Here is a 144,179-nt window from a genome sequence, read left to right on the forward strand (position 1 = left end):
TTCTTGGGTCCTGGAAAGATCTGCTGAAGGAATGAACTGTGGGTTGTGAAAGAGGGGCGTCAAACTCATGCCAAGGGCTGGGTGTGGTGGTGCGGACCTGTAATCCCAGCACTCAGGAGGCTGAGGCAGGAGAATGGCTGTGAGCTAGGGGCCAGCCTAGGCTACAAAGTGAGACCGTGTCTCACAACAAAAACAAAACCAAGATCACACCCAGTGTTCAGTTTGAGCACATGGAAGGGAAGGTCACCACGATCCTGAGATGAAGGAGGGTAAGGAGGAGCTGCTGGTGATGCCAAGGGCTGCAAGGGATAGGGAGCAGCAGAACTGACCCTGGCAATGGTCAGAGATATCAATTTAAGACATCGATCCGGAGATCAGGCAGCTGGATTTTCCAGAGGGGCTGGGATCTTATGAAACCAGGAAGACTGTTCTAGAGTTAAAAAAAGAAAGAAAGAAAGAAAGAAAGAAAGAAAGAAAGAAAGAAAGAAAGAAAGAAAAGAAAAGAAAAAGTGATAAAATAATCCTTTTGAAGCAGTTTCAAGATGTTTTCACTTATATCCCCATCACCTTCCCTCACTTAGAAAGTTCTGGGATGGCGGTAAGTTTGTGGGGACACGGTGTTGTCACAAGCGGCTGGAGCGAGAGCACTGGTTCCCAAAGTGTGAGCCTCGGGCCAAAAGCATCCACATCACCATGAGCTTAGCAGAACCCTGAGTCACCAGCCCCACCCTGGCCTGAGTCACAGCCTGGAGATAAGCCGGAGACCACGCTCGGCAAACCACCCAGGCAGAACACACAGAGGCTGGCCAGCCAGCTGATAAGCAGTCCAGTGTTTGCAGGTGTTAAACACTTACAAGAAAGGGAATTACTTTTGTGTTTAAAGGAAAAATGTCTTTATTGTTTGAAATATAAAAAAGTAAACAAAAGTTGGCAAGACATTTCTTCTCGATGAAGTTTTAAAAAATATAAATGCCACTCAGTCTTTGCAAGCTCTTGAAAATATCTAGAAGACCACATTTAATATGATATAAAATGTACTTACAACATACAGTGTGATGATAGAAAAAAAAGCAACTCAGAGGTACAATTGAAATTGCTTTGAGAAAAATTTCTAAATACTGAATCTCACATAAATAGGACTTCATTTTTTCTTGTTTTCTAAAATACAGCATTCAGTAGAGATAATGAATCTAGCTTTTCTTTGTTCTCTTTTTTTTTTTTGTACCGGGGATCGAACTCATGACCTTGCACTTGCCAGGGAGGTGTTTATGCCACTGAGCTAAATCCCTGGCCCTTTCCTTTGTTCTTGATACTGTTAAATGGAAAAGCAAGCAACGATTAATTTGCCTGCTTTTTAAACTTTAATCTCAATTGTGTTTAAGATAAAATGAAAGCCTTAATTTGTAACCAAGATCTTTTAGACTGCCTGTCTCATTTTAATTTCATTTCAAATCATAATTCATTAAAAATATACATGATGATGCAAGTATGTTTGTTTTTTTTTAAAAAAGCATTGATTTTTCAGCTGCCAAAATCACCCCACGCAGCAGTATCTCTTAGTGTGTGTATACACGTGTATGTATTTTCCAGTGTAGCTGTTGGGCTATTCTAGCTTTGCAGCATGCTGAAATCTTACTGGCAAAATCTCTGCGGGCTGTGGCCAGAGGTTCAGTATGACCCGAATCATCCGTGCACTCAGCTGTGACGGCAGAGACACGCGGGCTGCATGTGTTCCTCAACGCTCCATTTTCCTCCTGGTTGGCTGCCGGACCAACAGTGCACACATAAACTACATAAAAGTCCTGCATGTGCTATCTGCTAATTAAAATAAGTGTACTCCTGCTGTGGAAATCCCTGTGGCCTGGAAATTTTTATTAGATCATCTTTTCAAAGTATTAATAGGACACTTTTTTTTTTGGAGCTGATAGAAATACGAAGCAGATCAATAATTCATTCTCTACATTTAGGATGCTGTTTTAGAAGCAAGTGAATCATTTCACTCTAAGACTATGCCCACTAAATACATTAAGTAAGAAACTGCCTGAGCATGTACATCTGAAATGACTGAACAATGAAATACAGAGATTGGGTTACTCTCCTGGCCGGGTTTGGACTACAAAGAAAACTGACATTTAAAATAATATGGGGGGCAATGCAGAGACACGTGGATGCTCACCAGTTTATTACTGCCGTCAGAACTGGGGATTTCATCGGGTCACAGACATGACTCACGTGGTGCATCTGTCCTGAGTATGGCTTTTCTGCTTCCGATCAGACGCTCACCCAGCAGGTGCGTGCGTTCGCTGCCTTCCCAAGACACTCTGTGCTCACTCGCTGTGCCTCTGCGCACACCTCCCTCCCCTCTCAGTTCCTAGGCTGGATGGCACTGAAAAGCTTGTGCTGGTTTTCAAGGCAGTCTTTCAGCTTATCCTCTGTCAAAGTCAGTCGCTGCTCCAGGATTGAAACAGTCTGCAAAAAAAGAGCACAAAAGCATCAATGCGTGGTAACCCGGGGAGGGCAGGCGGGACGACAATCACGCTTTCGGCACAGGTGATCCTTTCAGAACTGGGTCGGCAAACTTCTGCCAAAGAGCTGGCTCAGAAATGAGCCCCCAGACCTGCTTTTATTGCTGGGCCCTATTACAGGATAAAGCACCATCAAGGCATTGAGGAAAAGGAAAAAAAAAAAAAAAGCTGATGCAGAGGAGGAAAAAGAAATACAGACCCTGCTCCCCCGCCCCCTACAGCTTTTTTTTTTTACTGAGCATTGACCTCGCTCTTGCCACGTAGGTGCTTATTGCCGCTGAGCTACTGAAACAGGCAGGGTCTCATGGCGCTGAGCTACTGAAATGCCACTGTTGGTCATTCTGTCCCAATCGAATCCCGGGACAGCATACCTGAGACACCCCAGTCGGATGAACAACTGATTGCCACTGGTTCCCTCACCCAGAAGACGACAGTAAGAGTAACCCACAAAGGTCTTGGGAAGACGAAGCATGCACACGGCTTATGCGAGTGTTGGGGATGCAGGACTCAACGGATCAGGGCTTCTAATGTGGCCAGTATATGATTACACAGACTCATTTAGAATATATACACACACATGGATGTCAAGTTTGGGAAATTAACTTTTTTTATAATACTGACTGCATTGACTTCAGTCTTTTATATCTTCTATTTAAAAAAAACTTAAAGTAAAGCATACATTATTCAGCAAGCCACACAAAATATATGCATCCTTTAGGAATTCTCATAAGGAAAACACATATTACTATCACTCAATGGCAACTTTGCGTTGCTGTGACAGAACACCTGCAAAAAATCAGCTTGGAGGAGGAGAGATTAATTGAGGCTCAGCGTCACAGAGGTATCAGCCATGGTGAGCTGACTCAACTGCGTTAGGCCTGGAGCCAGGCAGAACTATCCCCGGAAGGCGGTGGGAAGGGAAAGCTGCTCCCTTGGCGGCGGCAGGGTGAGAAGGCTGGACAGAGGAGGGGTCAGTGACCAGCTGCCTTCCCCTGGGGCATGCCCGCACGATTCACCCCTTCCCCGGCTCCATCACCTCTCAACAATGCCACCAATCTACGATCCATCCACCCACAGGTGAAGCCACTGGTGAAATTGGAACCTTCGTGATCTAGCTCTGCCAGCCCATCAGCGGCAGTCAAGGCGTCCACACAACGAGCTTTTGGGGGGACATTTTAGGTAGCAAATGTAGCACCCAATAACTACCACCTTCCTGGCTACCCCAAGCGCTGCCCACGTCCTCCTGCGATCACTCCCTGCCCTGCCTCCATAACTGCCTCTGTCTGGACTTTTATAGCCACTTTCTAGTATTTCCTTATGGTTTTCTCATGTACACACCACTAGACACTGTAATTTCTCCTTCTCATCTTCAAGCTCTGGTGTGATTTACTCTACAGACACCCAGTCTCTTCCTGCCTTCCTTCCTTTGGTTGTCTGCTTTCTCCTTTCCTTTCTTCCTTTTTTTGGTTGTGGTGCTGGACTAACACTAGAGCCTGTGCATGCTGTGCAGGTGCGGTACCACCGGGCTACGCTCCCAGGCTTCTCTTTCTCTTCTTGACTGCTTGTCTGTTAAGGACTCCAGCCATCTGCCCTGTAAAATTTCTACCAGTCTGCATACTCATGGTGGAATGCAGGCATTCTCTGTATGTTAAACATTTATTAACTGGGAGGACTGCTAAACAAGGGACCATTCCCTCACCCATGCCTTAGTTACCCAGTGGAACATTCACATAGGAAAGCTCAGACAAATGCTTCCTTATGTTAGCCAACATGTTTCAAGACAGTGAAATGATCTCCCATCCCTATTCTAAAGATCACTAGTTCATCAGGTAGCTGTGTACTATTATTTGAAAGCTTTTGCTTTTATATTGCATAGACTGTGTGATGACTTACTAAAAATAACAGTGATGCAGATAATACTTGCTACCATTTCTTAAGGGTTTACTATGTGCTGAGCAATCTGCCAGGTACATTATATATGGCACTCCAGTTCTGCATGGTAAAGCTACTGATATATGTAAATTATCAACACTATTAACTCTGGTTAACTCCACTTCCCTGTCATCTAAAATACAATTTCACTTTAATTTATTTCTACTCACAGTTCAGTACCAATAGTCACAAACACCCGGCAGTTTACGTGACGTTAAGTCAACTGTGATGCACATGAACCAGGACCGATTTCTGTGACTTGCTAGTGGCCCACAGAGTCACTGCTCCTTTTCAGCAAGTGTGCTGGGCCTGTTCTCACCTCTTTAGTACATAAAGGGAATCCAGCCCTTTGAGATTAAAAATAAAAAATCATAGAGAAATTTAAGAAAGCTTAAAACTACACATTTAACCTCAGATTAGGTAAAAGGAGAAACGGGTCCTGAGCCTGAAGGGGGAGCGGGAGGCTCACTGGAGAGAGACCCTGATGTGGGCAGACGGGGACAGGTGACAGAAGATGGGAGTCCCAGCCATGCGGGAGTAAACCGACTAAAGCTACAGAGGCCATGAAGGTGAGAGGGTAGTGGCCTCTAAATGGAAGAAATGTCATAAACACAAAGTCACCGCCAGCTCAAAATACAAAGTGAAACGGGGTGACCTTTTAAAGGTTTTTTTTTGAGCGAATCATACTACTCCAAAATCTCATATTCTTATAGTCTGTCAGGCTTCAAAACCATAAAGGTGTCTCTTGACTTCAAAAGTCCTAAAAGGATCTCTACAGGACAAAAACATTCATTTAATTAGTGGTTCCAAAAGTGGGTAAACAGAATCCCCCGGCGTGATCTGATGACTGACACAAGCTCTTACTCCAGACGGGCAGAAAGGGGCCCTGTGGGTGAGATCTGGGCACCGCACGCTTCCCAGCAGCCCTAGTGATACAGCGCATAGCGGGGTTCGGAACTGAGTTAGGTGATTTCAGCAGGAAACACTCAATCTCCACGAGTAACTGCCATCTCTCCAGTTTACACCTTAGCCTCTCTTGTGTGCGATCTGTGACAGTGTCTGCCCTGCCAAATGTTACAAAGATCAGAAGAAGACTCCAAAGACACAGAGTCAGCAGAGCTGGAGAGACATCTGTTCTGCAGCCATTTCAGCTTCCTGCTTTCCTACAGGACGTCTGCGTCTCCTGACCAAGAGCTGGGAGCTTTTGGTACATTATTTAAGATGCATTGTATTCATTCTTGGCAAAGGTAAATGGGCTTCAAAAAATTGGTTAAGATTCTAAAAGCAGAATAGAATACCAGCAGCTCTGGAAGACACTGGACCAGTGGAACAGGCTGTGGAATGAGGAATTACACACCGGCCATCAGAATCTTTCTGAAATACTGAAAAACTTAACATTGGCAATATTCCACACTCACCCGAAATGTTTACTTCTAATACATTTTTCTTATGGCTCTAAATATTTCTTCATGAGCAGCCTAATCTGAACGTACTACACATCACACATTCTAATGGCAAAACACCACCGCCTGGACCCAAATTCTAGATTTCTAGTGTTAAGCTCCACTACCGTCCTTCAAGGCCTGCGCCTCCTTTCTGCGCCCCAGCAGCTGGAGACAGGGCAGTGTGAGCTGCGCGTGTGAGCGTGAGATCGCAGGGGCACACGTGTGTGTGATCGCTGCGCCTCTCCACAGGCTCCAGCGGGCGCAGCGTGGCCCTGCACGCCTCCAACCGTGACAGCTGGCCGGAGGACACCCCCACCCCGCAGGCGCACCTGCAGCCTGCTGCCCGGGACTGCTCGGCCTCAGCCCGCACGCCAGCCGACCCACCTGCGTGAGGACGTGCAGCTGCTCCATGATGTGCTCCAAGGCCTCGGTCACGGCCAGCGGCACGCTCCGCTGGCTCTCGCAGGGCGCGGCGCTCAGGGCCTCGGTTTTCTTCCCGGCGGCCGGGGGTGAGCAGCCCGGAGGTGTCAGGGAAGGCTGCGCGAAGCAGCCACACACGTCTTCGCCCTTGTCTGGCACAGTTCTAGCGGTGCTTTCCGTCGTCTTCGACGTCACCGAAAAGATAGGAAGACTGGTTTTCCAAACTTTAAAATGGTATTTACGGACAAGTTTTCAATATTCTGACTAAAAATTCCAGATTTGCGCGTATTTAACCTTAACTATAATAAGTTATGGAAACTAAAAACATAGAAGGGAACCAAGCTAACAGTGAACTGAGAAAATCCACAATTTTCCTTTTCACTGAAACATACTTTTCGTACCTCTGTCCGAGGAAGGGATTGTGAGACACGGTTTAATTCTTAATTTAAAAACAAACCAACACACTCAATAACTATTATCTAAAAAGTAGAAAATAACCAGTTTTGGCGAAAATGTGAAATTAAAACTCTTGGGGGAAGCTAAAAGTGCCATGGAAAACATCTCAGCCATTCCTCAGGAAAAATCAAAAGGAAAGGGAAAGAAAAGAAAAAAATGAGAAAAGAAGCAAAAAATGGAAACAAAACTTTCGTAAATAGAGAAAGGGTTGAAAGCAGTGGAGGAGAATGGGAAAAAGAATCGAGATATATCAAGTACCAGTACAAATTCCCTGTGATAAACGTGAACATTATGTATACCTCAAATGTGCTAACAAACTTAACAAACACTTGTACACCAGTATTCGAATTGGCTTTAATTCACAGTAGCCCAGATAAAAACTACCCAAGTTCTATCCACAGATAAATGTATAAACAAAATGCGAATAAATTTATAGTGGATATTACTCAGGGCCAGGTGTGGTGGTGCACACTTGTAAACCCAGAATTCAGGAGGCTGAGGCAGGAGGACTGCCAGGAGTTCAAGGCCAGCCTGGACTACATATTGAGGCCCTGTCTAAAAAAAAAAAAAAAAAGATATTATTCAGTCACAAGAGTGGAATCGCTATATATACAAAAGCATGGATAAACCTTGAAAACATAATGCTAAGCAAAATAAGTCATATACAAAAGAACGAACACTGTACGATTTCGTGTACATGAGGTGCTTAGAGCAGGCAAATGCATAGAGACGGCAATTAGAGTAGAGGTTTCTAGAAGCTGTCGGAAGGGGCAGGATGATGATGTACAGTCATTGCTTAATGGGTACAAAGTTTCTGTTTGGAACGATAACAAGATTCTGGAAATAGTGCTGATGCTTACACAACACCCATCAAAGTTTTCCGTCCACTGAAATTTTGGGATCAAAGGCACTGTTTTCCGCAGTCGTCTTTGCCGTTTTTGTTGTTGCTTTGGTTTTGATAGCGGGGATCAAACTCTAGACCTCACGCTTGCCAGGCAGGCGCTCATGCCACTGAGGTAAACCTTGGCTCTGGGCCACTTTTTAGGAATATGAAAAATTAGTTTCCTTCTGCGAGCCTTAGTAACTCACCGTTTGTTTAGATGTAATGAAAACAAATTCAAAGTCTGCTATTATTCCTCTTAGGAAGTGAGAACCAGAGCCTGGCACATGCTGGTGGGCAAGCGCTCCAGCACGGAGGAGGAGGAGGAGGAGGAGGAGGAGGAGGAGGAGGAGGAGGAGGAGGAGGGGGAGGCACAGCCCCAGCCCCGAACCTTCCCAGGGCCACATGGGGACAGAGCCGGCCTAGGCTCACGCTCTGCAGCCTCCAGCTGTTCGGCTCTTCTACATTCTTTCATGATTGTGTTTACTTATCTGACTGGTCACATTCACCCTGGGAAGCCATCCTGGTCTTTGAGGAGCCGTGCAGTACGCAGGCCCTACGCCAGCACAGCAGACTGACGCTTTCTCCTGTAACCCGTCAGAATTTGCCGGTGTGCATTTACCGCCTGCGTCCTGCGTGTCTTCTCCAGTAGACTGCACTACACTGCTCTCCTCCCACACATCCTCCGGAGCTGGCCTCAGCGCTGGTCCTTGGCAGGACCTTGAAAAATCTTTGCAAATGTCAACCACTTACATTTTTTACTGTTCTCATAGCTGGAAACCAAAATTCTCTGGAACCAAGAGAACTGTTTAGGTTTATGGTGTTGTTTAGGTACATATCATCAGGAGGCTGAGGCAGGAGGATTGCTACTTTCAGGCCAGCCTGGATAACTTAGACCCTGTCTCAAAGTTTAAAAGGGAAGCTATATATGAGGATATAGCTCAGTGTTTCCTGGATTCAGTCCCCAGGACTATGCACACACACACACCCACAAACCCACACTACAGTACACTTAGGTATGTACACACATGGCCCCAGATATTAGTGTCTTACTGCAATAACTTCCAGTTGCTCATGGGACAAGGTCCTAACTTAAATAGCAAAGCAGTCATTGAACTCTGGAGGTTTACAGTCAAGGAGGTTGTCTGGGATCAGAAAACAAATACATTACGCAGGACATATGGAGACGAATTTTTAAAAAATGGAATAGAATGCAAATACTAGATTATCATCCTGCAACACATACCCGCTTTTCCGTCTCTCACAAGTGCTAGAATCTACGCGTTAGCAGATTCTTTCCCACTAACCAACCCTGCCTTTGCATCTTGTTTGTACCAGGAAGAGTGAGAGGGGCAGCTGAGAGAAGTTCCAACGTGTTTATCCTCAAGTGATGTTTAAGATTCCGGGCTAACAAAAGTCTGGCAGTGAGTCTGTGTTACCTGCTGCTAGATTCACGCTTTTAGCGAACACATCATATAAACATCTACCAACTCGAGGATTCCCTGCTGGGAAGAGGGAACCATGGCAGGGCAGGGCCTCCCTCCTCCACGGTGCCAGGGACAGGTCTGGCACTGCAGAGTGAACAGGACAGGCAGACACGTGGCTGTTGGGCTGCGGAAGAACCAGTGTTCTGGCGGTTCATAAAAGGAACACATCACACCAAGTCCCTCTTTCTTATCTCTTACATCCACTGCTGATGCTTGAACAGCAGGGAGGAGTGATAACACACTCATGGATTTGTTTAGGAAGCGAGCACTTCCTGTGGTAACATCAGACATGGCTCCTTCTTCCACCGAGCTCTAATTCTCCAGAGAGCCACTCCACCCACAAGCAGCAGGGTAATCGCTTCTCCTCTGGATGAACCTGTGATCACTGTCTCAAACACTGGAAATGCGCCCTCATCAATTGGCACAGAATAACTCTGAATGGCAGAGAAATCCTTATCTTTACAGGTTAAAAGTTCCACTTTCCGCCTAAACAAATAAAATAGCGCAAAAATAGATCCGGCTGGCAACAGTTAGCAAATAACTCTGAAAATCACGTGTTGCAGATAAATTACTCTTAACCAGTTCTTTAAATATCATGATTAATTTTAATCCATAATCCCCACTTGTCACAACAGAGAATTCAATTCTTTTAAAAATAATAAGAGGGGCTGGGGATTTAGCTCAGCAGCATAAGCGCCTTGTCTTACAAGTGTGTGGTCGTGAGTTCCATCCCCAGTACCGATAAAAAAGAAAAAGACAAAAAAAAAAAAAAAATCAGCACATAGTAATTATACACCAATTATACAGGGGACAGGGTGACATGTCGGTACATGTATACAATGTGTGACAATCCGATCACAGCAATTCACATATCTATCTTGTTAAACAAGAATGAATTTTTTTAATGCATTGGTAAAAATGTGGAATTTTGGAAACACCAAACATATTTCTGTTAGGAAATTAACTGGTCAATAATATAATCAAGATCCAATCACGTATAGACAAAGCAATCCTGAGCAACAAGAGCAAAGCAGAAGGCACTTCAGACAATGGAGTACTACTCAGCCATAAAGAAGGATAAAATTGAGGCTTTTATAGGAAAGTAGATACACCATGAGGCCATAATACTATGTGAAAAACAACAGACACAGAAACAGGAAACAGAGAGGAAGGAGGGGAAGGGAAAGGGAAGTCAAAGGATAAGATGCAACGTGTAAATGTACCTCTTTTTCACTGTGAACATATTTTGCATCTCAAGCAAAAATATATTAGAAAGAAATTACTAGAAAGAAAAGACTCACACATAGAGAGTGGTGGGCCTTGGGGTGCAAGGGCCAAAGCCCAGAAGCCAGGTGAGGAAAGCGTTTCCAGGAGGAGGGGTCAGGAGTGACCCGGTGCTGCGGAAAGCTCATTATGAGTCCCAGGGACCGTGACCCTGGAGAGGGAGACAGCAGCTTGGCTCAGGAGCAGAGGCACAGAGTAAAGAAGCAGGGAGTGGGCCCAAGCGACTCTTAGAAGGAGTCTTACGATACGACAAAAGGGAGCAGAGTGATACGGAGCTGGACAGGGACGAAGGCCAAAGGCTTTGCTTTTAAAGATGCAGAACAAAATCACCCAAGTGCGCTGATGGCAAACACCAAGCGGAAAGAAAGCATGAACAGCACAAACCCGTGAGGGCATCACGCCTGCTAAGGGGGAGCCGGGTGGGGAGCGGCTGGGACGCCGGGGCTCTGTGTAAATAAACGGGAGGTGACCGGTCAGCATGGCTGTCCAGTCACATTTAGCCACTGTTTACAAATGTCCAAGTTTTAAATGAAAGCTGTATGTAAGTTAATTTATTCCATATTCTCTCAATGCTTACATTTGCCCTTTTTCTTTCCCATTTGGTGAGATGTAGCTTTCTGTTCAGCAGCTTTGTGTGGTCTTGACGTAACGTTAGCCTGGCTCCAGCTCCTCGCCGGGCCAATGCCCGCGTGGGCACCTGTGCCTTTCTCCTCTCCCTGTGGCACCCTTGCTTTGCCGTCTGCTCACCCTCACCGTATCCTCACATGCTCGATCTCCGCGTCCTCCCCACGGGTACAGGTCCCTGCACTTCTGCCTCGTCTCTTTGGGAAGGAGAGACACCATCTTCCTGAGGCTCTGGAAGGGGCACTTTGGTCTGAAGTCACTAAAGGACTCGTCACTTTGGCCACCGCGGCTTCCAAGCTCAGCTCCTTGGGTGTAAGCGTCAAGCAGCAGAGCAACGGACTGGACAAAGGCTGCTGTTTTTCTGGGTGAGGACAACAGGATGAATGGGACAAGGTCGCGGTGGTAATGATGGAGCGCACGCTTGCAGCTGAATAAAAGGGACAGGCACGGATGCAGGGAACGGGCGGCGAGGAGCCAAGACGCATGACGGATGGGAGGCCTCTGCTGGGCTGAAGAACCATCTAAGTGGGACGAGGAAGAGGTAGCCAGGGTACGAGGCTTTAAACTGAATTTACTGTCAGCACAAAGGACTCAGATGGTCACACGGTTCACTGGAGAATCCTGGCGAAGACAGGCTAATTTGGTTTTTCATAAGTGACTGAGCATTGTTATAGATTTGGTTCTTTGTTTTCCTAGCTAAGAGTCGGCGTGGACAGGAGCGGATGGACCAACCAAGGAAAGAGAAGAAAGAGCTACTGCGTCTCCAGATGGGGCTGTCACAGGATCACAGCACAGCCCAACAGCAACCAAGGGAAATTAACACGTGAGCACGAAAGGCAAGCTCGGGGCCACACTCACGGCCACACTCCCGTTTCCGAATGTCAGTAATCTTTGTCTGCTTATCAAATGGAAAACAACTGGCTTCTCAGAGGCTGCAGGCATGCTTTTAGGAGTCCAATGGGAGGTATAAAGTAACAAAGCACCTTCCTTCCTCTGCTTAAGAAATCCAGTGTACCCTACTCGGAGCTGTGTCCTTTGCTTTCTGGCTGAAGGGTTACCACTGTGTTGACTACGGTGACCGTCACTTGGTAACATGCAGCCCTTTAATTACACACGTAGACATTCCGAAGCAACAGTCTTGTTTTTGCCTGTAGTAAGACTTTACAAAAATAGCATTGTCCTGGCACCTTCTGGCATTTTCTGTTAACGAACGTGGTTAGATTTGTCCATGGTGATGTATGTAAGTCCCTTATTCACAGGGCGCACGGCTTCCACTGACTGTGCCACGGCTCCTCCATCCCTCCTACGCTAGGTGGCAATGACTGCCACGGGCAGCGTTCTTGTGCACAAGAATGAATTTTATCTCAAGTGGGGTAACTAAGTCACTATTTTAGAGTAGGGCTGCTCAAAATGGTGGGGTCGACTGGCTTTCTACCAGCAGAAGTCTCTCTTTTACCTACAAAGTCACCAATACTTGATTGATAGACACACTAGAATTCGTCAAAATTATAAGCAGAAAATCGTACCTCATGGCTTTAATTTCACTGTTTCTTCGATTCCTGGTAACCTGGGTGTGTTCTGTATGTACACTGAAGGTTTTCTGCACATAGCCTACTTAAATCTCTTGCTACTTTTCGACTGGTCTACTTCTTGTTTTTTCTAATTTATATCCAAAAGTTCTCTATTCTGGATACTGATATTTTGTTCTTTACATGCATGACACATTTCCTGTGGTTTGTCTTCACTCTTATTCTGTGAGTTTTTCTGATTTCCAAAATTTATTTGTAATGTAACCAAGTGTACCAAAATTTCCTTTGAGTTGTGTATTTTATTTTTATCAAAGAAATCATTTAATGAAAACCTATACGGAATAAACATATTATGTAAAACCTACAAATATATTAATAAAAACCTACACTGAACACATAAATATATTCTTCTGTTTTCTTTTAGAGGCTTTAAAGTATTGGTTTCACACCAACTCTCTAACCCTTCTGGTACTGACTGTGGTCAGTGGAAGATGACCATATCTCATTCTCTCAGATAGCTACTAACTCTAGCAACAGTTGTGGGCTAGTCCACTTAGCAACTACTCAGCTTACAGATCCACAAAGCCAAGTGTTTCATACAGTGGCTACCCACACTGTGTCGGTGTGTTTTCAATATGATTTGTTTTGTTTTTCCCTGTAGTAGTATGGCTTGGACCTTACTGAGTCTTTAGTCCTGATGTAATTATCTAGTTATTTTTGGTCTTTTATCTATATTAATTTTTATAATTAATTTTTAAGTTTCATTGAAAATCTTAACTCAGTTGAAATTGAGATTGTCTCAAATTTGGAGACTTGAAGAAAAATGAAATCTTTATGATACTGAGTCTATCTACAAACAGAGTAATCCAAAAAATATTGACCACTTTATACCTTTCATGTTTATCCTAACATGAGGTCTTGCTAGTATTCTCTGAATCATTTCAATTTAATACATATGCTGTAAAGCACACACACCATGACCACCACCACTGTGGTATCCCAACAATATGCTGTATATAGAAAGTCAACCAAATGAACAGTTCAAGCTATGTCCTCATTTTTATGACACATAAAGTCAACACACAATCAGAAGCATTATCTAGAATACATTTTAAAAAACCGTTTGCCAGGCTTGCACGTTCTCTGAGTTAAATGATACTATTCCTTAGCCTTTTGTGCAGGATTTTTTTGTTCCATAAGGCTTCAATTTCCTTACTGTGTTTCAGACTGTGAAGAGGTGATTTTTAAGGCAGGAATTCATTCATTTAACAAAGATGCACTCAAAATCTTTTGAAGGACAAATATTATATTTATTCTATTCATTATTCAGCATAATGTGAATGTCCCAGTAGGATTAATAACCGTGTGTTTATAGGATAACAGTAATGTTTATTCATAGCTAGGCATTGAGAATCATTCTTCTATTTATTATTCATTAATTAATTAAAAAGCCAGATAGTGAAAGGCTCTTATGTGGACTCTGTATACAAGGCATGTATTATATTAGTTGATTTTAATTTGCATTTGCAAAACAATAATCTTTCCTCATCTTCTCTAAACAGATGCAGTTTGCCCCTCCTCCACACTCTACAATAATTCAATTTTGCTTCTCACAACAAACACTAATGTTTGCTTGTATTTCTGCTATTGTGGTATCACATAATTATCTCTGATATCACATAATATGGTGCTTACACAAATGGGACACAAAGTTACCTGGACTTGGTTTTAATCTTTTTTCCTCTGCATTAACCTTACAACTTCTCTAAGCCTTACTCCTCTGTGAAATGGAGATAATATGAGCGATATTAAATGGCTGTTTTAAGACCAGAGGTAAAGATCTGATCTGTGGTTCATATTAAATTACTTACCATCGTCGGGGTCATTCTTACACTGAATTCAAAACTGTACCCTATTAGATGGCAGAGCCAGACCTCACCTCCTTCCACACAGCTGACCTGCTAAGTACCTCCTGTGAAGGTGTTCAGCACAATTAGTAAAATTTCCTGAATTAAAGATATTTCTCTATTCACTGTCTTTCAATTTCTCTTTCCTATCCCTATGTCCAGTTTCTCAAGTTAAGTGATAAACTCTCTAAAGGCAAGCTGGAGTTCAATAAATAAATGAATGAGCCACACTAAATGAATTTTAACCAAGTCATAAATCAATAGTATATGGTGAGTTTATTTAAAGTAAAAAATTACTGTTTGATTTCCCCATTAACATATTTTAAACAATAGTTTTAAAAACAAAAAAGTTTCTAGTTTTAGACAGCTGACTGAAAAAATATATACAGTATTTATTAAAAATAAAAATATTCAGCAGGCAAAATTCTGATAACTATGTAAACTTTTTGGTCCCATCATATTGTGGATAAAAAAGGATTTACTAACAACACAGGAAACCAATCTACAATCAAGCAATTAGATCCATGAACGTCACCGCTTTTTAATGAAAACTAAAGATTATACACATCTCAAAAACGATAGCATAAATGGCTCTAGAAAGAATAGCTCTTTTTTTTTTCTCTGATTCTCCTGGCTTAGCCTCTGGATACTGGGACTGCAGGAATGCACCCACCTGGCTGAGGACAGAATTCTTAAGTGGCTTACGAGTGAGTAGAGCAGCAGCAAAAATGCTTCATCATAAATAACTGAAAATAAGATACTATCATAATACTATGCTCTTTGATAAAGATAGCATATTTTACCTCCATATATTTTGTGTATAAAAAGGCTGCAGGTGGCTTTCTCTTATTTTGCTAGTAAGAGAAATTCAAAGGCCAAAAGACAATAAAAATAATGACTCTGCTTATAAAAAGTACTTTTCCTCAATTACCATGTGAAAAAAATAACACAGTAAAAATAACATTTGAATAGTGACATAAAACAAAGAACTCTTTCACAGATGTCTTTAGTCAAGAGAGTAACTTGAAAGTCATTGCAACATGACAGTTTCTCTTTGCTTTCACACTTGTACACACACTTGTGCAAACACACGCACAGATAAGTAAGCAGGAAGTTCATGCAGTGGAACTCACGATACCCAGAAAACATATTCCCTATGCACAGCTATTAAACAAAATGTTTTTTCTTTTCTATTTTGTATTTCAGTTCCAGAATTTACCGAACAACCAACAGTATCCAGACAAACAGCTCTTAATGATCCTCCCTGATGAATGGGATGCAGGTGATGCAGAAGGCCTGCTTATTATAATCTTTATCACTTTACCATAGAACCACCATTTAGGGATCACACTTTTAGGCCTTGTAGCCTGACAGATCAATTAAATATTCGCAGGCCTATATTTCTAGACTGAACGGCCTGTGCCTTCCTGTCTTGATAAACAGTGCCCTTATCCAGCACCAGATCTGCACTTGGGGGAGCTACTCTGCCCGCCTCCACCTATGTCCCATCAGAAAACGGCGCTTAGGACTCTCTCTCCAGCACCTCCGGGCCTTCCCTTCCTCTCTCCCTGTGTCATCACTGGATTGCTTCTGCCACTGCCTCCTAGTGATCCATCCCTCCATACCCTTCTTCCCTCAGCCCCTCCTGTTTCACTAATCGTTCTGAAACTCGAATTCTGGCTTGAAACACTTCACAGGTTTCCCCAAAGTTCTTTTCAGGTATCTTAAAATGACATTTAAGGTTTTCACAATTTATTCCCATCTCTGTCCCTCAAGTCCACCCTCTGCTGTGGCCAACAGTAAAACGTCCCCTTCTCTGAATTCATTGCCCTCTCAAGTGCCTTACCATTGCACTTGCTAACTCTGTCCTGTTTCCCGTATTACTATGTAAACTCTTCAAAGAATCAGCTTTAGTACCACTGACTTCTAGGCGCTCTCTGATTGATTTTTCTGACCTCCACCCTAATTCTCCAGGGCTCAGGCAGGCACTCCCACCCCATGCACAACCGCCACACATTCTCTTTACCTAACTACTCTGCTAATGACTCGCAGCAATTTAGGCATGGAGCACTACGATTAGCCTAAGGCTTTCTTTTGTACTTTTCTACAACAAATGTACCGAATAAAAGAACAACTCTTCTAGCTGACTGCTTTGCTCATAGCTCTCCTCTACTCCCTCATCAACCCACTTCGTCTTGGCGTCTGCTGGTATCACACCATCAAGAGAGCTCTTCAGAAGGTTACCAATAATCTCTACTGCACTCAGCAGTTCCCAACCGCTCTCTGCCGTTTCCCTCTTCCTGGGGCTGCCAGGACACCACAATCTCTGACTTCTTCGGTTCCTCCCAGCCCTCCTCAGTCTCCTTTACAGGCTTATCTTCTTTCATCAGACTACCTTGTTGAAGTTCCTCAAGGCCTGTCCTAACCTTAAAAAGCTTTTCTTAAATTAGCAGACTTATTCTTAGTTGCTAGCTGGTAGCTGTACATAGGGCTCAGTACAGCGCACATTTCAGTGTATGTACACGGCATGCAATGGTCAGGTCAGGGTAACTGCACCTGTCACCCCAGACATGTGTCCTTCTTTGTGTTGCTAACCTGTTTCCCTCTGTATTCTCAGGCAATCTTATTTAAGCCTGCTGGTTCACTTACCGATACGTGTACAACAGTCACACATACTTGTTTCCACTCTAGATCTTCCTTTTAATCTCCTTATCTGTGTACACTGTTGGAAATCTGCCAGGTACTCTGGGATGCTTAAAAGACACCTCAGATGCAAATGTCCACCTTGGAACTGGTCACCGAAAACTTGGTCCTTTTAGAAATTCCTCCCTCCGTGAATGGGCTTGTATAAGCCTGATATTCAGAAATTACCCTTGATGACACCCTTCCTCCTCAACTTATTACAAAATTTTGTCAATTATACCACTAATATGTTACCCAGATGCATCCCATTCTCTCGACCTCCTCTAAAATGACCCTGGTTCCAGTTATCTGCAGTGTTTGTCTGGGTTACTGATTTATATTCTTAGTTGGTTTCCATGTGTCTATTCAGATGACAGAAAGATTATTTTCAATCCGCAAAGGACAAAATAGGAAAAAGGGGTGGTGCATGTCTATAATCCCAGAACTCTAGAAGGCTGAGGCAGCAGAGGCACAAGTGAGATCCTTTCTCACAATTTTAAAAAGTGAAAAACGGGTTGGAAATGTAGCCCTGTGGGAAGGTCCAGAGTTCGGACTCCGGCACCGCGCGCGCACACACACACACACACACACTCCACACACCACACACACACACACACACAAGCACGCGTGTGCCTCACTCTTTCCAGCACTTCCAACCTTCTCACTTCAACTCCTCCTGAATGGTAGATCAGCACTTCTCAAACTTTAATATGCACAAATCACCTGGGGATCTTGTTAAAATGCAAGACCTAATTCGGCAGGACTGAGAACCCACATTTCTACGAAGCTCCCAGGTGACGCTCATGCAGACTCCTCTGCAGCAGAAACGGTTTGGGTTAGAGGCAGTGGTGCCTCTCAGTGAAACTTCCTCTGAAGCCCACCGCGAGTGCACCTAGTGATTCAGCCAGTGCTGCCCTCTCAACTCCCCTCTTAGCCCCTCGCAACTCTCCATGATGGCTTTGATTCCTGCAGCCTATGGCAGCCTCCCAGATCCTGCTCTGACCTACTGCCACGTTTGTTTTTGTAAAATGAACAATGTCCACTGAACTAATCCCTGACTTAGGCTGAGTCATTTCCTTTACGGTGCTGACACCACAAGCTTCCCTGCCTTAAGATTAGCTCCTACTGAAATATCGCCCGGGTCGGCTCCAGCTTGGCCTCCCTCCTCTCACCAGCTGGCGGCCCCTCGCTCCGAGCAGTCAGTCTACAGGGACTCTGGGTTCTCCTGTGCCAGACATGTAGGAAGCGGAGAAGGAGCCAACGCTAGAGACTGTGGTCAGATCTAGATCCCCTGGCCTTTGGTGCAAAGACAGGCTCAGGGAGGGATGGAGGAAGGAGCAAATTTTTTTCTCATTAAAAAAAATCATTGCTTCCATCTTTATAACATTAATTTTTCTTAAGTTTAGGGGAAAATGGACTAAACACAGTAGAATACATTATGTGAGTCAGTGGTTAGAACAGCTAGAGCCTTTGCATGAAATACGGTACAGTGGAGAATGTAATAAAAGAGCTTAATTGCACAAAACACATGACAGGCAGACGCAGCGGCACTGTTGCCAAGAGAACCGCCTGGGGAGAGTCGAAGGGAAACGCTAAAAATAAGCAGCAATGTATTTATAAAAACATTCATAGTTTGGGATAGAATACAGTCCTGTGAATGCCACTTCTCTTGACTAACAAATGCATCAAATAGCTCCATCACTTAGTGGCACAAATAAAAACATAATTAAATATTAATAATATCTTAGAGAAAAATATTACTTACTAAAAGTTTTAAATACATTTATGGTAATACTTTGTTTTGAAATTTAAATTTTCTCAACTCTGGTTAACCAGTCAGTATACTCAATTAAAATATTTTTAGACAGAATCTTATATGCTTCAACTTTCTTATGTCACTGAATTATACATCAGAGAAACTGCTTTCCCCAGGTTGAGGAGAGGAGGTTATGATCCTAGACACATTACTGATCAAAATGTAAAAGAGCTATATATTTATTACAGTTATAGTTCACAGAATACTTTATATCAATAAATTCTAGAAAACAGCATTAACATCTTGACTTTGTTTAGTAATTCTGTTATGTACTAAAATGTTTTAAAAAGTACAGAATTTTGTAAAAGCACAAATTGAAAGGCACATTTTTCAAATTTCAACTGATTTTTGAAAGCATTAATTGTTTTTGCTTTATTTTAATGATGAACCTACAGTTCTGTTTAAAATAAAATTATGTATTATCTTGAATATTTATTAGATTACTATCCCTAACATGCATATTTCTGAAGTCAGAATATCATTCAAACACTGTTCCTTTTTTAGAACCAAAAGCAGTTAAAACCAAGTGACTGGCTCAGGAGAAACACCATAGGGGACAATGCAAGTGTCATTCTCTGTCACATGACCTCGAGGGTATCTATAAAAGTGAAAATAATCGTGCAAATTGTTCGTGAAATGATCAGCATAGTAGACATCAGAGTAAGGGATGAATGAATGGTACTGCATGGTACTTTGCCTGATGTTAAATGTCATTTACAATAATTTATATACATAACACCAACCTTAGAGAATGGTCAGATGAGGGCACAAGCTTGTTTTATTGAACTTGAAGCATCAAATGGAACTGTCCTGGTGAACACTTCCTTGAAAGCCCCACCTATGTATGATTCTTAATATAGAAACTTTGATTATATCTCAGTCCAAAGGCTGAGAACTGAGTCTGAGAAGCCGTGAACCTGGAGTGCAGAGCTCTGAACTACGTCAATGATGAGCTGAGGAATAACAGCAAGCAGAGAGAAAGGTTGGAAGAGGTAGCCTGGATTTGCAAATAGTTGCCTAATGGTCAAATCACCAAAACAAAACAAAATGCAACACTTTAAGAGGCTTGGGCATGGTTTCCAGCCTTGCCCACAAGATTTCGAACCCAGTAAATTCAAGATACTTACTAAAAAAACACAGCTCTGTTTAAAAGTCAACGGAAAAAAACAATGCACTGCATAAAAATCTCGCTAACCAAATCCATTGTAAATTGATATTTTTATCTGCTCCACAGAGGAAATGGTATCAACACCCACAAGAACTAACAGCAATAACACCACCAAAGAAAACCGCATACACAATTCCTGCCACAAAGAGCATCCTCTTTTAGAAAAAATAGTCCAGGTCAGGGCTGAGGACCCAGGGTAGCAGCAGCTGGGCAGTAACATCAAAACCCACCAAAACAGATAAATCCGAGAGGTCAAACGGTGTTCAGACCAGGCAGCTATGTCCGTGTCACTAGGCCTGCCCAGCCTGACCCCAACATGCTATGTGACATACTTTCTGGATAATCAATAAGAGATAAGCGTATCTTATAAACGATTATTTTATGACAGTTCTGACACCAAGTCAAGGACTTGTACTCACTGAAGTCTGGTACTAAGGAAGTGGGAGGAGGTAAAATGCAAAACCTCAAGGCACCCTCCACAGTTAACTGAACGAAGCACCGACTCGACCAGCAGCGCTCCCACCTGCTCCCACTCGGGACAGGTCCTCCATGCTCAGCCTTTTCGTCTTTTCTTTTTCAACCAGAGATACTGACATCAGGCCTCGGTGATTACTGTACTACAGTGAAGAAATACTTACTTAGGTTAACAAGAAAGCTAAAACGAGGATTCAAAGGGACAAGGCGTGTGATCGGGTCTCTTCACTCAGGGGAGCTGGGTCGGTTGCAGGCTCAGGCTGGGACTTTAATCCAGCCCAGACCTGGCTTGCTTACCTCACTTCCTATCCGGGGAACTCTGGCCTGGTTGCCTAATTTCTTCAAGGTTAAACTGTGGGCTGAGAGAATCCATGAGCAAGCTTAAGTAAGGATGTAAAATGCTAATTAGTACATTAAAAATAGTGGTCATTTTTAGGGGGACCACAGAAATGTAATTATAGTGCTCCTAAACCTGATTCAAGGAAAATCTAAAATTATCTGTAGTGCTGCATTCCTAGATGACCAACTCAAGGGGATAAAGTTGGCAATTCTCCTCAGATTATTTTATAAATCTCATGGAAAGTCAATCCACATTTCAGGAGGAGTTTTGGGAGACCAAGTGGAATCAATGTGAAGTGTGTATAGATAAAGAGAATAATATCCAAAAATACATGGAGGAAAAAAATGTGCTACATTTTAAGAAATAGTCTATAATTCACAAAGTAAAGAATGAAGAACAAACCAAGGAGGGAAAACTCTCTGCAGAGAATGTGATACTGAAGGTCACTCCAATCAGTGGGGAAATGATGGATTCAGAGGACGCTGTTAGTATAACCCTGTACTCAAAATTCAGTTAACATGTTCAGAATCTAAGACTTTATTGTCAAAAATAAAACCTTAAGGAGCAGAGCTAAAGATACATTGGGGGTTTGGGAGAGGAGACTTTCTTTGCATAGCATCCAAACAAACCATAAAATAAAAACAATAGTTTTCAAGTAGTTAATGACATGAAACCTATCAATGATCAGAAACAAAATTCAAGGCAAAATGACAAACATGGAAAAAATTTTTTCTTTTCTTTTTTTTTCTCTGCCTTGCTTTTTTTTTTGGTACCTGAAATCAAACTCAGGACCTTGTGCTCAATATGCAGGCATTTATGCCACTGAGCTATATCCTTGACCCAGAAAACATTTTTGTAACATGCGGCAAAAGGACTTCTGAATTAAAATGACTTAAAGGTCAATTTTATCTATTCATCTGGTATAGGGAATGGAACTCAAGACTTTGCCCTTGCCAGGTAGGCACTATGCTGCTGAGCTATATCCCTGGCCCCATTAAAGGTCAATTTTAAAACAAAATAATAGGAGCCTGGCGTGGAGGCTCACAGCTGTAATCCCAGCGCTTGGGAGGCTGAGGCAAGCAGATTGTTGAGAGTCTGCGATCAGCCTGGGCTACAAAGTGGCTCAAGGCCAGCCTGAACTGCATAGGAGGACCCCGTCTCAAAAAGACCAAAAAAAAGGAAAATGAGAAAAATAAACAAGTTGGCAATTCTCAGAAACACAAGTGAACAGGAATTTATGAACAAAAGTCAAAGTGTCTAAATCACTAAAAAAAGAAAAAAGAAAGAAATTCACAACCAGGTATGGTGGTACATACATATCTATAATCTCTAAAAAGGGTCGAGAATATAATTAGTGTAAAGAATTTGGGTTCAGTATTTAGTAAGCGAGGGGGAGGCAAGCTTGATAATATTTCTTGCTTATAAGTCTTCTGACTTTTAAAATATTAAGCGACTAAAAATAAATATAATACCTAGTATATTTTAACAGTATAGGAAACAGGAAATCTATATACTAGTGGGAATCAATATTTCTGTGCATATTCTAGAATAAAATTTGTCTTATGAAGCTTTTTTAAAAAAGAGTTCCTATCCTTGAATCCAACAATTCCTTGTATGGTATAGAATGCATCCCTTGGTTCCAAATCCATTCTTCAGAACTCTGTGGTCTAAAGATGGGGGACCCTACAAACTACAGTTTCCTTTTGTCAGTGGGGTCCCTGTCCGGCTCTGCCCAGGAAGGCAGAGGAGACCAGAGGGCCCCAGATGGAAGCCTTGCTCCGCTCTGTCAGCTGTTCCCACCAGGCTCTTCCTGGCATTTCAGCACAGTGGGCCTGCAACCCTGGGATCAAGCTCCACGGGGACTGTCCTCTGAGCCCCTGGGGACTGGAAGACAAGGCCTTTTCTCAGGGCTTCTAGGTTCCAAAGAGCCAGGTGAGTGTGTGACACAGACAAGGCACTTGGAGGGAATTCTGTTAAAGGTATACACACACTTTCTCCATTCACTAAACCAGAATCATCCTGTTCGTAATGTACTTTTCTACAGATGACATGTAAATTATTCCCACGATACAGGGAAGTATAGTTTTTTGTTCTCAAAACCTTTTTGTTCTGAAATCATCCCAAACTTAGAGAAATAAGACTAAGAAAAAAGAGAAATAAGAAATAAGAGAGAAATAAGAATAAGAAAAAGGTTTCATATAGTCTTCACCTGGATTGATCAGTTTTGCATTTATCTATCCATCCAGGAGGGTTTTTTGTCCCTGAATCTTTTGAGAGAAGCTGAGACATCACGCCCTTTCTACTTGAATTACAGCAGGGATGTGTTCTGAGGACAAGATCGATTTCCTGTATGTTAGAAAACCAGGAAATTTAACAGGCATCTAAAATTTAGTGTACATTCAATACTTCCCAGTTGTTTTAATAATGTCCTCTTAAAGCAATTTTCCCACTGGTCTGGGATCAAAGGCAAAATCACACTGCATTTACTTGTCATTAAACATAACTGACTATATACTATTCTACCTGTTCATATACTGCACTTTCTTTTAACCAATACCTTATTAACACACATTTGGCTTGCGTTTCTTTTCATCGTTGTTTTTAAAACTGCAGGAAGATACATACTTGAGTAGAAATCTTTGTGTGTATATTTTATTTCTTTAGGGTGGTTTACTATGGAACTCTCAGGGTGCAGCAGGAAAGCAGAAATGAATTATTTTAAGAGAGAATTTACCACAGGGAATCGCTTGAAGCGTTTTACAAGTCTGAAAGGGCAAAAGGGAACTCTCAGGTGGGGAGTGATACTGGAGCCTTGGAACAACTCGGAACCTCACCGGGTTTGGCAAACAAAAGAAAAGGGCTGGACCATTAGAAACCAGAGGCTTGGAGGACATCTCAGCAACAGCTGAAATGGTTTGTTCATAAGGAGAAAAGAGGAATGCTCATTACAGGGACATTCTGAAAAAGAGGAGGAAATGCTTGGCATTCCTTTTCCATCTCCTCTTCAATTTAAAACAAACAAGTAACTCTTCTGTGCTTCAGCAAAATACTCCAAATAAATACATGAGAAGTAAAAGAATTCTGCCACCATAAACCCTGAAGTTCACCAAAATACTAGTGATTTGGAAAAACAGTTTAGTGAGTACATGTGCTATACAATCTGAGCTTTGGAGTGATCATCACTGCCTCAAGCAAAAAAGAAACACAATCCTTTAGCGATTAGGAAAAACCAGAGAATCCAGCTGTCTTCAAACACTGGTTAATTACCAAAGTCAGCCTGAAATTGACATGATGAGGTTGACCGACTGACTTCAAGCAACGCGGTACCTAAGTTTTCTCTGTGCTTGCGGACATACGGCTGTGTGCCCACAGGACATCTCCCACCAGTCATACCTGACTGTCCCAGAAAGGAAAGAGCAAGGCAACTGAAAAGGTCAGAACCAGGCCCGGGCTGGCACTGGGCCTTCATAGCTGGTTACCCAAGATTAGGAGGTTTGGAGTCCTAAGATACTTGACATAGCTGGGCTCCACAGAGCACAAAGCACTCACTGAGGAGTTTACTTTCGCAGACTGGCTGGCTACCTCCATCCCCCAAATAATTCACTGTCGGGGCCAGGGAAAGGAGCAGAGCCGCTGGGCTTCACGGTGGGAGCAGCGGGTAGAGATGCTGCGGCCAGCTGGCCTCGGGCTCGGCCCCACCCCCACCCCTCCGGCTCCTGGTGGGCAGGAAGGGGACAGGCGCTGCTCAGCGTCCCACCCGGCCGGCCGCTTCCTGTGTGAAGAGCTCGCTGCCGCTCTTGCATTCCTCGGGGTGCAAAGGTTTTTTCGCAGCTCGGAGGATGGCGCTCTTCCGCAGGAAGAGGAAGGAGCCAGTTGTTACCGGAGGGCTGCTGGGCATTTTCGGCGTGCCTGAGCCTCGCCGCGGCCTCAGCTGTGGGCACCCGGGCTGCAGCGCGGCTCCCCAGGCCCGGGCTGCCGGGCTTGCAGCGGCTCAGGAAACTGGACGTGCACAGAGATAATACCTGGAATTCAGGACGCCGGTTCCCAGAAACCTGCTGCTTTTCCAAAGGAAACCCGACAAGCCTAGCCACTGGGGAGGGCTCCCAGAGAGCACATTGCATGAAATCCTCTACCACAGCTTCCTTTGTCGTCTCCCTGAAGACATTTTGTGCAGAAAAGCTGAAGTAAAAACCATGTCAGTCAGCAGGAATAAGGACCAGTATCACTGCACAAATTATTTAATGAGGACAATTCCTAAATATTTAGTTTGCATAAAAACTCAAGTCAGTCAGATTTTTAGTATGTCTTGATCAAATATGTGGGGCTTAGTTATTTTTGTGTCTTTTAGGAAGGAGCATACTTAATTTGGAGTAATTTTAAAAAGATCTCTGACCTACTCTATTACAATCTCTTTTTCCAAGGGCACTGTCTTTAAACAAAGATGTTATGCTTAACAGATGAAAACTTTTAGTTGTGTGTGTTTTTGTTTTAACATTAATTGAAGTTTTTTTTTTTTTTAAAGCCTCAAATCACAACTGTTAATAGATTTTTAAACTTATGGATCATGGTACATTTCTAAAGCAAAAACAACTTGGAAATTATCTCTTTCCTATCTGTAATAATTTCACTTTATTTTAAAGATTGTAGCTGAAAAATTATATATGTATATCTAATACATGTTACGTATCTCTATTGGTGGGGGAGCTGTAAAAATGTCACACAGTGCCATTTACTTGTTAATTATATTTCTTATTTTTAAAATGTCTTTGAGAATTCAATTACTTCACGTTTCAATTTCGAAGAGGAAGATTTAGATTACTTCTCAAATCTCAAGAAGAGTCCATCCTCTCCCCCTATTAAGCACCTTAGAATTTACTGCCATTTGAAGTTAAGACCAAATCATGAGTCTGCACACTGAGGGAAGCACCAGCTGGCAGGGCAGCGGCCTGGATCCGACCAAAGCTTAAGTGCGGTTCCTTTCAGAGCTGCAGGGTGTGTGTGGGGTGCGTTGGGGGAGGCGGGGAGGAGAAGCTACTGAGCCAGTGCTTGGAGACACCACAAAAATGACTGCTTCCTAAAGTTTGGGAAATGGCACATGCACCCTCCTTTCAGAAGTCATGGGCTACACTTAAAAGGTAGATGCAGCCTTCCTGACTGCTGTGACGCTTAAAAGATTTTGAAGCACCTCTGTTACCCTAAGTTAGAAGGTATATGTAAGTCACTCCAGGAAAGTTAGCGTACAACCACAGCCGTGAGTTCGATCCTCGATACCATCAAAAAAAAAAAAAAAATTAGCGTACAAAAAGGAGAGGAAGCAAGAGGTTTGTGCAACTTGAGTTTTATCAACTTTTCTAGAAAGGGAAGGGGGGATGTGGGGACGATCAATTGCATATGTCGCTTTAAACTTTCAGAGTTAAAAATCTTAGTTCTGAGACATTTAAGTTTGCAGACACTGTGTTCTTTCAAATAAGTCTTTCCAAATCTTTGCTTATATAAGCAGTTAGGAACTGAAATAACTCTGAACTAGTTATGCAATGTTGTCTGGTAACCAGGATGCACTGTCACCACAACAGCCGCAGAGGCATGCTTTCTGTTTCTCCCAGTCTCCTGTGTCCATACAGTTTGTCAATATGTTAATAGTTTTGAGGAAGCATATAGCTCGTGAGTCTCCACGAAAGCCAATTGATCTTTTTCTTCTGAAAAACAGATGAACGCAAAATTCTTTCCAAAAGAAAACCCATACACTTTTGTTGAAAAATGCAAAACGAAATGGCATTTAGGAAGGAGTACACGGAAACGGGAGTATCTCTTGTACTGATTCAGCTGATCGCTTTCCCTGACCCTACAACTGAAGACAGGAAAACCATGATTCTTTTTCTCTCAGCAGTTCCTCTGCCAAACCCAGGCAGAGCCAGGAGATAAGTCTCAGCTACACCTTACTGTCCCTGGGGAAAGGAGACAGGGAATCCCACAGCTGACATCCAACCTGTCAGGAAATCCTCTTGGCCCTGTCTTCAAAATACATGCAGGGCGGGATCACTTACCACCCGCTTGGCCTCTGCCTGGGCCCCTAAGGCTGATCACTTCATTAGCTTCCTAGTTACCCCTTCCCCAGCCTGCTTTCACACTGCAGTGGACTGAACTTGCTAAGGCCTAAGCCACCCCACGTCTGGCCTCCACAGAAACCCCCTGTGGCTCCTCTGGCCTTCTATCATCCTCCAATGATTCTTGTCCAGGCCACGTTACCTAAAACTGTAGCCTCTTCCTATCTGCTTTTAAACCTTTGTGGTTTTGGGTTCACTATACTACAAAGTTTGTTTATTCACGTTTTTAATCTGTGAGTTGCCATTTCCCTGACCTGAATATGGAATGTAGGCCTCTCTGGGGCAGATATTCTTGTTTTGTTAATTTTTTTTCAAGCTAAGAATGGCGACTGGCAGAATAGCTACTTAACCAACACTTACTAGGAGATGATATGTAGTATCCGAGTGTGTACCCCCCAGACCCTGCCCCTCTGCCCTGGGTTGAGTTATGCAGTGTGAAGACCCCACACTAGACTGCGGCACCTGTATTACCGTGGTGCAGGTTTGCAGTTCCGTCAGAGGCCCCCACTTACACCGTGCTTTCCCCTCTGGAATGATCCTACCGAAATCATGCCCAGGTCTGTTTGGCCAAGTAGCGATCAGATTTTCTGTTAGAGAAGTTCTTTAATCTCTTCTAGCCCATTAAGGACCCCTTCTGAATATTCTCATAAACAACTTTGCAGTGGTAGTCCTCTGCACTTGGCAAAAGGCTCTTGCGGTTGATATCTGTTTCTTAAGCGGGTATTTCTACCAGCCTACAGGTCAGGCCGCCACCTGGACCTCCCCCTCAGCACCTTGAATAATACCTTCATTTTGATGTCTGGAGTAACAAAGACTCCTTATTCTTAGTTTTGTTTTTTCCCATAATGTGATTAGGAGTTCTTAGTTTATTGTAAAAAATTAATTTGACCTGAAATTCTGTCCCTAATATAAAGAAAAGGACGCATTTCATACTCTGCACAGTTGCCAGGATAAAGATGAGGACCCCATGTTGCCTGTAGCTGAGGATTCTGTGTCTTCGATCATCACACAAACAGCAGGATTACTACCTGCACTTTATTCAGTTGCAGGAAAACAAGTCCAGCACCTCAGTACACTTAATGTCATTTATCTAAAGATAAGAAGTCTAATGGTCCTAGAACATTTTAGAAGAACTTTTAGTTACAGTAAGTTGAAACAAAACAAAACTGCACGCACACATCCATCCATCCCATTGGGGGCGGGAACGGGTAAGGGGTTAGGAGCGTCCCCTGTAGCCATGTCACATATCAGTGGTACTTTGAGGTGTTTTGTTTGCTTTTGGGGGGTGCCAGAGACTGAACCCGGAGATTCATTGGACCACTGAGCTGTATCTCTAGCCTGCTCCAGTACGATTCTGGTGACAGAATCCTGGATTGATTCCAACTAAATTAATGAAAACACTGAAAGGTTCAAATGAAATCCTGAAGCAGATAATCTTTAGAAAATTACTGCAGTATGTAATAAATGACTTAATCTAAATAAGAATTCAGCTCCTTGAGAAGATCAATATCTTTATAAACGATGTCTCTATGAGAGCCAATACGTCTTTTACTGACAGTTTTTGTACCATGCTTTAAAGATGAAGGGCAGTGAGACATCAGAGTGTAGATAAGCTATCAGAACACTTCGCTCTCGAAAATCCTCCTGAATGTAATTCAGATGAGAGCAAAAATAGAAGCCAACTATTTCCCGCACCATATAAAGCCTGCTTTTATTCCTCTAAAATATTTGACAAAAGTTTAACAAAGGTAATCTTTTCTACTCCACCTTGATGAAATGAGATTCTAAGGTACCTTTTTCTAGTCTGTAAAAGCCAAAGAAACCCCAAAAGAAACAGTAACCCTAATTAACAAAAACAAAAACTACCTTTAAAAACTGCTTTTTGTTGTTATTTTCAAAATTTCTCTGAGTTTTTAAAATTAAAATCACATACAAAGCTTATAGCAAAAATATTTAGGGCAACATTCTTCATGCCAAAGCAGACACAAATCTTTTTTATGGTCATGTTTTATTCATCTGTTGGGCAGAAGCAGAAGAAAAATAGTCAATGGAGAGAGAATTACCTCCTTATTGAGGGGAAAGTAAACAGTGCAACAGTTCATCTCATAAATCTTCTAATCTGTGTTCTATCTGGGATCCAAAGGAAAGACACCACACAACAAAAACCTTGCAAAGACCTTTAGAGCTGCTCTAAAGCCTGGAGTCTGGGCTGGTGAAGACCAGGCTGGAGGCAGCAGTGAGCTCCCAGATGCTAAAAGGATCCACTGGGTGGGACTGCATTAGCCTAATTCCAGGCCTTCTGAGAGTAAACAAAACTTCCTTTTCCTGTGTATCATGCTTGCTTGCTTTATTTTTATACAGTAGCAAGTACACAACTCAAAACTGAGTAGGATCTGTCTTTTAATGTGATCTAGTGTAACCCATAAAGTCACTGGTATCAGATTTGTATTAGAAAATGACAATTTCATATAATTCAACCTAATGTCCCTTCAAGGGATAACTATTTCTCAATCTTATTCTGTTTTCCAACACAATTGTTAAACACATTGCAAGTTTACTACCCGGAATTGTTGCCTTAAAGCCCCACGTAACCACATTCCCTGAGTTAAAGTCCTGAAGTGCAGACCAGCTGATTTTGGCACATCTGGGACACTTTTGTCCTTTCCAGGTGGCAGTCATGCCCAGCTCTGTAGCACTACCTGTCATGAGTATGTAAATTCCTCAGAGCATGAAGACTGGCAAAGGGTACTAAAGGCCAGATATTTAATTAATTAATTTTGAGGTCTTATGGCTTTCAGACTGAGCTACACCTCTGGCCTGTGTAGGCATCTGTCTGTCTGTCTATCTATCTATCTATAATTTTTGAGGGTTTCATTGCTAAATTGCCATGGCAGGACTCTGATGTGAAAATCCTCCAGCCTTGGGCTCCCAGCGTGCTAAGGTTCCACGCGTGTGCCATCGCGCTCAGCTTCAGTTTTTAATTGTATACCTCATTAATGTGGAAATGCTGGCAGGAAGACCCAGAGCAGCTCGAGGTCCTGTTACCACGGAGTCTCAGACTTCCTCTGGCAAGAAGCCTCTTGGCTACCTGTTTTTTGTTTTTTTCTTTTTTTAATTTTCAGGCGATCTCACTAAATTGTCCAGGCTGGGCTTGCACTTGTGATTTTCCTGCTTCAGCCTCCCCACTGCGGGGAGGGGAATGCATTCGCGCACCCCCATGCCTGGCCCGCAGTTGATATTCTGCTCCGCATTTGCCCCTGAGGCCTTTGAGAGGAAGGGGCCTTCCTTGCGGTGGGATTGAAAGGCCCTTGACAATCAGAGGACTCACGCTGGGTGAGTCCTCCACCGAATTCCACGGTAGATGGTGTCCTTGAGGTCAACTTGAGTTCGTAAGGTTATTAAAACTTCTCTCAAAATATTTAACTAAAACGACACCACGCAGGAGAGCAGTGTCAACCAAGGCCCCGCCTTTCTTCCTTGCGTTCAGCAGCCTGCTCTGCACGCACCGGCGTCACCCACCAGCTCTGGCGAGGACCCGAGGACGTGGTCCGCCGCTGACTCCAGGCTGCAGCTTCCCACCTCTGAACCTTTGCGCGCCAAGTTTTCTAAACAAAATTATGAGCATTAAAACTTCATTTCTGGACAACTCATCAAGTGACTAACCATGGGAGATGATTGCTCCCCCTGCAGCTTCTAGTTGGACAGCTGGAATTGAAAGATGAAAGTGCGAAACGCGCCCTAGGACAGCGCGCAGCAGCCAGCGTCACGCGTGCGCGCGCAGGGACTAGGCTGAGTGCAAGCTTCAGAGCCAAAGCTGCTCCGGAACTCGGCGCTGCGCCACCTTGTGTCTGTTTCTGTGCATTACAACGATGACTACACAAGGTCTTTCTAGTTAAAGCGCTAGTTTAGCCCACATTTCCACTTTCTCTCATGGTTTTTAACAAAATAGATTGTGCCAAACAATTAAATATCGCCTAAATTAAAAAAAATTTAACTTACTGTGGCAGAATCAAAAGAAAGGATGTCCACAACTGGAGGACAGGCAATCTGCAAATCAATTACCTCAAGCTTTGGATTAATCTGTGTGAATACATAAAACAAAGTTAAAATGACATTTTTATAGCATAAGAAACCGGGTGATTATTCATGAAAATCTAATCCTAATATATCTAAAAGTTAACATATTGCAACAGTTATTAACATGGATACAAACAAAGTATTTTCAAAATATTAACCTACCAAATCTGTCAATGTGTAGGTAAAGATCACTATGACAAGTTGAATTTTTGCAACAAAGATTTCCACATTAGAAAAATCAATGTAATTTACCTATAAAGGAATATTTAAAATAAAATAAAATAAAATAAAATAACCCACCTCAAAAGATGCAGGAAAAATACCCTAGCCAGTTTATTAAGACAAAAAGGAAATAAATGTTAAGATGAAAGAACTAGAAAAGATCAAATAAGTTGCCATTTATATATAAAATATTTACTCCTGAAGTAATTCCAAAAATATATATTGCTAGATCACTAGAACTTACACAACAAAATTTGGTCGACCTCAAATCACCACTCAAAATCAACTGCATCCCACCACAGTTAGAAAATTTAAATGTTAAAAGGCCTTTTAAGTTATTATTTATAATACTATACAAGTTTAAAAATACAACACATCAAACATACAAAGATATGTGAGACCTTGTAGGGAGGGAAGTATAAAACTTATGCTGATATTAAAAAACCTCCAATAAAGAGCAGATGCAGAGCCCTGAACAAATGGAAAACACATGCACAGAAGAAAAAAACAGGAACAGAAATTTATAAAGGCAGGTTGATTTATAGTTGAGCTAACTACATGGATCCCTGTCTAACACTACATAAAAAGGTGAGCAGTGGGTAGATTATAAAACTAAATGTCACACTAAAACTATATAGTAAATGTATAGGAGCATCTTTATAACCAGAGGCTGAAAAAGACAAAACTGCAAAAACAAAATTTAAAAAAAATTTTTTTAAAAAGCAAGATGAATTAAATTCAGGATTTCTCCTTAATAAGACACCACAAAATGAATAATCAGATACAGAACAGAAAAAGATGTTAAGATCTATAAAATAGAAAAAGAGCAAATATATAAGAAAAATCTATAAATAAATATGAAAATAAAAGTAATCCTAAAGAAAAAAAATTACATAAGTGAAAATCTATCAGTTGAATCAATATATGAAGAGATGCTCAGAAATATTAATGAAAAAAGTAAAAATTAAAGAAAAACACCATTTAAAACCCATCAGATTACAAGAACTATAAAGTTCAATGATGTCAACCTTGTTTATAAATTGTTCATAATGATCAACTCCCCTAAAAGTGGAAGTAATCAAGTATCTCTTAGTAGTAAAATAGATTATGGGAACCACTACCATGATAAATTCATTGGAATAGGATATAGCAGTGAAAATGAGTGAAATGCAATTCTACAACACATGAGTGTAAAGAATCAGAATTTGCATACATGCATCTCATGAGTCCAACGTTAAATTAATAAGGAAGTTAGAGAAAAATAAATTTGATGTGACCATCAAAGCCACCGACTGATTCAAAGATATATAGAAGAGCAAGGAATGGCTGCCCTAGAACGACTACCTCTGAGAGAGGCGATTTCAAAATCCAGAGGCTCAAAAACGTAAAAAGTAATATGCAAACGTCATAAATATAAGAAGTAAACAAAAGGCAACAGCAGAGCAGGAATCTGCATCGAAGGAAGGATACTGAGCCTCAAAGCGCAGCCTGCTGACTGCTGAGGCCTGAGAAACAGGGAGCCATGCAAGCTGCGGGGAAGCAGGCGCTGCGCAGCGCCGCGCAGAGGCTCGAGGTGGACACCACACTTTTGCACGGGGGCAAATCAGAGGCGCTGGAGAAACTGGCGAGGGTCAGACGGTGAGAGCACCGGACGCAGGGGTCGGAGGCGCTGCGGTTCGGAAACTGCAGGACGGGGAAGCGCCGTGGGACAGTCGGGCAGGGCACCCAGGTGCAGGGCGACACCGAGGGCCGCCAGCCAACAGCTCTGCAGCTTCCCGCTGTCCCACAAGCTCTGAGTCTGCTAAAACCGAAACCGAAACAACTTCAGAAAACCTGAGGGCAACTCCCTGCCTTCCGAGCCTGGGCTAGCTGTCCAGGCCCTGCGCGCAGGCACTTTCTCTGGCGTCTGCTGCCACCTAGTGTACACAGGAAATGCTAATCCATGAAAATCGGTTTCGGGTTCATCGCCAGAAATAGGAATAGCTCAGGGGGAAAGAAGTCTAAATGACATGGAAAGAATAAACACGTATCTCTCATTTTAAAAAACCCTTGGTACGCTCTACCTATGAAAACTAATGTAAGAGACAGTACTGTCATGCACGGCGGCACGAGATGCCGCACATGAGCAGGACACCTCCCGACAGAGCAAGTTCGCACCAGCTCAATGAGAGTTAGTCAATGGGACTCTGGGGTGCCGGAAAGGGGGACATGGACGACCTCAGGGGTCCCAGGCCCAGTCCGCGTCCCACATCAGAGCCATTGGGCCACGGGACAGCGGCAGCTGCGCTACCCACCCAGGGCCGTCACCAGACTACAGGGGCCGAGGTGTGTGGCCGGCTTGTCCCCTGCAGAGCTGGGTGACGCGGGAGGATGCCAAGCGCATAGGTGCTTCAGTACAGTCTCTGCTGACTGGATGGCACTCAATCAGTGTTACAGAAGTGCAGTGTTCACCAAAGTGGTTAAAAACACAGCGTGGAAGCAGAGTCTGGGTTAAAATTCTAGTGCTGACACCTGCTAGCTTTAACTTACATGTGCCTCAATTTCTTTCTTTCTTTCTTTCTTTCTTTCTTTCTTTCTTTCTTTCTTTCTTTCGGTACCGGGGATCGAACTCATGACCTTGCTCTTGCTAGGCAGGCACTTATGTCGCTGAGCTAAATTCCCAGCCCGCCTCAATTTCTCAGGTGGATAAAAATAGTACTTTTATAGAGATTTTAAAATATATTAAAATACAAAGTACTATTTTTTAAAAATCCAAAACAGCAATGTTTAACATCTCATTAGAAGACTGAGATAAAAACCATATCTCAGAGTTGAAGACTTAAATTGATCAGGTATAGTTTTTCACACTGAATCATCACCAGACTTTTATCATAAAACATTAATATACACATATTTGGTCAAGTTAAAGGATATACTCCTTTCTGCTGAGTGTCATACAAAAGTTCATGTGCAAATTTATAGGTTAGGAACATCTCAAATGGCCATCAAAAAGCTGAAAACCATCAAAACATTTTATTAACAAATACTATTTAGAATACTGTTTAGTATCCTTTCTTGCAATATCCTACAATTCCCCAGGAGTAACTATTTTTATGCTGTAATGTCACCAAGACCTATCACTGTCCCTTGGAAGGCTTTAATGTCTTCTCAAATATGCAAAAAGGAAGGGACCACGCCGGAGAAAAGAGTCATGGACGTGTATTAAATTGTTCTTCTGAAAGGAAACTTTGGTCACAGGGAGCTTGTGACAGTGTGGAGAAGATAAGGCCAGCATCCATAGTGACATGCTGAGGCCAGTGTCGCCGGCTAGGCTAAGGTCTCCTGTGTGAACACTGAGGTCTCCCAAAGAAGGAGAAGGAAGAGGATGGGGGCGGGGGAGGAAGAGAAGGAGGAGGGGAAAAAGGGAAGGAGGGGAGGACGAGGAGCAGGCATTTTGGTTTTCAGTGTTTTTAATTAAGACAGAGTGCTCAGGCCAGGAACCAAGACCGTGGATGAAGAGATGGACCAGTGCAGGGCGGGCAGGGGTCTGTTTCACAAAGCAGGGGTTCAGTGCCCCGTACCTTGCTCCACAAGGCCCTCTCTTTGGGTGTTCTACAGAGCAATCTGGCTCATCTCCGCTCTGCCCGTGCAGGAATCCCTGATGTATATAGTTAGTCAGCTGGTGCTCAGATCTGGGACTTGGCCGGATTCTCTACCACCAGACGAGCAAAGCACTCAAGGCTGGCAAGGGCGTAGCTTTTGTAAAGCATCAAGGTTTGGTCCAGAAGAGTGAGACTGAAAACTCAAATGAGCCTTACGGAGAGCATGAGATGGAAATCGCAGGAAGGCTGTCTTGCTGCAAGCTCAAGCATCGAACACCCATGATTACCACAGAAAGAGAAAGTGAAAGAAAGAATCACTGGGGTGCTGCTTATTCTACACATCTTCATATTTGTTTTCTTTAAATCATGACTACTTAAAAGTGTTTGCAGTTTTTAAATATTTCCAAAACAGCATCTGAGAGTTCACCTCCCTTGAAAGCCAATGAAAGTGCTGCGGTCTGTTTGTACCACAAGTGGCTCAAACTGCCAGATGGGACGGGCACACTGTACCACCAGGGCTTCAAGCCGCGAGAACACGGTACATTTTTATACCTCTGCTTTTGGTGGAATTTTAAAAAATGAATAATTGATTGTTCACAGGTAGAATGCTCTCTGGGGCTTCATATCACAGGATCTGACAGTGTTTTTTAAAATTATACACCTAATTTAGGTGAGCCACAAAAAACAAGTCAGCATCAGCTGAACTCTATGGAAAGTCCGTTTTTAATTGGATTTTTCAGTGTAAATGTGAAAAATACAACTGAGAGTGGCTTTGAACAGCCCGGCTCCTCCTGACCTAGCATTACAAAGCAACCTGGCAGGTCTCCCGGCTTCCTGGATGCAGAGTCAGACTGGAGCTACCCAGACAACTTGTCTGGCTCCCTTAAATGAGCGGAGGCTGGTGATAAGTCACAGGGAAAATGTGCTGGGAGAGGGAGGATGAGGCCGAGCGGTGGTGGCTCTACAGCCCTGTACCCTGTGACAGTGACTGAGCGGGTGACAGGCAGCAGGGTGCCTTCACCTGATGAAGCTCGGCACGAGACCGGAGTTCAGAACAAATACCGAGAGTGCCAGAAACCACTCCAGCTTTGGTTACACAAGAAAAGAATACTTGAGTTAAAGTCTATTTCATGTTTATTTTTCATGAACATATGTGATCACATCAGATCAACACATACACCTATAATTGTACAAACTGAAGAAAAATGTGAAGAAGCACATGTTATATTCCTTCTTTCAGAGGGTAAAAGAAACAGGGATGCTCTAAGAAGCAGCATGCACAAGTAGTGAAACACTGTGGTTCATATCTTAGAAGGACCAGAAGACTGTCAAAGTGAGAAATGAAAAAACTTATAGCAAAGAACTGAAAATCAACACTACCAAGGGAAAACCGAAACAAATCCCAAGATACGGCTGGTTTAAACAAAAAATGTAAAAATAGCCCAAACAGTGTAAAACAAAGGAGGAAAAAGAGATACGTATATACACACGGAGAGCCAGAGACCAGCAGAAGTGCCCGAAATCACAGCAAAGACCAAGACAAAGGAAACCAGATTTAAGAAGTGACTGGCAGGGGCGACTCGGGCACCACAGGAAGCCCGTTTGGGGCCCACTTCTGAACAGTGAATGAGGCTACCGTGCGTCTTCCCTCAGGAGCAAGTCTCTGGGCTCGAATACCCGCTCTGAAAGCAAAGCAAAGCTCTGCGATGATTTAAAGACAATCAGAGAAACAGGCGAACAGGGAATAATGATTTCTTACATCCGCTCTCAGGAAAAGATTTAAGAAAAATCAAACAAAATGGTAATCGATGGAATAACACCGCTTTTCTAGAGGGGAAACTCAGCAAAGATGAACTTGCGTTTGCAGAGGGGACACTTACATCTGCCGGACCTAAGGGAATTCACCACCGAAAACCTACATTTACGCTGGGTGTGGAGCGCGGCCTGAAATCCAGCCCTGCGGGAAGCAGAAGCACAAGGGACTGCAAACCCAGTGTGGGCAACTGAGGAGACTTAGCAAGACCTCGGCTCAACAGAAAAGGCTGGGGGAGAGTTGGGATATAGCTCAGTACCAAGGGCCTGGGTTCAAGTCTCAGTGCCACAAAAAAAAAAAAACCAAAGCCAAAATAAACCATAAAACTAGAGTTACCCTGGGCATGGTGGTGTAGGCCTGTAATCCCAGCACTCTTTGGGCGCCCAGCCTGGGGTACAAAGTGAGTTCAACGCCAGCCTGAACCTGCACACCAGACCTGTCTCAAAAAGGCCAAACAACAACAACAAAAACCCAAAACAAACAAAAAAACCCTTATAGTTAGATAATATATCTAAAAATATATGTAGGCTAGAAATCAAATCATCTCAGTTATTAGATTTACTGTCTAAATCTTTTTACTGTTCACAATCGCTTTCACTATAAAAGGATTTCAAGATGCCCACTGCAATAACCATGATAAAAACCCTTGCCCTTTAGTACTGTTCTCATGATATTCATCAAGGGACCGTCCTAAAAACAGCCAGATGATAAAGCCAGTTCAGACTTCAGAGTTAGCAGAGGGCTCTGATTTAATTTCTTATTTCCTATTACCATCAACACGATTTCGTTCTTTCTTTTTTCTTTTCTTTTTTCTGGTACCAGGGATCGAACTCACGACTGCCTGCTTGCAAGGCAGGTGCTTATGCCGCTGAGCTAAATCCCCAGCCCCCAATCAACACGATTTCTTAGTTTTACTTCGAGGCCTTCAAGAAGTGAATATAAGAGGCTTTTAAAGTTATCACATAGTACCATATGCACCGAGTTTCATTTTATTAGTGGAAACAATTGACTTTGTCAGTGTGCTTCAGGGCAGGACTAGTTCTTACACACTTTCACAGCCCACTCTGATACAGAAATGAAGGACAAATGTGCACAAGATACTCACTTCAATAGTCTCAGCTTTCTCCTCATGAGGATGTGGAGTTCTTGGGTAGATATCAAGCAGATGTGGTGACGAATCAAAATGCAGTCTTTTGAGATTTCTTTTACTAAGATCTTTACAATGCAATGTATCAAAGTTAGTCCTCCATAGTAAGATCTAAGAAAAGTCAGTGATATTGGCATTTATTGTCTTGCATGCACAAACGACAGAATTGAGTTTTAAAAAAATGAATATAAAGATTCACCCCTCCAAGCAGTAAGAAGGTCAGCCACGAACACAGACATATTTCAGTATTGTTTCATGCTTCCACTGAGCTACATCCTCTGTTCCTTTTTGTTTTTAAGATAGGCAAGTCTTGCTATATTGCCCAGGCTGGCATTAAACCTATGATCCTCTTGCCTCAGCCTCCAGAGTAGCTGGGATTACAATTATGCACTACCATACAGCCTGATCATCCACTTTATTCATTAACTGTAGGCAATGTGAGCATTCTGGGAGGCAGAGAGAAGGAATGCAAGTCTCAGCCCAAAGACCCTGTCTCAAAATATAACAATAACAAAAATTCTACTACTGCTGCTACTGATAATATAGCCTGGGAATACAGCATAATGCCAAGGTCCTGGGTGTTTTTGTGTGTTTGTTTGTTTTTGTGTTTTTTGAGACAGGGTCTCCCTATGCAGTTCAGGCTGGCTTTGAGCTCACTTTGTAGCCCAGGCTGGTCTTCAACTCAAACAATCCTCCCACCTCAGCGTCCCGAGTGCTGGGATTACAGGCATGAGCCACCATGCCTGGCTCAAGGTCCTGGTTGAAACCCCAGCACTGCAAAAACAAACAAAAAATGAGTAAATACCTAAATCAGGCTCATTTCAAGTAAATGCAGATCTGCCTCAAATAGTTTAAATGGACCATCTTTAAGAAGAAACAACATTTGAAGAAACAAGATATACAGACAAAAAGAAATAATTCAAGTAAAACAGCTCCCCCCTCCTTGAGTAAATATGAGTTTCATGTATAATTCAGTGTAAAAATGAGCAAAAGAAAATAACTGCTGAATTAAAAAACTATTTGAACTGGAACTGTTTCAGCCATCAGACAGCAGACTTCCTGTCACTAAATTAAAGTATAAACCCAGCGATAATCATCTTAACATACACAAACTAGCTAGCTATACAAATCTTAGCTGAGGTCAAAGATTCCTTTATCACAGTCAGATTTCAAATCAAAGAGAGAATTGAAAGGTGTACAAACCTGTGTATCTGCACCTGCTGATGAAAACAGCTCTCCACCTTTTGAAAATGAAACACTAAAGACAGGTCCCTAAGAAAAAATAGGAGACAAAACACAAGTACTTGGTGGTGCTTTCTTTTTTCTTGTTTTTTTCTTTTTCAAATGCATTTTATTGTAAATGAAAAGAAAAAAAAATCAAAACACATCAATTGGGGGCAACAATGGTACATACAGTGTGCACTGTCATCCCCAAATCATTCCTTTGACCATCTTATGGTCAAAAGGACAATGAGTATCAACTTTTTATCCTAATTTTTGCAGACTATTTATGCATTAAGACTGATAGAACACACCTAGGTCCTAGCAACTAATGCTGGCAGAGTAAAGATAATCAAAGAACCAACTCGACTGTATTAGAATACAAAGGTGTTTAACAAAAAAGGAATACCTATACTAAAAATCCACAAGAAAACCATCTTTTCTCCTTTAAAGAAAAGCCCGCACACATAGAAAGTCATAATAGTTTCTGGCTTTCTGTGCTCAACCAATCAGCTACTAGCAGGAGGGGGATGATCCGGACGCAGGTGATGGGACCAAGGATACACAAACAACGCTCACTCCCTGGGCACAGCAGGCTCCACCGAGCTCTCCCATCTGAAGTGGGTAACAGCGAGCCGCTGAATGATTAAGAGCCAGACACAGGAGGAAAGCTGTGATGGTGAAAATCGGGACCACCATTAAGAGAACGATGACCAGGAGTAAGCACAAATAAGGCTGGAGGCCAGGCAGGAAGTTGCTATAATTATCTCGGTGGAAGAAAACAGAACTTAAAATTCAATTGAGAAATTAGCTGTGGGGTTGTACTTGGCACAGCCACAGGATGAACAGCCTATAGGTCAGATTTTTCAATCAAGAGAAGAGGGATTATTTCTCATCCTAAAAATACTAACATATTGTTTATTTTTAAAATGTGTCCTTAACTACACAAGAACAGTTTTGGGAAAAACATTTTGAATTTTTTAGGTAGATCACTCCACAGACTTAAGCTTCATAGCTTCATAACAGCTTCATGTCTAGACTGTGGACAGTTTCCTCTTCCTGTATAGTTTTGTTTTTTTCTCCTAAGATACTGGGCTCGTTTTTTCAATTGCTTTGTACTTCCTTCATGGATATTTCAATCCTTGGCCACTCTTACCGGCTGTGTTTATTCACACTCACCCCATGTGTGTACATCTAACTGAGCTAAGTCCATTTCTGCTTCACTCTCCATTGCTGCAGAACAAAAGATAAAGCAAAGCCGGTGACCAGCAGGGAACGCACAGGTAGAAGGGCTCCTGCCCTGCTAGGCCGCCAAGTCCTTCCATTTCCAGGTGGAAACAGCTCATGCTTGGTTAAGAGCAAGTTCCTGTACATTAAAATACGTGTTCTAAAAAATTCAAAGCAGGCTGACTCCCCACCGGGGAGGAATGCTTCACATAACTATATACATAAAAAATGTCTCCCTTTGCCTGCCCCACTTGGCTCTAAACCAGTGGAGAAACACGACAAAGAAATAAGGCTTATAAGCCAAGCTATCAGCTTTCTTTCCAATAAAAGGGTGTAGAAAAAGAACATGGCTTTCCTCTCCAAAGCAAATGGGTTCTCTGGAGCCCACGGCCAGAGTGAGTCAGGTCTGACTGCAGTCAAGGCATGCTGAGGAAGGGGAGCCTCTGCGTAAGAGGCGGGCGGCAGCAGCAGAGGGTGTGCACGGACGGCTCCCTGCCAAGCGCAGGGCCTGCGAGAGGCCGGGGCTACCTGTCAAACTCCCCTTCTCAAATAAGCAAAAGGCGTGCGGGAGGGGCGTGGGCGGCTGTGTCAGAGCCACCGGGACGGCCTCTGCACGCAGGAAATCACAAGTAATGAATGAACTTCTGGCCCTTTCACAGGCAACCTGTGCCACACACAGATGAAGGCGGCATTACTCAATTAATGGCCACTGGAAGACATGGATTTTGAAAAAACAGCATAAAAACAGTCTTGAAAGTAAAAACTGTTAGTGCTAGCAGCAATTTGTGGTACACCTGGGAAGATGAAGGCATATCATAAAACGGATTGAACTTCAAACAGGCATTATTTAAAACGTAAGAATCTCAGTGTTAATACCATATGTCCTTGAAGTGTGTATATGAGTCTTCCTTCTAGGAGATCCAGAATCTTAAGCGAAGCATCTGAAGAGGCAGTGATGAGGTAATTACCCGAAGGGTGGAACGAGACACAATTAACTCCACCGGAGTGAACTAATTTGCAGAAAATAAGGACAAAAATTCAAACAACAATTATTTACTATCACATGATTTTTAACATGGATAATTGCTTTTCTTTATAGTCTTAAAAAGTGCTTTTCTTCCCTGCAGAGAACACTTCTTAATTCCAAAGATGCTCCTTTGTCTCATTAGCAATATTAGTTTGAAAAATGATAATCGATTAGAGGCAGTGGCTCACTAAAATGAATAAATAATTTGGCATTACATTGCTTATGGTGAATGAGACAGGAAACTTTGTAAACGAGACCGTCAGGTAGACATAATCTGGCTGACTACGTAAGTATAACGTCTTTGGCTACATTACCAATACAATCAAGAGTCGGTTAGCATCAGCTGCTAGAAGGTGTATAACCTGTCCTCAAACGTCACAAGCAATTAGAGACTTGGGGTTAAGAGATGACACATGTGTGCAGAGCCGGCGTTTGAGAATTCATTTCTGGACGGCATCATCCTTCCAGCAGGAGGCAGCGCAATGCAGTCAGCAAGACTGTCTCTCCAGCAGAAAGACCAGAATCAGCTCCATCAATTACTTGAGCAAGTTACTCTCCTGACGCCTCAATGCCTTTATTTTTACAATCAGGGCAATGATGGCAGCTCTTAGAAATCTTCTGAGGGGTTAGCACAGCAGTGGCCACATGGTAAACAGCCAGTGGTAGCTATTACTTTAGCTATGTGAAGTAAATATAAACCAAGAAAGCCAATTCGCTTCTCTGTTAGTTTCAATACAAAGGCCCAGGTATATTAACAAGCTGTTTTCTCTGGGTTTTAATATTTACTGAGGCTCATATAACTCTGTAATTCAGAATTCAGAGCGGCTTTCTCTCCTTGAATTCTCTACAATGCATGCAACTATCTGAAAACCCTGCAGTAACGTCTACAGCCCTCGGTTCATGTGTAAAGCTGTTTTCCTTCCTCTCCCCTCTTGCTTCTGCTGTTACTTTCTCCAGTCAGCCCAAATGCAGCTCCCGAGTCCCCCAGAAACCAAGCCACAGTACTAAGCAGAATCAGACTTTCCCAGAGCAGCCGTTCAATAATTGAAAAAAAATTTTTTTTTTGGTGGAGGATTTGTTACCTTGATAGTGCTGGAGTAATTTGTTCACTCTTATATCCCAGATTTTCACAGTATGATCAGATCCTGCTGAAGCTATGCATGTACCACTAGGGTTAAAGTCCACATAATTTGCAAACCTAGGAAGAGAGAATAAGATGGTCTAATGTAGCAATTTCATTACCCTAATTTATTTAAATTGTTATAATGAAACATCTTCTCAGCAAACGGACACAGGGATGTAGAAACACACTGAACTTACCCTACAGAGTCTGAGAAGTTATTAACACACTGCTTATTTGTGGTATCCCAAATTTTAACTGTTTTATCCTCACTGCATGACACAATTAGTCTGCCATCAGGTGAAAATCTGGAAAAGAGAATAAAGAAGGTTCTGCTTGTGCCAGGCTCCTGACCACCATCACCCCACAGCTCCACACCACACAAGGGTCAGGCTGTGCACACACGTCAGAGGCCACCGTCACCGAACCATGCAGCCAGCACATCCTGCAGCCAGCACCTTTCTCACAGGAAGTTACACAGACTACTACGAGATCAACACACGCCACGCAGAGTAACGGTTCTTTTTATCCTTTTATTCAAACAATTTAGTTTCACGGCTTCTGCTCTAGGTTTTTCATTCACTCCCACACTCCTTCCCAGCCACGTATCTTGTGTTTTTTTTCTGTCTCTTTCCGGCATTACCCATATGATCGAAGAAAGTCTTTGTTGCTCATCTTACCGACTCTGTAGAGGAGCTTTTGTGAGAAAAGGGACTGGTGGGCTGAGAATGAAAGTTTAAGTGACACCACCAGCAAAAGAATCCATCTGCCCCAGCCTGTAACTTCCCAAGCTTGGGGAGCACGGAGAGCTCCCATGTACTGAAAACAGGTTGCTCATTTGGACCAAGCGGAAGCGCCTCCACGGGTAACTTATCACCCACACGCCCCACTGACACAAACGAGAAAAATCTCAGACACCTTGGCCATGCTTTCATGCTGTCTCTTCCTTTAACATCCTTTCCAAGTTTCTTTCTGTTTTCTTTTTTTGAGTGCCGTTTAAAAATAGAACAGAGGGCCAAACAAAACGGAACAAATTTTAGACTATTAGGAAACCATGAGCACTTATGTTTTTTTTTTTAATTTTATTTAAGGAGAAAAAGAAAAAAAGCAGAGAAAGGGTACAAGTTATACAGATTTACAGAAAAAAATAAACAGTAGGAAATCACTAGTTAATGGATTACATATTGTCATTTAGAAATACTTGTTCAAGTTACAAAATTAAAGCTTATAAAGTGGACATTCCAACAGTGAGACTGTAAACAGTTCTGTTCAATGATCCAACAAAACTCAGTAATATCATTATTTATCTTATACACTTAAATATACATGCAGTTATATCATTTAGAGCACTTTCTTTTCTTTTTTTTTTTTTTTTTTTTTTTTTTTGTGGTTTTCGTTTTTATCGGTACCAGGAATCGAACTCACGACTGCCTGCTTGCAAGGCAGGCGCTTATGCCGCTGAGCTAAATCCCCAGCCCCTGAGCACTTTCTTTTCTTCTCTTTTGTACAATGACAATTACTCATTTTGGGTTTTGTTGCTCCCACAGTTCTTATTACTTTTTTTGAAGAGAGTAGAACCAAATATGACATAACAGAACAGAGTCAGTCAAATCAAAAGGGTGAACATAATAGATAATGCAAAAGCATAATACAAGGTGATCAACAATGGTTACCAGAATGCCTCCCGCTCGCTATCTCTAATAGAATTGCCTATATCATCAGTTATAATAAAATTGAACAAAACACTAAAGAACAAAACCGGCAAAACCAAAACATTGGAGACATTATAGGTCTTCAAAAGTAGATAATAGTCAACCAGAATGGGCGTCATTATGAATCCCACTATCTTCACAGCTGTTGCCTAAACTTTCGAACCTGGTACTATCAAGCAAAACAGAATAGAGGAACATCAGTCAAAACAAGATGGTGAGAGCAATACAGGGCTTTAAATCAAGATAATGGAGAGTCAAAGTGGGTTACTATAATATATCCTGCTATTTTTTTATTTATTTTTCCCTTAATTAAAAGGATAAAAATAAAAAAGTAAATAATAAAATGGAGATTGAGATAAAAGAGGGCATAACAGCAAAACAGCGCAGATCAAAACATAACCATTTAAGCAAAATAGTGTTTCACCACAAGATAATCCCAACATAAAAGTAGTTACCATATTGTCTCTTTCCTTGAAATCTTTGAGTATAACTTTGTATACTGTAGCATCAAATATATCAAAACAATGTAAAACCATTTAAGAGAATGACAGTATTACAGGGTATTTAGAATCAACTAACAGAAAATGAACAATGGTTTCTGTATAATCCCCTTGTCTATAAAAGTTTTTGCTTTTACTATCATACATAATAAAATCCAGTAAGATACAACCTGTTTAGACCAATGGAGACAGAAGAACAAAAGCTTGATGAGACTTCAAAACAAGATGATACTAAATCAGTATTACCTATTAAGATGTCATTTTTTCCAAAATAGCTGTTCCTATCATCCAATCTTCTCTGCCTCATTTCTGTTGAGCTCTTTTTCTGTCATTAATTGTCAGTTTGTCTTCTTCATTTTGTTTTCTGGTCCATTCATTGTGGCCTCTCTGCCACTATTTCTGGATTCTTCGTATTTTTCTTTTTTAGAATATCCTGCAGTATTCTCTGTAGAGTTGAATTGGTGGTTGCATATTTCCCTAGTTCCTCTTTATCCAGGAAGCACCTTGTTTTTCCATCAATTTCCAGGGATAGTTGTGCAGGATACATCAATCTTGGCTGGAGATTATTATCTTTCAAAGCTTGAATTATTTCCCCCCACACTCTTCGTGATTTGATGGTTTGTGCTGAGAAGTCTGCTGTAATTCTGATGGGTGTTCCCTTGTAAGTGATCTGTTTCTTGTCTCTGACGGCTTTTAATATTCTGTTCTTGTATTGGATTTCTGGAATTTTAATTATATGCCTGGGTGTTGCTCTGTTTGGGTTGTAGGTGGCTGAGGTCCTGTATGCTTCATACAACTGAGTATCTTTACCTTTTGCTAAATTAGGAAAATTCTCCTGGATTATTTCTGTGAGTAGCTTTTGTAGTTCATTTGTTTGTGTCCCTACTTCTTCTTTTATGTTCTTAATTCTTAAGTTATAGATCCTCTTATCATCTTCTAGTCTTTGTATTATTGCTGTTTGTTTCTTTGTTATTTTTAAGAAGTTTTTCATTTCATTCTCCCATATTACAAATCTGCCCTCCAGTTCAGATAATCTGTCCGTAGTTTCTTTCAAGCTGTTATGCCAGTTTTCGATAGAGTTTTTAGTTTCCTGGTAATCTCTTTGAACCTGCTTCACATATTCTATGCTTTCTCTATTTTCTCCATCAAACAATTCTCCCCTCTTTTTCTGTTCTTCCATTCCACCATCTGTTTTTTCTTGGGTGGTGCTTAGCATTCCTCTAACTATTCTGCTTATTTATAGCTTCAGGTCATTAATAACTTCATTCCTGAACTTGTCTATGAGGCTCTGGAGATAGCGCTTTATGTCTATTGGTGCGGTGTCCACTATTGCCTGTTTCTCAGGATTGGGGGCTGAGGGGCCTTTCTTGTTGCTCCCTCTTCCCATATTCTTTGTTCCTTATATATGCAAGCATATATAGGAGGCCCACTTCCTTCCCTGTTGGCCACAGTCTGATTGAATTGCGCTGGCTAAGTGTTCCCGCCCACCGCAGCACACCAGAGAGTTATGGACCAGGCAGCCTATGTGGGGCCCGCCCCTCCAGGTCACCTTCAGGTGCTGGGACCTGGGCTGTGCTAGCCTACTGGGTCTCGGCCAGCAGCGTCCGTAGGCTAGGCACTGTTTACCAGTCCCACTTGAAAGGGGGATATGTGACTGAAGTCACTACAGTGCCTTGTTCCGGCAAGTCTGCCCGGTCCCAGAATGTCCTCTGTTGGAGCCTCCTAGATTGTGGAAGAGTCCCAGTTTCTCTGACTCACCACAGGTCGATGCATGGCTCCCCGCCCGTCCTGCTCTCAACTCCGTTCACCAATTTCCTTCTCAGAGCTTTCACGAATCTGTCTCCCTGCCAAGCCGATTCAGACGCATCCGCGGCGGCAGGAAACCCAAATCGCGGTTTCCAATCCCGCGGGCTCCAGCTTCGACGCTGAGGCTTTATCTGTTCCTGTTATTGCACCAGGATTGCATTCCCAGTTGGTTTCTCTCAGCCCAGTTCATTCTTGGGTCAGCAGGGCATATCTCCTCTCTTGCTTAGGATTCCTCACACCACACCATTCCTGGATTCTAAGCTGGGTCTTTCAGAGAGCCTCCGTAGCTGCTGCTATCTGTCCGCCATGTTCTCCCATGAGCACTTATGTTATGATTAACATTTTAGCAATAACAAAAACCAAGCAAGACCGAGTCAGGGTCATAGGCAATTTTATTTCAATTTCACTTGTAGTTTTCCTCTATGCCCAGAGTTCATCATTTATTAGAAGTCACCAGTTAGGGCTGTGGAACATAACTGAATGCTTTCTTTTTGTTCTCCCCGTTTTAAGGCTGACTTAAAAATAATTCTCCTCAAAGAAACTCTAAATCTGGTATTTATGGGTTCATCAAGTGAGAAAAAAAAATTAAAAAGACACACAGAAGCATAATCAAGTTCTCTGTAAAATAATCTTTAGAAATTCATGAAAATTATCTCATAAATTAAAGTCTTCCGTGCTGAGTAACTTATTCTGATTTTATAAGTATAATTTTATTGCTTTTCTGTCCTCCATAATATTTGTGAGAAGGATTCAAATATAGAGGACAGTATTATAGAAATGCTCCAAAGAGAGGAAACTAATTTTATATAGCTGCTGGGGAAAGAAACTCATAGTCTCATGAAAATAAGTTTCTTACTATCTATGACCAACTAATGCAAGGAATCAAACTATGTTCCTTAATTTATCTTTTTAAAAAATCAATGTGAATATTTCAAATTTTCAAAGATACTTGTAAGAGACAACATGATTCTTCTTTTTTTTGCTTGTACTGAGGATCGAACTCATGACCTTGTGCTTGCCAGTGCACTGAAGCCACTGATCTAAATCCCCAGCCCTGATGACATGATGATTCTTACATCTTAAGAAAGCAAAGATGAAGAAAAAACGTTTAATCAAGTGGAATGACTGGATGATAATAAGAAACACACTCTGACCTTACTGGCTAAACCCTACCACTCACTACACTGTTAGCCCATCCACATGACTGAACACGTATGTCCTAGAGGGACTTATAACACTTTACCTACACTGCTGATTTACTCTTCGGAATAACCCTGTAAACAGGTGCCAGGGCTTGACTCAGTCTACAGATGAATCAGCCAAAGCACACAAGGAATAGGAATGGTGCCTGCCGGGGCCACACCCCAGCTAGTAAGGACAGGCTCCAGACTCCACCCAGGCCATTTCCGCAGTGAACCTTCTGAACCACTGTGCTTTCATGTCTGGTAAAAATGAAAGTTTCTTCTACTGGCCAAACTGTTTAGAGAGCACTAAAATGTCTGGGTGGCTGCTACGTAAACCACACACAGCCGTGACGGGCTCAGGACAGCGGTTACACAGCACTCTTTAAAATGGGCTGAGTGCACCGGTGGCTGTCCCTGAGGAGGGGATGGTGGGAGATATTTATTTAGAGTCAAAGGTTTGCTAGCCACTGCCAGACTGGCCCTTCGAACTGCTCGGACAACAGGAATGTAACTGGGATGGAGACTGATAGGATAGATAAACGTGAAGGGTTTGGAGAGTAGCTCGGGAAGGCTCGGGATGGCCCTGCCATCACAGGGCCTTCTCTAGGGAAGGAGGCGAGGGGGCACACAAATAATGCACTCTTGGGTAGTGATACCAAAAAAAATCAAACTGTCATCAGAAGCTCAGTAGAGGAAACAAGATTTTTAAGCTCTTGTGACTAAAGAGAAAAGTAGGTTATCCTCCCTAGCTAACGCACCCTGAGCAGAAGGGTCAGAGTCTGGGAGTCATCTCCCAGCATGACAGAAAAGGGGGAGAGCAGGCCGTGGCCAGGAGGAAGCTGGTGCTGGAGGAAGGGCGGGTTTGCACCGACAGTAGAGATCTGGGCAAGGAGCAGCTGAAAGTGAGGCTGTGGTTGGTATTTCCTCCTCCCCTTTCTTTATAGGGATTTTTTTTTTTTTTTTTTTTTTTTTTTTTTTTTTTTCAGGTTTGGAGCTGAGGACCGAACCCAGGGCTTCCAGCTTGCTAGGCAAGCGTTCTACCACTGAGCCAAATCCCCAACCCCTCCTCCTCCCCTTTCTGTATAATTAGGGACATCAAAAAATAAGCTTCAAAAGAAGAGGCTTTCTTTGCCTTCACTTTGATGAGGCAAAGTTAGTCCTTTATTGTCAGGGCTCAAGTAACATCTAACAGGGCTGTTAATGCTAAGAATGCTCAGAGAATATAAAATTTCCACCAAGAATGAATAGCTTTCTAACCGTAATTTAACATCACCCAACAACCTTATAAAACCTCCAGAGAGTGCGTCACCCAGGTGGCGCTGGTTGGCGGGGACTGATGAGTCAGCAGACATGAACTGTCTACAAGGTATTTGGAAGTCCCGAGCTACTCTCCAAACCCTTCACGTTTATTGGAACTAGTTCCAGAGAACAAGGACATTCTTGGACTTCTTTCTAGAAAAATTAGTTCTTATGTGCTCGAGTAGCCCAAATTATCACATGACAGTCCTTTAATGTGGAGTCCATGGAGTTTCTAAATTTGTATGTAAGACTTTACGCTTATATTCAGAGTCACATTTTCTTTTGCTACTGAACTAAAAGGGTCCAGAAGGCATGAAAAGTTTTAAGGTATTTTCATAAGAAATCTGAGTCTCCCTAGTTTGTTCCTCTTCCTCCTCCTCCTCCTCCTTTTTTTGTGCTGGGGATCAAATCCAGAGCCTCTTGCATGCTAGGTAAGTGCTCCTCCACTAAGTTATACACTTAGCTCCCTTTGCCTGTTTTTTATTAAAATATACTTGCTATAAAAATACATCTCCAGCCTCAGCGCTCTGAGACCAAACACGGCAGGTACCATAAGAAATAAATCATTCGTGTGAAGAACTCTGAGGCAAGCAGTTCTTCAGTAGGGGTAAAAACCAATGAAATCTGACTACTGAGCAAGTTCAGAGCTCTGAATTCTAGGGCCAGCTCTGCAGCTGCCCATCTGTGTGACGGTATGAAACTCACTACCACACTGGCCATCCTTATCGATCTGTGTAATGTGGGAGCTTGGATTGCGTTCAGATCTAAAGTTTGCATATGCACATTAAAAAGCTGGCAGTCTTAAGAGTCTGCTTTGATAGGTTTTGGTGTTTATACACTGAAGGTGAAGCTCAAAGCAACATTTTTTTTTTTTTTTTCAAAGAATTGGTCAGCATTAGGAGAGAAGCCAACTGTCGACCATGGTAAAGGGTTCATCAATACAACTGGCAAGAGACAAAAACCGAATGAAAACAATACAGCAGTGAAGTGTGTCAGGAAACGCGCTAACTGCTGGGATCTCTGGCTGCGCCCCCCTGCACACTGGGCGTCCCTCCCTATGATCCCGCAGGACCTGCAGCCCTGAGCGTGTCCACGTCGGCTCTCCTCATCTTGCTGTCCTAATACTCCTTCGCCACAGCTTTTTCTCAGTGGACGGTTTCCAGGCGCCACGCGCGATTCCCCTCTCCTCTCCGTCTCCACAGTGTGCGCCACTATCAGAGCCTGTCTCCCACCATAAATGGCCTTCGACTCCTCCATTCTCCGCGAGCAACAAAAGCCATTCTTCAGTCTAAAATCATATTGGGTCATTTTTCTGCTTAAAAACCTGCGATGGCTTAGGATTTTTCTTGGGCAAAATTCTGACATCTCTGCCCTGGACCTGCCTCTCCCATTTTGCATCACTCTGCTCCTCCTGGCACAAAGCCCTTCTCCCTTGGGCCCTCGCTCTTGTCTCAGGCAGTTCATCACTGTTCTTCCTAACACGGCGCCTGGAACTGAATAGGTCTCCGGTCAATACTTACAAGGAAAAAAATCTTTTTAAGGAAATTGACTAATTCTATATTTAGCCAGTGAAAGTTATTATTTAAAATACTTTCCATATACTAAAAAAATCTTCCCAAAGCAATGGACACAATACGAATATACTTGAAGCCAGGACTGCATGACAGTGCCAGAGCCACATGCAGGCAGTGGAAACATCTTTCAGATTTCGATCTCTGCCTAGAGGAAAGTTAGGAGGTTACAAACCGTATCAAACTGCAGCAGCCCGCAGCAGTTGCGACTCCGCAGCCGGACCAGCAGGGGAAACAGCACAGCGTGATGTGCTACCACACTAGGGTGGTCAGTAGGTTAGACACATTAAAAGTACTTTTCATTTAACAGTATTTCCAAATTACGGTGGGCTTAATGGGGTACAGTCACAGTTGAAAAAATATCTCTATCTTATCACCATTAAAATCAAACACTGCATTTCAGAAAGTCAAAAGATCATTTCCAATACTGTAAATAACTGATTGTTACTTCTAAAATTAATGCTGGGAACCAAGAATGTTGGGAAAGTTCTCTCATTCTTACTTTCTTTTCCACCATAAATAAATACATTACCACATAATGTACATCATTTTTAAAAACCTTCTTGGTTTTTTAAAGCATTCTTGGTTTCCCAGCCTGGGGTTGAGCCAGGCATGGTGGCACAGTCCTGGACTCCCAGCACTCAGGAGGCTGAGGCAGGCGGATTAAGGGTGCAAGATGCAAGTTTGAGACCAGCCTGGGCTACAAAGTGAGCCCAAGGCCAGCCTGAACTGCACAGTGAGACCCTGTCTCAAAAAGACAAAAATAAATAAATAGATAAAAACAGAGAGTTGCAACAATTTAATTTTTTTTTTTTTTTTTTTTTTTTTTTTGTCTTTTTCCTTTTTATCGGTACCGGGGATCGAACTGACAACTGCCTGCTTGCAAGGCAGGCGCTTATGCCTAAATCCCCAGCCCCAACAATTTAAATTTTGAGAAAATCTTTTGTTACTAAAAAGTGATAATATTCCTTACATACCTTGAACATATACTTCAAGAAATAAGTGTGCTCTTCACTAATACTTTCAAGAAAAATTATTTTTTTAAACTGAGCAACATAGTTGGGGATTTAGCACAGACGCTCAAGTGTTTGCCTGGTAAGCAGGAGGTCATGAGTTTGATCCCTGGCACCAAAAATACATACATACATACATACATAAATTTCAGCAATATAAAAAAATGTTAAAGTTGCAAAATCTCATCAACCAAGCAGAAGTCACATTTAATATTTTGTATGTGCTAGCTACTTCATCTTCTGTTTATACATAGGTCATGTATTTAATCATGAGTCTGAATGTTTTCCTCACATCTTATAACATGGCCACATGACAATTTAGTTTAATTTGGGAAAATTCTTATCATCATAAATTATGCAGAAAGCAAAACAAAAGAACAGGATAAATTACTTGTTGAGGAATAACTGCAATAAAAATTGATATTTGACAAATTGATTTCTAAAAAGATTAACTTATATTTCAAAAGCATAAATATATTTACCAATAGATGGACTAAAATACTTCGGTAAGTTAAGATGCATGGTTATAAACATTGTTAGCCCAGGGAATTAAACTGTATTCATTTCCTCACACTAGTGTGCACCATCCCAGTGCCACAGAGTCTTGTATCTAGGAGTAACTCCTAGAAAGTACAGGGCAGAGACACAAAGAACTTTAATTACTTAAGTCCATGCATTTTTAAAAAAAGCAAATACTAAGTGGAGAAGCAGCTGCTTTGTTAATTCTCTATGTTCACTTAAATACACTGGGAGGAAGAGTAGCATCATCTGGACAATTTCTAATGCTTAGTTTTTGAATTCCAGTACAATATACAGTGTGAAATAAAGATTCAATTTTATATTTTAAAAATAGAAACCTCGTCTGCCTTCCTAATCACATACTAAATAGACCATATATTTCCCTACTGGTTAGAAATGCTGTCTTTATCACAATTTTCCATATGTAATGGGTCCGCTTCTGGAATATTCCCTGGTTTCCCCTTCCTATACTGTTATCACCATAGCTTAATTACTATAATTTTATGGTATGTTTCAAGGTGGATTGGACAAGTTTCCTCCAGTTTTTTTTTCCTGTCTAATAATCTGAGCTGTTCTTACATACTTACTTATTATATTCATGTTGAATTTGAAATTAGTTTGTCAGGTTTCGTTAATGCCTTTGACAGAACTTCTAGTACCGGCCATGGGAAGGGGAAAGTAATGACTACCACACTTATCCCCTGTTCTAGTCTAGGGCTTACAAGGGAAAGGATTTAACACAGAGCACAAAATTCATAGACTTATTTTATAAAATAACATTCACCCAAAGTGTCAAATGCAGAGGAGTGCAGGAAATCTGCCCACACAGTACACACCCAAAGAATCCAGCTGAGGGCCTGGATGCCATGGCAGTGTCCTCCACGAGTCCAGCTGGAGGCCTAGAGCCAAGGACAATGTCTCATGCAAGTCTGTATTCAGGACCTGCCCTGGGAAGGCCCAAAGGTGAGAGGTGGAAGCTAGAAAGTCTGTGCCAGTGAGATGAAGGATCTGTATCAGCAAGTGGAAAGATCCGTACTGGAGCCAGGAAGCTTCACTCAGAGTAAGGACCAGGGTCCCCCAAAACAGCCACAGACATTCTCAGCAACAACGCGGTCCCTAGCTCCAGACGATGACAACAGTCAAACTCGTATCAGGAAAGCCAGCACGACAAGCTTCTCCAGGGGAATCAACAGCACCCCATCTTCTTCTCCAGTTCTTTCTGCTGTTGGCAACACTCCTCAGGTGGGCCTTCCACACCCAGCACCACGCTGATTCAGTTCAGCAGGGTGATACAAGCTGCCCACCAGCTGTCAGTCCACCACATTCCCCACTGTGAACAACCACACAACTGGCAATATGTGTGAAGCAGTTGTTTTTAGGCACTAGGCAAGGTACAACACGGAACTGTGAATCTTGAGAGATGAGAAATTTGTAAGATGAATAAAAAGCCCACCCTACATTTCTCTTGGGAGCACTTTCCAAGCTATGCTACAGGGAGAAGACAGCAGTCACACTGGGCAAAGGAACAAATCCATTCAGGGGTGCTGGAATTGAAAGGAATGGAATTTGGAGGCTAAGATGTGAAAGAGGAACTATAGAGAATAGAACCCTGAAACTGCTCTCCAGGAGGCCTCCGAAGTCCAACAAAGCTGCTTGGGTGCAGGGCAATCAGACTTGGCAGAGAACAACTCCTGGGAGGCTATGAGCTAAACAAAGGTGACAGAGCTTACACAGGACGGAGCGATGGTTCATTCCGTCCCGACTTTGCTGAACTTCCCAGGTGTATATAGCTGAGATCCTAGTAACAGCCAAATGACCCTATAAGCCATGAGTAAAGACTATTCTAAATCCATCTGACAAAGGCAAAATAATCCAAGTGTCAACAAATTCTGGCTGTGCCAGAGGAAAGTTTTCTTATCAGACTAAAACTCTTTAGAAAACAATAGCACAATCTGTATTCTCAAATATTTTGCAAGAGTTGAGCATACAATACAAAAAGACTAACACAGGACGTATAAAGAAGAAAAAATTCACCTAGACACTGCAGAGATGTTGGAATTAGCAGGCAGAGATTGTGAAATAATGATTATAAATATGTTCAAGGAATTTATTCATTTATTTATTTATTTATTTATTTATTTATTTATTGTGACAAAGTCTTGGCTGGCCTCACACTCCTGGGCTCAATTTATCATCTTCCTGCATCAGCCTCCCAAAGAGCAGGGACTCCAGATGTGCCCCACTCATGTTTAAGGATTTAAAGGTGCACATCATGAATGGACTTACAGGGAATCTTACCAGAGGAATGTACGTTAGGTTTAACAGCAGATTGGACAACACACACACACACACACACACACACACACACACACACACAGAGCTTAGGGAAAGGCCAGTAGCAACTGTGCAAACTAATTACACAGAGGAAAAAACAGCTTAAAAAAAGTGAACAAAGGCAATATACTGTAACAATATCAAGTGGTCAAATGTGAATTTACAGTCTCAAAAGGAGATGACAAATTAAGAAAAATAAATATCAAGTCATAGATCCAAACACTTCAGTGACCTAAAATAAAAATATATAATACCATTCCTAGGTTCAAGTTGCTAAAAAAAAGAAAAGAAAAGAAAAGCAGCAGAGTATGATTATTACATACAGGAAAATAACAGTGAAAATGACTTCTACCTTCACATACGCAAAAAGCCAGTGAATCTGAAGAGACTGGAAAAATGCATCAGCCCATTTGGACTAAGTTGCTCAGTAACTGAAGACTACAGCCTGGGTGGCTTGTATACAACAGAAATTACTTCTCACAGCTCTGGAGACTGGGAAGCCCAAGCGTGCAGTGGGGTTGCCTGGTGACGGCTGGCACCTTCTCAGTGTCCGCGGATGGTGGAAAAGGCAGGAGTCGCTCTGGGGCCTCCTTCACAGGGACACGGATCCCATTCATGAGGGCTCTGGCCTCAGGATCTGACCACTTGCAAAGGCCCCGCTTCCTAGTAGCATTACCTCTGGGATCAAGACTTCAACACATGGATTTTGGGGGACGAAAGTATTCAGACAGAGATGGTTAATTTTAGGTGTTAACTGGACTGGATTAAGGAATATTTTGAAACCTGGAAAAGTATTACTTCGGGATGTCTGTGAAAGCATTTCCAGAAAGTATGTAGGTCTGAGTAGGCTGCATGGGAAATTGCCCTCAGTGTGTATCATGGAATTTGCCAGGAACCCTAAGAGGACAAAAGGAGAAGGCAAAGTGGTCCTTCCTCTGGAGCACAGGAACAACAGTCATTCCCTGTCTTGAACATCAGAAGCCTGGGCTCTCCAGATTCTGATCCCCAGGACCAATGCTAGTGGTCAAGGTCCTGGGCTCACAGGTGTTCAGTGTTGACTGAGTTACACCTTCAGTGTTCGTGGTTCTAAGGCCCTTGGACTTCAGTTGAGTAACCCTTCTCCGCTGTTGCAATCATGTGAGTCAATTCCTAATATATGTATGTATATAAATATTATTGGCTCTGTCTCTCTGGAATCTAATATATGGACCATAGCAAATGACAAGTTCAAAGTGCTAAAACTTATGCAAGAACCTAAAATTATGTATCTCAGCAAATCCTAGTTAAAGGCAAACAAAAAGCTGAGAAAAGTCATCAACAGAAGACTGGCAATATAAAAAGTGCTAAGTGAAGTTTTTCAAGCTAAACAAATGATACCAGATGGATACCTGGACCCAGATAAATGCAAAGAAGAGTGTTAGAACTGGTAAATATGGAGATAAACATAAAAGACGTTTCTTTGTTACTTTCCTAGAGAGACAACTGGCTGCTTAACGTGTTGTGGGGTTACATCATATGTAGAAGTCATCAAAAGTGAGTAAATGGAGATACATTTTTGCAAGTTCTAATGTTACATATAAAATATCATAAAATTAACTCCAGTAGACTGTGCTAAATGAGGATGCATTCTGTAACTGCCAGAGGTTACCCCTGAACACAGAAATAAGACACGGAGTAAAGCTAAAATGTCAGTAGAGGAGATCAGATGGGATACTGAGACCAAAAGAAAAGGAGGGTAGAGAAACAAGACACAAATAGGACAAACAGAAAATAGCAGACCAGGGGACTTCAATCTAAGTACGGGACTAGCATCGTAAACTAATATGGACTATCAACTCCATTTAAAAAGCAGAGTGCAGTCTCAACCACTTAGAAATAAAGTTATTCTCTGATAGTCAAATTCATAGAATACATTCAATGCATGAGAGTAGTTATCTGTAGTAGCGATTCCCAAACCTATGTGTGAATGTGCAAGATAACATTTCAACAGCATCTCAAGGTGACTTCAACTGGCATGTGAAGGTGGTTAACAGCTGGTATTAATTGGCACTTCACATTCTTTAACTTTACCCTCATAATGATGGCATGAGGAAAGGACTTCCATTGTTCCCACTTTACAAGTGCAGACTGAGGCCCAGGGAGGTAAGATATGTGGCCAGAAGCATACCCTAGGGAGTACACGCTCCTAACTAGAAGTGCTGCTTCCCTGCTGAAGCCAGTCAACTGTACTGCCTCACTGACAGGTACACAAGAGAGAGGCACCCAGTAAAGCAGGAGGCCACGCAAGCATGACTCCATCCTGTCGAGAGAGGTCTCACTGTCAGACCTGACCATGCAGCTCTCTTTTAGGAATGCACATGTGGAGGAGATGGGCTTGTGTAACTACCCAAACACCAGGCAATGACTACGGGAAAGTTTTTAACAAACTACCCTTGCTGTAGTTCAGAGGCTCACGGAGCAGCTCTCTGATTATATCTGATCCTGTCCTAACCAAGACCCGAAAAACTCTACATCCTTGGGCAGTCGGCATTGTCACTGTAAGGAAGTAAACTGGCACCTGGTTTATGTTCCAGACCGCTAAGTTTATAAAGTAATGACTCAGTTCCTGGTGAGGCTTTCTCACCTCTGGATAGAGAGGGATGACAGGATTTTGAATCATGCAGACTTCTGGAAGGGAGTCCTGGATTAGCATCACCTCATCAGAGCTAACTTCTTGGGAAGATGCACAAAGATTCTGGGAGAATGAGACTGAGGGGCCAATGAAGCCACCAGACACCTGTCTCACCTCTCCTTCTGAGCGCAGTAACATGAGCCGAGAAGATTATGGTAAAGTAGGAGAAAGAATCTGTAACTGTGCTGTAGAGACATGTGTGGGAAGCTGCTGAAACAGAGGAGAACCACATTAGGTTAAACCAAATGCTTTATCAAAGAGCACTCCTCCCGAGAGGCCTCTGCAGAGTTTCACATGAATCACTCATTCCAAGTTGTAAGGACACAACTGATTTTAAAAAAAAGATAAAGCAAGATAAATTCTGTAAATACCAGGTGCACCGAGAAAGCAGCTTTTCAGTCTGAACAAGGGTCAACCAAAACAGGCAAGGAAAGCAACAAAGCCACATAAACGTCTCTGCGGGCACACACACGTATGGTCCTCCTCATTCTGCTGAACAGATCCACAAAAATGACTCTGCTCTGAAGAAGCCTGAGAAAACCACCACCAAAGATACCTGACAGCAGAGGTCCCTTTCCTTCAGAGCCCCGAATTCCTCTGTGGCCCCCAACCCTGTACCTAACAGGGATCCTCACACCGCCTCTCCCGCTCCCTCACCTCAGTCAGGGCTTGGCTCCAAGGTCACTCTGGCACCACTGTATGGAAAGAGCCCTGCCCAACCCCAGCGTTCTCTGTGTCTCTCCTGAGCACGTATTAATACACCAGCGTGGGGCCCTCTTTAGTAATGAAGGCTCCGTGAGAGCAGGAATTCTGTCTGCCTGTACTTTGTCCCATATCCATAGGTTCAGACCGGTGCCCAGCAAGAGAACAGAATAGGAATAAAATACTTGGAATTCAAAGTCTATCTGGGAAGAGAGGGGACCAAGAGACGCTGACCCAGGGACCTCCTAAGCAGCACGACACGGAACCTCCCTAAGCCCAGCTTGGAGGGTGCGGAGCCCTCCTTAGTGGACGAGATATAAAGCAGGAAGGGCAGAAGCCGGGGCCCCAGGAACGGAAGCAGTGTGGGAGGGCTGCGTGCTTGACGGCCCCTGCACAGACGGCCCGGTCAGGTGGACAGTGAAGGGACAAGAGGAGGACAGGTAGCAGTAAAGGCAGGGCACACCTGCCAGAGAAAGGGGTCCCTGAGGGGTCTGAAACCAAGAAACAGCATGGCCAGATTTGCTTTTTACAGAAGCAGCAACAGGAAATGGGGCGGGGATGCAGGGGAATCTGTAGCGGGGAGAACGCTGTAAAGATTTCTGCACAAAGGCCTGTGACACTGAAACCAAAGCAGAGGGGTGGATGATGGCGCTGACGGGGCTCGCCTGGAGACAAGATGTACTTTCCTGAAATGCACCAGGCTCTCTCCCAAGCAACGTTTTTTGGGAGAAAACAAAGTAAAAGGGAATATTTTCATGCCTCTACTACACTAGCAATTTCAACCTGTCCACACTACAGTGCCTGCCATGCATCACAACGGTCTGCTCCGGGGTTTATCTTACAGACGCAGCTGTGCGCGCCCCTCCGTGTACTACGACCTACACTTACTCGGCTCCTACAGCTTTCACCACGCGCGCTGTAAACTTCACCAATCGCCCACGTCTGGTTCTCTGATCTCCCGCCTTAAAAACTAAACACACTCCCAGCTGGGGATGGACTTTCAGAGGCTACTCTGCTGAGCCTGCTGGCGTTATACAAGGCTTCCTTTTCTCCTTGGAGTTCTTCATTCCAGCTGCTCTCTCAGTTTTCTTGCAACATTTTCTCTCTCATGCTCTCGGGTCAGTTCTCTGCCAAGCATCCCTCACAAGCCTAAAGAGCAAAGGCCAGCAGCCTTTCCAACAGGACTCACTCGTGCAGGAGAGAGATGCTTGTTCCTATTGGCAACACGGTTACGTGCTCACTGCTAGAAAAGACAGGGTCTTGTGAGCCACAGCACAGAGCGGAACATGCGGAAGGCTGGATCCTCATGGGAAGTGTGGGCATGGCTACCAAGAACACAGGAGAACAGCCAGTGCAGGAACCTGTATTTTCCATTGAACAGTAAGCTCCTGGAAGCCAACATTCAGTCTTTTACGCATTTAATACAGATACATGAGACACAGAGGGCTACGCGCGTTTTAAAAAAGACTTTGTAAGACTGAAATTTTATATTATGGAGACTTTCATAAGTTGTTTTGTCCTACATTAGCCTTATAGTTTTAAAAAATTGTATTATATATAAATGTAGATTATTAAGTAGAAGGGCAGTGAATAAAATACCTCCTAGAGTTTATTTCTAAGAAAAATTTTTTTATATGAAAAACTTGACAATATTTCTTCTTAGCAGAAAATAAAAACCATGTGGGCCACCGTCATTTCATTAATACTTCAGAGGTAGGAAACACAGGTGTTATGGCTTATGTCCGGGGGTTCCCCCTAAACCTCTTGTGCTCGTAGATGGGACTTCTGGGAGTGACTGCATCGTGGATGCACAATACTGGATCCTGGGTGTCATACTGGGATCGTGGGTGCCGTATACTGGATTAGCCCACTGGTTGGTTTAGCACAACTGGGGTGGATGATGGACTTACTAAAGAGCAAAGACTCACTCGGTTGTGGGGGCACCAACCAATAGGCTAATAGCCTGGATGAAATAAAAAGGGGAAGAAGGAAGGCAGGCAGGCTCGCAGCCTCCTACCTGTCACGTCATGCACCGTTTCCCTTCTGCTGTGCTTCTCAGCCGTGCACCCTTCACGGGGTCCAGCTGACTGTGGACTGAAGCATCCACAAAATGTGGGCCAAAATAAACCTTTCCTCCTTTAACTTGTGGGTGGGAGGTATTTTGCCTAGCAACGGGAAGCTAAGACCGCTGGCTAACCAGCATGCCAAACTGGCTCTAGACAAGGTCATGTGGTTCTAGATAGGACTGTCACATCATTCTCTCTACTGACTGATGTATACAGAGGCCTGAGAATTATTATGAACCACCTCCATTTTTCTGGGAAGGCTATAGAAGCACATAGGACACGATGGATATAATAGCTAGTACTAATCAGAGTGTAAGTAAAACATTCTGTTTGCCTACATCGACCGATATTCAGTATGTTTTTAATTGTTGAGCTCCCCGATGACAGATATGTATGGCTGCCTGTAATTTCAAAATCTGTCTAGAATCCAACCCTTTCCATAATGTCCACTGTCCCCACCTGGCCCCAGGGAGGCACAGTCCCACTTCTGGCCTAACTGCTGGCACACTGTGCTCATGTTAGAGCGACTGAATGTCATCAAAATGCCACCAGGGAGGAGAACCCACAGCAGGGGTGCTTGACTGAATTGTTCACTACTGATCCCAGCACGCAGCAAGCACTCAAGAACGATCTGGTGAGTGAATAAATATGTCCTCAGCCCCTGTTCTGGAGGTGACGGGCAACATGAGCTGTGGCAGGAGGGAAAGGGGGTGTGTCAGTGAAACTTCCCGTACTCACTTGGCACAGCGGACCCAGTGTGTGTGTCGGTACAGGGAGTACAAGAAGCGCTGGCGGTACATGTTCCACACTTTGATGGATTTGTCTTCAGAAGCTGTAACCAGATACTGGCCATCGGCCGAAAAGTCCACACTTCGGACTGGAGCTGTGTGAGCTTTAAATTCTGAGGATTTCCCTCTCCTGGAAATAAACAGTTTAATATTAGTATTCACTTAATTATGACCAATATTGAGTCAGTGTACACAAAGCAGGTTCTCTTGTAAGTTCGGGAAGGCTCTTACACTGTACTCTTCAACAATGCTTCCATACTGGTTTGGGTCATTAAAGTCACAACTAATACCTAACAAGAAACATCCTGGTTGTTCCCACCCAAACATTTGCTGCTACTTAGCGGGAAGCTGGGTAAACAATTTGAAAAAGTCCTCTAGTACACATTTTAAATTCCTATTGTTTGTTTCCCCGAAATGGCAATCAATAAAAAGCCAAGATTGATGATACCAGTGGCCCCCAAGGCAGTGTTTTAAAGCCAGTCCTGTGGCAGGGGTGGACTAGCAGTCTTGGGCATTCACTTTTACACAGATGTCCCTGTTGACCCTGCTTTCCTCTTCCCCCGCGCTTTCCACCCACCAGGAATAAAAACAGAGAGCCTGGCCCATCCATATGGTAGGCCCTGCTCACCTTGTAGGCCCATTCAGACCCTCGCAAACAAAACTTAGGGTACGTAGAGAAAAACAGATTGCACTTTGACATTCAGAAACTTTTTTTCTTGGTTAGCGAGGAAAAAAAAATAACTAAAACATATGGAGAAAGTAACACGAGGCATTTAGAAGCAGAAAAACTGTTAAAATAGGAGCAGGCTCAGTAGTGTTGGAGTTGCAAGGTGATGTCTGGAAAACAGTACTTTGTTAGTGTTCCTAAGTTCTGACGGCATTTTTATTTTACACTCTATCCAGCCCTTAGCAATTTCTCATTTAGAAAATTATATTTATGTAGTTGATACCTTATAGGGAAAATTGCCGTAACTGTTTAAAAAAGACCAGGTGGAAGAATTTAGGGATCCACATACACCTGTCTTCGACTCTCAGAGGCTCACTCAGGCGCCCCATACACCTGCACCCCATCCTGTATTTGCTGTATTCGTGAGTAAGAGCGACAGCCTCCTGTCTCCAAGCCAAGAGCCTGGATGTCACACTCAGCTCCTCCCTCTTCTTCTGTCTCACATCCACCAACTCAGTAAACCCCACGCTGCTGCTGCTTTCTAAATGTCTTTTAAATAAGCCTCCTCTTTCTATCCCGGCTCTGCTTTCCTCAACAGCCTTCATCCGGATTATTGCAAAGCCTCTTAACTGGTCTCACTGCTCTTATCATTTACCCTGCTCCGGTCACCTACATACCATGCGTATCACCTGCTAGAGTGTAATTCCAGGCGCACACGTGTCCCCGCTCCCTCCCTCCAACATTAAGGACAACGCCCAACCTCCGCTCAAGGATCCCCCACTGCGCTGGACTTTGTACTCAGAACAGCCACAGTGCTTTAAAAGCACCCAAGCCTTTGCACTTAGACTTCCCGGGGCTGAACTATTTCCCCCTCCCCAGAGCCACGCAGGCTTAATCACGCTCTGTCTCCTACAGTAATTTTACTTCGCTACCTTACACAGACTTTAAAAATCACAGACCTGGTTTTTCTCCTATTAAACACTAAGTATTGAAGACAGGAATGACAATGTATTCATCTAGGAAGAATCAATAACTAAAGGTTCTAAGATCCAACCTGGCTCTCCCTTCCAGTGCCCTGCAGAAGGCAAGGGTGACTTTATCACTGGTCTCCATTACATGATATATGATAATACGTCAGAAGTGGCTAAAATCAGCACTACAAGAGAATTAGGAAGGAACATTTAGGACTAGTTAAATAAGGTCTCAAGGGAGAGTTTTTATTGAATAGAAATCAGGAGTGTTGGAGACCACTATGAAGTGGCAGTGAGCAGGATTTAAATTTCACTAATTGGCTTTCTATGTTGATCTGTGAGTCTGTCCTAGGCCTCCGCCCCTTGCCTGGCAATGGGAGCCGATCATAGTAAGTGAACCTCTGAATCACTGGTCCTGGCTGAGACCTGAAGTGGCCTGCGAGGCCAGAGATACCTCAAAGGGCAAGAAAAGGCCACAGCTTCGGACATCTTGGCTCCAACACTAATTAAGTAAATAAAGATTACTGAAGGGACCTTCCTCCTGCAGTCCACCTCTACCATAAATGTCGTCACAGAGATAAGATGGTTCTCCTAAATTGGCATAATTTACTACCTGAAGAAGTCTTTGAATGACTCCCAAAGTCCTGCTCATCCCCTCTTTTCCTCAGTTTCCCTGCCCCTTGTTTTGGACCTAATAACTATGGGTGGTCCAGAGAAGTCTCCGTCCTTAGCCCTCTGAGTCTCGAACTCACCTAAAGGGTTTTGGCCCTCCTGGAGCCCTAAACACATACCACTTGTCTCATTTTATTTAAGCCTTTGCTGCACACTCGTTTGGGAGACTGGGGATCTAGGTCAGGACCCGATATAGGAGTGTAGTGTGGCCTGAATTCAAGCATAAGATCTAGAGGAAACTGAAGAGGCCTCGCATCTGCAATGAACAGGAAGCCAGGACACAGCCGATCCACATCACTAACACCCGCCCTGATCTGTGGCTCTACTTTTCACGCACACATTGGCTATTTCACTTGCCTTTTCTTGAAAGGCCCTCTGCTTTCCTAACCACTGGGTCCTTTCTCAGCAAGAAAGCATAGAAGGGCTGGGGATTTGGCTCAGCGGCTTAAGCACCTGCCTGGCAAGCATGAGATTGTGAGTTCAATTCCCCCCGCAAAAGAAAGAAAGCATAAAAGAAACCAAGGTAGGAGTGCTTGGTGTTTGCTGCTGCCTAACTGGTTTCTCCTTTTATCTGGGCTGGTGGTTCGACTTTCTCTGACCAAGGGAATGTGGCAGATGACACTGCATGTTTCAAGTCTAGTCTTTAATAGCTCTAGCAGTTTCTGCTTCTGTGCTCCTGGAATCCAGCTGCCACATGGTCAGATTCCAGTCGGGTCCTCCTGCTGGAGGGAGGGCACATGGCAAACCAAAGTGTCCCAGCCAGGAGCAGCATCCCTGCCCAGGAATAAGCGAGGCCCCGGGACTGAGTGGCCCATCTGCCAGGTCAGTGAGGCTGCATGGGCAATCTCAGTGAGCACCAAACAGGGAGAAGGACCATCTGACAACCAATAAAACTGTGAGAAATGACGGTGATTGCATGAAGCTACTAAGTTTTGGGGATTACTACGAAGTGACTGATAACTGACCATTCACACGTCAGCTTCCTTCTCATTGCTATGCTCCGCTACTGCCCTGCCCCATCATGGTGTGATTTAGAAAGGGAACCAGAGACGTCTGCACACACTAGTCACTGCAGTTAGACTGGCCAAAGCAAACTAATGATTCAGTGTGCCTTTCGCTCCTCCACCCTTATACAGTTTGTTTATGGACATTTCCTTGATTCAGTAATGGGAGACTGAGCAGTGTACTGAAGATTAAAAATAGCAAAAAAACAAAACCCAGGGCTGGGGACATAGCTTTTCGGAATAGCACCTGCCTCACATGCAAGGCCTGGGCATTATTCCTAGCTCTGCAAAAATGCACAAAAAGCAACGAGTTAGCCCTAAATTCCCAAAGTTAAGGATTTTGGTACATGCTTTCCTCTTGAACCTCAAACCAGTCTCTTCCCCTTTACGATTCTCTTCTTAATGTCAAGCACGTGAGTATTATTACAAGTTGCTTGTCTGTAATAGTTTTTACTACCATCAGGATAAAAGTAAGACTTTTCCCTTGGATGGTGGCAGAAAGGTGCCCATGGCAGAGGATCGGCCAGGGAGCAGTCTTTCATTTGGAAGTGCCCGGCCTGTTAGCCACACGCTACAAATCAAATCCTGCCACAACAGAATCAAGAAAAATGCCCAAATTCCTATCCTCTGAAGTACTTACAGAGGGAAATGATATGATGTATGAGTTTTATTTAAAAATACACCAGTAAAAACAGTGTAGGGATTGGATTAAAAAATATTGGCAGAATTCTAAGAACAACTGAAACTGGTCCATAAGTATAATGAGCAAGTCACATTCATCTTTTCATGTATAGTTGAAAATTTACATACTTAGAAATGTTTTTTTTTTTTTGTCTTTTTCCTTTTTTATCGGTAACGGGGATCAAACTCACGACTGCCTGCTTGCAAGGCAGGCGCTTATGCCGCTGAGCTAAATCCCCAGCCCCCTACATACTTAGAAATTTTTAAAAAATCAATGACTACATAAAATCATTGGGTAGGGTTTGAAAAAAATTTCATAGGGATCTGTTATAACAGGATGTTACCTTAACAAATGCAATAAAAAAGCCATGATTCATACTTTATCAGAAATTTTCTTTAACAAGAAAATGCTAGAGGCCCCCGAAATCACACCAATCAGAAACCAGTTTTGTTACAGGGGTTTTCAATAGAATCTAAAGACTCCCCAAGGACAGATGAATGGATGTTAGGAGGCTGATAAACTAAATCCTGATTTCTGCCAACATGTATCCATAAGGAGACAATATAAAGCTTACATCAGATTTACAAAGAGATTGCCAAACCACTACCACCACTCTCCCCACCAAAAACCCAAAATGTGAGACATATTATGTGTTATTTCCATGCTAGAAACAGTTTTCTAAAAGAAGACAAAGCAAAAGTGAGGAAAACCGTGTATGAAACAGTTTGACTTTAAACAAGGGCAGTACACCTTGTATGGGACTCAGGAACTAAGGTCTTCCCCCAAGGAGTGCGTGGGAGCTGTCAACTCCATCCTTCTTCCACATGTCTACACCCGAAGCATGGCAAATGTTTTTTCTCTTACTTATCAGGCATCCAGAGTCTAACGGTTCTGTCTCGGGAGGCAGAGGCCAGTAAGTTTCCATGTGGAGAAAACTGCACGCTGGTTACAACATCCTTGTGACCCACATATCTGTAAGCTCTAGTTTGTGGCTTCAAATTCCATAGCATGAGAAAGGTGTCCCAAGAGGCAGTAACTATTGAGAAACAGAAGAACAAAACCACTGTTTGTTAAAATGCAAACGGGCATATCTCACGACAGTGGACGGCACATCAAATGACAAGGTGTTCCCAAAACTGAGAGGCAGAAGCAGAAGGCTGACCAGGCGAGAGCAAAAACACTTTTTAAAAGGCATTTGAACACAGATCTGCCGGCTTGGTTGTGTTCTGTGAAATCACACAGCAGATTCACTGGCCCCAGCATTCTAGTTACTATTTACTAGAACACGGTAGCAGAATATACCAGAGCCCACGGGAACTTGAGAGGAGGTTCTGTTTTCCACCCTGTGCGACTGTGAGGTTAACCTCTGTGTCTTGAGTATTACATTGTTTTCTTTTTTTGAAAGGGATGAATGACAGAATTAAAAAGGAAACTCCATGTAGAAAAAAATTCACTTATAGAAGTAATAAAACTAGTACAAATAACACTAATATGCTCTTTACTCAAATCTACCAGTGAATGCTTTGCCCTATTAGTTGAAATTTCCTCTGTGGTTCTCTCTCTATTCACACCCACATAATTTGTTTTCCTGAACCACTTTGGAATAAATTTTGCAACTCATGTCACCTTTATTCCTAAATGGGTCAGTGTGTTTTTCCAAAGAAGAATTTTCTCTTAGAAACCCTAGCATGGAGCCAGCTTTGAAAATTAATCACAGATGCCATACTTTAATCTACTAACTATATTCTAATTTTTTCAATTAATCCAGACATGCTTTTGTAGATGGATTTTAAAAGTCTCTTTCTAGACAGGCTTGGTGGCACATGTCTGTAATCTCAGCATTCTGGGGGACTAAGACAGGAAGATCTTGAGCCTAGCCTGGGAAAGCTGGTGACTTAGCATGAAATGTCTCAAAAAAAAAACAATGCTGGGGATTCAACTCAGTGTGAACGTCTGGATTCAACTTCTAATACTGTGAAAATAAACAGTTCTTTTTCTTAGCAATTTTATGACATTTGATGATTAATCAAAGAATCATACATGTCAGATAGTAGTTTTAAAGATTTAAGAGATGACAAACAAACATGTTTTGACAAAAAATTAACATATAAGCAAATGGAAAACAGATCTAATTCTTTCCTAAAAACCAAATCTGACTTGCATGTGGCCTCAGAAAAGCCATAAGAGAAATTAAGTCAAAGAGATTCACTAACTGTAGGATATAAAATGCTGAAAAATACAATTTTATAAACCTAAAATACATGTAATATCATTGTTACAGGAAAAATAGACCTTGGTTTTTATAAGCTACTGACATCTTCCAAGTTCTCCAGCCAACATGTAAAATTCTTCCGGACTTAGTCCAGAGGTGTCTGGTGCCCTGTCAGCAACCAGGATCCACCATGGGAGGTGACTGGCAGCCAGGAGGGCAGGCAAAGCTTCATCTGTAATCACAGCTGCTCCCCGTCACTCACGTGACCACCGGAGCTCCGAGTCCTGTCACAGCACAGTGGTGCAGCCATTTCATCCCGACAGGAGCCGGAGCCTTGCTGTGAACTGTGCACCCCAGCGACCTAGGCCGAGTGCTCCTCAGGAGAAGCTACTGTCGGATGAAGTCAAGTGAGGTGGTGACGCTAGCACTGGGGAGCAGCTGCAGACACAGACGAACATAAGCAAAGAGGTTGACTGCAGAGACCATAATAAATCAATTGTTTGCAGACTCGGAACCCTATCAGTAAGGGGCAAATGACAAGCTGCATCTGGTGGCAGGTTTTAAGTGAGAACCTGACACTTTGGCCTGTGTGTGGCCCACCTCGTATTTTATTTACCGCTTCTAGTTATCCTAATTTACTTCTCTGCACACTTGTCTCAGTCACAGTTTTGGTAAGCCCACAAGCTAATCCTAAAAGGCGAGTAAAAAATGTCACCGGAGAACTTCTTTGAAAGGGGGAAAGACCTGGTGATGAGTTAGTGGGAGGCTCTGAGACCATTAACAAAAAGGAAGCTGCTTGTAAAAGAAAATACCGAGACCTACTTCCATTACAGATTCAGTCTAACACACGATTCTCATTCTCCTGCCTGCTTTGTATATTATGTGGTGACCAACTACTACCCAGTGAAGCCATGAATCCTTCAAAAGTGCTTCACCACGTGGAGACCAAGCACCTTGAATTAGAAGACACCCCTCTGGAGTTTTTGAAAAGAAACAATGTGACCACACAGAGTGCCAGTGACTACATTAAAGGAAATCACTTCGTCACATGTGTCTGTACTCAGAGCATCACTCTTAGTGGTTGACAAATCCACTGATGCTGACCACATGCAGCAACGCTTGTTTCTATGACATATTATTCCCCACGATGTGCATGATATGTCATGACCACTTTTGTTGCCAACTAACACCAGAGCTGTAGAATTATTCACGTCTTCAAATGATTACATACCAGGAAAACTGAATAGCTCATTTTGTATTGGTTTTTGAACAGATGGAGCGGCAACCATGTCTACATGGCTTTCTCATTTCACTACTCAGGACAAAGAGTTCACTTCAGAATCTGAGTCTGCACACTGTGTCACCATAAAGGCTCCCTGGCATTTTCCCCCTTGAAAAAAAACAGTATAAAGAGAAGATGGTCCACTACAGATCAAATTATAAAATATTTATATCAGGGTATGATCTATCTGGGGCTAATGTACACAAAACAATAAAAAATAATCTATGCATTATACTTCAGACTCTATGCCAACAAAATATGCAAAAGTAAATATACATAATACATAATATACATAATTCCTTCTCTTGAAGAATCACAGTATAGTAGGGGAGGCATCATTAATGCCATTTCATCATAGTAATAATACAAAGCTAAAAACCTATGGCTGTATTACAATGTTGGGTTTCTTGCTCCTGATGTTAGTTAAATGAGTGTGACCTGCCCCTGGCATGGGCCAGGAAGAGAACCAGTGCTCCTGAGATCCGGCCATGGTGGAACTTAGGCAGCTGCACAAGAAAGCAATTCACCTGCCCTCTTGGTAAGCACCCCTGGCGTGAGCCAGGAGAACCAGTCAGCGGCTCACGTGAGCCTACCAGCAGGAGGGCTGAGAATCAAACATCTCCCCCGCCCCCCCATAGCAACGGGGGACAGAGGTCTGAGCATCTCTTGGGAGGATGACCATATGCAATATAGCAAATATAGGGGATTTCCTTCTACTTTGTTTGAAGGCAAAGGTTGTTTTCACTGTTTTGTTTTGTTATGTTTGTTTTGCTCTATTCAATACTCTTTCAATTGGTTTTACAATTTTGTTTTTGGTTTGATTTCTCCATACCTAATTGACTGGACAACTATTGTGAAGATAACAAGATATACTATAGTACCTATTACTACTATCCAGTATCCTGCTGTGAAGTTCTGTACCAATTTCATTGGATTGTCTCGATTGGCTTTGTTCTGTTGTATTTTTACTACCTTCAAAACAAAAAAAAAAAAAAAAGCCGGGCGTGGTGGTTCACGCCTATAATCCCAGCACTCGAGAGGCTGAGGCAGGAGGATTGCTGCAAGTTCAAGACCAGCCTGGGCTATAAAGGGAGCTCAAGGCCAGCCTGAACCACAGAGCAAGACCCTGTCTCAGAAAGACAAAAAAAAACCATGAGTATGACCCATTGTGAAAATATAATAAATCGTAAATTGTGATTTGTACACATTTTAATATATTCAATTCCTCAATAAAACACTTAGAAAAATTCAAAAAACAGTGTAGTTGTTGCATAGAAAATATACATGGGGCAGAGAGGCAGAACTGGAGAAGGGAGTCACTTCTCAGGTACTGGAACAACCCAGTCAGGAGAAGGGAGCCTGCGCCGTCCATGTAAAGAAGGACCTGTGAGGCTTGTTAATGAAGCAGACTGGAGGGACAGAAAGAGAGACAGAAAGATGCCAAGCCTTTGGAATGGTACCCAGGTAAATCTTATGTCCTTCAATGAGATGAAAAAGACCGGAAAAGAGGGGTTTGGGGATAGGGGAGCATGGGGTACAAATCAAGTTTATTTTGGGACACAGTAAGTTTGAATTGGACACTTCCAGTAGGAAGACCCACAGAGTCACCTGGAGACCAGAGACAGGTTTTCCCTGTACAGTGTGGTGGGTGAGGTAACAAACTACAAAATCAGACGCAGGTGAGGGGAGACCTCTTTGCAGAGACCTACAGTTATGTCACACCTAAAGCAGAGATGTCCCAATATGGTGGTGGCTCAGAATACTCTCTATATTTTCTTCTAAATTTTGGAAAAACAATCAGCAGAGGAGGGAAATTACTCAGATGTAAAAACTATCAATATAATTTTACTAAAAATTAGGAAAACTAGTATCAAATTTGCCTCCAGATTTTCGTAATCTTTCTTAAAGCAACTGTTCCACCAACCACCAACACCAATACTAAGAAAGCATTTGGTTACTGATATCAGTGGTGTGCTGTGTCAACTTAGATTTGCTTTCAAAGTTTCCACAGGACACACCCTATATAAATATTACCACACAATTTAAAATGTCAAGGTCTGCAGCATTCACTGTCCAGCTGGGCTTTTTGAAGATAATATGTCAAACAGAGAGGAAGTTAAGGAAAATATTAGCTAGCAAATCTACTAACCTAGAAGATAGTTATATTTTCTTTCTGTATAATTATATATATTACATTGCTTCAAGAAATCCTTATTAGGATTCAAGAAAAAAAAAACAAAGCCTCAGTTACACTGTCTCTGAAGGTGAGAAGGCAGAAAGTGCTAATGAGACATGTTTCTCTCTACAAGGTTCTAAAGGCCAGTGGTTTTTGTGTCACTTTAAGTATCAGTAACTTTAGTCAATCCCAGCATTCTCACTTACCGATTTAACTAAAATCAGCTAAGGTTATCTAGAGGTTTGCTCTGTCAAAAGTGTTTTTTAAAAAGAAATGGTATTGCTTCCCTTTTTTTGTGAAATTTGTTCAATTATTTGTCTTGTAATAATATGAATCTGATACAGAATTCGAATACTACAAGAGTACTGTAGAAAAACCTTTTATGCGTTGGCCATCTGGTATTCCTTCCTAGCAGTAACTTGCTATCTTGGTTATTTTTCTCTGGTTGCTGAGACAAAATACCCAACGCCCAAAATTAAGGAAGGGAAGGTTTATTTAGCTCACAGTTTGAGGAGGTTTCGGTTCGTAATCAGCTGGCTGCAGGCAGGGTGGCGCGGCTCAGGGGCAACAGTTCATGGCGGTGGAAAACAGCAAAAGCAGTAAGAGCAAAAGGAAGGAGTGTGCAAAAGACTCTTCCTGTCCCTTATATTGTAGTGAGGTCACCAGTTCTAGGGGGTTGTAGCAGGCACATCCACAATCCCAGCACTGAACCATCAATCAACTACAAATTCTAGAAGCCGGCCTCCATAGCTGTGGGAGGCTTTGGAGAGACATTTAGACACAAATCTTAACACCTGCATTCCTGTTTTCTTGGGACACCCTCTATGTGCTTATATAAATGGGTGTTTTCATTCTTACGTTTTTGTTTCTTTGAGACACGGTCTCATTTAGTGGTCCAGGTTGAGCTATTAGCCCAGATTGTCCTCAAACTTGAGATCCTTTTACCTTGATCTCTCCAGAGCTGGGACTCCAGGTTTGCAGCACTGTAACCCACTTCAATCACTCCACCTGTTTTACATCAGTGGTAACATACTATACTTCCTCATCTGTACTTACCTCTCCATTTTCCCTTATTCTGCTCATTTAGAATAAAATATATTGCAGATCACATTTTGCTAAACAGTTACCTTATTCTGTTCCCCTTCTATTTTTAGTAATTTTTTATAATTTAAAGCTTACAGCAAAATAAAAAGAAACCTCCACACATTCTCTACCCTAGAGTCTGTAATTTGCATTTGGTTTGTCATTTTCTCTCACATACTTTTTTTTTTTTTTGGACCGGTACCCGGGACCGAACTCAAGACCACATACTTGCAAGGCAGGCGCTTATGCCACTGAGCTAAATCCCCAACCCCTCACATACTTTTGTATATGCATTTTTTTCCTGAACCATCTGCAGTGAAATTAGAATCAAAATGCCACTTTACTACTCGGTGGTTTGTCTTTACCAAAATTCTGTTGTGGCGTGGTCCCAAGTGAAATAGTGTTAAGAGGTGGTCGGGCCTTTAAGATGCTTTTGGGTCATAAGGGATCTGCCCTCAGAAATGGATTAATCTCCCCTACATACACAATGCTTGGCCTTCAATCAAAAGAAATGATGAAGACCCCTCTCCCCACCTAACAGACACACGCACACACACACACTCTTATGTGCCTACTCTGCTTAGCAACTTCTCAGAAGCCCCGCCACACAGATTTCAGTCTCGACAGTCAGAGCGAGGAGTCAGGCCTGTGGCTTGAGGGGCAGCGCTGGACCAGCATGGGGAAGGCCCTGGGTTCCATTCCCAGCATCACAAAAGAAAGTATAATTTTTTAAACAGGTAAAAAAAAAAAAAAACTACAAACACCCAAACAGGCTACACATGTGTATGAAAATGCCAATAAAAACCAACATTTTGTAAAATTAATATGCACTAATAAAAAGTTAACATTCAGAGCTCAGAACCCTGATGTCTGTCTCCATGCCGAGCCTGGCTGACCCTGCTTCAGCTTGCGGTGCTGCGCCGCGGGAAAGGCAGTGAGAAAGTCCAGGCAACCGTGGAGCCGAGCTGTGCATCCCTTCTTGCGAGCGCCACGTTTTATAACTCTCCATAGCTCGATGCCTGAAAATAATACTGCATACATTCTGCTTAGGCTTCCAGCTGCTTTCGGGCACCAATTATTGTCAAAGCAGGAGAAGAAATTAGCTTTAGTCTTCTCCACAGCTGTATAGTACTTCGTTGTGCAGCTATACCTTAAATTATTTAACCAGTCTACCCTATTTAGGATATCTGTAGCCTTATGTTTTTTTAAAAAAAAATTGATGCTATGATGTACACATGTCATTTCCCTCCGCAAATATACACTGTGACAAATTCCTAGAAAAATTACTGAGTGAGTTAAAGACTACATATATTAGAATCTGCTAAAAAGAAGGAAGAGGAGGAAGAGAAAGAGGAGGAAGAGGAGACTATGTCCATAACATAGTATTTTATGTAACCTTGTACATTTGAATTATATTCTTTCAGATGTTTTCATTCGACACATAATCATTCAGATTACCATCAGATAGAAATCTTTAGATTTTTCAAATTATTTCAGAAAACCCTCTGTATGCTTTTGATTTCCACTAGTCCTATTAAAATTACTTGATTAAACACAGTTTTCCAGTTTGACAATGTCATGACTTAACTTTCTATCTCATTTCCAGTTTTATACTGGCTTTTGGATCACCAAAGAAACACTGGATTGCCTTCTGAATGGAAAAATAAACAAAGAACTCGTCTAAAGAAATCAATGAAAAGGAGTTCTTATAAACACTTTAAGAAAGGAAAATTGAAATGTAATCCCTAGGCACACACATTTATAAACCCAGATGACAGGGAGGGAAAGGGCTGCACAACAAAGTTACAGAATTCCAACCTGAACTAGACAAATTTAACACTTCCATACTGTCAGAATTAGTTCACCCTCTCCAGTCACCGTGCAGTAATACAAGTAAGTGATGGCACTAATTTACAATTCCTCTGCTCCAAGTGAGGAAATAATTAAGCATTTCTCTTTCTAGCTGATATTATGTCATTAACTTTCTAGTCTAACTAGGGTCTAAAGGAGCTTTGGGTGCCAAAAATAATCTTTAGTAATGACAATCTGGAGAAACTGAATTTAATTTATTCAATTCGACAGTCTTTGAAGAAGGGCAATATTCATAGCGCAAACCTGTTCTGAGTTATTATTATAGGCCAATACTCCTAAGTGTTCCACAAGCATTCTTTAATTCTCACAAGGGAGGTAAATATCACTGTCACTATTTTATAGATAAAGAAATGAAACCTTGAGAGGGAAAGTGCCTGCCTGGGCTGTGGAGATGGAAAGTGATACAGCTTGATTTTTAATCCAATTTTATCGGACTCCAAAGCTTGGCCTTTAACCTATAAGCAAGTGTTTCTCAGAGCACTGGGAATTTATGGATTATCTCCAAAAGAACTATTGGGGACATTGTTAGAAATGCATATTTCTAGGAAAGTTAAGACATTCTTCAAGGAACAGTGTAGAGTGATTTTTTAAGCTATAACAAGAGAAACTTAAAAGAAGTACTACACAGGTTGCCATTAAGAACAATAATTGAAAATCAAATTTTGGTGATTTCTTACTTTTTTTTTTTTTGTAGTTCTGTATTACTTGTACCCTTACACCGCTTTGTTTTGTTTTGTGTTTTTCTCTTTTTCCTTTTAAATAAAATTTAAAAAAAAAGAAAATCAAATTTTGGCAGACTTTTATTATAGTTTCACTGCAGGAAAACTAACTTTAAAATTCTAAATTTTATTGTTTGTATTCAGGTTTAAAAAAAGAGAGAATGACTTGTTCTTTACCCTCATTGATTTCATTTTCTTAACACTCCACACATTATACAGAGTTGCGTCAACAATGGAGTGACCTTGAAGGAAAATAAGGATTTAGAAGTGACAGACGCATCGGTTAAAATCACATGCTTTTAAGCTGAGACTTCTAAAGCACAGTTCACCCTGCAAAGCAGGGTAGAAATACTTTTAAACTCCTAATGCTTGTTGAAACTCGAACGTGGATGTCTAGGAGAGAGTGACTACCGTAACAGAAGAGACTACAGCTTTAGAACCCGAGTTTAAAGTAGCAGCGCCCAGCCCCATCGGCCGTTTACCAGCTGTACAGTTTTGGGCAGACTGCTGGCCTTTCCACACCCATAGATAAGGATGAAAACACGGGTAAGCGGCGGTTACCTGCCATCCTCCTCCTCTGCATCACTTCCCAACCAGCCTATGAAGCCCAAGAGCCCAGATGGGGAGGGAACCCACCACGCTCCACCTTTCTCCAATCATAACCACAAGTTTATGCCTGTGTGGGCATCATTCTGTGCAAACCTCTACTCCCAGAGTACTCTGAATATGTTCGGTAGCCCTGTCCTACCCCTCTTCTCCTCTCCAGAAGCACCCTGCAAGCCAGAGGAATCCCCACTGGCTGGTCGCCAGTGTAGCCAACACTCTGCTTTCTGGAAGCCCCTGCTCCTCAACATGGTAAACCTGAACTACTGTGCTTGGGAACAGTTTCCCCGAAACCCTCTCAAGCAGGAATCATCCATTCTCTTCCACACTTCGCCTCAGTCTTCTTCCTCTGTTCCAACCGCTAGCATTCCTCACTCATCCAGCATGCATCGGACCTCTGTGACAGGTAAGGCATGGTGGGAACAGGGGGCAGTACTCAAAACTGACAGTCTCTAAATTAGGAGTAGAAATTCAAGTGGGAAGCTGGCAACTAGATCCCTTGTACAAAACACAAAAATAATTTTATTGTTTCAACATATCTTTCAAGTGGATACATAGTAACTGTAAGTATCCAAGGGCACTAAGAAACATGTATACAATGTGTAATAATCAGTTCAGGGTAACTGGTATAACTGTCCCCGCAGACACAGCATTTCTTTGTGTTGGGATGTTTAAAAATCTTCTGAATTACCTATTTTGAAATACCCAGTTTGTAACTGCAAATTGTGCTAAGAAACATGAAAGATAAAGTAGGAAGTCGTGGTGAAAACCTTGACTTCACCTTGGACACAGTGGTCAGCTGCCTTCTAAGGCGAACCCTGCAGGACAAGCACTCAGCCAGGCTGCAACAGGCGGTGAACATTTCAGACTGAGGGGAAACGAGCCTTTCAGAAGGCTTTGCTGCCACGCCTCGAAGTAACCCACTGCACGGTCACATCCCAGATCTTGTCACCAGCAGACCTCAACATTTACACCCCAAATCATTAATCAAGACCCATGGTGACGACTTATTTTCTTTATCCATATCCTGCTCAGTAGCTTCCACTGTTAGCCAAAAGTCCAATTCACTGACCCATGTTCTCCATCGAGGACTTCTTCTTATCTACTTTGTTTCTAACGTGCCTCTGACACATACATCCAGCCCCTAGCATTTCCCTTTTCTCATCAAATCTTCACTGCAAAATTCTGATGGCTTTACATGTCCCTCCTCCCCCACTGACGGATCCAAAGCCGTGAAGACGGATAATTAGCCGTGTGGTCTACACTGGAAAATGGTACGCAGATCTCTATTAGCTCCCTCCCGCTCTAACGACTACTCAGTACCTTCTCCTCTCTCTTCAACATTTCTGCCCCACTCTAGCTCTGGCATTTCGTGACACTCTATGCCATGGCTTTTCTTCCTCTTTCTGATTATTTCTTCTTAAGATTCTTTTACCATCTCGTCTTGCGATCTAAAGCTTGGAGCTATTCGGGTCTCAGACATGGGCCATTTGCTGTCACTTCCCAGGTTACCGAATCCTTTACCATGGCTTGAAATATCATCTAAGTGCCTGTAACTCCTTAACTTCTCTCATGCCAGACTACCACTCCAGCTTGAGGACCCTCCCGATGGGAACCACTGTCACCTCCTGCTGTCATAGCTCCTCAGTGATTTCACCAACATTTCGGTCTCCACAGAGCAGTCACAGTAACCTTCTTGAGGTATAAGCAGGATGTATTATGTGCATACATCAACTCCCTGCAGGGAATATAACCATTATGTACTGTGAACATATGCAATAAAAAAATAAAAGCTGAAAAATAAAACCTTTTAACAGTTCCACAGCTCTCAGAACTAACTCCCTCAGCTCAGTTTCGGAGGCAGGCTACTGCAACAAATTACCACGAATGAGGAAGTCTGAAACAATACAAGTTTATTTGCTAAGAAATCTGGGAGCTCCGGCTTCTGGAGCCTCCCTCCTGCCCTGCGAGCCGTCAGCCCATCTCCACCCCATCTCCATGTGTGGATGCCCAGGACCTGCCCCCGTCTTCCTTGTTTCTCTTTCAAGTGTTCTTGCAACTGGACTTCGGGCCCACCTAAACATTTCAGGGTTGTCGCATCTTAAGATCTTAGTGCTGATTACAAAGCCCTTCCCTTCACACAGTCCCATCACAGGTTCCGGGGATTAGCACACAGGCACGTCTTCTGGGTATTAATCCGCCGTAATTCCCACGCGCTGCCGACCTGCCTCTGCCTTCACCAGGCTGCACTGTCTCTCTCTGGCCTTCTTTTGCTCCCTTGATGTAGCATAAACTTTCCCATACGTAGTCTTTCCCACCCTACTCTCCCTTTAGTTTTCACCCAAGTCCTTCTTTAGGGCCTTCAGTTAATCTTAACTTCTGCAGAGAATTATTCCTTGAGGCTACACATATAGGTATGTCTCCTTCCTTCAAGGTATTGGACTGTTTTCCTCTGTTCCATGAAATGGCACTTACACATGGGTTTGCAGGCTTACTTGTCAATACCGTCTCTCCCACTGGACCATAAACTCCTCACACCATCTTAGGAAGCTCACCTGCTGTGTGCACCTTTGTATGCCCGCCCAGAGCTCTGAATGACATCTGGCACATGGCAGCTTTAACTAATCAATGGATACTAAATAAATAGACTCTTTATCCTTCCTTTCTTGCACGAGATTAGATAAGTGCAAACAAATGGGTTAGAATGCTGACCAGACAACTAACTGACCATACTGCCAGCCTGAAGGAAGAAGCATCTTTCCCTGCCCTGCCTGGGAGGGTGGTAAAGCTTGACACCAAAGACAAACAAGCACCAATTCCTATTGTGAAGCTGGAAGGCCTTCTTTCCTGCAATCTTCTTTTCCTGCCATGAATAGCCACACAGTACAGGCACTCATTTTATCTTTTACAGTAATTTCTATTTTCTGTCCAAAAGGATTGACTCCGGAATCTCAAAAATCCTAGAAAAAAACTCCAGTACCTACACTAATTTCCTGCTGTACCTAATGCTAAGCTGGACAGTTCCTTCACTCATACACCTTTCTTAATTCTGCAAATCACAGAGTAACCATAATATTGTATTATTATTAAATCCCACTGACTGTCCTAAAATCTGGCAGGCAGAGGGTCAGAAACAGAAAAAATTTCTTCTAAAAAACCTGAAGTTTCCCCATTCCCTTTTTTTATTCCTGAAGTATGCTTGACAATTAAGATATAATTCACGTAACATAAAAATACACTCTTTTAAAGTAAATAATTCAGTGTTTTGCCCCAAGTTGTGCAACCGTTGTCACTAATCCCAGAACATGCCCATTACTCCCCCACCCCCGGAAAACCCACCCCTGTTCCTTAGCAATCCTTCTCTGTTCCCCTTACCTCAACCCTGGCAACTACTAAGATACTCTTTTCCAGTCTTGTTTTACATTCATGAAACAAAAACACAGAGATGAAGTCGTTTGTACAGAGTTGCAAGAGTCACTGAGAAAATGGTAAGATGTAGGTAACTTTTAGGTATAAGGATAAAGCCAAGGTGAAAGAATGTTTCCTGCAGCCCTGCACAGCCTACGCCTGCCTGAGAGACAGCTGACAGCAGAGTGCTCTGCCCAGCCCTTCTCAGGCAGCGTCTGGCCAGGGAGGGGCCCAGGAGCAGCGTGGAATCACTGACCACAAACTGACGCTGCTGCGGGGGAACAGCACTAACCAGCCTTTGGGGACTTGGGGACAATTTTTCTTCTAGCCTGGAGTTGTGTGCCCAGCTGCAGAGATCCCTGGGCATTTTCAGTCTGTTTATGAGTAGTTAATGCATGCTAACATCAGTTTAGAGTACCTACTGGCTAGGGGCACCAGAGGAGGCAAGCAATTCAGGAAACTTGATTCTTTTTTTTTTTTACTATTTTGTCTGCATTTTCAAATAAGTAAAAGTATTAAAAGCTTAATTTAACTCTGTTTTGATCACAAATGTGTGTGTACACAGGAACCATAATCCCATAGATTAAAGTCAGCAGAATCCATTTGCAAAAATAAGTAGGCACACATTTTATTTTGTATGTCTTAACCAGCATTACAAAACCATTAATGCAAGAGGAGAAACTGTTCATCACACAGAAAAAAAAATCACCTTTTAAAGAGATCAGTCTGAACTTTAACATTCTTTGTGCTCATTTAAAATATTATTAAAACAATTTAAAAAGACAAATCAAAACTAAGTATTTTATTAACTAAAACTGAGATCCTAAAATAACTACAAATATACTTAAATCTTGTCTTCTACCTAGCAAATTCTTGATTTGCTAGCATATAACACAGACAGAAGAGCCTACTCCTGGACGAGTAAACAAATTTTCTTTTACAAAAAAGTTATTTTGAGTTATAGAGATCTTTATGAATTATAAATAAAAATAACTGCTAAAAATGTTTACATAGACAATCAATCCATTCACAGAATTGATCACTAAATGACAGTGGACTTTAAAGTGGAAATTAATTGCTCATCAACTATTTCAAAAAACTATTACCGAGCAAGTAAAATTAGCTTAAAAGGTCAACTCTTAATTGTCTATAGCAAAAGAGAGCTTTGGTACCAATAAATTAGAATTAAAGAATCAAAATATATTTTGTATGCAGCATTACAGTGTAGTTTTGATATTAAATTGGAACTTGCCTGGGTACAAAAACATGAAAATCTCCTTCCTGTTACACATACTACAATAAGGAATGAATAGCCTAACCACTCTGATCGCTGACAAAAATAAGGCACCAGCCTAAAATATTTTTCCAAAAATATTACTAAGTCACACCCACCAAATTAGGACAAGAAGCAAATAACAAATTAAGTGCTTTGCTCTTAAATGCCTCATTTCCCTTTTGATAGGAGTGTCAAAGTACTAAAATAAACTTCCAATAATAGTCCCAGAATATGTTCATTTTAATCCTCCCACATGATAGGGGGCTAAAAAGAACAACAAAAATTTTTTAAAAAGCGATGTTTACAAATCAGTAAAATACAAAAATTATTTTAAAAAGGAGGCAGGGCAACAGAGAGAATGGGTTAGGAGAAGCTCATGAAAAGTCTCAATATTTATAAGTTAAATCTGGGACACATATATCACATATGGGATCCAGGCAGGTGTTTGATAAATGTTACGGCTGCTGGATAACGTACAGTAATTATCAACATACTTTCATTTTAAGAGGCAAAAGCAAAACAACTGCACAGCAATTTTAATTTTCCAAATGGTCACCTTAAGCAATTTGCTCAAATTTAGATTTTGCGAACTTCCTACTCTCCAATTCATCATGTAAATATTTAAAATAATTTACTTACGAGTACAGTGGACTGATGCTTTAATCCAGCCCAAAGTGAAATATAACTGAGTTTAGTTTAGTAACAGATGCAGCCTGTGGTCTCTGGATATTTAACATTGGTATGAAACTAGTAAAAGATACTTTAATAAAAATATATATATTTATCTCTCAAGTAATTCAGTTTGGAAAAAGTTTATATTCTTAGTCAAAAATTACTTTTAGAGTTTGAATTTTTAAAAACAAAATTGGCTCAACAATTGTCAAAATTATATAGCTGATTACAAGAAGTAACTACAGTTTTATACCCACAGAAATATACCAGTTCAGGTGAGCTCAGCTCACTTTAAAAAAATTTTTTTTTTCTTTTCCAGTGTTGGGGATCAAACTCAGGGCCTCATGCCTTCAAGCACAGTGTTCTTCTATCACTGAGCTACCCGCTCAGCCCTCACTTAATATTTAAAATCATTTCCTTTTTCCAGCTTTACAAATGAACTGAATGTTGCTCAACTGTTCAACATTACCTATGTTAAAGTGAAGGGATTAAAAATGTTGTAGCACTTATAAAGTAACTGAATCTAATAAAGGGAGAATATACAATCAACATTGCAAAGCTGGAAGGGATCGTTAAGATCTGACCCAGCGCCCACAGACCAGGAAACCCAGGCCCACGTATGTTCAATGACTTGATCAAAGTCACATTGCCTGGGTGAGCCAGTCCTACATCCATCAGTCAGCCATCTATCTACTGAAAGCGCATAAGTGCCAGGTTAGGTACTGAAAACGGGCTACAAAGCAGTACTCACAATGGCCAAGGCAGTCTTGTTTCCATGTGATCTTGCAAAGCCCCTCGATGTCCAAACCTGTGCAAGTTCACAGGAGAGTGCCATAGCCTTGGTAGAACTGGGCTCACTTTGTTTCACACATTTTAGTAAACACAGTTGGGTTTCACTTCAGAGAGGCCTCAACTGTGTTTACTTTACATGATTAAGCATTCACAAAAGGAGGCACAGTATTGTGAAGGATTTCTTTCTCATACATTCATAACTTAAGGAAGTGCAATCAGAAAATGCCCTATAATAAACAAGTTCATGGAACAGCTTTTAAAAATCAGGGCTGTTCGAGGTATCGATACATACAGATCAGTTAAGTCTGATGACTTAAGGGTACAAGTGTGGAATGTAAATCTCTCTCCATCTCATTCAGTCACAGGTAGTTTTTTTGAGATTTCTACATTAAAAAGACTTTCAGCCTCACATTCAAAGTAATACTCTCTTCCAATCCCACCACATATCTATTTATGGATAGATCCAAACCCGCCCTTTCCCTCCTTAAGATCAACCTCCTTTGACTTCTATTTGATTAGGGAAAAATCAGTTTAACAAATAAACAAACCCTAGGATTTAGGTCCCACCTTAAAAGAAATCCAAATGCTAAGTAACCATAATAGCCATAGCTACAAACGCACGTTCATTTACTTGGACTTTCACATTCTTTAATAGCAAGTCTGACACTTGAGTGTTTTGTGCATCTGAATTCACAGTCAGCTATTTTCTAAGAAGAGACACACTGGCAAAGCTCTCAAACGAAAGGAGCCATAGGAAAGGCACTTTGAATTACTGAACAGCAGCACTCCGTGCACCCCCGTTTTAGGGTAACATTCCAAAATGAACCTCAGCTCTCTGGTGCTCTTGCAGTTGGGTGACTGCTGACAAACCACTGTCTTTACTGAGGCTCTGACTTTCCTGATGCTCTCCTTAGCTCCAGATAAAAGTGGCCTTGGGCCCCTGCTATTTCTCAAACCTCCAGATCTGATTTTTATCTAGGGCATCACAAGTTCTCATCTGCACGTCAGGTCGGCCCTCAGGTGTCCGATAAGCACTAAGGCAAAGTCCTGAATGTGGATGGAAGATGGTCCCATCATCTTTAAAATGCCAAATGATGTTTACTGGGGCAGGAGACCCATCTTTAGGACAGTTCTGCATCCCTACGTAATTTTTTTGCTCAGGAACCTCCGCACACAGCTCAGTCACGGAATTAAACCGTATTTCTTTGTTTGAAGTGTATTCAAAGAACTGATTGCCTCCTTGACCGTGGCATCCAAACAGTGAAAGGTTAGCCCCTGTGGGGTTGCTGTCAGGTGAATTATAATCTAAACATTCAGAAGAGATCCCCAAACTGCGAATAGCCCCGTGCCAGCCTGGTCTATCCTCTGGGACGTGTAAATTAGAAAACACATTTTTCAAATACCAGTCGAAGCTTTTGCATTTTAGCCGTTCTCGTAATAATTTTCTTTCAGAAATATCACCGTAAGCTTCTTTCCGTGCTGGAGGGTTTCGATTGTAGAAATGCTCTTTGTATTCATCCATCCACACCTCTGCTGCCCGAGCAGTATTCTGTAGGAAATTGGGGCGAGCATAGGGCGCCCGCTTAGGGAACACATGGCCCACGTGAGAACACGGGTGGATCTCCAATTTGCCACCGCACTGCCACACCCTAAAAGACAGCTCGAGGTTTTCACCTCCCCACACTTCCATGCCCGTGTCGTAGGTCCCCAGGTACTCAAAGTATTTCTTGCTGACGGCGAACAGCCCTCCGGCCATAGTGGGCGACCTGATGGGGTCAATCCTTGAGGTCCGCCTCTCCCTTTCATGTTTGGGAACAGAATGCCACTGGAACGTTAACCGCCAGTCAAACCCCCCAATCATAGGCTCCCCTGTCTGCATGTAGAACTCAAAAGTATTCCAATCAATGGTGTCTATCACAGGACAAACGACTGTTGTCTCATCCCCGCCAATCCTTTCCAGGAGTGGTTCCAGCCAGCCGGAGTTACACTCACAGTGACAATCCAGGAAGGTGAGGACATCGCCAGTGGCAAAAGTGGCTCCGATTAGGCGGGCCCGGACCAGGCCCTCTCGCTTATTGGTTCTGATCAAGCGGACTCGATCCAGATTGCTGATGTAAGTTTCCAGTTGTGTCTTCAGATACACTCTGTCGCTCAAATCATCCACCAAGATGATCTCCTTCAACAGGACGGCGGGGGAAGTCTCCAGAACGCTGTGAATGGTGCGCAGCAAGGTGGACCAGGCTTCGTTGTAGAAGGCGATGATGACGGAGGTGGTGGGAAGCCTCCTGTAGTCGTACTTCTTGAATTTACACTCATACATTCTTTTGTCCTCTATGTGGCGGTGCAGGGAAATCCTGTCACTGAGGTAGATGTTGATGGCATACCTCTCGATGAGTTCCTCTTGCTGCTTCAGCTCCCCCTCGCCGAGCTGGAGTTTGCTCGCTCGCCCCCACTCGCCCAGCGCGTGGGTATCGGCTGGGGGCTTCTCGTAGAGCGGTCGGGACAAATCCTCTGAAATTTTCTGAAGGTTGGCGAGGCTCCTGGAGCCCCGCTCCTGAGCGCGGCCGTCCTCCGGGGCGCCCTGGAAGGCGGATACCGAGATCTCCACCAGCACGTACGCCGCGGAGAGCAGCGCCAGCAGCGCGCAGCTCCGGCCCGCCCAGGTCCACCTCGCGGCCGTGCGGACCCTCATGGCGCCCCGGGCCGCGCAGCTCCGCTCTGCCCACTTCCTCTCCCGCTCCGGCAACTTTTCCCCAACTCCGCGCCCCGCCCCGTCCGCCCTGCGCTCCCGAGGCGTCGGCCGCCCGACCGCTAGGGGGCGCCGCCACGACCGAGGACGCGGTGCGCGGCCGGGCGAGCGCGTCACGCCGCGGGGAGAAGGCGCGGGACTCACCTAGGTGCCGGCCGTGCGGGCTGAAGTCCACGGCGGTGACGGCGGCCTTGTGGCCTCTGAAGCAGCGCTCCAGGGCGGGGTCCTCCTGCGGGGAGAGCGGTCAGGGTCGCGGGCGGCCCCGGCCTGGCCCGGCCCAGTCCCCAGCCCGTCCGGGCCCGCCCAGCGCGGCGCCCTGGAAACCGCCCCGTCCCGGGCGACTCCGACGCGGGCGCCCCACCGAACCGCGGGAGATCCGGGACCCGGCCCGGTCCTGTGCAGCCCAGGAGCCGAGCGCCGAGGCTAAGTGAGGCGGCGCCAGGTCTCTCCCAGCGCCCGCACGCCCCGACCCGGCCCCGCGGGAGCCGCAAGGCAGGGCTCCGCCAGCGCGTCCTCACCCGGGCGGAGGCCATGCAGGAGCGGGGCCGTCGGGGAAGGGAACGGGAAGGGGAAGGGCAGGGAAGGGGGGGACCGTGCGGCGCCCGGAACCGTCCGCCCGGAGCCGTGGCACCTGCCGGTCTCTACAACAACGGCGGGCCAGTCAAACCCCGCGCTCCAAGGCGTGGCCAGCCGAGTTCCGAGAAGCCGTCTGCGCGCGCCGAGCTGGGGGGATGCAGAGGGGTACCTGGCCTGTGCCCGCAGACTGGCGGGAACCTCCGAGCCAGGGGTCGGAACACACCATAGCAATGTTTCCTGACGCTAAGGTTCCCTTCTTCGTCACTCCAGAAAGGGCAGTAAGCAGGTCAGTCGGGTGTTGTGAGCCTGCGATGGATGCCATCGGAGTTCTGCTACACGTTAAAGAGACCGCGCCCACATGTGTCAGGCGAACTGGCGGCGAACCTGCGGCACGGGTGCCGCAGCAGGCTGTTTGAAAGTTCTAAGAGGTTCGCCAGCGCTGGAACCTTTGTTGAGATTGAGGAAGGAGCTTTAGTCTAAAAGAGAAAGCTTATAATCAAAGGAACTAATCTCTGTAAGACAGATTTGAATGTTTGGAGCCCTAGTTTCCCATAGTCTGCCCTCGAGGGATGTAGTTACAGACGCTGGATGCGCGGGATGAATGAATATGATACCCATTGTGCGTGTATTTCAGGTTTTTCTTCTGTGGGTTCCTACTCAGAAGTATGTTTTTAAGTTTCTGGGCCACATAGTAACTATTTTTGCTGTGGGCTTCCTTACACATAGTATCATTTGCGCTTTAGCAACAGTGACATTGGTAGAGTTACAAAATGTTATCCGTGTTCACAAATTATAAACTTCGTTCTTAGATATAATCTTAGCCGCTAGACTGATGTAACTCTTCCAAGTCTGTATCCTTTTTTTTTTTTTTTAACGCTGCCTCAAAGTATGAAGGAAGCATGTGTCCTTCATTCTTTGAGGCAGAGTTGAAAAATTATATGAAGATTCCTTGTAGTGGGGCATGGTGACGTGCTGGCAGGGAGATTGTCGTGAGTTTAAGGCCAATTTGAGCTCTGTAGTGAGTTCAAAGCTAGCCTGAACTACATAGCAAAACCCTGTCTCAGAAGAAAAAACAGTTGCTGATAGCAATATGGCATGGTAGATCGCTGTCACGGTTTGTGTCTAGATGTCTCCCCAAGCTCCAGGAAGTCATGGGAGTGGGCTTCTAGAATTTGTGATTGATTCTTGGGTGTGAGTGCTACACCAGGCCTGGGATGGGTAACGGGCACACAATATAAGGGAGGAAAAGAGCTGGTACTTCCTTCTTTGCTCTTATTGTGTTTGCTTTTTCCAACCCGGTGAACTGTTACCCTGTGCCTTGTTCCACTCCACCTTAGAGCTAGCCGAGTATGGACTGAAACTTCCAAAAACTGTGAGCTACATAAACTTTTCCCTGTTTAATTTTGGGTCCTGAGTATTTTGTCTCAGCAACCAGAAAAAAGTAACTAGCACAACTGCATCTAGTAGGACACATGTTCTAGGCAAATAAAAGATATATATATGCTGTAATTACAGGTTCCCTGCCTAATTTACAGCCACTGAGTTCAGTTTTAATGACTGCTATACAGAACAATTAAAAGGTAAAAAGTGGCTTTAGATTGCAATGCAGTATTTAATTAAAGCACATTTGTTAAATATTTTCTGCATGTCTGGCCCCGAGGGATACAAAGATAACTGAAGTATTTCTCTGCCCTCTAGAAGTCAGCGATCTGGTTTGATGAGTCTGAGTCTCACGTCAGTACATGCAGTGCTGATACAGGGGCCTAATTCTCAGAGCTGATTCAACACACAGGGATTTAGGCTCCTGCAGCCATGAGAAGGTCCTTAAATGATTGCTATGGGAGTCGTGGCTCTGTGTGTTAAGAAGTATTGCTCTAATCTGTGATTAGAGGTGATGTGTTAAGAGCATTCTCAGGACAAGGGAATGTAGCTCAGTGATAGGGCACCCACTTAGCATGCCCAGGCCCTGGGCTGCATCCCCTCTACCAAAAATAAAGCGAATACCTGCAACTTGTCACCAAACTGTACCAGGATGCTGAGCTACTTATTCCTGGTCTGGGTATCTTTTTTTCCTAAGGTCTGGCTTGCTTAAAAAATAATGCTGAAATCTAGTGGGAATATAAATGGGGTAGCACTGTGGAAAACCATTTGACAGTTCCTCTAAATTTTAAGTACAGAATTACTTGTGATCTAGCCATTCCACCTCCAGGTGCAGCCACACATATTGAAAGCAGGAACTCAATTGGATCTTTGGACACTAACATCTATAGCCCTGTTATATAGTGAAGAGAGTCAAACAATCAACTATCCAACAGACGAATGGGCAAACTAACCATTACATACATAAAAGGAATTATTCTGTCCTAAAAGAGTGAAATTCTGATATGTGCTAGCACATAGGTGAAGCTTGAAGAGGTGTTCAGCTTACGCCACACATAAAGGGACACAGTTTGCATGATTCTGTTTGTTTAAGGTTCCTAGAATAGGTGGCTTCATAGAGACAAAACAGAGTAGACATTACTAGGGATGGGGAGAATGGAGAATTTCTGTTTACTGAGTTTCTATTTGAGATGATGGATCTTTAGAAATGGATACATTTTGAATGTATTTAATGCCAGTAAATTGTACAGTTAAAATCATTAAGTGGCAAATTTTATTTCATGTATGTTCTGTCACAATAAAAAGTACAGTAACGTCGGACACTGAGGAAGAATCATTAAGAACTCAGATCTCTCATGCCATGAGGTGTGTAAGAGTGGAAACTTAACTGCAAGTTAAGAGGAAAAGGAAGAAAAAGATGTAGAAACTACGTCAAAGGAAAATTTAAGTTTAGATTTTTTGAGTTTTAAAAAGTTTTACTCCCCTCACCCCAGGATTGAAAAACACATCTTTAAAGATAGTCAAGCCAGGAAGACAAGAGGCAGAGCAGCTTATAAAGGAACAGGGCTGTGTGTGAGACTCCTGTCACCTGTAGATACGAAACAACTATTCATCAAGTCCTTGCTGTGTTGCATATCAGCTTCCACAGTAATGCTGTGTAACAAGCAGCCCTAAGATCTCACTGGTATAGTACAATAAACAGTTCAGAGAGGAAGGGGAAGGGAGAGAGGAAATAAAAGAAGAAGAGATGGAAACCAACCCCCACCTTGCATTTTTAGTTCAGCAGATGAGGGGAAATTACCAATTGTATCACCACCTAAGATGTCATATACCCACGATGTGTTCACAGCATGCTGGGTCCCTTACACAGTTTGACATCTAATACTCATAGTAATCTTATTAGAAAGGTGCTGCGATTACTGTTTCCATGTACAGCTGAGAAAGTTGATGTGTAGGCATTCGGTTACTTGTCCAGGGGACACAGATACAAGTGGCAGAGTTGAAATCCTATCAGCTCTCCACCCCAGAATCTGCCCTTCATTGCGGAGTCACCAAAGCGTTCTTTAGTTTTCAAAACTAAAAATATCTCCATTCCTTTCATTCCACAGCCCTCATTAGTTACTCAGAAGTACGCCTCTTCCAGTTCTTTGCACTGATTTTGTTCTTCACCTGCACAGACAGCAACAGCTCTGCAGCGAATGCTTAGAAACCTGGCCACAAGTGCGGAAACAACTTCCCAACATCAAACCCACTTGAGTTCCTGCAATCCCATTTACTTCTGTGGTTATTTTTGTTTCCTCAGAGCGCAAACTTATTAATGTGGACATAGCCACAGCTGGGATCAATGTTTGGAAACTTGCAGGCATCTTGGGAAGCCACCTATGAGGGGGAATACAGGGACCTTCCACCAGTCCTTTCCAAGGCTCCCTCAAACTGGAAATTAAATTTCTCCACCTGAGCCCCTCTGTAGTTTTTAGTTCTGAGGGTGACAATTTATCTTCAAATCTGGAAATTCAGACTTAGCCCAGAAGTGCCACCTGCTGTCCATGTCGCTGCATGGCATGTGGATGGTACGCTGCAGCCTGCTCACAGGCAGTGGGGGGGGGGGGGGGGCTCCACTTAATATCCAGCAGCTGCCCCAAATACAGGCGAGCACTCAGAAAGGAAGAGCACAAAACTGACAGATCACTGACACATTAAAATGTCTGAAGACTAAGAGTGATTTAATTCAACACTCATTCAACTCCTATCAACTACATCCTCATCCTCCTGGTACATTTTATTTTTAATCTATTTTTCTCCCCACGTGCTTTCTGCCGCTCTTCAGGCGTCCCTTCTGTCTCCCAGAGTATTTTTGTCATCCTTAATTGCTTTCTGACTTTGAGACTCTCCCTGCCTGACTACCCTGCTTAGTGTCAGCCAAAGACATAAAAATCATCAGGAGAGCCTGCTAAAAGAGCAGATCCTTGGGCGTCTTCCCACAGGTCTTTATTTAGAAAGTCTAGTGCAGATACTAGAAATCTGTCTGTTTTAAATAAGCTTTCTAGATGATTACCAGATGCATCAATATCTGTGAACCACTGGGCATCTTATGCCACAGATCTTGAAAATGCTTTTAAAGTACACTTTTTAAAAAATGTCTCAGACTGAGCCCTATTTTATGGTCAAACCACACATCTCCCCTGGACCAGTCCTCAAGACATCTCAGTTAGTTATCCACATCCAACACTGTCTCCTCTTCTCACTTCTGGGACAAAATACCCAACACCTACAACCTGAAGGAGGAGAGGTTATTTTTGGCTCATGGTTTGTAAAGATTTCAATTGATCATTGGCCGGCTTCAAGGCAGGAAGGGCCCAGCAGAGGAAGGCAGCCCACATCATGGTAGCCAGGAAACAGAGAAGGGAGGCACCAGGGAGGGAGACCAGGTGCTGCTGTCACAGCACACGTGGCTGGGGAGCCACCAGCAGGTGCATCAGCTGCCAGGTGACCGGCTTATGATCCAGGCAGCTTCCAAAGCCTCATCTCTGAGCATGTGACTTGTCAGAGACACCTAAGCACACATTTTGGAGCTTTTTTGTGATTGCCTCTTCTTGCCACGACTTTTATCCAGAGAATCCTACCTCAGGACCCAGAAGGACACGTTTATGTGAAAATACCTGTGAACTCACAGACCCTTACAATAACATAACTAATTTCTTTGGGCTCCCATAATGTGTTGCTTGGGCTTCTACTTGGCTATATTTTAGAACACTTCATTACATCTGTTATGTTTATGTGTCTACCAGCCCTTGTTGTAAGGAGAGGTTGATAAAGACAAGAACTAAGTTGAATTCAGTTTAGTATCATTCTGCAGCACCACAATCCCTGACTAATACATGCTCTGTGTTTCTTGAGGACCTACAGTGTGACCAGCCAACTTTGTATTCAGTGAAAAGATCCACAAGAGAAATAGAAAACATGAGCATTCTCAAATAGTTTAAAATGTAATTGAGTCTTGAGATGAATCACATGAAATAGTGAAAGAGTCACTGTAAAACATAAAGTATGTAAAGCAGAAAGTCCCTAGTAACCGCAGAAATGATCCAGATATCTGCATAGTAACCATACTGTCGTGTTTCTGTAGTGTCAGATATAACTAAGCTACTCTACTGGGCTTTGGAGGTGTTCACAGAAGGATTTCATAGAAGGTATTTGATTATGATTTTTTTTACTGGTCCCAGGGATCAAACTCACTACTGCCTGCTTGCAAGGCAGGCGCTTATGCTGCTGAGCTAAATCCCCAGCCCCTATGATTATGATTTTTTGAAGTGCTGGATCTTATGCATGCTAGGCATGAGCTACAACCCCAACCCTAGATTGTGTGTGTGTGTGTGTGTGTGTGTGTGTGTAATAAAAAAAAAGGTAGCATTAGTGGTTACCGGGGACTAGAGAAAAAAGAAAGGAAGGAAGGAAAGAAGGAAGGAGTGATTACTAATGAAAAAGGGCTCATTCGGGGGGTGGTGAAATGTTTCAGAATTAGAGTTAGTGTTAGTGATAATGTTACAGTCTGGTGAATGCACTAGATACAACCGAGGTAGTGGGTTTCAGATTCTCTTGAAGGACGCGTCAGAGTGCATCCCAGAGTTTCTGCTTCAGAAGGTCTGGAATGGTTCCAATGATTTGTCCCTAGTAGTGACGGGCATTCTCCTGGTGACCCAAGAGCACAGAATGGCGTTTGCCAGGGGCCTGAGGGAGAGGGAAAGAATTAGCATTCAATGCATACTGAGCTTCAGCTTGTCAAGAGGAAACGGTTCTGTGTCTGGGTGGGAGTGATGGTGGGAACAGTGCAGATGTATTTTGTGTTTCTGTCCTCACAAAAATGGGTACATGGTAAATATTGTGTAATGTATACTTTACTGTCATTAAAAAGTAGGGAGAGGTATGGAAAGGGAAAAATAATCCATGACTAAAGGTGTTACTCATGGCGTACACTTCTGAATCACAGAGGCTCCTATGGAAACGAAGGACTCTGGGTTTTTAGAGCTGTGATAGTAGGGATATAATGAGAGAGAGATATTTGTGCAGATGTGAAAAAACTAAAATAAAGGCCCAGAAAGACTGATGCTGTTGTTGGCACAGAACCAACAGTACCTGCTGGCAGATGACTGTCCTACCTACGCTGAGAAGCAGGAAACTCATTTCTAAGGTCTATGCTGTAGTTTAGTCTTTAATCATTTTTTAAAAAAAGCTGAAAGAGAAACTGAGAAAATAAGGGGAAAACTCTCCCCTCAAAATACATATATGCTAGTCAAGATAGTGATGCCACTGATTTCTCTTAATTCATTGAAAATAAAGGTTTGTGCTAATATTGTTTGGACAATTAGGTGCCAACTCTGAGTAACTAATTTAAAGAGGACAATACACAATGTTTTTTTAAAATTTTATTTAAAAGGAAAGAAAAAACAAAACAAAGCAAAACAGTATAAGGGTGCAAGTAATACAGAATTACAAAAAAAAACAGTAAGAAATCCCCATTTAATAGATTATACATTATCATCTTAGAGATAGTTGTTCAAGTCACAGGATTAAAGCATACAAAGTGGACATTCAAACAGTGAGACTGCAAACAGTTGAATACACAATGTTTTAATCATTATTACTCTCCTATTTTGTTTTGAAATTTTGGATTTTTTTTTCTCTTTAAAGACTTCAAGCCAGGAATGGTGGCTCGTGTCTGTAATCCCAGCACTCAGGAGGCTGAGGCAAGAGAATTGCTGTGAGTTCGAGGCCACCCTGCACTACAAGTGAGTTTAAAGCCAGCCTGAACTGTGTAGCGAGACCCTGTCCCCAAAAAAGATGTTTAAAAAAATAAAATAAAATAAACATCAAAAAAAGCGGTCATTTTTTCTGTCTCAGCAAAAGTAAGATTCTGATAACGATTCAGTGTACCTGGCCAGTTCCGTGGACTTGGACGATCAAGTAAGTTTCTTTTTTTTTTTTTTTTTTTAAACCATACAACCTTTTTATTGTTAAGTCATAAAGAGGTATCAAAATTAAACAGCAAAAATTACAGGATAAGACTTAACAAAACTACTAGGAGCATCAAAAGAAGTGAAAATGGTACTAGGCGCAGGGCAATCATGAACATGGGAAGGATAAAGATTGGAAGAACAGTGAGTGTGTGCTGAAGATACTAGGGGAGAAGATCTGGTGAAATTCTGATCTTAGACAAGCGCCTAGGTAAAGAAATAATGGGACAAGATTTCTAAACCCCACTATGTGCTTAAGAGTCATCCTCGCCATTGGCGATGTCTCTGTCATCCTCTCCTTCCTCAGCCTCTTTTTCATCATCCTTGATCAACTCCAGCTGGTCATCTGCCCGATCTTCATTTTCATCATCATCCAGTAGATCCCCCTCCTCAGCAGAGTCATCAGCAGCACCTTCAGACTCCATCTTCACATTAGTCTCATCTTTCTTCAGGGAGGTGCTGGTCTGCTCCTCTTCGGACTTATCATTCTTCATCTCAACTGCTTGTTTGCTCTGTTCCTTTTCTATTTTCTCCAGGCTTTCCAGTAAAGAATCCACTTTTTGTTTTATCTGGGTCAGCTCCTTCTTAATGGCCTGAAGATCATCTCCTTTCAACTTTCCAGACTTGGAAGAAGATCCCCGCTGGCCACTCTTAGAATTGAAGCCACTTTTGCCCCTTCGTGAGGTGTTTCCTGATACACGCTGGCGTTTTGAGGGCACTACAGCCCGAGCAATAGGAGGCGGTGGTGGAACACGTGCTGGGTAACTGTACATCCTGTCATAATAATCACGTTGAAAGTCACAGTCCAAATCAAAAGAGGAGCTGAGTAGAGGGGACGGAGAAGGGTGTTCTGGTACTGACCCGTACATCTCCGCTGCAGATCGTTTCACACCTGCTTTTCCTCTGTCCACTTTTGGCTCTGCAGCCGGATTAATATCTAAAACCTGGCCAGCAATCATTCTGCCATCCTTTCCAGCTACAGCAGCCCGGGCATTTCTCTCATTAACATACTGGACGAAGGCAAAGCCCTTATGAACAGAGCAACCCACAATTTTGCCATACTTCGAGAAGATCGCCTCCACATCAGACTTCTTTACCACAAGAGTGTTGAGATTCCCAATGAACACACGGGAGTTCATGGAGCGAGGATCTGTCTTGTTTGTAACATTGCTAGCCATTGTATTTGAAGATAAGGTTGCTAACAGTGACAGAAACCAGGAGAGGGGCAAGAGAAGAGATTCGATTCCGAATCTCCTACTCCCAGGTTCTACGTGCAGAAGTCGGCTGCTGCTCGAGGTCGGAAACGCGGACGCAACCACTCGGTCTCCGTCTCTTCACAAAATCGTAAGTTTCCACTTACAGCATTTTCTGCCTTTCTCGCTTAGTGATCCTGCCTCCCTCCCTTTCCACGTGAGTCATGTCTTTATCTACGGCAGGTCCCTGATGTGAAGGAACACTGGGACTTTCCACGTGACTGCACGAAAGACACGGGTGAAGCTGGCAGGTCTTGGCTGCAGGTTCCCGCTCCTCAGAGAGACCCCAGGCCGGCCGGTGTCCTGTGGCTCCCCCTCTCCACCAGCCCCCTGCCTCTGGCTTGCCTGTTCTTCACAGTTTTTCCCTGACACTTCCTTCCCATCTCTTCGAGTTCTTTATCCTCTTATTTTCTTGCATATTACCCTGCCTTTTATTTTGTCCTTTCCCAACTAAAAAGTGAGTCAATTGTTCGAATCAATATTTCACCCAGGATGCACCTATGAATGGCCAATGGGGAAATTCAAATCAAAACCATCACAAGAGGCTGCTTCACACCCACTCCCGTAGCTGTCCACAGAAGGAAGGATGATCAATAACAAGTGTTGGGGTGGCACAGAGAAGCTGAAGTCCTCTAAGTTGTTGATGAGATGTAGAATGGTACAGCTACTTTAGAGCTTAGGCGTGCAGATGTGGGGATTTTATGGTAATTACATGCTTAGCATTTTGGAGAACAGTTTGAAAGTTCACATACACGTTTTCTTCAGCCATTACAATGTTCAAACATTTTAAAAGAAATAGCGTCACCATATAAAGCAACTCCACTCCTAGGTATAAGATGTTCCACTTGGCCCAGTTACTCTTGGTAATTGAATACATGTGTCCACAGCAAAACACAGGCACAGATGTTCATAGTATCAACACAGTAGCCAAAAAAAAGAAAAAAGGAAACAACCTAATGTTGATGAGGTGATTAATGCGTAAACAAATATGATGCATCTGTACAGTGGAAAATTATCTAAAAATACAAAAGTGGAAAATCCTGATTCGTGCTGTGATATAGATGAAACTTGGAAACAGTAAGTGAAGGAGCTGGACATTATGTGTGATTTCAACCCAGTGAGCAGCCCAGAATAGGAAATTCATAGAGGCAAAGTGGAATAGGGTTCTCCAAGCTGGGGGGAAGAAAGGGGGGGAGTAACTACCAATGAGAAGGGGACTTCTAGTTAGGTGATTGAAATATTCTGAGACTCAATCATGGTGATAATTTTAGAGCTTGAGGCACTAAAAAACCATTCATTGTAATAAAGTAAGATTTTGTTTATTGTCTTTCTGAGAGAGGGTCTCGCCATGCAATTCAGGCTGGCCTCGAACTCACTTTGTATCCCCGCCTGGCCTCAAATTTGCAGCAATCTTCCTACCTCAGCCTCCTGAGTGCTGGGATTACAGGCATGTGTCTGTAATGCATACTCACAGCAAGATTTTTTTCTTTGAACACACACAGCCACTTATCTCTCCCCAGAACATAAACTCCTGCCTCTAGTGTGGATCCGAAGATGTCCCCTGAAGGCCCGTGTGCTAAGGGCAAGGCCCACAGATCCACAGCACTAGTGGAAGTGAAGGAAGCTTTAAGAGGGTGGGCCTAGTGGGACATCTTCAGGCACTGGGGCAGGGGTGCCTCGGAGGGACTGTGGGGCTCTCCCCTCCTCTCTCTTGTTCTAGGCCCCGAGATGAGCTGATTGCTCCATCACACATCCCTGCGATAATATGCTGCCTTGTCAGAGGCCCAGAAGCAGCAGGAACCATTAGTCACAGACCAGGACCCTTACAACTGTCAGCCACACTAAACCTGTCTTCTTTATAAGTGGATTATTTCAACTACTTGTTATAGTATCAGAGAGATGACTGTCTCAGTCACCTTCCTCATTCACTGGGACAAAACACCTGACTCCCGCAATCTAAGGGACAGAGAAAGGTCTATTTTGCCTCTGTTTGGCCCACAGTCTGCAGACTCCAATACAGAAATGGCACCATGTAAGGGTGGAGGATGCTGCTCCCATCATGGCGGCCAGAAAGTAGCCGCCATGAAGAGAGAAGCTTGGGAAAGGAGACAAACCCTTCCTGGCCATCCCTCAGTGAGTGACCTGCCTCTTCTGACCAGCCCATACCCCTCCTCTTTAACAGCAGGTCAGTATCATGACCCCATGGTTCAGCCAGGAGAGGACCCTCAAGAAGAAGGGGAGGACCAGGACTCAAGACAACAGCAGCCATCCCCAGGGAAGGTGGAGGCAGAAGCTCCACAGACCACAGCCGAAGCTTCTCTGGAGAAAGACAGCCCGAAAGAAAACCCACAGCAAGCAGGCCCTTCCAGGGGAAATCAGCAGGAACTCCTCCCCTCCTGTTCTCCCTTACTACACTTCTACATCAATCTTTCCTAAATGGGTCTTCCACACCCAAACCAGATGATTTAACTTAGCTGGGTGTTGCCACAGAAGCTGACAATTAGTCGGTTAACCACCACAGCACCCCAACTTCTCGAATTCAGATGAGAAACCTGTAAACCTTCATTCTTTATGAATTACTCAGTGTGTGGTGACTGCTAACAACACCAAAAGCAGACTAAGACATCCACTAGATGCTAGAACAATGTCTGGTGTATAGTAGGTACCCAAAACAGATTTATAACTTAATGAAACAAAGAGGAAGAAATCCTATTGTTTAAAAAGATTTGGAAGAATGTTTGGTTGGTTGGTTGGTTGGTTAGTTGGTTTGGTTTCTTAATTCAGTTTGAGCAACATAGTATAATAGAGTTGTGATTTTAGTAAAAGAAAACTAGATTCCTTTAAAGGTTATTTCTTCTAGATAAGAAGAAAAGTCCTCAGAGCCTTCCTGGAACCAGCCAACCCACTTCCTCCCTTTCTCACGATGTTATGTTGCAGTGTCTGGACGGCGACTCTCCGAGAAGCCGTCCTCTGTGGCTCTGCACTCTGCCATCCTTCTGGGAGTTCCAAGTCTAAATTCTTTCTAACGTAATTTAGCAATATATTTTAAATTTGGACATTCCAGGTTTCCTCCTAATTATAAAAATTGCTGTAGTTAATGCCATATAGCAGGACAATTTTTATTGTATGCATATCTTTGGGGAAAAAAAGACCTCCCAAAACTTTTATTTTATTCTATAACCATAGGCACTTAGCGGTAGCCCACAGACATGATTTTTTTTTTTTTTTTTTTGGCCACTTAAGTGTTCAAACCTTAAAAGGTATTTAAACGAAGATGACACAAGTTTTCAGTTTAATCCATGTCCCTCTGGTGTTATTATACATAGCCTGTTTCACAAATTTCAATCATTTTTCAGGCTCTTCATGTTAGTCATGAAGGTCTAAGTATGCTGCTGTAACAATCAAGCCCCCGATTTCAGTGGCTTACAGCAAGAAAGTGTGTTTCTCGTGCACACTGCACCTCTATCAGGAGTCAGCAGGGATTCAGCTTCTGTGTCTGTCTCTTCCACTCTCCAGGAAATAGGAGATCAGGGAAGACAGTAGCAGGAGCAGGATCATTTTGGAGCCTGGAGTAGATGGTGCCCCTGGAGGCTTAGTAAGCTTTTGTTGATGGATGAAAGTCTCACGTCTGGTAGAGAAGTGTAACTCTCCTAAGGGAAAATAGTGAAAAGTTATCTAGTCTAGCTCAGGTTTGGAGAAATTTATTAAATGTAAAAAGTGCATTTTATTAAGTTGACAATATCAATACTTTTCTCATAAGAAAATTTAGAAATGGGAATGTCAGTTTCTCATCATTTTTGAACCCAAATTTCCTGAAGATTAATAACACTCAAACTTTGATTCTCAGTTGAGAACACTCACTCTTAGATGAAGTCATGGTCTTTGTTTTATCTTGGAGGATGGGAATTGAAGGTGGCAAATAGAGGCTTCAATCTTTGGGGTTGCTTCTTTGTTTGCTTGGTTGCTTATTTATTTGTAAATAAAGGTCCCACAGGTGATTCTGGCATTCCACTGCAATGGAATGTTATGAGTGTTACGTGTTATGTGTTATGTCCTGTTCCTGTAGCTGTACAGTTTACTCTCTGAGAGTTTCACTCTTTCCCAGAATAGAGTCAGAGGAACAACCAAAGATCAAAATGAAAACACTGGGACCAAACCAAGAACCCAGCTATGTTCACTAACACACTAGGAGCATTTTCCAGATGAAGAGCAAAGGCCAGCACTGGTACCACGGCCTCTCCAGTCCAAAGAATTCAGAGTTCAATAAAGAAAAGGACCTCAGGAAAGAACAGAAGAAGCTGTTTGATGACTGGGTTAGTGAGGCATCTGCCTTGGTATCATGGAGTCAAAGTGGAAAAACCAGTTTTTACAAGGTATCTCTTAACTGAGTCAGCACAGCCCATTGCATGGTATGATACACTGGAGAATGCAGACTTTACCTTCTGGGTTGCTGTGAACTATGAAATTTAATTGGGTAACTGAAATCAGAGGAGTTTTTTGTTTGTTTTGTTTTGGTTTTGGTACCAGGGATTGAACTCATGACCTTGTACTTACTGACAAGTGCTTACACTGCTGAGCTAAATTCCCAGTCCCAAATTGATGGCTCGTAAGCAGTGACAATTCTGTATTCCCACACCAAGGGGACATTCGGCAGTGTATCACAACGGAAGCATGGGTGCTCTTAGCACCTGGCTGATAGATCAGAGATGCTGCCAGCGACACTGCAAATGGGATTGCGGCAGAGGATGAGAAACCGCCTCAAAGGAACACCCTTAGCACGAGGTCTGGCATTTGTTAAGTGCTCAATAAATGTTGGTTCACCATGAGTTGATCTCCTAATGTCCATAAAATGTTAATTAATTGGCAGTTCCCTAACCTACCGTATGTTACCAAGTTTTTCCATTATAAGACGTATTTATTACTAGCTTTTAAAAAGTTAAGAGAAAGTATAAAGCTAGAAAAAGAAACATAATTAAGCCAGATGACAAAAAGCTTTTTTTTTTTTAGGTGTAGGAGACTGAACTCAAGGCTTCATGTATGCTAGATAAATGACCTGCTACATTCAACCTCAGGACATTTTTGAATTGATATTATTCTTTTCCACTGATTACTCTTTTTCTGATATCTAAACAAATAGAAATCCAAATTATTCATCATAATTGTGTTTGGTAAAACAGATCAAAATGAAAGATTTCTCTCAAACCAACTGAAAAATAACTCTTTTAGTTTCTTGAATTGTCATGAAATGTGATTAAGTATTTTTTTCATAAGAAGCTATTATCAAATCAACCTATCAGTTGATGGACTTTTTTGCTTTTAGATTGGGTTTCATAATGATGTGATCCATGCTGGTCTTGGATTCCTGAACATAAGTCATCCTCCCGCCTCAGCTTCCCAAGTGATGGAATTACAGGCATGTGCTGCTGACATTTTAAATTCCTCAAAAAGCAGCATTCTGTGTAACTCTCCTGAGCTCCTACACTCCCATTTTCCTCGTTAGATCAGGAATTCTTTAAAGTACTGCCTGGGGATATGAAAATGTAGCCTACTCATACCTTACCTGATTTAGTATCACCAGTTACATAACCATTAATTTACTTCTCTTCTCCTGCTACTGACTAATACTGCTGTCAGATTTGCTAATCTTTGCCAGTGATGAATATTCAGAACATGAAAATCAAGGGCATTAGCTCTGCTAGAAGCCTTAGGGAGCCACCATTTCAATTCCTTCTTTTGAGAGACGGGGAACCAGAAGAGCAGGGAGGTTCACTGACTTGCCCAACTCTGTTCAGCCAGTCAGAGACAGATCTAAGCCTTCAAGTCAAGGATGCAGAATTTCAGTTCGGGGTGGTCCTCAAATAACCACAAATGGCACTGCTTTTAAATGGTGCCAGTAAAAGAGGTTGCTGCTTTTATTCATCTTGCGAACCTAGTGATATTCTCCATGAAATATAAGTTTAGCCTTTTGGATCTGTCAAGACATTCATTCCACAAATGGGCCAGGCAGTATATTAAGCATTGCACATATAAGAAATAAGGATAAGAAGTGCAGAGAACTCTTTTGTTATGCTCCAGTGCATAATGAAAACGAGTAGGAAAGTGTTCCCAGTCATAGCAGTGGCCTCCAACAATTTTGGCCATCAGGAACGTGTTTCATAGAAGACCACTTGTTACATAGACTCAGAGGGAAGAGAAGGATGATTTGGGAATGATTTGAGCACATTATGTTTATTTTATTTCTATCATTATTAAATTGTGAAATATCATGAATAATTAAGCTCAAATAAAGGTTGATTTATGACTTAAAGCCCCCCACCAGATGCAGCTATACATTGAAATACATCAACTCACTTTCCACTATAAAGTCTGACACCAGATGCAGCTTAGTGGTTGCTTTCTACTCATCGATAGTTTTGATCTGCATCTGAAACCATCTGGTTTATTATCGTCTAGATGCAGTCAAACCTTTCTGCTAATGTCAATCTGTATTTGCAGTTACTCCTCAGTGCTAGCATCACTACCCTAGCTCCACCTCACAGCATCACCCACTAGGCTCTCATAAGGAGCGTGTAGCCTTGATCCCTCTTGTGTGCAGTTCACAATAGCATCCATACTCCTATGAGAATCTAACGCCACCTCTGCCCTGACAGGAGGCAGAGCTCAGGCAGGAATGTGAGTGGTGGGAACAGCTGTAAATGCAGGTGGAACTTTGCTTTTTAGCCTGCCAACCATTTCCTGCTGTGTGGCTTGGTTCCTAACAGAGGTGTTCCAGAGGTTGGAGACTTCTTCAATATAGGATGCTGGAGCTCAACTGCATGAATTGTACTGAACATATTATACTGCTGCTACTAATAGTAATAAAATCATGGTCTTGAATTAATATTTGCTAAATTCAGCAACTCTGGCTGGGTTCAAGTTGGAAAGTATATTCTTTAAAGAGGGTGGTGGCTCTTCAATTGCAGGAACTATTATTATGAAAATACAGCCCCGGTGTTAGCTAATTATTGAAATTATTATGAGAAGCTGTAAATATGGAACTTGGTTAAGAATTCACTTAATTTTTAAAAGTTGTAAACTAATCTGGAAAAATTTTTCAACAATATGCACCTTGAGGGGAGGGATCATATCTGTGGATTGTAATCGTGCTTATGTGAGCTTCAAAATAAGACACCCATTTCTCACCCAAATGAATAAACATTTGAACCACCCAGATTGTAGTCAGGTTAGGATCAACACAGCAGCCTTGACATCAACATTGTAACAACAAAGGATCTCACTGAAGAGTACAGCCAGATTGCACTGCTGACTGGCCTGTACTGAATCTGAACTCTGCCTGCCCCCAATCCAGCCCTTCACCCTAGCAAAACAGAGGCCACCCTCCAGCCAGCAGAGCTAAGTAGATATTCCTCGTTTGGAAAGAGAGCGAGATGGTGTGTGTGTGTGGTGGGGGAATCTAAGCTCCTAGGCTTCTGTTCTCTTTATTAGATCAGGAATTTTTATATACTGCTTCAAGATATGAGAATGTAACCTATTCCTATATTACCTGATTTATTATCACCAGTTACATGATCATTAATTGACTTTTCCTCTCCTGCTACTAACTCTTCAGACAACTCTCTACTACAGAGCACAAAGGGTGTGAAGGAGCGGCCGGGATTGTGACTTGGGAAGTCTCTCCATGCGGAAGCTGAGCCAGATAATGTGCGCCCCTCCCGCCTCCAACTAGTTGGATTTGGTCCCTGAATCTATCTCCAGTTGTGCTCACTTGTCTCAGCCCCGGACTGTCAGTGTTTGTAACTTGGTAGAGGGATTGACGTGAGGCATTAGGTACACTGATGTGCACTAGCCCTTTGACGAGTAACTCAGTGAAGCACCCAGGTGTACAGCAGAGAATTCTAGCAGGACTAAAGTTGAGGTGTGAGGGAGGATTTCCCTGCCCTGCTGTCTCAATTTATGCTGAGGGCTCAAGGCAATAAGTGGTCGCCACCCCCAAAATGGGCATCTGAGATGAACAGACATTTCTCAGATGAAGAAATGCAAACAGCAAATAAATATATGGAAAAATGTTCAGCGTCACCAGTCTTTTGAGAAATGCAAATTAAAAGAACCTTGAGATTCCCTGTCACTCCAGAAAGAATGGCTATCATCAATAAGTCAATCAATAACAAAGGGTATGGAGAAAAAGAACCCTTTTGGATTGGTGGTGGGAGTCTAAATTGGTACAACAACTATAAAAAATCAGTATGGAAATTTCCTTAAAAACTAGACATTCTATTTAACTCAGCTATGCCCTTTCTAGGTATCATCCCCATAGAGTTAAGAGCATCACACTACAGTGATATTTGCATACTCATGGTTATAACAGCGCAATTTATAATGGCTAAATCTTGGAAACAGCCCGTATGTTCATCAACAGATGAGTGAACAACCACAAAATGTATTTATATATACAATGGAGTACTACTCTGCCATAAAAAGATAGATGAATCATTTTTAGGTAATGGATCCACCTTGAGACCATAATCCTAAATGAAATAAATCAGACACGCAAGTTTAAATATCACATTGTTCCTCTTGTGTGAGAAACCCAAGGGGTAAGCAAGGACCAAAACGGAAGCTAGATATTAGCAAGCAGGAAAAACGTGTTCACATGGGAAGGGGAAAAAGGGGGACGGGAGGCGGAAGGGAGGAAGAGGAAAAAGATTTCAAAGGGAGAATGGAAGGAAGACCAATGGAAACAGCTTCCAGAGCTGGGAGGGGAAGAAGGATCGAAGGCCTGGGAGAAAACAGGAAGAAAACATGAAGCTCTGTCATGCACGGGCACAAATTCCCTCTGAGGAATGTGATCACTATGTATGGCAAACATGCACTCACAGAAAGAAGTGATTAAAAGTAAACAAATAAATAGGCAATCGCTTCTCCAGTTCTAAAGGAAGACATTTTATTGCCAGCGGAAGCACAGAGAGGCCCTGTGCCTCTCCCCCACCATTTATAGCACAGAGATTTCATCCAGGAAGGGGGTAAAAGTAGCCCTTTGGGAGGGTTTGCATGGGCGGAAGAAGAAAATAATTAAAATACTTTTAAAATTGCACCCTATGAATGCTGCTTTCTTATTAACCGAAAATGTGACAGATGTTTCTAGTTGGCGCAGCTGAAATAAACCATCTCGTGTGCCTTCGCATTAGTTTCCGGCCCAATTTGACCAAGACCGCAAGTGTGTCTCTCAGTGGTCTCCTTAGTGCTGCCTTCCGTCCTGGCCTCTGTCTTCCTCTGACTGGAAGCTTTCTTGGCCACAAGGTCCTGCCGGGAGATGCAGCCCTGATCTCCCTCTGCACAGGACAGTTTCAGCCCCCACAACACCAAATAAAGACCCTTAGCTGCCTGCATGGAACTGGTGAAGAAATCCCTCTGCCCAGGCAGATGCAGTGCATGGGTTGAATTAGACCCGTACTAACCAGCCAGTCAGTGGAGGCTAATTAAACCCCTCAAGACCCTCCCTAGACACTACAGAAAAGGAGACTCCGACCCACACGCATAGCTGCTACATAATAGGATAGAAATGGGGGAAGGACGAAACGAAGTAGCAAGATCTATCCTGCACAGACTTTCTACAATGACTGTTTCACTAATGTGTATCTAAAATGTATCGATAAAATAAAGACTAGACAAAACCCAGATACATTGCATAGGTGTGGACGAGGAGGAAAAGCACCAACCGGGAATTCCGGAGGACAGGGGTGAGCGGAGGCCTTTCAGGAGGCCGAGGGGCTGGCGTGGACGAGGGCCAGGGTGCAGAGTGTGCACCTGAGCACCCTGCAGGTGGAAACTCTCCCGGGAGAATCCTGTGACACAAGCATCAGGGCATGTGGTGGAAACGAAATAGTTGGTCTATTAAAGCGAAGGGCGCTAGGAGAAGACAGAAGAGCCTCAAATGAAGAAATCTGGATGTGGTGTCAGTAGACCCTGGCGCCAACCAGATGGCATAACACACGCAGGCCGGGTGATGAAGGAGAGGTTAACCAAGCAACTATCTTACAAAGCCGTGGGCAGGATGGAAGGCAGCACAGCCCAGTGTGGTGCAGCGTGGGGCTAGCACCTGGGAAACCACTCCTTTGCCCAGGTCCAGAGGACAACAGGGAAGCAGCACCAAGGTACACAGAGCTTCACTGGAGGGTCAGCATGGTAGGAGCTGTGACCTTTCGTGCAGGAATGTCGCCTCCTGGCGGCAGCCTGGCTAGGAGGGATCCGGGGAAACAATGTCTCCACTTCGCTCTCCTGTGTCAGGACTGGTGACTTCCAGCTGCTGAACTAGGAAAGGGAGGAGAGTCCCCAACCCAGGACAATTGCCCCAGATCAGTATCCTGCATCCAAGAATAGAGTAAGAAAGAAATAGAAATTAGACCCAGAGGAACAATCAGAAAATGCTCGCAGAGAAGGAGGAACGGTGTGGCCGGTTGGTTGGGGCGCCGCGGGAGGAGGTTTGAAGGTCAGGAGCGCTTCTGTCCTCCAGAGGGCGCGCGAGGACCGCGAGCCTCCCATCTGCTTCCCAAGCGGGCAGAAAGGGAGGCTGAGTGAGAGAGAGACAGACAGACTCAAGAGCAAGCCCTTGGCCAGGGGACGGGGCCAGAAGTACAGTGCAGGGATTGCCTCTGGAATGGGGGCTCCAACCCCTGCCCTTAGCTTCATGACACTTGGATTGATTTCTAATAATAAAGGAAGCAAAGCTAATGCTCAGTGTTTACCGTGTGCTAAGTTCCTGGCACAGAGTAGCTCTCTGAGTTAAGTACCATCATAATTAAGTTTTAAAGAGACTGACAGAGGCTGGACTTAAATCCGCTTGCGCAGAGCTGCTCTCTGCTCCATTTTGCTCCCATTCTGCTGGTTTAGTTAGCAGGGTCCAGGGGGCTAAGACAACAGGGCAGAGCTCATAGAGAAGGAGCCCGGAGTAGCACTTGTTTCGTTTACCAATCTTCAATACACACTCAGCGACTGGGCACTCACTGCCTGCCAGGCTCTGATCTGGGTCCAAGGACACCCAGGGGAACAAGGCTCAGGGTAGCACAGTGCAGGAAGAGCCTGGCTGAGCAGATCTGAGTCCTGGGCCTGCTATATCCCATCTGCAGGACACAGGAAATGTCCCTTACATCCTTTAACTCTCTGCTTCCTTGGCCTTAAGATATAGATAATTAAAAAGTGCAAAGCTCGGGGGCCGGGGATTTAGCTCAGCGGCATAAGCGCCTGCCTTGCAAGCAGGCAGTCGTGAGTTCGATCCCTGGTACTGATAAAAAGGAAAAAGACCAAAAAAAAAAAAAAAAAAAAAAAATGTCAAAAAGTGCAAAGCTCTTAGACCGGTGCCTGGAAGATGGCTCATGTCACAGAGCTGTGTGCTGTGCGTCTTACCCACTATCAGCCTTTGAAACCCTTCAGGGGAGAGAGAGACCCAGAGGAACAAGATCCACTCTTGGCTAAGTGCGTGGGCACCCAACAAGCCACCCATTTTTCGGCTTCAGCAAGGCCCACGGCTGTAAGAGCAGAAGGATTTCTCCAGGCTCCACGTGGTCCAGCCCAGTTTTTGAGTTTGGGCTCAAAGCTCTGATGTAGGGGTGATGGACAGTTTTTTTTTTTGCCTGGCGTTCCAATTCTGAGCAGTTGACACTGGCTGCCTTGAACCATTGTGTTAAGAGAGATTCTCAGACAGGGAACAGAATGAGCAACAAAGAGCATCTTAGATAAGTGATGTCTGGCATATTAAGGATGGAAAAGAGGAAGAACATGGTTCTAGACCAGTGTTCCTTCACCTGGAATGTCCCTTCTGCAGCGGTGGCTGGGCAGGACTTAGAGGTCCCAAGTACAAGTTCAGGTGACCGCCTCTCCAAGTTTCCCCAGCACTATTGGGGAAACCCTCACATTTAGTACCTCTCAGGCTCATGGATTTTTTTCTATCTGAAAACAGTTTAAAAACATGAAACAAAGTAACTGTGAGCCCTCACCAGTTCCAATCAATCATTCTTTTTTGCTCAGCCAATTTCAGCCTATAAAAATGCATCTCACTCAGGCCTATTGCAATGTGCCAGCCTCTATAGCTCAGAATTCCCCCCACTTCCCCATAGCTGACCTCTGTCTGTCTCCTTTCTCAGCCATGTTCCCCGATGTGTCCACTGAAGTCTTAGCAGGAAACAGATGGCATCCTAAAAAGGGTTTAGCTGAAATGAATTTCACATGGGGATTATTTACAGAGGTGTAGGTAGGGTTAATGGAGCCCGCAAGAACCGAGAATATGGTGGGGGATTAGGCCTTAGCACTGGAGGTCTGCAGGGGCAGGGGAGGACCAACTGTTCCCAGCCTAGGAACAGCAGGAGCCGGGTAACAGAGGCCACCGTGCCGTAACCTCTGCCTGAACTGTGGCAACGTGGAGAAGAACGGAAGAAACCACCAAATCCCTGCCCTTGTTCTCCTCTGGTAGAGGCAGGAAAAAGCAAATGCAATGGCCATTTAGGAGGGTCACCTCCTAGGCCACAGAGCGTGACAGGAAAGGACAGAGAACAGATCTAAGAATAACCATCAGGCCACTTCATTGTCACTTGGCTTCCATTCTGGTCCTGCCGTTAGCTGAAGAAGCTCAGGTTCCTGACCCAGGGAAAACACAGCTACCATATAATCCGGGGGAACAGAGTTCAGTCACATGCTTTCCTGGAACCTAAACTGTACCATTAGTTACCACCGGGATGCAAGACAGCAGAGAAAGAAACGGTTAGAAGAAAATAAAGTGCCAGAGTTGAGTAGATCTCTTCTGAGGCTGACATCCCTCCTCCACCAACCGTCCCACGATTCCTGGCTCTGACCTGGCTCCTCGGACACGAACGTAGGTATTCTTACTGAGCTGGGCCAAACCTTCTCTCGTGTAGGCTCCAGGTCCTGAGTGGCCCTGCCTTTGCTGAGCAGTTGCTGTTTCCCATGAGCATCACTATTGGACATGTGAGTCCAATGAATCTGATGGGCTCCAGGTGTAGGGCTGGTCTCATTTTGTAGCAATAATTTCAATGTCTCCTTGCAAATTAAAATCAATCACACAGGTCCATACAGACACCCACTTCTCTGCCCTTTGATCAATGGTACAGTCACATATGGTAGTGTTGGCAGAAGCATAGACAGGAAAGGGAATTTTTGCTCCAGAATATGCAATTATTGCCATGAAGACAAATGACAGCCCATTCCATAATGAAGCAGTCTAATACAATCAGCCTGCATGGCTAATGCCCCTAGGAAATGGTGACAAACAAGAGCTCGGTGTTGGCTGTGTTCTGAAAATTTGGACGCTCATCGGTGGTAGTGGAGAGAGGAAGTCCATGTTCTTGCTGTAACACTGGCTCAATTCTGCTTCCTACGTGAACCTTTGTCCAAGCAGAGACCTAGCTAGTGTTCAATCTATTCATGCTGCTGTAACAAAGTACTATAAGCTGGGTGGCTTAGAAGCAACAAACATTTATGCCTCACAGCTTTGGAGGCTGGAAAGATCAAGATGCCCTCAGATTTTGCATTCACTGTGGGCCCAGTTGCTGGTTATAGATGGTAATTTCTGTGTCCCCACGGAGGAGAAGAGACAAACTCTCTAGTGCCTGCTTTCTAAGGCACTAATCCTATTCATGAAGGGTCATGCTGCTTCCCATTCCCAACAGCTCAACCTCCTACTAACATCCCACTAATGATTGATTAGGTTTCAACAGATGAATTTTGAGGGGAATAGAAATATCCAGACCAGGCAGATAGGAGAGGAGCCTCACTGACAGCCAAGGGATAGGTAACCTGGGCCACCTCCTTACACAGCTGTCTTGGTTACTTTTCTGTCATTGCTGAGACAAAACATGCAACACCCAAAATTAAGGAAGGAAAGGTTTATTTAGCTCACAGTTTGTGGAGGTTTCAGTCCGTAATCAGTTGACTCCAAAGCAGCATGGCATGGCACAGGGGCAACAGTTCAAGGTGGCAGAAGACAGCAAAAGCAAAAAGGGAGAAACAAACCTCTTTTCCTGCCTTATATTGTAAGCAGGCTCCCCACTCTGCACCCCCAGTGCGGGTGTAGTGCTCACACCATCTCCCTGCCCTCCTGTTGCATAGGATACAGATGTTTACAAAGTGAGGACCCTGCCTCCCTGCTGAATGGCTTAGTTAAACTTGTAAACCTCTCAAGTTGACACAGTGTGTTAACCATAACAACAGCTCTGTAGATTCCCTGGGGAAAGTTTAATGTGGGACTATTCAGATATCCTCAGAGAGTGTAGGCTTCTTAGCGGTCCATCATACAACTTCCATTCTTGGCACCAGTCTTTTAAGTGTGGGATAGGGTGACCAACCCATCTCCCACTACCTGGGATTTCATGAAGCCTCAGGTAATCTCCAATTTCCAGCTAAGTGGCCACCAGATGCACTGCCTGAAGCTCTGTCTACTGGGGGATTGCCCTCAGACTTGCAGGGCTACCCTATATGGATACATCCTGAAATGGGCCAAAGCCCCTTGCTTTCTCATGAAATGGTCACAGGAAATTCCCCATGACATCAGAAGCGCATTGTGAGGGAAAGGCAGGGAGCCGTACTGAAGTTCTGAGTCATCAGCTTATGCCGAAAATAGCCCTGGAGGTAGGGGAGAGAATGACGGCTCATGCACATATTTGAGCTCTTTACCCTTCTGTCAAAATAAAATGACTCTTTAGCGAGCTTCTGCTTACTTTGCATAAGAAAAATCCTGATAAATAGAAAAAACATTAACATTACAAGCCAATAAAGCAATAAAGGCTTATCATAGCATCTGACATATATTTCTGACAAATAGTGTATTTCACAGTTCCTCCTAAATATACTTGAAGTAAAAGTAGATTTATCTAACATCTATATGCAATTGATTTTTTGCCAGGAAGTCTATCTTGAAGTGTCAGTTTTTAATAAACTCCTTCTGTTTTTTTTTAAAAACAAGTTCCATTTTTGTACTTTTGTAGCGAAGCATGAAAAACCAAGCTAATTATATAAGATCGATTCATACAAGCATTCGTGAAACTATGGGAATCCCATTATAAATTTTAAATAAAATGTGATTAAACTAATCAATGAAAGGAGATGTCAAGAAGGGAAGCAAAAGGAGCATCTGGGCCTGAGAATGTTGTGCTTTCTTCTCTGAGTATTGGCTACACGGGTGATTTTGTTTTGAGAAATTACCACAAGCTGTGCATTTGTGATGGATGTAATTTTCTGTGCATATGTTGTACTCCCATAAGAAGAAAAAATGAAATGTACTTCATTGATGTTGACTTTCCTACAAAAGTTTCCATAAACTAGAAACCAGATGCAAAGATTTCATGAAATATTGCACAATTAATGCACTGTTCCAGCTACAGAGTCAGTCATTGGAGACATTTATTGAAGGTTCAGAAGACAAGAAACTGATTTAGACATAGCTTATCGTTTCTTGGGGAGAATGACATACCACAGTCACAATTCATTCGCAAAACAAATGTTTACTGGGCCCCTGCTAAGTGTCAGAAAATAATCTAGACACTTGAGAGTCCATGACGGAGCAGGGCAAGCAGAACTCTTTGTCCTTGTGCGACTCATGCCTGGAGAGGACAGAAAGTTAATTCACAGCAAACAAGAGATTAATTATGCGATATGTTGGGAGATGACAGGTCTCCTCAAGAAAATAGAGCAGGTAATAGAGATAAGGTGTATTGTGGAGAAGATGGTGATTTTAAATACGATGATCAGGTAGGTGCTACTAAGAAGGTAGTAGTTAAGTAAATGTGAAGGAAAGGCTATCAGCCGTGTGCATAGCTGGGGAAGAGTATCTAGGCAGAGGGAAAGGGAAGGCCCGAAAGAACCTGATAAGTTCAAGACAAAGAGATCAGTGTTTGTAGAAAGAAATGAGTAAAGGAAAAAGGAACCGATGTGGAGGCAAAGATATGAAAGCTGTTGTAGAGTTTGGATTTTATTCCTAATTAGCTGTGGTGGCATTTTAGGACTATAAGCAAGAGAAGGGCGTAAGATGACTCACTAGGGCTGTTTGAAGACGGATTGTAGAGGAGAAATAGTTACAGCAGGCAGAGCCGGAGGAAGGTTATTACATAATCCAGGTGAGCAGGATGGAGGCTGGGGTCAGGCTTACAGTGGCAGGGGGCAGTGCTCTCTCAGGAGGCTCTCACTTAATTGACTGGCTGCTAAGTGTATGGGTTTTGAGGTCAGGATAAACATGTGGGTATAAATATTCATTTCATATTAATAATCATGGGGATTCTGCTTTTCAGACTGGATGAAGATTACGAAGAAGATAGCATAGAGCAGGACCAAGGTCTAAGGCCTGAAATGCTCTAAGTAAAGCACCCAGAACACAGAAAGAAGGAACACTCAGTTCTGTCCTAGAATATTTCAAGCCTGGGAAGGACTCGTTGCCTTAACTCTGCTTACTAATGTAATAACGACCTCCCAGGAAAATAAGTTCAAAGACATTTTTCCACTTTCCATGCCAAGCCTGATCACTGAGTAATTGTGCTGTGCGTCTCACTTCTAAATTATTGCAAATTGTTGAGTGAGTTGTGTCAGGGTTTGGGGACAGGCTAAAAAAAACTCCTGTTGCTTGAGGCCTGATATTTGGAGTAGATCCAAGCTCCCTCCTCTTTGGAGCCCCAGGAATACTGGGGTCTGATGCGTCAAGGTCGCCGAGCCGGAAACCAGCGGACTGCTCCAGGCAGCGCACCAGGTCCTTCTCGGTGATCTGCTTTATCCTGATCAGTTCTTGTTAGTTCCTCAGTATCTACCGTTCCAGGCCTCTAACTTGCTGATTTCTTAGTCTGGATCAGCTCCCCCTTTAATATCTCACTGCCTGTGTTTGCTGAACCTCTTTGTGAAGTCACCTCTTCAGAGAGTCCTCTTGTCACCCTGTCAGCCCGTAGTACACTGACCTTCCATTTATGTGACTCTACCTTCTGCTAATATATTTATTTCATTGTTTGTCTCTCCCACTGAAGTGTAGTTTCCTTGAGGCATGGATTTCTTATGCTCTTTCTCATTCCCCAGGGTACAGATCTAGAACAAAGAATCAACCATAGCAAGTCCCGCAATAGACAGTAGTGTCTGGTCAAGATATCATTTAGGTGAATGACACTATGATTTCCCACCATGTGGAAGGTCTAGTACTCAAAATAAGTAAAAATGAAGAATGGATGATCCCAGCACACAAAGCCCTGCAGTGTGGTCACTCTGATTAGGACTGTATTAGGCTGATAGCAATTCAGTTCCCAACACTCAAAATCCTAAACCTGCCAAGCTCCTGAAAGGAAGACATGCATGGGAAATAACAACCCTCTTTTTAGCAGAGATTTCAGGGTGTTTCCCTGGGAGTCATTTCCGGGCAAACACAGCATGTTTCAGAATAAATGTAGCTGCTCCTTTGGTTTGAATAATCTGTATTTTTGTCTTATAAAATGTGCCCAGAAGTCCTCTCACCTCTAGCCCTTGACAAGTGGAAGCAGGGATGTTTCTGACCTTGCCATGAACAGGACAGAGTCCATAATAAAGGCATGTAGATGACAGTGTGTTTTCACTGGTCTTGTTTTCCTACAGGAAGTGGATTATCAGAAGATTCCCAGATCAGGACTTTATATTTTTGATTGCATTCTGACTTTGGAAATTTTCCAAAGTACACACACACACACACACACACACACACACACACAGGTGTACAGCCCAGAATTAATGGATTCAGATTGAGACCAGCTAACACTGTGGCATATTGTGTAGAGATCGAGCTAACTATGAACACAAAAGGAACAGAAATACAAGAACCCAAACTATATATATTTATGTGGCCAGAAGGTAAGGACAGCAAGCACACATAAGCCTATAAACGCAAAAGAAAGGAGATAAGCAATAAGAAAGGGTCTTACATCTCAATCCTCTACGCGGGAGTAAGAGGGTTTTATTTCTGTCTCATGTACAGGCTCGGACAAACCCAAGTCTTGCTCTCTGTGGGGGGCTTGGGAGGAGGGTAAGTGGAAAGGGGGAAATTCCTGGCAAGCTCAGGCTCGGAGATGGTACAAAACCACCTCAGTAAGTAGAGTGGGTTTCCTTCTTTCCTGAATCCATACTAACTTGCCCAGTAAAACTTTCTTTAGTCTTTTACTGATTCCAAAACTATTTTAATTTTTGCCTTTCACTTCTTATTTCCTTTCCCACAGATGGTACAGAGTAAAATAAAAGCCTGTAAAACTAAGGCTTAAAAGACTTTCTTTCCTTTTTTTGGCTTTAAAATATTTCACATGACTACATGATACTCCCACTTCATCTACCCACACTTACATTTTTCCTGTTCCTAGCATTAATAGTCTAAACTTTCACTTAAGCAGAAAATTTGGAATAAGATACTTCATCTATCTTCTTCTGTTTTTTGCCCCTTAAAGGAGTTTTTAAAAAATTGAAGAGGTTCTGATTCCCACTACAATGGAGTACACAGACTCATTCCTGATCCCCCCACAGAGCGAAGCTCTAAAACTGGGCAGAATTACGTAGAACATCTTAGGGCTCTAACACGGAATAGCAGGGGACTGGAGAAGACAAAAATGGTGCGTTTGTCACTCCTCCCCCTACTGGTCCTCGGAATGATCTCGAGTCTGCCTGAAACTCAAAGTGAGCACTGAGGCATAGAGAGAGGAAACTCAGGAGACTTCCCCTAATTCACAGAATGGGGAAGGGAATTCCTAACACCCAGAAAGAAACCATTTTTTTAAAATTTTATTTTGAAGTTAGTAAAAATACAATAGAATAAGACAGAACAAAGCCAATCGAGACAATGCAGTGAAATTGGTACAGAACTTCACAGCAGGATATTGGGACAGTAGTAATAGGCACCATAGTGTATCTTGTTATCTTCACAATAGTTGTCCAGTCAATTAGGTATAGCGAAATCACACCAAAAACAGAACATTGTATAACTAATTGAAAGAGAGTATTGAATAGAACAAAACAAACATAACAAATCAAAACAGTAAAAACAACCTTTGCCTTCAAACAGAAAATAGAAGGAAATCCCCCACATTTGCTATATTGTATACAGTCATCCTCCCAAGTGATGCTGAGACATCTATCCCCAGTTGCTACCGGGAGTGGGGTTAGATTCTCAGCCCGTGCACTGTAGGCTCACAAGAGTGCTGGTTCTCCTCCTGGCCTGCACCAGGGGCGCTCACGAAGAGGGCAGGTGAATAAGCTCCCTAAGTTCCACCATGGCCCGAAAATTTTTTTTTTTAAAGACTTTAAGACTTTTTTCCTTTTCTCTAGCTTTTCATATCCCTTAGTCACCAAGAAGTTTGAAAGTGGTGGCAACAGCAGTCACACACAGGATCCGGAACTCTGACAGAGGGGTCATTCCACTCCTGTAGGATAGACTGTGAGCCCAAAAGGATGCGCAGAGGCCTGTGGCTTTCCCTCTCTGTGTTTTCTCACTGTGGTGAGAGATGCGAGCAGTTGTAGGAAATGCACAAGAGAGTACAGTGGTGCCTTGTTTCACAAACCTAATTTGTTCCACGATTCTGGTCATGAACCAAATTAAATTTCCCTGTAAGGTGCAATATAAATACGATTAATCGATTATGAACCACATGTGTATTTTTTTAACCACAAAAATAGGAAACAAACTACAGTACAGTATGCAGAGATGGAAGACTAACCTTGTTTCAGGTGGCTTCTAGTGTACAGGGCAGGGAAGGTGGGTGGGGAGGGGGTCACTGTTTGGAGAGACACGGGGGAGCTCTCTTTCAGAGGTTTCTTTTCTTTGTCTCTTAGCTGCAGGGACACTTGTGGTGAAAAATATGTCTAATGTCACTTGTGTTTTCCTGCACTGCATAACCCTCTGGAAATGAGAGACCATGGTATTGCTTATCAGGTTTAGTGCTCTGTTGATTGTAGTTATGTAGGGGTTGTTGGTATTTCTCAATCCATTTTTCCATAATGGATTATCACCATAATGGATTTATAACCACCCTCCTCCCTGTCTTCCTCTTCCTCAGTGGGCTGCTCCTCAACAAGGGCATCTGCTGCTCTCTCCAGAGTTAGGTGAGTTCTGCTGACAGCTCTTCTTTATGGTCCTTGGCAAGCTCCAAGCTCCTGACCATGGAAACAGTCTCCTCCACTACCTATGCATCAGATCCTTCAAAGTCATACTCAGTGATACATCCTGGCCACAGTTTCCTGCAGGCTGAGCTTAAGGTCCGGTATGTGACATTTCCCAGCTTTGTCAATGAGGTTGATGCAGTGGAGGACAGAAACGTTTCTCCCAGAACTCTTTCAGAGCGAAGGATATCTCTATAGCGACATTCAAACACAGAATGAGGAGCGCCTTTGCATACAGTTTCTTGAAGCCGCAGAGCACTTACTGGTCCATGGGTTGCAGAAGAGATGTCTTATTAAGGGCAGAAACTTGACCTTTATGAAGTCATCCTTGGGGTGCATATCATCCACCAAGGCTGCCAGGGCATTGTCTGTCAGAAGAGGACACCTTTCGGGCAGTTGCTTCTTAGCAGCGGATGTGAGCACCACACGCAGCCATTCCCTGAACCACAGCCTTGTAACCCAAGCTTTTCCATTGGCCCCCCCACATGACAGATAGCCCGGCCTAGTTCACATTCTGCCCCTTGAATGCACGAGGGGCCTGGGAATGGTGCACCGAGAGTGGCTTAATCTTGAGACCAGCATTTGCATTCACACACAGTGAAAGGGTCGATCTGTCCTTCCTGCGCTTGTGCCTGGTGGTGCCTTTTCCTCCTGCGGGAGGAAACAGATTCTGCTCAGCATCCTCTTCCAGGAGAGCCCTGTTTCATCACAGTTCAACCCTTGTTGAGTACCATCCTTCCTGCCTTCGCAAATCCCTCAAATTCTTTCTCGTAGGCTTCTGCAGCAGCTTCATCAGAACTGGAAGCCTCACCATGTCTTATCACACTGTTGATGCCACTTCTCTGCGGAATTTATTAAACCATCCTCCTGCTCTAAATTCCTCACCTGTAGCACTGACAGAGGGATTTTTTTTTGCAGTAAATCACTGTGCAATGCCCTGGCTTTTTCACAGGTCATAGCTGTCGCCTGTCAGCTATTTCTCCTTCAATCTCACTTACAAAAGTTTTCCACCTTTTCCAGGACTTGTGGCTTCGACTTCATGAACATCTTTTCTCCTTTTGCCAAATCGACTCATTCAACGGCGTCTTTATTCTTCAAAATAGTTGAGATTGTCAACTTTCCATCAGTCACACAAATATCATGCTCGTGTTTTTCTACAATGTCCTCCTTCAACTCAGTAGTTATCTACTTCAAAACCTTCCTATCATTCTTGCTTCTCAGTTTCTTGCTATGTTTGTTCTTACTTTGCCATTTCTTCCCACCTTCACTGCTGCTCTGCACTTTCTTTTATCACTTGCTTGTGCGACACTTCCTTTGCTGGATTGAATTATAGTGTACAGTACTGTCTGTGCTAAAAAGCTCACAAGCTTCCAAGCAAGTGTGCACGGGTTTGTCTGTGACCACGATCTCAGGTAGAGGAACCCACAACCACACGTTAGGGTGAGGAAGATGGCTGAGGCCGTGTTCATCACTCCATGTGGAGTTTGTTAACTGAAGCAAAATTTTGCTAGATGACTCTGTTTGTGAACAGAAGTGTTCATGAACCGAGGTATTACTGTAAATCTACCCAAGCCTCTGTATCCTGAGCACAAAAGCAAAGACAGGAGCCCTTGGAAACTAGGAAAACTCTTGGGCTCGCCTTGACTTCTACGTGTCCGGATGTGAGTTTAAGCCACATGGACAGAGAGCTGAACAGTAGAATCGTTTGCTGACCAGAACCTTCACTGAGCATAGAGTTGTACATATGTGTGGTGGCTGTAAAGGTCTGTGTAGGCCTAAACATGGGGCTGACATTGAAATTGTAACCTGCATACAAAACTGGTTGAAACTCGCAGACTGATCCTCAGTTTCCTACTGAGACAAAGATATTAATATGCTTTACAGGATTTTAACAAGACTTTGAATCTCATAACACAATAGTCAAGATGTCTAGAATACAAAATAAAAGTATGCAACATACAGAGAACCATATCATGTTTAACTTGGTGATCCATCCCGCGGATCAGTCCGTAGGCCTCACCTGGAGAAGGGATGGGGATGGAGGGCTGGGCAAGAGAAAAGAGAGATGGAGACAGGTTGAGATTCCAATTGAGTCTTGTTTATTCAGGAAGTGAACATGGCTTATATAGAGTCAAAGGGGACATGGCCTTACACGATGGGCCAGCTTGGATCTTCTCATATGCAGTGGGCCTATCAGACTAGCAGGAAGTCATACGTAGGCACATAGGTAAGCGGAAGTGATGTCAACAAGAGGAGATTATGGGAGATGTAGGCAGAAGCTGGAAGTTGCTCACATCATGGGCACTGTAGGCAAGGAGAGGATCATGGGAAATGTAGGCTGACACACAAAATGCCCTCAGGTGGGAGGGGCAGGGCAGCAGCAGCCATTCTGAGCCGCTCCCTACACTTGGGAAGAGACAATCAAGAGACATCAGGAGCTGGGGATTTAGCTCAGCAGCATCATTGCCTCCCTTGCAAGTGTGCAGTCATGTGTTCAATTCTGGTACCAAAAAAAAAAAAAAAAATGCAAGAGACATCAACACCACAGTGACAGATACTGGGATAACCTAACAGAGACTCAGTAGTGGAGCTATGGTAAAAATGTTGAATCAAGTAAGGAAATAAACTCATATAAAGACAAGCATAAATTAGTTCCCTGAGCAAACAGAAGATGTAAAGAACATTTTGAAATATTAGAACTGAAAAATAGGACACAAAACTCACTGGGTAGGCTCAATTGCAGAAGGAAGTTAAAGAAAAAAGGGAACTTGAAGCTAAATCAATAGAAACTGTTGAGTTTGAATAACAGGGAGAAAAAGATTAGGACAAGAAAAGAGGAATTCAGGGACCTGTAGAACATAACCAGGAAGTCAAACATTTGTGGTATCAAGATCTCAAAGGGAGATGCAGAAGGAGAAGGAGACGAAGAAACATTGCCCAGTTCATTTCAAGGGGCAGCGTTACCTTGATATGAAAACGGAAAAGGTACGAGAAAGCTACGGGCTAATATTCCTCAAGAAAATGTGCAAATCAACGGAACCAAATCTAGCAATATGCAAGAAGGGTAATATAACATGCCAAGTAGAATCTATCCTACAAGTGCAAGATTGAATCAATGCCTAAATCCCACTATTCCATCCATCATATTATCAGTCTAAAGAATGAAACAAAACCCACATTGTTGGGAGCCGCAGCCCCGAGCCCGGTCGCCTCACTTGGCGGACGTGAGGCCTGTAGGAAAGAGCAAAGCCTGAGGTAGATTACCCCTCCCATCGAGCACGTTAGTTTCCTGCTTACCGCGTAAACAACCCGCTCAACAATATAGTCTGCCTGGCAACTGATGATGTTAGCCAATCAGCTTGCCTTGCTTACTTTAACATGATTGGACACTGTATCCGTATATATACCGGTGCCACCCCTGGGGGGAAGTAGAAGCCCGGAAGTAGAAGCCCAGAAGGAGCCGCGGAGAGCGGACCGGTAGAGGCTTCGGAGCGAAGCCCGGAAGGAGCCGCGGGGAGCGGACCAGAGGAGGCTTCGGCTGGGAGCGATCCCAGGGCAGGCTGTACGGAGAAGAAAAATAAAAGAAAAGGTTGTCCACTGCCAGACTTTGTCGTGTGTCCTTCCTGCCGGCCGGGAGCGGACATCGACACCACATGAATCATAAAGTGTGCACCTGTAAAATTTCTAGAAGGATACAAGATATTCTCTTCATGACTGGAGACTAGAGACAAGGCTGTGTTATGACACTACATACACAATCTACAAAAATAAGAAATCAATAAATTGGGCTCATCAAAATTAAAAGCTTTTTCTAAGCAAAAGACATTAGAGCATGACATGAAAAACTACAGAGTGGTAGAAAATATTTATTTGCAAATCACATTGCCACTAAAGAACATTTTCACAAAATATGCAAAGAATCTTCGAATTTCAGTAAACAAATAATGCAACTTTAGACGGACAAAAGATTTTGAATATTTTAACAAACAGGATATATGGATGGAAAACGAGCTCATAAAGAGGTATGTGACATAATTAGCCATTAGGGAAAGGCAAGCTAAATTCATAATTCCTATCTATTAGAATGGCTAAAATAAAAAGAAAATATTGAAATGCCAAATGACAGCAAACCTATAAAACAACTGGAATACTAATATTTTGCTCCTGGAAATGCACAAGGAAACAGGCACTTTTGGGGCAAAAATCTTGGTAGTTTTTAAATAAAGGTAAACACATATCTATCACTATACCCAGTAATCCGGTTCTAGGTATTTGCCATAGGAAAATAAATAAGTTTACAAAGGAAACCCTGTGCATAAATGTTTATATAATAGTTCTATTCATAGTCACCCCAAATTGAAAACAACTTGAATGTTCTTCAGCTAATGAATGAATAAACAAACCGTGGTACATCTAAATAATGGAATACTCAACACTATAAAGAAACTAGCTATTTAATCATGCAGCAGCTTGGATGAATCTCAAAGACATTAAGCCGAGAGCCAGTCTTAAGAGGTTAGATTCCCTTTATATGTAATTCTCTAGAGGCAACACCAGAGTGACAGGCAATAGACTGATGATTAGTGCTTTATTGGGAATTAGGACTGGGGAAGGTATGATGGTAAAGAACAAGATGAAGGACCTTTTCTTTTTGCCGGGGATAGAAATGATATGTTCTGTCTCTTGCTTGTGGTGGTGGTTACCAGAATTTATACCCATGTCCAAATTTATAGAACGGAACGCAGGAAAGGTCAATGTCACACTGTATACATTTGGGGAATGGAAAACATACGGAAGATTACACAGATACATAAAGCAGGCAGAAAAACTCTGCTCCACTCAATTCCCCCTTCTGCTGATCCGAGGCACAGAACGGTTCAGGCAATGGCTTTTCAGATTTAGTACTTCACGTTTGCTCGTTCCTGAGTCCTGTCAAAGCAGCCCTGAAACCCGAGTCCCCCGATGCAGATCTGGAACAGATAGCTGGGGGAGAGGACAGGCTATCAGAAAGTTAATGACTTGGCCAGATGCCGCGGCTTAGGGAACAAGGAGGATATTCAAACCTTAATGGAAGTATTCAGTCCGTGAGACAAGGAGACATGCTTTAGTTTTAATCAGTTTTTCCTGCAGTATGTGCCAAGTGTTTAGGAGGTCAGCAAATGACCAACTTGAAGTTCTTAAGCTTCCAGGGAGGAGAAGCTACTACCTTACCGTGTTCCTCATAGAATTCTCTGTGCAAAGCAGAACTGTGTGACCTAAACCAAAGGGAGATTACAGGTTTGTTTCGTTGATTTTGCTTTGTTTTTTGTTTCTATGGGTGTGGTGTTAGGTGTTGCACCTACGGCCTTTGGACTGAACTTGTTCCCAAGCACCCCACCTTCTAAATACAAGTCTTATTTTAAGACAGGGTCTTACTAAAATTGGCCAGCCTGGCATCAGACTTGCAGTCCTTCTGCCTCAGTCTCCCAGAGAGGGGATATAGGGTTTACATGTGTGACTACCACATCCAGCTTTGGTGATTTTTATCGTTTGTTAGACTGAGGGTCCCTGTGGACTTCTCTGCCTTGTGCATAGATGTTTCTGGCATCCAGTACATAACACATGTTCATTTGGTCCTTATGGGATTAAATTGAATATTAGAAGGTGGCTTGAATTTGCTAGGATTATTCTGAGGATCCCTTGTTCCAAACTGGATAAGCAGTCATGGTCAAAATAAGAGGAAGATGCCTAGTAGGAAAAAAGAGGGTGCTTGTAAAATCCTTTTAATGTTAGGACATTGTGGTACAGGTCAGGAAGGAATTCTGCCATGTGAGTCCAGGAATGGGCCCTGCCTGTGCCTGAGAGCTGGCATGGGCAGAGGAGATGAGGTGAGGATCTCCTGGGAAGGGGGACAGCAGTGCACAACAGAGCCGAAGAAGAACCTTCCTGGGATTGTGCTTTTGCTTGGTGTGGTTAGTTTTCCAGTGACGGCTCAGGAAAAGCAGGCATTGAGAACACATGGCCGTTACTTCCGGAAACAGCCAAGGACCAGCTCGGGGTTAGATCGCCTGCTATGCTGGCCTGTTGGCTTCATTTTTCTCTCTCTACTCCCCAGCTGCTTCTGCTTCCGTTTGCTTCAGCTCCTGGGATGAACAGGCAGATCTCTTAGGATTTTTCTAGTTCCGGTGAATTACAAAATCTTACTGGCTACTGTGATGTGTCCAGTCCAGGCAATGCGTTAGCTGTCCTTGAGTCATAAATGCCACAGCCAGTGTCTGACAGTTCAAATGTGGCCACAAAAAAATCAGGATGTGAGGGTGGAGCAGTTCCTCTCTCATACAGAGGTGAGAGGTGGGAGTTGAATTTCAAGGGTAGACTTTTCTTCTAGGTTTGGGGACCTGGGCCAATAGCCCTTTGGTGATACCGTCCCTCTTGATCCCTTCTGTTACACAGCAGGTGGTGGCAGTGACTGCAGAGGGACCCATTCACAAAGAAGGACTGTGAGACCCAGCTTCTGCTGCTGGCTGCGCCCCCTCATCCCCTACAGAGGCAGAGTGCTGCTCTCCAGGCTTGGGAGGAGCCCTCAGCTGCAAAGCATCTTGGGCCTACAGAGATCACTGGCTACGGCCAGGACTCTAGGGTGTCTGCGGTCCAGTCCCAGCATTGTGACTTGCTCTGTGATTTTGAATAACTCTGAACTCCAATTTTCTTCATTATAGGATGGGGATGCTTGTCTCAGGTCATTTGAAACAAAATGCCCATCATTGTAGTCTATCACCTAAAGGCCTGTATGGCTTCCTAGTGCAGCAGATAAAATCCCAAGTCCCTGCAGTGGCAGGTGGTGGCCTTCACCCCCCTCATTTCCTGGCCCTTCTCCTGCCTGGCTCGGCCTCAGCTACTCGGGGTGCTCCTTGCGTGTGCCTGCTTCAAGCTTCTTGTTCTGGCTGTGACTTCTTCCCGGAGAAATCTTCATCTGGCGGCTTTAAGAGTCCCACTGTGGCCTCCTTCGCGTTGGTGCCACAACTCTCCTATCTCACAGCCTTTCTTGACTACTCAGTTGAAAAATGGAACCGCTCGCTTGTTTCCTACATCCTAGATCCCCCTTACCGTGCTCTAGTTTTCTGTCTCGAGTATCCCTTTCTGACACGATGCATAATTGATTACTGTCCTTGCTAATTTCCTCCCTCTCACCCTGGTGTGTAAGTCTCAGGGGATGGGAGTCTTGTGTTTTCCTCATGGGTTCATCACCAGTACCTAGAACAGAGTGGACAGGAGGGTTCTTTGAATGAACTTGCAAGTGAGTGTCGGCTCTGTTCTGCTTCGTCCGCTTCCCCTGCATCCTGAACTTTTAATGATTACCAACATTGCTTTCTCACCCTTATTTTTACTTCTTGGTTTGTTTATCTGACAAGCCTGTGTATGTTCTTCAGCAGCCGGAAGAGAGTGGTGAACATGACTAAGTCACAGCTGCCTTCTTGCCAGAAAGATAGACCATAAAAAAATAAGCAAATAAAAGTGTCCTGTAATCATAGGGGCCATCATTCAGTAGGGAAAGTACCAAGCAGGTGAGGTAGGGAGGGGAGCTTCAGTCAGGAGCGACAGGGAGGTGTCCCTGTGGAAGGGACGCTTGAGGAGACGGAGGGAGGTGAGGGTAGGGATGAGGCGAGGGAGAAAGGTGTCACTGGCAGGAGGGCAGCCCCGCCACAGGTCAGCAGAAGCGGAATGACGGGTGCACGGCTGCCCCCCCCTAACCACTTATGGTCCCACCCGCCACCACACTGTACTGTCAGCTGTGCCCTGTAGGCGGCGCTCACACCTCCTGGCCCACTGTGGCACCGTGGGGCCACTGTTCCAACCCACTGATGGCTTCCCAGCATTGATCCTGGTGTCCCTGGCCACCTCTCCTAGCCACCGTGGTAGGAGAGTTCTTCCAAACATTCATGCTTGGCTTCAATCAAAACTAAGAGCAATAGCAACAGCTAAAATGAATGACAGTGCAAGAAAACTACCGGAACATTTTCTATGACCAGACAATGTATTGATTTTTTCTTTTTTCTCACCCACATACAAGATGTAATAAAAATATGCTACATTCCTAAATAAAAATTATGTGTACCACTAAAGGACACATTGTCGTTAATCTTACCACGTCCTCTCTGTCTGAGTACAGTTCTCCTACTGTGCTTGCCAGTTTCTGAAACAGCTCTGGCCATCTTCTTTCCTGAATTGTGCTCTTGTGGCCATCTCAGTGTCCTGAATTGATTCAAAATATTTACTTCTCATGGTCATTTTGACTTTGAGAAAGAATCAGAAGTCACAAGGTGCCAAATTTGGAGCATAAGGTGGATGAAGACACTGCCACGTTGTTACAAGCCCACTTTTCCGTTGGCTGGCTCTGGGCGGCAGCATTCCTGCATTTCTGATCACGTCTCATAAAAACACTCACGAAAGAGAACTTCTGGAATGGCTTCAGAAAGTGGCAGGACCTTTCTGGTAAGAGAGAGGAGTGTTTTGAGGGAATGAATTCAGTGTGTCTTTCACTGTAACAAACCTTTTAAAATTTAAACATACGCCATATATTTAATCATCCCTTGCATCTCATTTAATTTGCACTTCAAACATACAGATTAGGAGCTCTTATTTTGTAGATGAGAAGACTGAAGCTTAGAGAAATTGTGCAATTTGACCACAGATGCAGCTCAAAGTCAAACTAATCCAGGAACTGCACTGACCTAACCTAAACATTTCCTGCTACATCCCTATGGGCAATGATATTCAACTCATCTCCTACTTCACCTACTGAGAAAACTGACATGGAAATTCCCCAACACAGATGCCCTCAAATTGCCAGCATGGTCACCAACCAAACTCCATCAAGTCTGAGATTATCGCTTCTAAGAAATATCATTATTCTGTGTAACACTAAGAAAAAAATGCTGCAAATAAAGTAACAAAACAAGGCTGTGACCATTCCTATATGTAGAAGATATATTTCAACGTGAAGATAAGCTGTGCTCAAAACTTAGTGGCATTTAAGTACAGTACACCCACACCCATCACACCTCTTTCCTTCCTGTGTCAATAGATGGGATTCTCTCAAGACTAAACCTCTTCCTAGGTTCTTCATTTTTTTGATAATTTTTAAACTTTGCCTTCTTCAGACTTAAAACATCTATATAAGTCTCTTTCATTCTGAAAATCATATGCTTTGCTTGTTCTATGTCGTTCTCTGTTTTTTCTTTTTTCTTTCTTTTTAATTTTAAAAAGGGTAAACATAATAAAAACATAAACTAAACATAATAAACATAAACATAATAAAACATAACAATTTAAGTAAACACAATTTAAGTAAAACAATTTAAGGAACACAGATTTCAAAGCAAGACAACAGGATATTTACAGTGGCTACCATAATGTCTCCTGTTTTTTTCTAAATAGTTGTCTATATCTTCACACATAATGAATTCATACAAAACAAAATAGTATACAACTGATCAGATCAGAGTAATGAAGGCATTATAGACCTTCGAAGTCAGACAATAGGAAAATTAACAATGGCTGCCATAATGCCTCTTGTTCTCTTCAAAATAGCTGTCCATACTTCATGTATGTTGAAATTAAACAATACAAAACAGTCTAAAAGCATTCTGAACAAAGAATGGAAGCATTACTGGATTTCACAGCATGATGATACAGAATCAGCAATGGATATCATAATGTCTCTTTTTCTTCAAAGTAGCTGTTCATCACACATAATATAATCCATTCTCACAAACTGTTTAGAAGTTCTAGGCATGTATAAGCCTCTACATGTATACCTAGCCTTTCTGCCTCAGAGGGAAAAACAAAACAAAAGAAAACAGATTACTAGAAAAATAATTTTAAAAAGACAAATAACAATAGCAAAGAGCCCAAAACAATGATACAGGCTTTCAAAACAAGCTAGAACTAAGGTTGCTGTTTCACATAGTGATCTTCAAGAGTTCCTCTGGCTGCTTTTACATTTTTATCTTTTTCTTCTTATCTCTTCTTCCGTCTTGTATTTATAGTGAGACTACTATAAAGGCTATCACAGAGACAGAGGGTATTTTAGTCCTAATCAAAGCCCAACATTTATTCACAGTATTTTTATTTTGGACTTATGTTGATTGTTTCTGCCCAGAATAACCTCCCACAGGAAACTTATCTTTCTCCTCAACATCCTGCAGAAATACTGTCCAGTACAGATGACACAGGGGAACGAGTGCCCCAGTTTCTTTCTTCAGGAGTGGGCATGTCACCCAGGCCTGGCCAGAAGTCTACATCACAGCTGGGACTGCTCTCAGCTGAAACAGGGGTGCTGAATTACCTCAGCCAGACCAACCAGAATCCCGCCTTGTATTTCTGTGGACTCCCAGGACAGGGTGCTCCTTCTGCCAAGACTGTAAGAAAAGTATTGTGACTCCACTTTCCATTGCTGAGATAAATAAATGATACACACAAGTTAAAGAAGGAAGGTTTATTTTTTTTTTTTAAGATTAAGATGAAAGAGGACATAACAATACAGGTCAGAACAGAACAATTTAAGCAACATAGTGTTTCACCACAAGACAACCCGACAGAACAGTAGCTACCGCAGTGTCTCTTTCCTAGAAATATTTAAGTATAGAAGGAAAGGTTTATTTTGGCTCATGGTTGGGAGGTGCCAGTCCATGGTCAGCCAGCTCCTTTTGCTTTTAGGCTTGTGGTGAAGCAGAAACATTATGACAAAAGGGCGGGATGGAGGAAAAATGTTCACTTCATGGCAGCCAAGAAGCACAGCAAGGGAGAGACAGAGAGAGAAGGAAAAAGCGGGTAGAGCTAGGATGTACTCTTTAAACACACACCCAAATTACCTGCTTCCTCTGGCTGGGCCCCAGCTCTTCGCAGCCCTTTCAGTCATGGGCTAACATCTGAGGTTAGTGCCCTTACGTATCTGGCCGTTGCTAAACCCTGAGTCTGTGGGGGAACATTTCATATTTAAGCCATAAGAGGTTTGGACCCCTGATGTCATTCCTTGATCTCTGATAACATTGCCTAGATTTAAAGATGCCTAAAACCAGAGGAGTCCTAGACTTTTCAAGCCCTTCAGCTGACACGTCTTTGCTTACACTGTTTGATTAGTGTTTCTATCCCGTGCAATTGAGAATGTCAAAACAGCTTTAAATTTTCATAGAGTTTTATTTTTTTTTTATATCGGGGATGTAACTCATGACTTCGCGTTTGCCAAGCAGGTGCTTATGCCGCTGAGCTAAATCCCTGGCCCTAAAATTTCAGAGTTTCAAGTGCAGTACTTTGTATGACCTTGTGGTTTCTGGGGGCAGGAAATACATAGGTCTTACTCGTGACCAAATTTCTGGGATGAAGCACAGTGCTGAGCACTTGACAGTTATTCTGAAGTCCCTGTGGGATAAAGTGAGATGTATATGTGTTATCACTTTTCCTGTTTTATAAGGCAGGATGCTGAGATCAGAGAGCTAGGTAGCTGTGGATTGGGGTCAGACTGGCCTAGGTTATGAGAAATCTGGGTTAAGTGGACCGTGGTGAAATCCTCACTTGGGTGGGGTGGGGTAAGAGGGTGGATTTGGATTCACAGTGTGGGTGACCCAGCATCAAATCCACATTGGCTTTTTCCTGGAATTCTGGAAGCATCAGTGCTTGGCTTCCTTTGCCACCACCCGTTGCTTTCCTGCAGTTTGCTCCCCCTCAGCAGCCCAGGAGATCTGGTTAAGGTGTCCAGGCAGGTCCTGTTACCCTCCTGCTGTACACCTGACGGTGCTCTCCCTTTATTTTTATGGGAAAAGCCCAACTCCTCAATGGACCCGTGAAATCCCCATGATCTTCTGTCCCGTGGCTTCATCCTCCTGCCTCTCGCTGGTTCTCCATGCTTCTTTTCATTCAGGAAAGTACAGTTACCAGCCCGTCTCAGGGTCTTCCCTGGAGCACCTTCCTCCTCCATTCTCCATTAGCGAATTTTCCCTCAGTGTTAGATTCTCAGCTCCAACCGCCTTTCCTCTGGAGAGCCCCCTTGAGTCCTCTTTCCCCACTCTCAGGGTTTAGAAGTTTAGACTCGAGTGTTTTCACTGGGTGTTCTCTGCTTAATCATGTAGGAATAATGAGCAGAGTAGGAAGGAGGCTTGAAGCAAATCTTGGTAAGTAAACAGTTGTTTGATGAGTGAACTACGTGATCTATTATCCTGAGAAATTGGCTTTTGGAGCAACTAATGCTCAGATAAATTGATTTCAGTCAAGTTCCTAAGGGGAACAAAAAAGGTGTTTCTTGTGCATAACCTTGCCTCCCTGGGCAAGAATTACTACAACAAGGAGTGCGTCGTATTGGTGTAGGCGGCCTCAGTTCTGACCTCTGAGTAGCGGCACATGGATGTGGGCAGGCTCAGTGCTCAGGTTAGGGCTGTGCTCATGTCACATGTGATGAGTGTCATTTCCTGCCAGAAGATTGTAAGCTCTGTGAAAAAGGGTGTGTGTGTGTGTTCTGCTCAACCTTTAACTCCCTGTACCCATCACTGTAGTGGGTACACAAAAGGTGTTCAGCACTTGCTATATGTATGAGACCTTAGAAAATAGCAGGATGGGCAGATGGGGGAAAATCAGAGATTACTTTATCTTCAGTCCTAAATTAGAATTGTTACAAGAATACCGCGGTGAGCGTTGGAAGAATACCTTCAAACGAGAAAAATCAGAAGTTTCACTTTATGGAAACAGAGTTTAATATTCATTTGGGAACACACACCTGGAAGTCAGAAGAGATAAAATCTAGGGCAACAGATGCAAATTTTATAAATTTTGTTGTTCAGGGTGGCCTAAAAACCAGAGCAATATGGAGCCACCAGACAGCTATCACTTTGCACTACTAAGTTTAAGTTGCCATAAACTGTGCAGACTGAGCTGCTCAAACAACATAGATTTATTATTACTATTATTATTATTATTATTATTATTATTATTATTACAGTTCTTACAGCTACAAATCCAATGTAAAGTGCTGGAAAATCCAGTTTTTAGTGAGGGCCCTCTTCCTGGTTTATAGACAGCTACCTGTGACCTTTCCTCTCTCTGTGCACACACAGAGCAAAGGCTCTCTGACAGCTTTCTCTGCCCTTGTAAGTTCTGTTGCTGTAGGCCCACCCTCATGACCTCACAGAACCTCCATTACCTTAATCCTTGCAGGATCTGCTCTTAAATATAGTCACAGTGTGCATTAGAAATGTAACATGGCAAATCGAGAAAGACACAACACCTTGCTTCAAATATGACTTTCTCAGAGGAAAGACTACACTCAAACATCCCTTCAGGTAGTAGTCTAGCTGTGCTAAGACTTACCTAAGTATACTAGGTTGTAGAAATGGTACTAAGTACAAACCTAACGCCTTCTGTGTACCAACCACTTTTCTAAGTGTCTTAGCTCCATTAACTCATTAAACCCCATAACTGCTCAACGAGGTAAGTGCCACTATCTTCTCCATTTTCAGACAAGAGATAAAACAGTGAGCAAAAACTGCTTGCAACTGCATGAAACAGGGTGGGCCACATCAACAAAACATTACCATTTGGAGAAGTTCTGGCCCAAGAAGATAAAATTGGAAAATATTCATCTCAAGATCATCTTGAAACTTTGTTTAGCTGAACTATTAACTGTTCAGCTAACTGAATATTCAGGTTGCTTATCAAAGAGTTCATCAAGATTCGCTTCAAAATCCATGGCTTGCAGATTTCACCCATTATACTACATGATTTTACCATGTCAAAAGCAGATCCCCACACTGAAAATTTTACCTTGCAGCTGAGTCTTTAAGCTTCATAGATACTCCGAAGACCTTCTGAGACATAACTAAGATTCTGTCAAGGAGGTGATTCCTCTTCACTGCACCAGCAATGAGCTTGGCTTTGCTTGACCAATGAGTCATTTAGCGGCTATTTCCAGGGAGACCGCGCCTACCAGAACCAAGAGATGAACTCTTTATGTCTGTCATTTCCCAATGTGTTCACCAATTTGATAAAGAGAAGGAAATAAGGTCAAGGTCATGAGCCCAAATGGACATACTCCCTACTTGGATGAAGAGATTTAAATTTTAAGAAAAGTAAAGACAGAATTCATTGTATCTGCTACAGAGCTCAGTATGGTTCTGGGCTGAATTGGGTAGAAGACTAGGCTAAGGACTGAACAAAATGCTAAGCGAGTCTTGCCCAAAGCGCCATCCAAAATGACTGTGAGAGCGAAGATCAGAGTGGGGAAGGAGCCAAGGTTTTATTGGGTACAGAGATTAAAATTACAGGTTTTAAATTTAGAAATGGGGTTAGGTACCAGCCATACCACTTACTAATGACTTGTTTTTGGATGATTTACTACCCCCAAGCCTTAGTAGTTTACCTATAAGATGGTAATAATCCTGTTACTGACCTTATAGAGTTAATATGAAGACTAAATGGGACAGTGAATGCCAGAGTCTGTCATGTGAGAATTAACTGTCATGATGATAATTTGCTGCAAAGCTTTAGGGTTTGGGAAAAAGAAAGATATGATTAGAGGAATACTTAAAGGGGACTGGAGAATTCAAAAAGAAAAATATACAAATGGGGACTTCAAGATTGGATTTTTTGGTAGTAGTTCAGTATTTTTTTTCTGTGAAGATTGGTTACTAAGACCAGCAGAATTATTTTCTTAAGTTTCAAATAAAATTCTCCCTTTGGATATTAAAGGACTATTTACTTCTTAAGAGGGCTGCCTAGGCATGGTTTGGGACTGTAGCAAGAACTTGACCTTAAAAGGTCAAGAACAGAGCCTTGAGAGACTCCAAATCTGCCAGGGAAATACCTGAGCATTGTTGTGGGGTGTAGAGAGGAAGAAGAAAGAGGAGGAGGAGGAGGAGGAGGAGAAGGAGCAGGACCAGGAGGAGGAGGAGCTGTTGTTCCCTAGATGCTACAGCTGACAATGCAGGTGAAATGAGCTCACTGTGTCTCACATTGTTCTTTCCAAATGTGCTCACTCACCCGCCAGGCAAGTTCTGCCCAGAGCCCTGGAGACCACGGGTTCGGTGGGGAACCCAGAGTTTACTGCACTTCACACCAGCATGTCTGTTCTTCAAAGACGAATAACCTTCAGGAGGAAAGACACCCGTCTCATCATTTCTACAACTGTAGGACTGAGATCCGTTATGGGCTTCCCATGAGCCACTTCTGTGCTTTTTGTGTGCTAATTTATTTACTATGCTTTAGAAATATTTATAGGTCTAATTATCCTCTTAATTGAAGCTTTACTTGAGTTCTTTGCATTTTCTTACTAAGTACAAATTTGTGGAAGAGTAATGGTGAGGGGAAAAGAAACTTCAGTGGTTTGTAAGCAGAGAACAGGAATGCCATACGGTGGCTGACCAAATATGAGAGCAAAGGAGCGTACAGAGGATCGATGATAACAAGTCTAAAGTAATGAGTCACAGGCCGGGAAGGAGGCAGGTTTAGCAAGGGGAGGAGCTAATAACTTCTAGTTTAACAGTTGGATTATTTTGTTTCTAATACTCCCTTTAGGAAACTGGATAATTTTCTAACTTCAAAAAAATGCTTGCCATATGCTTAAAAGTCATAATATAGAATATTGTGTGTATATTCTCTTACACTCACCAGTTTTATTTTATATGACTCTAGTTTTAGGTTAATACCATCCTACCATGCAATCCACTAGTTTTAATAACTTAATTCCATCTCTTATCTCTAAAAGACATAAAAGAGTGATTCAATTCTGTACTAATAAATACTGGTGCTTTCTCAGGAACATCAAAAACACAATTGAAAGTTCTTCAAAAGCAAATGAAGGGCAGTCACTGAGCTGTGCCGGTGTGCAAGGCAGGCATCAGTCTTTCACAACTACCTTGTTGCATTTCCAAGTTTCAAATTCAAAGGATCCACCAAGCAATCTCACAAAAGCCTCGAAAGTAGATTTGCCAAACTTTTCGTTTTTCTTTCAACAACGACTGAGCAGACATTCCTGAGCATCTTCGATGGGCAGCAGCCCGTGCAAGTCCCCACAGGACACGAAGATAAACAGCCGTGAAGCTGGACAAACATTGGGACTCCAGGTAGATAAGGAGCCATGCTGCAAGGCACGGAGAGTGCCATGAAGGCGATGGAGGAGGAGATGGTCTGGTGGAAGGCCTGAAGGCATAGGTGGGTTTGAATGTGGACTCAGATGTGTGAGGAGAACAGGACGGATGGGGAGAGGGAGTAACCTAAGTGCCAGCAGAATGGCCAATGAGTAGTTGACTTTGGCTGAAGTGGGATTGAGGTTGTTGGTATCTGATGACAGGCACAATGCTATACTTCATGGGATGCTTTCTCAAGAAAGCCACTGAAATTTAGGTACAGGAGGGATTTCTTTTCCCTAATGCAGACAGATTGTTGCCAGATCGCATCCTTATGCCCTCCGGATGCAATTTCCATCTGCTTCTTTTCCTGGCAGCCTAGCCTATGGATGCTTCAGTATCAAACGTCTTCTTTCTTCTCTGGTTTGGCCAATGGGGCAAACTTAAAGGAAACAGAATTTATTTTTCAGGATTCCTACCTGTGGGGTCATCTTGGGTTGCCACAGCCTGCACAAGAATTTCACAACTTCTCTCAGTGTTTGGGTTTGGAAAACAACTCATCCTCTTCTGGTTGGGCACAGAAATAGTAGTAGCCTGGCTTGGGGACTGTGCCATTTCCCCTCCCTATCTCCTCCCACACCTTGCCCTGTTTTTAAGCCTTCCTAAATTATACTAAGGTAGATGCGCTCTGTTGCAGATGGAGACCTCTACCAGGGGTAGGAGGCACTGGGCACTTCCTCATTTCAACTACAGGACAGACACTAAGGGATTATGTTTATGCTGTGCACAAAATCAAAGTTCAATGGAAAAACATTTAGACGTCTAGCCCAAATTAAGCTAATCACACACTTTTTAAGAATTCGCATTAAGAAATTATCCATATAGACTGGAGAGCAGGTGAACTCAGAATCTGCCCACTCTGTGGGCTCCCTCAGGAGAAGCTGGTCTATGGAGAAATTCACTTACTGATGTTCTCTGAATTTGCAATGGCTTTTCAGCTCCTCCTGAGCTCTAGATAAAGTCTTGTGTTCAGGCCCCAGGAGAGAATTCTGTTTGCTTACCGTAACACCACCCTCGAACACACACCCACACCACGTCCCTACGTACACGTTTCAGTGGTTTAAGCACGTTTGTTACTTGCAGTCAGAGTCATAACAAATGAGACACCCAGTACAAAATCCCAGTCACCACTTATAAAATACTTAGCGTGGAGCACACTTCACATGACTTACCTTGTTTAATCCTCTCTCCTATCCAAAAAGTAGTTTCCTTGTAAGTCAGATCATGCTTTGGTTAAAAGGTTTCTTCCAATAAGCACTCTATGCATCTCTCAATTTTTTCCTGAGTGTCCCCCAAGGAACAGCACAGAGTTCCTCATAAACCAGTGTCAGCCTCATTCGCCACATCATCTGACCTGACCTTTATCCTCACCACTCATGTGAATGACCATATCTACCTCCAGGCTGTCACTTGGAGATGCTTCAAGGTTTTCGGGTCCTCAGGGTGATTAGGCATCTGAGTCTGGTGGAGACGTAGGAAGCGTGTTTTCCCTCATATTCTGTGCCAGCTTAGTTCACGCTCAGTTCTTCGTGTGGCCAGAGTTCGTGGTGGAGTCTTCCAGTTGCACACCATGGCACACTAGTGTACTACAAAGGTTATGGGGGTGGCAGGACATTGATTTGGTTGGCCCCTGGAGCCACCTGCTGGGTACTGGGTAAATACAGTCTTATCATCTGGCCTTCAGCTGTCACATTTCATCAATTCCAGTGTGGCCTAAAGAGACCGTGGTTTTCTAGAAATACAATGTCATGGAAGAGAGTTCAGTAATCTTCCATTCATGCAAGTGCCCCACCCTGTGCTAACTGGCTACAAATCCCACCTGGGCCAGATCAGAAACAGACATCCTACGTTTGCCTGTTTCCCATTCTCTTTTCTTTACTAAAGAACAAATTTGTATGCAAATGAATAGAGGCAGATTGTGGCATGTGTGTGTGTGTGTGTGTGTGTGTGTGTGTGTGTGTGTGTATTAGGAATAAGGATGGTGTTTACGTGTTGCTTCATTAGACATTTCATGCGAGAATTCAGCCTTGAAGAATTAAGCTGCCTCCATTATCCCACCTCATCTGTGAGGATTCAGCCTTGAGGGCTTAAGGAGTCAGTCACTTACCCGAGGCCACATTCTAAGTGACAGGTATGACTCCAGCCTAGGCTTGTTTGCCTTTAAAGCCAGGTGCATGATTCCTCACTGTGACCACACCTCTTCTTCCCCTGTTGTATTGATTAGGGTAAGACTTTCAAATACCTCTGTAGACAGTAAGTCTGGGGCGTTCACGGAAGTGTGCATCACGAAACTCCCTTCAAAAGGGAACTCCCTTCAGTAGGGGCGCAGACAGATGACAAGCCCAGCTGCAGCAACTCTGGGTCCAGTGAAGTATTCAATGCTTCGTCTCAATGTCTCTTTTCAATGTTTCATCCTTTCTTCTTACACAGCTGTCAGACCTGCACTGTGGTCTGAAGTCCCCTTCCGCCTCCTCCTCCTCCTCCTCCTCCTCCACCTCCTCCTCCTCCTCCTCCTCCTCCTCCTCCTCCTCCTCCTCCTTCTTCTCCTCCTCCTCTTCCTCCACCTCCTCCTCCTCCTTCTCCTCTCTGTCACTCACCAGCATTTCCCCTATTAATCCCTCGACTCAACTCCATCTTGGTGTCTGGTGATCCAAGGTCCCTAAGAAAAGGGCCATGTTACACAATTCTGTTTATCTCACATAGCACCTATATTTTGCATTTATATCTGAGTTTTATTTGTGTGAGCAAATAGTTTTACATGGTGGCTGAAGTGCTGTTTTAATGTCTTTCTACCTGTTTTGGGCCAGTCCATCCCAAAGCCCCAGAATGATAGGGAGTGAGGGTGACTTTCAAACATCAAATCCATTCACAGACTTTGTTTAAATGAGAATTCCTGGCCCCACTCCTAAAACCTCCAGCTCAGCCTGGGGAAGGCCAGGGCGCTGCACTTCTAGTAAGTACTCTCAGTGGATTTTAGCCAAGCAACCCTCAGGCCACATAGTTCTTGAGCATCACTGTACAACTATAAAAGCCCCTCTTGCCCCACCACTATTATATTGCTATGGTTTGAATGAGTCTCCAAAGTCTGTGTGTTGGAAACTTGATCTCAAATACAGTGGTGTTGGGGGGTGAACCCTGTAAGAGGTGATCCCTCATGAATATGTTAAGGCTGTTACTGTGGGAGTAAGTTCCTTGCAAAAAGGAGGAGTTTGGTCTCTTGTTCTCTTTCTCACTCTATCTTTCCCCATCTGTCAGGGTTAAAACAGCAAGGAGGCCTTTCCAGATGCTGGCTCCTTGATCTGGGACTATCTATCCTCCAGAACCATGAGGCAATAAATTTCTGTTCACTGTAGTCTGTCCAGCCTGGGGTGTTCTGTCACAGCAGCACAAGATGCATTAGGGCACATGTTCAATGACTATGTTACTATGAATGGGGGGAAATGTTGGCATATTCCAGGGTCAGAGTTTTCTGTCTTTGAAATGTGCTCCATTCTGTATTTTGAAATGAACAGGGCCCCAGAGGACAGTGTAAATATTGCTTTGAATCTGGAAGAGACATGAGTTTATATAAACAGCTAACATCTGGATGTGGGCCAGGACTCTGCAAGGGACCCAGTAAACCTCCTTTTACAACATGCAGTGCTGGCATGTGAGTTATGAATGCAGGAGGTCAGTTTGGTTCCATCCTGTCCCTTCATCTTCTCAGCAGAATGTCTTGTGTTCAGTTTTTATTCTTCTTTCCGGGGTAATCTCAAAGGTCACGTCCTGACTTCTCTAAGTGCATCCTACCAAGTTCCCCCTGACCCTCGAACCTCTTTTCATGGTTCCGTAAAGGGAGTTTCAATGGTCCTACCTTGCTAGCTTTATATACCTTTTGTCGTGCATCAGTTATACGGAAAATTGTACGGAAGTAAAATTCATTTCATCTCTTTATTCTGATGCTTCTCCCATAACCTAAAGTATGGTAGGAGTTCAAATGATGATGGATGGATGGATGGATGGATGGATGGATGGATGGATGGAGGGGTACGTGGGTGGCTAGAAAGATGGAAGACCAGGAGAATGCAAGTTGGGGTGAACTAAAGGAAACCAGATCCCTGCCTGGGGTTATTTTATTTCATTTCATTTCTCACCTCATATCCATTTTCAATATTGTATTACATTAAATAAAAATGATTATATCCCAGAAATAAATATTCATTCTCTTTGCGGTTTCAACTGATTTAAATCGACTTTTAAGTGACTTGAAAATGTTTATGAGTTTTCTAAAACCAGCATGAATTTTTTTCCAGTAAAACTGAAAAAGTTTCCCAGTAAAACTGAAAAAAAATTAGATGATAAGGTCTGTTCGGTGTAGATGTAGCAGGTTTTGGAATCAGCTAGTCTGATGTTAAAATCCCACTTTGCTCCTAACGTGGGGTAGCTTAAGTTTTCTAACCTGGAAAGTGCAATCAAGTTATAATATAACATTCTTATAAATCCTTGTCAAGTGCCTGGCATAGAGGAAGGGCTCAACAATTAGTATCTTCTTCCTTTGTGCCCCAAACCTAATAAATGAACGTATTCAGAGACTAGAGCTCCACATCACTTTAAAACATTCCTAAATACATCAACATAGATTAGAAGCTCAGTAAGTACATGTTAGATGAATGAGAAAATTGTTTCATTGCTTTTGGCATATTCCAAATTCTAATTTTAGTTCTCTTCATAATTAGGAAATGATTTTAAAAGCCTAGGAACATGACTCAAAAGACTAAGATTTTCGATCCAGAAATCTTGATTTAAATCTTCAGTGTTTGACTTTTGAGAAGAGTGCAAATGTTGGCATTATCTTCTTTATTAGCAATTTGTAAAGAACTGGGATCTTTCACAGCTGTATGCAGCTCAGAGATGAGCCCAGCACTGAATAAATTTCCTGCCCACGCGAACTCAAGGCAAAAAAACACTCAAGCTGTTTTATATCATTTTGAAGCCTGAGCAAAGTTTCTTACTTTTCTCATAAGGAAGCTTGACAAAATCACGAGAATTCTCCACTGTATAGAATGTTTATCTTATTGGATTGTTAAAGCTGGTGATGCCTTTGTTTCAGGAGTGACTAATGACTCAGAGTTAGAGCTTTACAGACCTCAGTCTAGGAATGCAGTAGCCAGGAATTCCTTACTGAGCAACACTGACTGTAGTCTGATCCTGTCACACCCTCCCCAAGGTGCGTTCTGACCAGAACGAGTACTGTGCATGATTGCAACACCTTCCCAGTTACTAGAATCCATTATTGAAACGGAACACAGGGGGCCCAGGCGTCCAGAATTTTTCAGCAAAGCTAAGTACAAGGCAAAGGCTAAGGAGACTCATCTACTGGCATTAATTACGTGACAAGCACTTCACAGTGTTATGTATTTATGTGGATATCAGGTCTTTGCCTAGTACTTAGCTTTACTGAGAATACTACATTTTTGTGGCCCTTTCTGTGTTCTGTACTAACAGATTCTGGTAAATGGAGTTACAAGCAGAACTCAATCTTCTTTCCCTATTACTATCCATTATTTTTTTTATACCTGACTCTTTCCAAAAATGATAGAAAGCTGATTTCAGGAAACATGAGATCAGCAAGGGCACACAACGGGAAATAAATGCAGAGCTAGAAGGTGGCATGCATCATGTACAACTCAGTAAACCCAGGTGGGAATTTTCCTGCTAGGTTATGAATGAGCCTTTCCGCGGTGTACAGCGGAAAGATAAAAGCAAACCTGTCACTCTGAGACAGACAGCGAAGCCTGGTCCTGAGATACAAGTCTTGGCATGAGTCTGTGAGGGGTGAAGAGTTTTCCTGTATTACGGGTGATGGACAACAACCGAGATATAACTGGATATGCTGATCCTGTCTCTGAGTTCCTTCTCTAGGAGTTTGTGTACATACCAGAATGAGAATCAAACTACTCCTTGATTAAAAGGTGTTGAACCACTTGGTATTTCCTCAAGTCAAGGGTGTCTGGTAGAAACAAACTTTGGTGTGAATCCAACGGTTTAAGCAGAAGTGAGTTCTTCTATCTCTTGAAAATCAAATGAAGGTGTACCTAATAAACAGGGTCAGATTTTCCAGATGTTATGAGTCCGCATGTCTACACTGTGGAATAAAACAAGTATAAATAACCTGAGAAGTAGAGGGATACTGGCTGTGTAAGAAACTTCCCCAACGTTAGAGGTATAAAACGAGTCTCTAACTATGTCTCATAGTTCTCAGGCTGGGCTGACTGAGCCAGAGGTTCACATGTAGAGGCTCTTACGCAGCTTAGAGTTGGCTATGGCAGGGGTTGGAACCATCTCAAAGGCTCTCTCATACTTGTATGTCTGGTGGTCACGCTGGTCATCACCGAGGACACAGCTGGAACCGTGGCTGGATGCCTACAAAAGTCCCCGTCCGGTACACTGGACTCAGAGCATTTGGTCTGGGGTATTACAATAAGTGTTCCAAAAGATCGAGAGGGAAACAGAGTGGGGGGAAAAGAGAAGAGAGAGGAGAAAGAAGGAGAGAAAAAGAGAATATGGAGGGAAGAGGTGAAAGACAGAGAGAGACAGAGAGAGAGACACACACACACAAAGACAGAGAGAGACACCAGACAAAGGTTATGTTGCCTTGTTGCCTTTTAAAACACATTTTATTTTGGAATAATCTTAGACTTATAAAACCACTGCAAAGCGGAAAGACTTCTGTATGTCTTTCACCCGGTTTCTCCTACTGTCCCTGGCTCTCCTTATCATGGTACAATTGTCAAAACTAAGAAACCAACACCAGTGCATGAATATTTATTCATGAGCATTTATGAAACCCCAGACTTTATCAGGATTTTCCTAGTTTTCCATGAATGTCCTTCCTTCTGTTCCGTGATCTGATCCAGTTTCCACACTGCGTTATTTTCTTAACTCTTCGGTTTCCTCCGGTCTATGACAACCTTTGCCTAGCTTCATGACGTGGATAGTTTTGAGACATACCAACCAGTTATTCTGTAGAATTCCCCTCAACCAAACCTGTCTGATATTTTCTTCAAGATTAGGCTGAGGGGGTCAGTTTTGGAAAGACCAGCGGATGAACCCCCTTGCATGCTATACCTGAGACACATGACAGCTCAGTGACATCACTGCTCGTGTTAACTTTGATCACTCGGTCAAGGTAATGTTTACCAGGTTTCTCCCTAGGAAAACTACTGTTTCTCCCTTGCTGCATTTTATATTCCTTAAGCAAGTGACTAAGTCTAACCCACACTTGAAAGGGAAGGCAAGTCTAACTTCCATCTGCCGGATTGGGTAGCATCTGCGTATGTTATTTGGAATTCTTAATATGAATTCATGTATATTTATTTTATCCTTTAGGGTGTAATCCAATTCTATGTTATTATTTTATTGTTCAAACATTTCCAGAGTTTATAACTGGAGTTTCCTTTAGTTTGGCTCCTGTGTGCCTCTGACATAAGCCATTTTTAATTTTTTTGATCACTTCTGTACATGCTAGCACTTCAGGATGCCCCAGGCTCATTTGCATTTCCCCCACTCTTGCTCTAAAATTAGTCACTTTTATGAAGAGCTTTGTTTTCTGTATGGGGAAATGGTACGTAACATCTAGCATCAAGTGGTGCAGTGTGTCCTGGTGGAGAGAGTCACACTGGTCCACTCAGGTTCAAAGAGACAAAATAGAATCCGTTTCTTAATGGGGAGCTGAAAAGCAACATTTTCAGATGAGTCACAGGATGAGAGATATTGCTATGCATATTTGGAAAACATAAGCCATCAAAGGCATTGAGGCTGGATATCTCCACAGGAAGGCAAAATTTGAGTGATGATTTGTGGGATGTGAAGAAGTCAGCTGTGTGACTTTCTTTGGGACAGTGTTCCAGGCAGCAGTAGTAGGTAATGCAGCAGCCTTGCTTGAGACTATCTCTGATTTTGTTTTGTTTTTGTCTTTTTTGAGACAGGATCTCACTATGTAGTTCAGGCTGGCCTTGAGCTCACTTTGTAGCCCAGGCTGGTCTCGAACTTAAAACACACCCCCCTGCCTCAGCCTCCTGAGTGCTGGGATTACAGGATTGCGCCACCACGTCTGGCTATCTCTGATGTTTTTAAGGAACAGCAAAGAAGCCACTGTGGCTAATAGAGAAGGAGTGATGTGGGAAGTCATAGACCACCAGGACAGAGAGGTAAAGGGAAGAGGTCAGATTATGTAGGGCCCAGGAGACAGCATGAGGATTTGGCCAGGGGTGGACAAGAAGGTGATATAATCTGCTTTAGACTCTTCAGTGCCTACAAGGGCTACTTTATTGAGAACTGATTTTGGGAGACAAGGGCAGAAGTGAAACCAGTTAGGATGTGACTGGGGTGACAGCATGGGAGGTATAGGAAGAAGTAGTCAAATTCCAAACATTTTCCGACGCTACAGCTAACAGATCTTCTTCTTGCTGGGCTGGAGTTGGAATACAAGAAAGAGGAAGATCAAGGATGACTTCAAACTCTGACCTGAAAAGTTGTAAATTTGAAGGTGCCAACAACTGAGACGGGAAGACTCAGGACAGAGGGAAGGCGACGGACTTATTCCGGAAAGTGTTGATTTGCGGACGTCTGTTAGATATCCAAGTAGAGATGTCAAGTAAGGCTCTAGTATATGCATGTAGAGCTCAGGAAATGGAGTCCAGGCTGGAAATGGATGTGACAGCGTATAGACTGAATTTAAGTTCATAATGAGGCCAAGGAAATGAGTAACAGCAGAAAAAAAGAAGCCAAGATTGATCCTTGGGATATTCCAACATTATGAAAAAGAGATCATCAGACAAAAGAGGCAAAGGGGGAGTAACCAGTGACACCGGAGTGTGGGGTGTCTACGGTGAGGCACGTGTGTCATGGAGGAAAGAGTTATCTGTCTTGTGATGTTGCTGAATTCAGTAAGATGCGGATCAAGACTCTGCCTGAGACAGTGAGTGGCTGAGGAACACAGTGTCATTTCCTGGCGGTATCGTGGAGCAACCCGAGCATCCTTGTGCTATATTTCAAGTGAAGTCAGTCAGTGAGAGGTTATTTTTTTTCTCCAATCACCTTTAAAAGCCATTGTTAAGTCTGCAGAGATACTCGAACTGAGATGTGATGAAGTGAGACATAATGGAATTGAGGATGTAAGAAAGAGGTTATAATGACTATTTTAGCTGAGTAGGGAGGACAGGGAGAATGGATAGGGGATGAAAGATGGAGAAAAGCTGTAAGACCACAGAACTGAATGGGATGGTGGGTAGAAACTGAACAGTGTTATGTATGAGGGTGAATTTTTATATTGAGTGATTCTGCCCACTAGGAAAACTCAGCTTTAAGAATATACCAATCAGGTAACAGATGTTGCTACCTTGAGTTGGAAACAGATACACTTGGAGCAAGGAGGGAGAAAAAGATACCTCTCTAATCAACACCATTCAAAAAAAATTAGACAAGCCAGCAAATGAACTTCTTTGTAAATGTTAATGATGATCCTCTTTTCAATTTTTATTTATTTACTTATTTATTTTGGCCCCAGAGTTTGAACTTATGATTGGCGCTTGCCTGGCAGGCGCTGTGTCACTGAGCTGTATCCCCAGCCCAGTAATGATCCTTAAGGAGCCTTTTGTTCTTGTAAGAGTCTTCAGTAAAGGTTTCCAGTATCTCTTTGGGGCATGATGCGGACATTTAGTTTTATACCATCTTGTAGTTGTCATAGGGCATCGAAGAGTATTATCAACACCCTTTGCCACAAATGTTGAGGTAAATGGTGCCACATACACAGCTGAGGGCGTGTGAAGAGCTTTGGCGCTCAGGCTCTCTGGGGAGACAGGGCAGTCACCCAAGCTAAGCTTAAAGTGGCTGGAAAGGAGGTGTGTGTGTGTGTGTGTGTGTGTGTGTGTAGCAGAGAGAGGTGGCCTTTCTCACTGGCACCAACAAGGAACACATAAACTTTCCCATGGGGTTGCCTACATGTGGGACAAAGGGAAAAGAAAGGCATTTGGGGTGTCAAATGTGTCAGTGGTTAAATATCAGAAATGGAATCAGAGATTTTAGAAATGAGAAGAAAAAAATGGAAATAAATCTTTATAATAAGGAAAGAAAGAGGGGCTGAAGGAAGGAGAATAAGGGGAAAAAAGAATCAGGATATATCATGTATAAGTTCAAATTCCCTGTGATGAATGTGATCATTACATATACCTAGAATATGTCAATAAACTTAATTAAAAACATAAGATACGGTATATGCTATAATTGTATTGGGCAACAAGCACAGCCTTGGGATTAAAGCCTTAAATTTTGGAGTTGACCTTGTGCTTAATCCTTGTTTTTAGCGGTGTGATCCTTGTATTTGACCTTAGGCAAATTACTTAGGGTTTCTTCCTTGTCTCAGTTTCCTCACCTGGAAAAGGACAGCAAAGGTGGTTTGTTAACTCCCGGATGATTGTGAGGCTCCATAATGCTGGCAAACTTCTTAGCACCTCTTTGTAATTCAGCAAAGCCATATACTAATCCCTGAAATTTCTAGTGCTGATCCTTCCACTTCACGTACACGTGATCCTGATGGCTGAAGCATGTCTTGTTGCCGATGGCCCCGAATATGTAAGTTTTTCTATTAACTTATTTCCTTCACTTTTGAAAGCATCACATATTCACTGCACCAAACCTAACTTTTAACTTTAAGTTCTGTTCTGTTCTGTTCAAGCTCCTCCAAGAGTTTTATAATTGGAAAACAAAACTTAGCCCTAAAAATTTTGAGAAAGAATCTTGGGTAAATCAATTTGTCAAGTAAAGGTTTCTTTCATTTCGGTATTCTTAATTTGTCTTTGAAGTTTCATTTTTCACAGGTATCTTCTCTTAAATTCTAGAACATGTTTGAGAAAGCAAAAGCATGACTTCCCAATATTCCCCATGTTTAGTGATATTTACATTCAACACTCATTCATTTATTGATCAAATATTTATTAAGCACCAGTTATGTTTGGAGCAATGAGACAGTCCATGGGGCTTATGCAATAGGAACAAGCTGATAATACTCTATTCTCAAGGGACTTGTTAGATGGACAATAAAAGGCTACCTACTCTAAAAGCACTTTTAATTACAAAAGATAAAACCCAAATCTGGTTACTGAGGATGCAGTTTTATTTATTTTTTTATTTTTTATTTTTTTGTCTTTTTCCTTTTTATCGGTACTGGGGATCGAACTCACGACTGTCTGCTTGCAAGGCAGGCGCTTATGCCATTGAGCTAAATTCCCAGCCCCAAGGATGCAGTTTTAGAATAATGCTGTAGAATACACCATGGGAACCTGCAGAACAAGCACACTTAGAATGGAGCACTTATTGAAGGAGTCAGGGTCCCTGAGCCAGGTCCATGTCTGGTCAGGACTTCACTGTCAGCCCTGCTGAGCTCGGCACTAAAGTCACTGCTAGCACAGAACACGAACACTGCTTCTGTGCTGTAATGAGCCCTAGGTTGCCCTGGCTTTTTAAAAGCTCTTGCTTGACATTTGCCACCCAGCAGGAGCATGATTGCTGAGTTTCTGTCTTACACCCACAGCCTTGCTCTGGAGCTCAGGAGGGAAGAAGGGGTCTGACCTGGTTTTCTGGGAGGTGGGAAATTCTGAGCAACCAACCAACCAGCTGCATACAGTTAACAACCGCATCACACACAAACATTTTAATGCATCCGAAAGTGCTTTGAAGGGATGCCGTGACAAGGTAATAGCATGGGGCAAGTCCAGCTCCTTTACAAGAGAACTACTGCTCCTGAGAGTCTTGGTGCTTCATAGTCTTCTCTAGGGCATGCACTGCTGACAGCGTGGCGCTCAGCAGAGGTGCCCTCATCTCAGGCCTTGTTACCTCCCCTTGGGTTTCCTTCCTCACGTGGCTGTACCTGCTCCACCTGCACTCACACTGACGGCCATTCTACGTCAGCTTCCTAAATACAAATTCAGGATCATTTCCATAAATGGGAGGTTTAAGTCATATGAAGACCTAGCTAGATACTTTACCAAAGCAAAGTAGTAGCCAGGGACAATGTAACAGCTCCATTCAGATATGCTACCCTTGACCTTCTTGGAAAACCTAAGGGGACAGAAAAGGGACTCATTTTTAAACTTTGTACTTCAGTGTTTTATTTTAAAACATTTTTTTTCTAGAGACTTTTTTTTTTTTTTAATCAGTACCAGGAAACGAACTCACAACCATGTGCTTGCAAGGCAGGCGCTTATGCTGCTGAGCTAAACGCCTAGCCCCTTTCTGGAGGCTTTTATGATGAAATTTCATGCTGCTAGTCATTTTGCAATAACTGAACCAAGTATACAGGTGAGGCTTTTGGGGTGTGATTGGGTCATAGGGGTGCCATACTCACAGTGATCCATACATGGCTGTGTTGGCAGGAGTCGGGGACTGCTAAGAACAGGTGGGTCACAGGGGGTGTCCTGGAAAGACGTATCCCCCTCCCTGCTCCTCCCCTCTCTCTCTGCTTGCTGGCTGCCAGGAGATGAGCAGCTCCCCTCCATCTGGCCGTTCCACCATGTTTCTGTATCTGAGCTGACCATGGACTGCAGCTTCCGAAACCAAGAGCCAAAATAGACTCCTAAGTCTGGTGGGTATTTTGTTTCATTGACAAGGAACTAACTAAGACACGGTTCCATGGTTTAGGTGGTAAATATTAGATATACGATGAATATCAGAAAAGACCTCTAGGGTGGGTAAGACTTGTTTAAATTTTAGCTCCTTATCAGAAGTGACTTTAAACATAAAATTTACATTTTTGAACCTTAGTACATGCATCTGTAAAACAGGTGCAATAATACCAATTTTTCTGATACATTAAATTTATACTAGCACTGCCCAAACTGTGTTATGGGCATCTGAGAATCTTCTTACAATGCAGATTCTGCCTCCGTATGGATCTGGAGTGAGGCCTGAGCTTCTGCCTTTTCAATAAAGTTCTAGGTGATGCTGATGTCCCCCTATGGGCCACACTTTGCAAAGCAAAACTATAATTGTGTGTTGTCAATATGGGCACCCTCAGACACATGCAGCCTTGCACACTTGAAATGTGTGCTTGAACAATGAAAATTTCTCTGTGGAGTGGTACCTCTTTCCACAATACTGATCACAAACCAAATTGGATGAGAACTAAATCAAATTTCTCTATGAGGTCAACATTGAACCTAACTAAACATTGAATTTGATTCAGTTCTTGTGCAATTCAGTTTGCAGCCAGAATTGTGCAAAGAATTAAAGTTTGTGAACTGAGGTAACACTGTAATTTTAATTATTTAAAAAACTGTATACTTGGTTCAATTATTGTAAAACAATTTTGAGTGTACTTGGAACAAATCATGAATTTATCTTTTCTGCTGTTCATTTTAGGTGATTTAAATAATCAAACATGTATTTCCAATAAAAGTTTGTCCAAATTGAGATATTCTCTAAGGGTAAAACACCATATTTTGAAGACTTACTTTTCAAAAAGGAATGTATATATAATATCTTGCTAATAAATTTTCTACATGTTGAAATTGTAACTCCTTGAATTGTAAAAATTTGGGTACATTGGATTAAAACATATTATTAAGATTGTTGGGCTTGGGGCTGGGGATTTAGCTCAGCAGCATAAGCGCCTGCCTGGCAAGTGCTAGATCATGAGTTTAAACCCTGGTACCAAATGAACAAACAAAAAACTTGTCTCGTTCTTATTTTTTTTAAATATGTTGAAAACTTAAAATTCCATGGCTTGCTTTGGGTTCAGAGCCTGAATAGTGAGCCAGGACATGGCTTTCCTGTGTGTCTTCCTGTCTAACTTCAGTGGTGACCTCTGGCTGGAAAGAGGAAGTGAGACAGTGGAGAGACAGGCTTCTTCCCTCCTCGCAGGATGCTTTGGAGAAAGACAACATTCATAGCAAGTTTGTCAGTTCACAGACTATTTCTTTGTGGTGGCTTAGTTTTGCTCCATCCCAAGCAGGCTCTGCCTTTTTTGAGAGGTGAAAGAGGCACGGAGCAGCCCGGAGAGGACTGCTCGAGGCTGGCTCTCCCGAAACAGTGCTCATTTCTGAAGAGTTAAGGGTCATGGCAAAGGGCTCACTCAAGCCAGCCTCCGCAGTGACATGAAGGGGCGTGCATTAAAACAGCGTGGGCTCCTGCAAATGTGCGGCACTACCTCCTGGCCGAGTCAGCTGTTTCAAAGGAGGCGAAAACATTGCATGAAGACCTCTGCAAGTCGGACAATAACCAAAAAATTGACAGAAAGAAACATGCAGAACTCAGAGTTCCTCTGCTCCTATTATAAATTACATTATGGTAACTTCACTCTCTCATTCTTGTAATAATTTTTTTTTTTTTAAGAAACCCACTCAGTCAAATATTTACATGTAGAATCCTTCCTGGCAGTGAATTCAAAGAAAACTATTAAGCCTGGCAAGAGTTGCTTCTGTATCAGAGGCTTCAAGACTCCCGGTCTCAATTAACCTTTCTAAATAAGAACTGACAGGCTCGGATGGAAAATGTGGGGAGACTAGTGTGTTTGAAGAATGTTTGACTACAAAGTAAACAGCCTGAATAAAAATTATTAAATTAGATGCTGCCTCCACATTCCATAAAGCTGAATACACAGTGAAATGCACTATATAGTTAAAGGCTTGGAAAAAAGAAATCATGAAGCAATCCAAGTTAAGTGGCGGTCCGAACTTCATGGAATTAGTTGAGTCAGGACTGGACAGAATGTTTTTTCTTTTAATTGTTAGATCCTGCCATGAAGCTTTTCAGCTGGCATAACTTTAGACATATTTATCTCTTTTTTTCCCTGTCACTAAATCCATCAGGAAACATTAGGTATATTCTTCATGTCAGAGTAGAAAATGCCCTTTCATAAATCAAAATAGTATTTTTATGGTAGACAAAGTAGTCTACCACTATTTTTCAGATTTATGTTTTGCTTTAGATGGAAGGTAAAGGAAAGCACGCTTAGTAAATTCATAGCATAACGATGATTGCAAGGAGAAAAGTTTAAACGCTAGAAAACCTGTTAGAAGCACACATTCGTAAGTCAATGTTTGTCAGTTCCATAAATCATTATCTAACACTGTATTTTAACCTACGTGCCTTTACATAATTCAAAGTAATGCAATC

The 144,179-nt window shown here is 43.0% G+C and overlaps 3 protein-coding genes and 2 long non-coding RNA genes across 10 annotated transcripts; 2 read left to right on the forward strand and 3 right to left on the reverse strand.

The window, feature by feature from the left end:
- Nucleotides 1-869: 869 nt before the first annotated feature.
- On the reverse strand, nt 870-84,923 carry Poc1b (POC1 centriolar protein B). 5 transcript variants are annotated; one of them, XM_013159252.2, is made up of 12 exons: nt 84,259-84,917; nt 83,658-83,742; nt 65,534-65,705; nt 60,624-60,803; nt 42,709-42,816; nt 42,471-42,586; nt 41,238-41,371; nt 39,117-39,185; nt 37,872-38,024; nt 31,073-31,153; nt 6,287-6,505; nt 870-2,469 (listed from the first exon to the last, which is right to left on the reverse strand). In XM_013159252.2, exons 1-12 carry the CDS (start codon nt 84,409-84,411, stop codon nt 2,365-2,367), a joined length of 1,575 nt encoding a protein of 524 aa, XP_013014706.1. In that variant the 5' UTR covers nt 84,412-84,917; the 3' UTR covers nt 870-2,364. The 5 variants fall into 5 exon arrangements, 4 of the variants coding, with proteins under 4 accessions (XP_013014706.1, XP_013014707.1, XP_063111351.1 ...); XM_013159253.2 differs by having other exon boundaries at nt 84,032-84,285; XR_010049400.1 differs by lacking the exon at nt 870-2,469 and adding an exon at nt 24,992-30,678 and having other exon boundaries at nt 6,370-6,505; nt 84,259-84,923.
- LOC134477372 (uncharacterized) lies at nt 8,029-12,830 on the forward strand. The gene is made up of 2 exons (XR_010049403.1): nt 8,029-11,603; nt 11,750-12,830. It is a non-coding gene; the product is annotated as an uncharacterized LOC134477372 (long non-coding RNA).
- Galnt4 (polypeptide N-acetylgalactosaminyltransferase 4) lies at nt 78,627-83,643 on the reverse strand. Its single transcript, XM_023567736.2, has one exon. The coding sequence runs from the start codon at nt 83,454-83,456 to the stop codon at nt 81,708-81,710; it is 1,749 nt and encodes a 582-aa protein (XP_023423504.1). The 5' UTR covers nt 83,457-83,643; the 3' UTR covers nt 78,627-81,707.
- LOC134477371 (uncharacterized) lies at nt 84,361-97,559 on the forward strand. 2 transcript variants are annotated; one of them, XR_010049402.1, is made up of 4 exons: nt 84,361-84,375; nt 91,158-91,255; nt 91,368-92,824; nt 92,917-97,559. It is a non-coding gene; the product is annotated as an uncharacterized LOC134477371 (long non-coding RNA). The 2 variants fall into 2 exon arrangements; XR_010049401.1 differs by lacking the exon at nt 84,361-84,375 and having other exon boundaries at nt 88,097-91,255.
- On the reverse strand, nt 91,436-92,658 carry LOC100718977 (heterogeneous nuclear ribonucleoproteins C1/C2-like). The gene is made up of 2 exons (XM_003475867.5): nt 92,342-92,658; nt 91,436-92,302 (listed from the first exon to the last, which is right to left on the reverse strand). The coding sequence occupies exons 1-2, from the start codon at nt 92,656-92,658 to the stop codon at nt 91,735-91,737; spliced, it is 885 nt and encodes a 294-aa protein (XP_003475915.1). The 3' UTR covers nt 91,436-91,734.
- Nucleotides 97,560-144,179: the final 46,620 nt, after the last annotated feature.

The sequence above is a fragment of the Cavia porcellus genome, unplaced genomic scaffold (assembly GCF_034190915.1).
Source record: "Cavia porcellus strain 051 isolate PalLab524CR breed Dunkin Hartley unplaced genomic scaffold, mCavPor4.1 scaffold_8, whole genome shotgun sequence".
NCBI classification, from domain to species: domain Eukaryota; kingdom Metazoa; phylum Chordata; class Mammalia; order Rodentia; family Caviidae; genus Cavia; species Cavia porcellus.

Coding starts and splice junctions, on each gene's coding strand:
- LOC100718977 (XM_003475867.5), bottom strand. CDS start 92,658: ATGGCTAGCAATGTTACAAACAAGACAGATCCTCGCTCCATGAACTCC. Junction 92,303..92,341: donor TCTGCAGCGGAGATGTACGG/GTCAGTACCAGA, acceptor CCCTCTACTCAG/CTCCTCTTTTGATTTGGACT.
- Poc1b (XM_013159252.2), bottom strand. CDS start 84,411: ATGGCATCCATCGCAGGCTCACAACACCCGACTGACCTGCTTACTGCC. Junction 65,706..83,657: donor CCCGCACGGCCGGCACCTAG/GTGAGTCCCGCG, acceptor GTTTCTCAATAG/TTACTGCCTCTTGGGACACC. Junction 60,804..65,533: donor AGACTCTGGATGCCTGATAA/GTAAGAGAAAAA, acceptor GTTTATTTCCAG/GAGAGGGAAATCCTCAGAAT.
- Galnt4 (XM_023567736.2), bottom strand. CDS start 83,456: ATGAGGGTCCGCACGGCCGCGAGGTGGACCTGGGCGGGCCGGAGCTGC.